Below are 117,642 nucleotides of genomic sequence, written 5' to 3' on the forward strand. Positions count from 1 at the left end.
AACGAAGAGGAGCCTGGGAATTGAGCTGCAAGCACAGATAAGCAAGTTGGAAGCTTGCACAGGGAAATGCCAGCAGCTGTGCCAATCAAAAAGGGCCACCTGCAGGCCAGGCATGTCCAAATGGAGGCTTCATCTTCTTTTTTGTTGTTGTGACCACGTCTACAGTAACAGAGGAGTTCGCAACATGGTACAGCTCAGGCAGAGAACTCGCCTGCACAATTAAAGGATAAGCTGGGGGCTACCAAAAAGTTGCATCCCATGAAAATGGCACACCTGGTCTAAACAGTGTTTTGCACCCTATGTAAATCAGGCACTGTCTCCTCATGATGTCATGTATAAAACTCCCCTACATTTCACTGTGCATCTAGAAACTCATTTTTCTGGGACCCCTCTCTGCAGCACAGAGCTATTCTCTTTCTTTTGACTATTAAACTTCCACTCTCAACCTTATTCTTTGTGTGTCCATGTCCTTGTTCTCCTTGGCCAAGGAGACAACGAACCTCACATGTTACTTCTGACAATGAGACCATTTCATTATCATTTATAGGCTGTTTGTTGATACAGTTGCCCCAAAATGTATTTGATTAATGTGTCACAGTTATTTCATAGATTCGTTTTATTCTTGGTTAAGTCTTGGAAGTATTGGAATTATGGGATGAATTAAAGAGCGTAGAGGGAGAGAACAATTGTGGAGAACTGAGAAATGTAGACCCAAAGCCAGGAAAATTAATGTAAGGCTTTATACTAATTTGAGTGAGTGAGATGCTGAGTGAGAATCTACTGAGAAGTTGTCAAAATAGCAATCCAGTCCCACACCCAGCAGCTTCTGACTCAGGAGAACAAACATAATGCTTTTTAAATAAGCACTTCAAATAATTTTCAGGTGCTCCTGGATTTAGAGAACCATCATAGCAGAAGAATGCTTTCCATCATTTTTATGGATTTGATTTTATTCTGAACGGAAATATGGTTTGAGTGTAATTCAGGCTAATGGTTTTCTCCTTATTTCATTCAAGACATGACAACATGTTTGGAGACTAATATATACGTACAATGAAGATAAAACAGTACAAATTAACTAACAACCTTTCTAATACATAAGCTAAAGATGCCAGTTGTAAAATTCTAGAATATTTTCAGAAGTCAAAGAGCATTCTCTGTGCCTTTTATCTCTTCCTAATGTGTAAATAATTATACTGCTTATCTTGTGGTACTCATGGAAAAAGAAAAATGCATTAGATGCAAGATGTCATAAAACATGCTTCAATATCGATGTTATGCTAACAGCCATACATCTATTAGATCCAAAAATGTGGTTCAAACAATCAGCTTGTATTCGTTTCAAGAATAGCCTTCATAGTTCTGATGAAATATCGTGGCCTTTGAAGTCTGATCAACTTTGACGTCAATATGTCTCTTCTACTTGCCTGCAGTATAAACATTAGTAGGTTATTTACCCTTTCTGAGCATCATTGTGTGCCTCTATAAAGTAGGAAGTCAATATTTGGAATAAGGATTTAGGGTGTGTAAAGTGCCTTACAAAATACTTGGCACATTATGGATTCAATACCTAATTAAATTAATTGTATGACATTTGCATTTTATAAATTTTTAAAGTAATTAATTCATGTTAAATGAGTATAAATAAAATCTCTGAGATCTGTGCCCTGCAGATATGTCCAATAGGTTTTACCTCCAGAGTTCTCAGGTGTGTATGAAAGGCACACAGAGGAAACCATCAGGCTCAGAGCAGCCTTCCATGGCTTGCCCATCTCACCTCCCTTGGTGCTGATTAAGAGGCAGCTCCATAAAGCTACACTCTCCTGAAAAGGATCCCCGTGTCTCTGTACCCACCAATGCTCAAAGCTCTGGCATCATCAAGACTAATCTAGTTCTTTTAATAGTGATGTTAGGGTGTCAATTTTAGATCTTTCCTGCTTTCTCTTGTGGGCATTTAGTGCTATAAATTTCCCTCTACACACTGCTCTAGCTGTATCCCAGAGATTCTGATACATTGTTTCTTTGTTCTCATTGGTTTCAAAGAACATCTTTATTCCTGCCTTCATTTTGCTATTTACCCAGTAGTCATTCAGGAGCAGGTTGTTCAGGTTCCCTGTAGTTATGTGGTTTTGAGTGAGTTTCTTAATCCTGAGTTCTAATTTGATTGCACTGTGGTCTGAGAGACAGTTTGCTGTGGTATCTGTTGTTTTACACTTGCTGAGTAGTGCCTTACTTCCAATTATGTGGTCAATTTTAGATTAAATGTGATGTGGTGCTGAGTAGAATGTATATTCTGTTGATTTGGGGTGGAGAATTCTGTAGATGTCTATTAGGTCTGCTTAGTGCAGAGCTGAGTTCATGTCCTGAATGTCCTTGTTAACCTTCTGTCTCATTGATCTGTCTAATATTGACAGAGGGGTGTTAAATTACTCCATTACTATTATGTGAGAATCTAAGTCTCTTTGTAAGTCTCTAAGGACTTGCTTTATGAATCTGGGTGCTCTTGGATTGGGTGCATATATATTTAGGATAGTTAGCTCTTCTTGTTGATTTGATCCCTTTACCATTATGTAGTGGCCTTCTTTGTCTCTTTTGATCTTTGTTGGTTTAAAGCCTGTTTTATCAGAGACTAACATTGCAACCCCTGCTTTTTTTTTTTTTTTCTTTGCTTTCCATTTGCTTGGTAGATCTTTCTCCATCCCTTTATTTTGATCCTGTGCATGTCTTTGCACATGAGATGGGTCTCCTGAATATAGCACACTGATGGGTCTTGAATCTTTATTCAATTTGCCAGTCTGTGTCTTTTCATTGGGCCATTTAGCCCATTTACATTTAAGGTTAATATCATTATGTGTAAATTTAATCCTATCATTATGATGTTAGCTGGTTATTTTACCTGTTAATTGATGCAATTTCTTCATAGCATTGATGGTCTTCACAATTTTGCATATTTTTGCAGTGGCTGTTACTGATTGTTTCTTTCCATGTTTAGTGCTTCCTTCAGGAGCTCTTGTAAGGCAAGCCTGGTGGTGACACAAATCTCTCAGCATTTGCTTGTCTGTAAAGGATTATATTTCTCCTTCACTTATGAAGCTTAATTTGGCTGGATATGAAATTCTGGGCTGAAAATTCTTTTCTTTAAGAATGTTGCGTATTGTCCCCCACTCTCTTCTAGCTTGTAGGGTTTCTGCAGAGAGATCTGCTGTTAGTCTGATGTGCCTCCTTTCGCAGGTAACTCAGCCTTTCTCTCTGACTGCCCTTAACATTTTTTCCTTCATTTCACTTTTGGTGAATCTGATAATTATGTGTCTTGGAGTTGCTCTTCTCGAGGAGTATCTTTGTGGTGTTCTACTTTTAGTTCTTTGAGAAGTCTCTACACTGTTTTCCGTAGTGGTTGTACTAGTTCACATTCCCACCAGCAGTGTAGAACTGTCCCCGGATCCCTGCATGTATGCCAACTGTGTTTTGATTTTTTGATTATGGCCATTCTTGCAGGAATAAGGTGGTATCACGTTGTGGTTTTGATTTTGCAGTTCCCTGATCATTAATGATGTTGAGCATTTTTTCATATTTGTCAGCCATTTGTATACCTTCATTTGAGAATTTTCTATTTATTTTCTTAGCCCACTTTTTGATGGGATTTTTTTCTTGCTGATTTGTTTGAGTTCATTGTAGATTCTGGATATTAGTCCTTTGACAGATGTATAGATTGTGAAGATTTTCTCCTACTGTGCAGGTTGTCTGTTTATTCTGCTGACTGTTCCTTTTGCCATGTAAGTGCTCTTTAGTTTAATAAAGTACCAGCTATTTATGTTTGTTTTTATTGCTTTTGCTTTTGGGTTCTTGGTCATAAAACCCTTGCCTAAACCAATGTCTAGAAGGGTTTTTCCAATGTTATCTTGCGTTAATTTTTTATAAGGTGAGAGATGAGGCCCCAGTTTTATTCTCCTACCTATGGTAAGCCAATTATCTCAGCACCATTTGTTGAGAAGGGTGTCCTTTTCTCACTTTGTGTTTTTGTTTGCTTTGTCAAAGACCCGTTGGCTGTAATTATTTGGATTTATTTCTGGTTTCTCTATTCTGTTCCATTGATCTATGAGCCTATTTTTATACCAGTATAACGCTGTTTTGGTGACTATGGCCTTATAGTGTAGTTTGAAATCAGGTAGTGTGATGACTCCAGATTTGTTCTTTTTGCTTAATCTTGCTTTGGCTATGCAGGTTCTTTTTTGGTTCCATATGAAATTTAGAATTTTTTTTCTAATTCTGTGAAGAATGATGGTGGTATTTTGATAGGATTGCATTGGATTTATACTTTAATTTAATTGAAAGTATGGTCATTTTTCAATATTGATTCTGTCCATCCATGAACATGGGATGTGTTTGCATTTGTTTTTGTCATCTATGATTTCTTTCAGCAGTGTTTTGTAGTTTTTCTTGTAGATGTCTTTCACCTCCTGGGTTAGGTATATATCTAAGTTTTTTTTTTTTTGTTTTTGTTTTTGTTTTGTTTTTTTTTTGCATCTATTGTAAAAGTGGTTGAGTTGTTGATTTGATTTTCAGCTTGGTCACTGTTGGTGTATAGAAGAGCTACTGATTTGTCTACATTAATCTTGCAGTATTTGGAAACTTTGCTGAATTATTTCATCAGTTCTAGGAGCTCTCTGGAGGAGTCTTTAAAGTTTTTGAGGTAAACAATCATATTGTTAGCAAACAGTAACAGTTTGACATCCTCTTTACCAATTTGGAAGCTCTTTATTTCTTTCTCTTGTGTCTTGTCTCATTGCCCTCGCTAGGACTTCCAGCACTATGTTCAAGAAGAGTGGGGAGAGTTGGCATCCTTGTGTTGCTCCAGTTCTTAGAAGGAATGCTGTCAAATTTACCCCAGTCAGTATTATGTTTGCTGTGGGTTTGTCATAGATGGATTTTATTACATTAAGGTATGTCCCTTGTATGCTGATTTTGCTGAGAGTTTTAATCATAAAATGATGCTAGATTTAATTGAATGTTTTTTCTGCATTTATTGAGATGATCATGTGATTTTTTAAAAATTCTGTTTATGTGGTGTATCACATTTATTGACTTGTGTATGGTAAACCATCCCTGTATCTCTTGTATGAAACCCGCTTGATCATGGTGGATTATCTTTTTGATATGTTGTTAGATTTGATTAGTTAGTATTTTGTTAAGGATATTAGTGTCTATGTTAATCAGGGATATTGGTCTGTAGTTTTCTTTTTTGGCCTTTCCCGGTTTCAGTACTAGGGTGATGCTGGCTTCTTAGAATGAATTAGGGAGGGTTCCCTTTTCTCTGTCTTGCAGACTAGTGTCAAAAGAATTGGTACCGATTCTTCTTTGAATATCTGGTAGATTTCTGCTGTGAATGCATTTGGTCCTAAACATTTTTTGTTGGTAATTTTAAAATTACCATTTCAAACTCACTGCTTGTTATTGGTCTGTTCGGGGTATCTAATTATTCCTCATTTAAACTAGGAGGGTTGTACGTTTTCAGGAATTTATCATTCTCTTCTAGGTTTTCTAGTTTATGTACATAAATGTGTTCATAGCAGCCTTGAATGATCTTTTCTATTTCTACGGTGTCAGTTGTAATATACCCAATTTCATTTCTTATTGAGGTTATTTGGATTTTCTCTCTTCTTTTCATGGTTAATCTCGCTAATGGTCACTCAATTTTATTTGTGTTTTCAAAGAACCAGTTTTTGTTTCATTTATCTTTTGTTTTTGTTTCAATTTCATTTAGTTCTGCTCTGAGCTTGGTTATTTCCTTTCTTCTGCTGGTTTCGGTTTGGTTTGTTCTTGTTTCTCTAGTTCATTGAGGTGTGACCTTAGAATGTCAGTTTGTGTTCTTTCAGTTTTTTTGATGTAGGTGTTTAGGGCTGTGAACTTTCCTCTTAGCACTGCTTTTGGTGTATCCAAGAGGTTTTTATAGGTTGTGTCGCTATTGTCATTCAGCTTGAAGAATTTTTTAATTTGCATCTTTATTTTGTTTTTGACCCAATTATTATTCAGGATCAGGTTATTTAATTTCTATATATTTGCATGGTTTTCAGGGTTCCTTTTGGAGTTGATTTCCAGTTTTATTCCCCTGTGGTCTCAGAGAGTTCTTGATATAATTTCCATTTTCTTAAATTTATTGAGGCTTGTTGTGTGGCCTAACATATGGCCTATCTTGGAAAAAATTCTATGCACTGTTGAATAGAATGTTTATTCTGCAGTTGTTGGATGGAATGTTCTGTTCATATCTGCTAAGTCCATTTGTTCCAAGTTGTAGTCTGAATCCATTGTTTCTTTGTTGACTTTCTGTCCTGATGACCTGTCTAGTGCTGTAAGTGGAGTATTGAAGTCCCCTACTATTATTGTGTTGCTGTCTATCTCATTTCTTAGGTCTATTTGTAATTGTTTAATAGATGTGGGAGTTCCAATGTTAGGTGCACATATGTTTAGAATTATGACATTATGCTGTTGGAAGATGCCCTTTACCATTAAATAATATCTCCGTTTGTCTTTCTTAACTGCTGTTGCTTTGAAGTTTGTTTTGTCTGATATAAAAATAGCTATCTCTGCTCGCTTTTGGTGCCTATTTGCGTGAAATGCCTTTTTCCACATCTTGTCTTTAGGTTTATATGAGTTCTTATGTTAAGTGGGTCTCTTGAAGGCAGTAGATAGTTGGTCTGTGAATTCTTATACATTCTGCAGTTCTGTACCTTTTAAGTGGAGCGTTTAGGCCATTTACATTCAATGTTAGTATTGAGATGTGAGGTACCATTCCATTCATTGTGCTATTTATTGCCTGTGTACCTTGGTTTTTTTGTTTTTGTTTTTTCTTTTCAAAATGTATTTTTGTTTTATAGGTTCCCTGAGATTTATGCTTTGAAGAGGTTCTGTTTTGATGTATTTCCAGAATTTGTTTCAAGATTTAGCGCTTCTTTTAGCAGTTATTGTAGTGGTGACCTGGTAGTGGTGATCTGGCACTGGTGAATTCTCTCAGCATTTGTTTGTCTGAAAAAGACTGTAACTTTCCCTCATATATAATGGTTGGGTTCACTGGATACAAAATTCTTGGCTTATAATAGTTTTATTTGAGGAGACCAAAAATAAGACCCTAATTCTTCCTAGCTTATAGAATTTCTGCTGAGAAATCTGCTGTTAATATGACAGGCATTCCTTTATAGGTTACCTGGTGCTTTTGTCCCACGGCTCTTAAGATTCTTTCCTTCATTTTAATGTCTGTGGGATTTGTAGTGGTATCCCCTCTGTTATTTCTAATAATAGTAATTAGTGTTTTCTCTCTCTTTTTTTTCCGTAGTTAACCTGGTTAGAATGCTAGCAATTTTATGGACGTTTGTAAAGAACCAGTCTTCAGTTGTGTATATTTTCTCTATTGAATTCCTGTTGTTAATGTCATTGATTTGTGTTCTAATTTTTTTTATTTGTTTACTTATTGCTTTGAATTTCATTTGGTCTTCTTTTCCAAGTTTCCTAAGGTAGAAACTTAGATACTGATTTCAGATCTTTCTTCTTTTCTCATATATGCATTCAGTGCGATAAACTTCCCTCTAAGCATTGCTTTTGCGACCTCTCACACATTTTGAGGAATTGTGTTTTTATTTTTATTTAGTCAGAATATTTAAAAATTTATCTTGAGATTTCCTTTCACCTAAGTGTTACTTAAAAATGTGTTTTTTAATCTTCACATATTTGTGGATTTTCCAGTTATCTTTCTGTTACTGATTCTAGTTTAATTCCATTGTGGTCTGAGAACAAATGTTATCACATTTTTTTAATTGATGAGATATATTTTATAGCTTAGAATGTTGTCTCTTTTAGTGAACCTTCCTTGTGAGCTTCAGAGGAATGTCTATTTTACTGCTGTTACTGAAGTAATATATAGATGTTTATTATATGCAGTTAATTAATGGTGTTGTTAAAGTCATCTATGTTCTATCTGTTTCTGCCTGCTGGATCTGCCCATTTCTCATAGAGGAGTGTTGATTTCTCCAACCATGATAGTGTATTCATCCATTTCTCCTTGCAGTTCTACTTCCCAGAGTTTGATTCTCTATTGTTGGGTGCATATATGTTAAGGAGTATTATATATTTTTTTGAGAACTGATCTCCTTATCATTATGTAATGTCTACCACCCCCTTTTTTTAACCTCTTATAACTTTTCTTGCTTTGAGATTTGCTGTATCTGAAATTAATTTTGCTGCTTCTGATTTCTTGTGATTATTGTTAGCATGAAATATTCTTCTCCATCGATATACTGTTAATCTTTATGTGTTTTTATATTCAAAGTGAGTGTCATGTACACAACATATAGTAGGCTCTTGTTATTTGATCTACTGTGATGCTCTCAATCTTTTAATTGCTCCATTAAGATCATTGATGTTAACCTTCATTACTATTACACGGTCATGTGACATTCAATGACAGAAATGTATTCTGAGAAGTGCATTGTTAGTCTTTATTTTTCAACTTTGCACACATCATAAAGTGTACTTACATAAAGCATGTTACTGTACTAAATACTGCAGGAATTGTAACACAATGGTATGGTTTTTTTATCTAAACATAGAAAAGGTACAGTAAAATATAGTGTTATAAGCTAATGGGACCACTATCATATATGTAGCCCATTGATGACTAAAATGTCATGATGTGGTGCTTGCCTGTAGTTGAATTAATAGCTACCATATTTCTTACTGTATTTTTATCTGTTGTTCTTGATCTTTGTTTCTACATTTGTCTTCCACCCTTTTTGTGCTTTTTTGGTTTTAAAGGAGCATTTTATATGATACTATATTTTCTCCTTTCTTGGCATATTCATTACATTTCCTCTTTGACTTGTATAGTAGTTGCCCTGATGCTTGCAATATACATTTACAACTAATTCAAGTCTACTTTCACACACCACCATACTGCTTCATGGGTAGTGTGAATAGCTTGTAAAAACAAATTATTAACCAGGCGTAGTAGCTCACACCTTTAATCTCAGCACTTTGGGAGGCTGAGATGGGTGGGATTACTTGAGGCCAGGAGTTTGAGGCCAGCCTGGTAAATATGGTGAAACTTCGCTCCACTAAAAATACAAAAATTACCCAGATATGGAAGTACATGCCTGTAATCTCAGCTACTCAGGTTGAGGCGTAAGAATTGCTGGAACCTGGGAGGCAGAGTTTTCAGGAGCCAAGATCATGCCATGAAACTCCAGCCTGGGTGACAGAGTGAGATTCTGTCTCAAAAAAAAAAAAAGTTCTATTCTTCTATTCTTCTCTCCCATTTGTTGTACCATTGTTACATTTTTTACATTTATGTGTAAGCCTACATAATAAAATACATTGTAGAATTATTTTAAATAACCATTTCTTAGATCAGTTATGTATAAGAATAATACTTTTTATTTTACCCTAACTTATTTTTCTACCATACCTGCCTTTATTTATGAAGTTCTGAGTTTTTGATCTATAGTATTTTCTCTTTCTCTAAAAAAAATTCTTTTAGCATCTTGTCAGGCAAATAAACTGACAAAAAACTTCTTTAATTTTTGTTTGAGAAATCCTTATTTCTCCTTCATGTTAGAGGATAATTACACAGGGTTTATAATTTTAGGTTGTTGTTTCTGTTTTCTATCAATGCTTTACATATTTTATTCCACTTTTTGTGCAGTCATGGCTCCTGAGAAGTCAGATGCAATTTCTTATGTTTGTTCTTATATAAGTAGGCAGTTAGCTTTATTTGGATTAGCTTTTCCTTTGTCTGCTTATTTTCTGCAGTTTGAAAATGATATTAATAGGTGAATTATTTGGGGGGCATTTATCCTGCTCGTTTTTCTGTGAACGTGAACTTCTATGATCTGTTGTTTATTATGTCTGACATAAATTTGGGGAAATAGTTGTTATTGAATCAATTATTTCTTCTGTTTCCTGTTTTCTTTTTTCTTTACCGAGTGTGCCCATTATATGTAGGTTGCTCCTTTAATAGTTATCCGTCAGCTGTTGGATATTTTACTTGGATTATTCTCAGTCTTTACTCTTTTTGCTTTTAGTTTTGAAGAGTTTAATTGATATATCCTGAAGTTCATATATTCTTTTGTGAGGCATGTCAAGTATACTAATATGCTTTTCAAAGGAATTCTTCATTTCTGCTACAATGTTTTGGTCTCTAGCATTTGTTTCTGGTTTTTTTTTTTTTTTTAGAAACTTTGTCTCTGCTTAAATTGCTTAACTGTTCTGTTGTTACATGCTGTCTTTTTTTTTTTTTTTTTCTTTTTTTTCTGTTACAGCCCTTAGCATATTGCTCACAGTTGTCTTAAAACCCCAGCCTGATAATTCCAACCTCTCTGCCATACTTGAGTTTGGTCCTGATTCTTGCTCTCTCTCTTCTAATTGCATTACTTGCCTTTCAGGTGACTTGTAATATTTTCTTGATAGTGAATCAGAATGTGTTGGGTTTTAAAAAGCTGATATGCATAGGCCTTTAATAATGTCTTGGTAAGGCATGGTCAGGAGAAGAAGCATCCTATAATTCTGTGCTTAGGTATCAGTATTTGAATAAACCTGGACCTTCGGACTGTAAATTTCACAAGTGCTTCTCGTGGTTTTTGTTGTTGTTGTTGTTGTTAGTTTGTTTATTTTAATTTTTCCTCCCTAGGCAGAAAAGAATGGCTATAGTGGGCTGGAACTGAGTATTTTTCTTTCTCATATGGAAGTCCAGGACTGGTTGAAGTTGGATATTTCCTTTACCTCAGGTCACTTAGACTCAGACAACACCAGAGTTTATGAGATTCCAATTAACTAGTTTCTCCTGAGGGCAAGTCCTATAATCCCTATTAACAACAGAATGCTCTGGCTTATTTCAAAATGCCTTCACACTGATGGAACAAGAGAATTTTTCCCCCAATATTTACTATAAGATCCAGTTTGGGATCTTGGGGAGAACAATCATAAAAAGTGGTGTCCTCGACTGAGGTCCTCGACTGGAATGTTTAGCCCTCAGACTTGTTCACATTGAGACTCCAACAATTCAATTATGGTACAGATTTTTTATTATTTATTTATTTATTTATTTTGCCTTGGCATTGTTTACTTTGTTGTTTCTGTTTATGAGTTTCTGCTCCAGAAAGTCAGCTTATAACTCCCTTATGGGGTTTGTCTCTTCAATCTTGGAGACAGTGTGTTGCCATATGTCGTCACCTCTTTTATGGATCCAGGAAGAGTTGTTGCTTTTCAGTCAGTTTAGTGTTTTTCTTGTTGTTAGGACAAAATGGCACCCTCCAACCTACTTGTCTTCAGAACTGGAAACCAGAAGTCCCAACATATTTTTTTAAATAGCATTCACTTATCTCATGCCTTATTGGTTCTAAACTTTTAATTAAAATTTTATTATAATTTCTTCATTAATACACAAATTATTTAAAAATAAGATTTTCCTTCAAATATGTGGGGATTTTTCTTTAGAAATGTTTTCTAGTAGTGTCTGCCATAGTTGTATTGTGGCAGGTATTATCTGTATGACACCTACTTTTTGAAATTTGTTGGAATTCTTTTTTTCTAACTTTTATTTTAGGTTCAGCGGGTACATGTGCAGGTTTGTTACATCGGTAAATTGTGTGTCATGAGAGTTTGGTGTACAGATTACTTTAATTCTCATGTAATATGCATAGTAACCAATAGGTACTTGATAAGTTCTCACCCTCCCTGTACCTTCCACCCTAAAGTAGGCCTCGGCATCTATGGTTCATTTCTTTGTGTCCATGTGTACTGTTGAGATGTTTTTATGTCCAAATATATCATCAATTTTTGTAATTCTCCCTTGTGTACTTGAGAAAAATGCATGTCTTTTGAATTGTTGGATGTAGAATTTTATATGTGTCTTGTTAATTGTATTATTTAGATCTTCTATGTCTTTGCTAATATTTTGACTAGTGACCTATAATAATTGAGAAAAAGGATACATTGAAATTTCCTCTAATTACAATAATCATATTGATTTTTGTTTAATATTTTGCAGCTGTTAAGTTGAATATTTTATAATCATTTTATCTTTCAGGGTGATTTACGTATATCAATATGTAGACACCTGTATCCATAATGATGTTTCTATAAGTCTATTTGGGCTATTATTTATATGGCTATAAGATTTTCTTTTAATTGTTACATTTCTTATTCCTTTATTATCATCACTTCCTCACAATTTAGAATTACCTCTTATAAAGAGCATATATTTAGGTTTTTTGGAAAATATTCAAATTGAAATATCTCTAGCTTTAAACTAGCAATTTTGTCCCTTTACATTTATTGTATTTTATATAGTCAGATTTTTTTCCACTATCTTGGAATATGATGCCAATTTACTCCCTTCTCACCTGACTTTTAATATTTTCTTACGCTATTTGAATTGATATATCTATTTTTGTAACAAGGCAAACTGTAGCCTATTGCTATGCTCTGAATATTATGCCCTCCCTCCATTCAATTGTAGGGATATTGGCAATTGATTAGGTCATGAAAGCAGATGTCTCATTAATCGGTTTAGAGTCATTATAAGAGAGGCCCCAGAGAGCTCTTTTTCCCCTTCCAACATGTGAGATTACAGTGAGAAGATGACCCTGCCATGATAACAGACTTTTCAGACTCTAAAAGTGTGACAAGTAAATTTCTGTTGTTTATAACATTCCCAGTTTTGTTATATGCTATATTTTGCAATGTTTTCAGTAGAAGTCCCAAACAGACTAAAGCATAAGTTCTCAAGTTCTTTGGTATGCCTTCTTAACTTCTATACTCTCGAATAGTATCTGGATTTTTAATCTAAAGTTTTAAATTTTGGATACTACACCTATTTTCCCTCCTTTTCTATTTTTGGTCTTATTTTTTTTTTAAGACAATAACAAAATTACCAAGTATTTTATTCACCTTGTTTTGCAAATCTCACACAATATCATTTATATTTTATTCTTGTTTTATTTAAGTATTTCTTCCAAAATGGATTTCAGTGTGAATCTTTTCATGCCAAACTTTTGAGACCTTATATGCTTGAGGATATGTTTTTTTTACAGTTGAATGACTATTTGGTTAAATACAAAATTATGGATTTCATGTTCTCTTACTTCAATACTGTAAAAGTATTATTAATCTTTTGTACATCCACACTTGCTGTTAAAAAGTAAAATGTTTTCTTTCCTTAAAGATTTCAACATTTTTTCTTGCCACTGATATTCTTATGTTTTACTAAACTTTCTCCATATATGTATGTGTTCTTACTTATGTCTTTCACTGGGTTTTCAATGGGCACTCTCATCCTGAAGTTTTTATATTTTTGTTGAATATTGGGAAATTAACAATTATTATTTCTTTAAATATTTATCCTCTTTAATTTTTCTCTTTTTAAGGAATTCATTATTAATTTATTGTTAATTTTAATTAAAATCTTTATATACTTTATACTTTCATATATATGTATGTATTTCCAAATTTTTAAAATAAAATTCTGTTTAATTTTCTAACTCATGCTTTCTTGTTTTTATCCATATATTATTTTAAACTATTACATATTTTGCACTTCATGTTTTACACTTGTACTTTTTAAATCTTATTTTGAGTTTATTTCACTTTACTAATATTTTTCCTTATATATTTTGTGTATTTATTATATTTACTTTAAATTCCTGTTGTCTTCTAGAACATCTACTTCTATGATGTCTGCATACCAGTTATTTTCTCTCTCTGTCTCTCTCTTTTGAAGGGCTTTATTTTCCTCAATAATCTTGATATTTTGTCCTGTGTGTTCACATTTACCTAGTTGTGATAGTCACTCTTTATAGTAGTGAGCACAGGGGAGGACTGCCTACCTTTGCACCCTTACGAATCTCAGTTATTGTAAACCCTGGGAGGTCAGAAAGAGGGGAAGAAGATGAACCTGAAGGTGAAGACCAGCTGTCAGTAAACCATATTGCTCTGTGGTTTGCCAAACATTTTTTTAATCCATGACTTCCTCAGTCCCCTGAATGAGAAACTGCTTTGGGGGAGATTATGATCTATTACTGCAGGGATATTGAGGGAATTACCTGTGGAAGAGAAGCCCCAAGGCTAATAAGCTCTACCTTTTTTACTCAGCTACTCTGTTGAGCAGGACTTTGGAGCTTCTCTAACTTTATGCTGGAGGACACATGGAATGGAAGGCTGAACTGTTATCCCAAATCCTTATATTGAGATAAAAAGCAGTGATTACCAGAGGTTGAGCTGGATCATGTAACTGTATTGAAGGCAATAAAAGATAGTATAATAGCTATGAATTTTTCATACAGACTTTATGTAGCCTGATGACTATAGACCTTGGTGATGACCTTTTTGCAGTGAATCTCCAGGAATTGTTTGAGTTTCTCATACTTGAATATCTAAATTTATTGCAAGACCAGGGAAATTTTCCTCAATTGTTCCCTGAAATATGCTTCCAAGACTTTTTGTTTTCTCCCTCAGGAATACCAATTCTTCTTAGGTTTGGCCCTTTGCCATAATCCCATAGATCTTGAAAACTTCATTTATTTTTTTATTCTTCTTTATTTTTGTCTGTTTGGGTGAATTTAAAAGCCCAGTCTTTGAAGTTTGAATTTTTTTCTTCTACTTGTTCTAGTTTATTGTTGAAACTTTTCACTGCATTTTGTAATTTCTAAATTTGTCTTTCATTTCCAAAAGTTCTGACTGGTTTATCTTTAAGATATCTATCACTTTATAAAATGTTTCCTTCATATCCTGAATGGTTGTTTTAATTTCTTAATGTAGGCTTTCACCTTTTTCAGGTGTCTCTTTGAGTAGGTTTATAATCAACCTATTGAATTCTTTATTTTATATTCCAAAGATTTCATCTAGGTTTGGATCAATTGGAATGCTAGTATAATCTTTTGGGGTATTACAGAACCCTATTTTGTCATATTCACAAAATTGTCTTTGTTTGTTTTTCTCTCATTTGGGTAGAGTATTTCTTCTAATTATTCTTTTTTTTTATTTTTTATTTTTTTCGGAGTTTTGCTCTGTCGCCAGGCTAGAGTGCAGTGGCACGATGTCGGCTCACTGCAACCTCCACCTCCTGGGTTCAAGTGATTCTCCTACCTCAGCCCCCGGAGTAGCTGGGATTATAGGTGCTCGCCACCACGCCCAGCTAATTTTTGTATTTTCAGCAGAGGTGGGGCTTCACCATGTTGGCCAGGATGGTTTCAATCTCCTGACCTCATGATCCACATGCCTTGGCTTCCCAAAGTGCTGGGACTACAGGTGTGAGCCACTGTGCCTGGCCTAAATATTCTTATTTATTTTTCATTTGACTAGTTTTTTAAAATTTATTTTCCCCCTCAAGTATGTGACTTTAATGTTTGTAGTTTATTGTAGCTTAATTTGGCTCTTTGTACTTTAATGGGTAAATATTCTGTATGAATTCCTTGGTTATAGAGAGTCTTTGTATGATGGCTTTCTCTGATGCTAGTTGTAGTAGCAATGTGCTCAGTGTGTAAGCAAGTTCATAGTCTCCTATAGAGTTGGAATGACAGAGGTCTCTTGAAGCTTATCTCATTCCACTCTGGTGTGCATGTTTTTGTTTATTTTTCCTAAGTATTTTAGTTACTTGGTTAAATAGTTCAGGCTTCAGTCCAGTGTGGGAGGTGTACATGTTTAAAAACCAGCTGTGGCTAATCTGAAGACTTAATTTACTCCTTTGAATTTGTTGGGCGGGGGTGGGGGGTCTCTCTTTCTTTATATGCCCTGTTATTTTTTCATGGAAAAAAGTCTGCATTTGATAAATCCAACAACTTTTCAGACTTTGTAGTCCAGTTTTCCAGAGGGAGAACTTTTTGCATTCTACATGGCTAGAGAGACTCTGGACTCCTCTCAGGCTTTTCTGGGCATGCCTTCCTCTCTGTGTGCTTCGGCTCATGTGTAATCTTCTATTTGAAAAGGTTTGCTGGTTTCTACTCACCTGGCCCTCTCTGTGGCCAGGTGAGGTGGCTCAAGCCTGTAATCCCAGCACTTCGGGAGGCCAAGGTGGGCAGATCACCTGAGGTCAGGAGCTTGAGAACAGCATGGTCAATATGGTGAAACCCCATCTCTTCTAAAAAAATACAAAAAAAAAAAAAAAAAAATTAACCAGGCATGGTGACAGATGCCTATAGTCCCAGCTACTTGGGAGGCTGAGGCAGGAGAATGGTATGAACCTGGGAGGCAGAGCTTGCAGTGAGCTGAGATCAAGCCACTGCACTCCAGCCTGGGTGACAGAGCAAGACTCCGTCTCAAAACAAAACAAAACAAAATAAAACAAAACAAAACACAAAGCAAAACAAAAAACAAACAAACAAACAAAAAAACCCTCTCTCGTGTCTGTGATACTGTGACCTCTCTAGCATCATAGTAAATTATGCTGGTGTTGCACCTAGTCTTTCTGTGGTAGTGCAGATTCTGATGCACATTTATTGTCTTTGTTTAGAGAGATACCCAACCTACTTCTTCATTTCTATCAGTACTTGAATATAGGCAAGACAGAGGCTAGACCTTTGGTAGTCACCCTAAAGGTAAAAACATTGGACATAGGGAATTTAGATGCTTCCTCCCCACTGCATGACACAGTGTGGGATGGGAGGGTCTCTGGTGAGACAGAATAATGAGAATCATGATGTTTCTTTCCATGTTATATTTATGCTAACTTATTGGTGCAGAAACCTTGTAATTGGTATCTGGAGTTCCCACAAAGGGATTTAGTTTATTTGTTGTTAAACCTGTCTTATGGGAGAATGAGGGTCCTAGGCTTCCTCTTCTGTCATTTGGTTGAAATCACTCCCTTTCACATTTTTCCTTTTTTTTTTTTTTCCCAAAGATTTTGTTTGTTTGTTTTGTTTTGTGTTTAACGTTTATATTAGCTTCGTGAGGACATGTGCAGCTTACTTTCATGGGTAAATTGCATGTTCCTGAGGTTTGATATACAAATGATTTCACTACCCAGGTAGTTAGCACAGTACTCCATAGGTGGTAGCTTTCAACCCTCACTCTCCTCCTAACCTCCAACCTCAAGTAGGCCCTGGTGACTATTGTTTCCCTCTTTGCATCCATGTGTACTTAATGTTTAGCACCACTTGTAAGTGAAGGCATGCAGCATTTGTTTTTCTGTTGCTGCATTAATTTGCTTAGGATAATGACCTCCAGTTCAATCCATGTTGCTGCAAATAACATTGTTTTATTTATTATGGCTACATAGTATTTCATAGTATGTATGTACCATATTTTCTTTATCCAGTCCACCCTTGATGGACATCTAGGTCCTATATATTTGCTATTGTGAATATTGCTATAGTGAACATACAAATACATATATCATTTGAGTAGAATAATTCACATTTCTCTGGGTATATACCCAATCATGGGATTGCTGGGTCAAATGCTAGCTCTGTTTTAAGTTCTTTGAGAAATCTCTAAATCGTATTCCCCAGTGGAAGAACTAATTTACATACTCAACAGCAGTATACAAGTGTTCCCTTTTCTCTACAACCTAATGAACATCCATTTTGTTATGGCATGGGTTAGGAAGGAGTCCCTCCTCCTCAATTTTTGGAATAATTTCAGTAGGATTGGTACCTGCTCTTTTTTATACATCTGATAGAAATTGACTGTGAATCTCTCTGGTCCAGTTTTTATTTTAGATTGTAGGATTTTTATTAATAATTTAATGTTTGCCATGTTATTGGTCTATTAAAGATTTCTCCTGGTTTAATGTTGCGAGGTTGTGTATTTCCAGGAATCCATCCTTTTTTTTGTTTTTGTTTTTGTTTTTTTGTTTTTTGTTTTTTTTTTAGTTTTCTAGTTTGTATGAGAAGAGGTGCTCCTAATAGTCTCTGAGGCTTTTTTGGTTTTCTCTGGTGTTGGTGTCATTTGTAATTTCCTACTGTGTTTATTTGGATCTTCCCTCTTTTTTTTTTTTTTTTTTAATTAATCTAGCTAGTTGTCTATCAGTCTTATTTAATATTTCAGGGCCAGGCGCGGTGGCTCATGCCTGTAATCTCAGCACTTTGGGAGGCCGAGGCAGGCAGATCACAAAGTCAGAAGTTTGAGACCAGCCTGACCAATATGGTGAAACCCCATCTCTACTAAAAATACAAAAACTAGACGGGTGTGGTGGCACACGTCTATACTCCCAGCTACTCAGGAGGCTGAGGCAGGAGAATTGCTTGAACCCAGGAGGCGGAGCTTACAGTGAGCCGAGATCATGCCACTACACTCCAACCTGGGCAACAGAGCAAAACTCCATCTCAAAAAAAAAAAAAAAAGAAAAAAAGATTTCAATTTATTTCTGGTTTAATGTTGGGAGGTTGTATATTTCCAGGAATCCATCTGGTTTTTTTGTTTGTTTGTTTGTTTTGGTTTTCTAGTTTGTGTGAAAAGAGGTGCCCATAATAGTCTCTGAAATGATTACGACTGAACAATTTTCATTACTATTCTCTGACACAAAGACTGTATGTACTTCTGTCTGTGCAAGCTGTCAGAGGTGACTCCTCTCAGATGAGGAAATAGATTATTCACAGTCTTGTAGGCCATTGGAAAGACTTGATATTGCTATAAGGCACATGGGAAGACACTAAGTGGCAGCATGATCTATTTATTTTTAAATTATTTTGAAAGGATTTCTCTAGCTACTGTTTTGAGAAGATTCCATTAGGCAGACTTGAACAGAACTAGAAAGATGTATCAAGAGACTACTGCAGTTATTCAGGCAAGACGTGGTGGTGCAAACCACTGGGAATATAGAAGGTGATAAGAAGGGGTCTCTTAGTCAGTTTAGAAGGGCAGAATAACAAAGATTGGTAACTGAAGAACAGAACTTTATTTCTCACATTTCTGAAGGCTGGGAAGTCTGAGATCAGGGTGCCAGCATAACTGAGTTCTGATGAGGGCCTCTTTCTGCTTTGGAGATGGTTATCTTCTCACTGTGTCCTCATATGGCATAGAGAGAGGGTGAGAATCTCTCATTTCTCTTATTATTAGGGTGCTCTACTCTTGTGACCAAGTACCCCTAAAAGGCCCCATCTCCAATTATCATCACACTGGAGATTTGTGTTTCAACATAAAAATTTGGGGGGGGGGAACACAAACCTGCCATTCAGAAGCAGGTAATATTTTAATAGTAGGGCTAAAGGAATAGCTTAAGGATGTAGATATGAGCTTTAAGAGAAAGGATGAATCAATAAATTTTGTTAAAAGAAAATTGGAAATTAAAACATCTACAACTACTACGTCTCACATTGATACAGTCACTTCTGTTGGTCATAAAATTCCTCTTTGCCTCCACAAAGTTCAATATTTTAGCGGGCTCCTGGAAATGCTACCTTTGCAAATGTACTACCGCGCACCCTCCCAGTTAGCCTATGCTATTCACATGGAAATAAAGAATAGCTCACCATCGTGGCCATCTGAGAACAGTGTCTGGCTTCCTATAAATCAGTTAACGATATTAATTTAGAAATAACAACCCTGATTATACTCCTCTAACAATCGAATGTTGTAACCAAGTTAGAAAATCATGCTTTACTAGTGTAGTGATAATACTGTTACAGGATATTACACCTTTGTCAGATGGGTAGATTGCAAAAATGCACAAGAAAAAAATTTAAAAACCCATCAAAATGTGAGCAAAGAATATGAATAGACACTTCTCAAAAGAAAACATTTATGTGGCCAACAAACAAACAAGCAAGCTCAACATCACTGATCATTAGAGAAATGCACATCAAAACCACAATGAGGTACCATCTCACACCAGTCAGAATGGTGATTATTAAAAAGTCAAGAAACAAGAGATGCTTGTGAGACTGTGGAGAAATGGGAACGCTTTTACACTGTTGATGGGAAAGTAAATTATTTCAATCATTGTGGGAGACAGTATGACAATTCCTCAAGGATCTAGAACCAGAAATACCATTTGACCCAGCAATCCCATTACTGAGTATATACCCAAAGGATTATAAATCATTCTACTGTAAAGACGCATGCATAGGTATGTTTATTACAACACTATTTACAATAGCAAAGTCATGGAACCGAACCAAATGCCCATCAATGTCAGACTGGATAAAGAAAATGTGGTACCTATACACCATGGAATACCACACAGCCATAAAAAGGAATGAGATCATGTCCTTTGCAGGGACATGGATGAAGCAGGAGGCCATCATCCTCAGCAAACTAACACAGGAACAGAAAACCAAACACCGAAATGTTCTCACTTGTAAGTGGGAGCTGCCAGTGAGAACACATGGACACAGTGAGGGGAACAACACATACCAGGGCCTGTTGGGAGTTGGGGGGCGAGGGGAGAGAATTGAGAGGATGAGTCAATAGTTGCAGCAAACCACCATGGAACACATATACCTATGTAACAAACCTGCATTTTCTACACATGTATCCTGGAACTTAAAGTAAAATTAAAAAATAATAATAAATAATAAAAACAAGTAAAGAAAATGTGGCTTATATACACCTTGGAATACTACTCAGTCATCAAAAGGAATGAAATAACGTCTTTGGCAGCAACTTGGATGGAACTGGAGATCATTATTCTAAGAGAAGTAACTCAGGAATGGGAAACTAAATATTGTACATTCTCACTTATAAGAAAGAGCTAAACTATGAGGATGCAATGGAACAACAGCAGTATAATGGACTCTGGGGACTCGGGGGAATTGTTGGAAGGGGAGTGAGGGTGACTACATGTGGGGTACAGTGTACATTGCTTGGGTGACAGGTGCACTAAAATCTCATAAATCACCACTAAAGAACCTCTCCATGTAACCCAAACCACCTATACCCCCAGAAACTCTTGAAAAAAAAAAATCACTAAAAAAAGTTATAGGGCTGACAAGTTCCAATTTGTATAGGAAAAAAGATGAGTATGCTTTTTATGCTAAAAATGTTTTTAAGTAAAGAAAAAAGCTATTTTAATTCCATGTACTTATAAACATTATATAGTTCTTTGATTAATCAATTTTCTCTTTTCTTTCTGCTGTTTTTTAGTTCTTCTCGACAGTCCTGTCATTCAGCTATGTTGCTAAAGCACTAAGTGGAATTTTTATGAAAATATCCACCACTCAAATAGAAAGGAGATTTGAAATATCCTCTTCTCTTGCTGGTTTAATTGATGGAAGCTTCGAAATAGGTAGCTTTTTTTTTTTTCTATTTTAATAACCATATCTGCATATGCTAAAAAAACAAACTGTTTTTAACACTTGGCTCTCAGCCAAGTGTAAATTTGTCCCTCATGAGCAATTTGGCAATATCTGAAGACATTTTTAGTTGCCATAAATAAACTGAGGAAGGGAGGATGCTACTGGTACCTAGGGGTAGAGGCCAGGGATGCTGCTAAACATTGTGTAACGCACAGGACAGACTTACCAACAAAGAACAATCCTTCCCAAAATGTCTATAGTGATGATGTTGAAAAACTCTAATCCTACACAAACTCATTGCAAATTAATGCCTTGTGAAGCTTTACCTCTCTTGTCTCAAGGTATCCCAGTGTGAAGAAAGGCTGAGGGAGGACTATAATTCTTATGGTTTTAGGAGGGAGGGACTGTAAAGGAGCAACCTACACTAGATTCTACTGTTCAATGGGGTACACAATTGAGGGGTTAAAGTCTTTTTTGGGGGAACATTGAAGATATTGCTTTGTTGCTTTCACTTTAATTTGTATTTCTGCAACAATTGAAATTTTTTAATGTATTGCTAGCTCATAGTCTCTGCTACTTTTCCCTCTTCTTTTTACTTTCTAATTATTTAGAAGGACCTCCAAATCGTCTATTATATAAACTGCAAATATTTTATACAATTTTTGTTTCCAACGTAACTGTATTTGCAATATGCTTAATTAAATAATATTTAAAAAGTAATTGTCAAAGGAAGACATCTCTTTAAATCAATTCAAAATATTTGTGATCCCAAGATATTACACTCTACATGTCCTTCACTCTTTCACCTCTCAGGCTCAATGAAATCATCAAGGATTTTAGAATTAGAATGTTATTCGTTTTAAAGTTTAATTCACTGAATGTCTCCTTTTGTTAAGAAATTGATCCTTCATATTTGTTAAACTTTGCAGCTGTTTAACAGCAGTTATTTGAACATCATTATCAGTTTGGTTTCTTTGCTTACCTCTGTTTCTTGAATCTTGTGACTTCAAATCTCATCTTTAGTCTTTCTGGAATATATCTTCACGTATAGATGACCTTCTGTATGCACAGAAGGATGTGTACCACATCCATGGATTCAACCAACTGTGGATGCAAGATATATTCAAAAAATATAAAAATGAAAAAGTAGCAATACAATTGTAAAAATAATACAAATAAAAGCAACACAGAATAACAACTGTTTACATAGTATTTACGTTGTATTAAGTATTAGACATTATCTAGATATGATATAAAGTACACAAGAGGGTATGGATAGGTTATATGCAATATTACACCTTTTTACTTAACGGACTTGAACATCCGCAAATCTTGGTATCTACAGAGCATCCTAGAAGCAATAACCCATGGACATTAAGGGATGACTGTAATTATGTTTTTAGGAAGAATTTAAAATATAGCATATTTTCTAAGCCATTGCCTTTTGGAAAATGTGTGTATTTGACTGTCATATTTAAGTGATAATTTGTCTGGATATGGAATTAAGCATTCAAAATTCCTTTTTCTCAAAACTTTCATCTGAAAGCTTAAGTCTTCCGCTAACACAGGGAATATTTTTTTTTTAGACGAAATCTCGCTCTGTCTCCCAGGCTGGAGTGCAGTGGTGCAATCTCGGCTCACTGCAAGCTCGGCCTCCTGGATTCAGCCATTCTCCTGCCTCAGCTTCCTGAGTAGCTGGGTCTACAGGCGCCCGCCGGCCACACCCGGCTAATTTTTTTTGTTTTGTTTTGTTTTTGTATTTTTAGTAGAGACGTGGTTTCACCGTGGTCTCGACCTCCTGACCTCATCATCCACCCGCCTCGGTGTCCCAATATTTTCTTTCCTTTCTTTTTTTTGTGGGGGGAGGGGGAAAAACAGTTTTTCGCTCTTGCTACCCAGGCTGCAGTGAAATGGCATGATCTCGGCTCACTGCAACCTCGGCCTCCGGGGTTCAAGACATTCTCCTGCTTTAGTCTCCCTGTTTTGTTTCTTTACTACTATTATTAATAACGCAAAGACTAAATATCAATAAAGGCCAAAACGAGCGAAGAAAGCGGCAGCCGTTTTATTTGCAAATATGCACGCACTCTCGCTGGTCCGCGGGAAAGGCGCCAGGGTACTTGGCCCGCTTCTGCCAGCAGCAGACTTTCCTGCACTGGAAAGTGGAGGGCAGTGGGCGGGATAGGGGCGTGACAGGGGCGTCTCCGTAGGCGTGACCGGGTAAGCTTCGATTTCTCCGGATTGACGTCACTTTGCGCATGCTCAGTTGATCTGCATTTTCCCGGGCGCCCTCTGCATTTTCCTGGGCGCGGGTAAGTTGGTGATGAAGAACCCGGAAGCAACAGGGACTGTGCCTTCTTGTTCACCTTCCTCCATCTTGTCCCTTCTCCCTCACCCAAACATCCCAAGTAGCTGGGATTAGCGTGGCTACGTTTGTATTTTTAGTAGAGACAGGGTTTCACCATGTTGTCCAGGGTGGTTTCGAACTCCTGACCTCAGGTTATCCACCCGCCTTGGCCTCCAAAAGTGGGATTTCAGGCATTAGTCATCTCACCCGGTCAGCCAGTTTATTTTCTGTTTTCTATTTTTTTTTTCTATTTTATTCTGTAACATATATGATATAAATAATATCTTTCCTGGCTATTTTTGCTTGTAAATTTTTTTCTTCTAAATTTCTATTTTCCTTATGTTTCATCAATCTTCTCTGATGCCATCTTATATCAAGTTCTAATATGTAAATTTTTAATAGTATTTTAAATTTATAACAATACTTTATCATTCTTTTATTACTTTTAGTCTGCCATTCTGATTTTATGGATGCAACACTACTTTGCACCTCTAAATACGCTAACAGGATTTTTAAAAAAAGTTTTTACTGTTTTTAGTTTAATCTTGTTTAAGTACTTATTCTTATGTTGCTTTATCTGCTGGTCTGTTTTGATGCTCTTCTTTCATACTATTATTTTCCATCAATGTTCAACAATCGTTGTCTGTTAATTGTTATGTATCAGACTACAGATAAATCTGAATTGATCTGCTCTGATTTCTCTTCTTCCAATTTTTAATCTAAATAATTTATACTTAAGATTAAATCTCAAATGACGTCTCCTCCAGGAAATTTTCACAAAGCCCCTAATTTAAGCTGTTTCCGTAACCTAATAGCATTTCTATTCGTCTGTTTTATTTTATTACTAATGTGTTTCTAGAGAACAGGTACCATGGTTTATCCTTTTTTTATATTTCTGTCTCTGAGCACCGTGGTAGGTATATACTATGAATTTAAAGAATGATGGAAATAAATTTTAATAATGCATGAATGATGATCAAAAGATTTCTCAGATTAGGAAGATATTTTTTCCATCCCAATGCAATGCAGTAAACTCCAAACTTTCAATAACAGTTTGCTTCTCTCATATTGCCAAATTACCTAAGTGTTTTGATTGCATATAAAACGTATTCTGCTTATCATTAGTACTATACAAATTTCAATTAGTGTCTTAATGCGGGAGAGTTCATCTTCACAATTAAATTTCATGGTCTTTGAGGGAAGATATGATGTCTTGGGCTTTATTTGCACTCATTCTGGGGCATTCAGTTCTACCAGATACAAAATTGAACTAAGTCATGTCAACATAATTTTGTTCTCTTTCTAGGAAATTTGCTTGTGATTGTATTTGTAAGTTACTTTGGATCTAAACTACACAGACCGAAGTTAATTGGAATTGGTTGTTTCCTTATGGGAACTGGAAGTATTTTGATGGCTTTACCACATTTCTTCATGGGATAGTAAGTGTTAAACAGCACTGAGCCATTCATTATCAGCAACTTATAAATTAGCAGTAGAATTTTATTTTTATCCTTTAAATAGTCAGTTATCTTTTGAGAGTATTCACTAAATATGTCTAGAAATGGAGCATATTTCCTTTGTATGATACTTAATGTATTGCTTTATTCATCATGGCTTTCATAGACTTTGAAATAAGAATAATATTACATAAGGTGTAAAGTTTCAAATGAAACAAATAAGCTATTTATTACTTTTTAGTATAACACGTGTACTTCATGTCTTTGCCTGTAAGATTTTAATAATACTCAGTAAGACTTCACAGCTTCACCCTGTGCATATAGATTTTCCCAACAGCACTTCACCGAAGTTGTTCTTTCTAGGGTAACTGGGTAGCTATGATTAGAGTAAGGTGTTCATAAGAGAAAATTGGAAATAGCAAAAAAATAAGACAGAAGCTTATTTTTTACATAAAAGTTAATGTAGCTAGTCGAAGAATGGTATCTTTTCATCATAGTGCTCTGCGTTGCGTGGCCTTGGCCTCATGGTACAAATTGTGGCAATGTATTTTCTGGCAGCAGGATAGAAGAAGGGAAGAAAAACAAGGAGAAGAATAAAGAATGCACACAGACTGAGGCTTAAGGAGCATTTTCAGAAGCAAAACGTTTCCATTGGCTTCACATTTACCAGAAATTAGTTACATTTTACACATAGATATATAGATGTTGGGGGGAAAAAAGACTTTATTCCAGGACGCAATGTTTCCAGCTAAAAATCCCAACTTGTGTTACTGTGGAAGGAGAGAAATAAAGGATACTGAAAGGCAATGAGCAGTCCCTGTGAGAGACGCCATTTACTTACTCATTGCCATATCCAGCAATCATGCCTTTTGGTCATCATATTAATTCTGTTCTTTTGCTACGTTTGACCCTTATAAGAACTTTCTTCTTAATGGTACTACTCTAGTACTCATCATATTCCATAATCTTGATTCATTTTTCTACCTTTGTGGCCTCTTCATCATGTCCGTCCTTTTCCTCTACTTCTGACACCGTAATTTCAGTGTCCCATAATTCCCTCTAATCTTCTTACTATCTTATTCTTCGTGATTTTTATGGAGAACATGCCTCAGATGTAACCACCACAGCTTCATCGTCCACTTCTCCCCACATTTGAGGACCACATTCTAGGCTGACAGTTCTCTAAATGTGCCATAGTACATCATCTCTTTGCACCTGTTGTTTCTACAGCCTTGAATACTTTTCTTCCTTTGTCTACCAGTGAAACTTCTATCCATCTTCAGTATTCATTTTATCTGTCACTCACATTACGAAATCTTCCTTGATCTACCCACCACCTCCAGGCAAAGCTGATCATCTATTTTGTGTGTGTATGTGACTACTAGGGACCTTGCACATTAAACTTACTGTGTCTTTGATCTTACGCTTTTATCTTAGAGAGTGTGAAATCTCTAAGGTACGAAAACTGAGCTTTAGTTCACTGAAGCTGAACATAATAACCTGGCACACTATATGCTGCCCTCAGAGCTCACAGGGCTCCTTAGTGCTTTTGGATATCAGCATCTGTCCCTAATTCAGCACCATCTCTTTTGTTGTTATTAACTTCTTCCTCATAAAGTTAAAATAGGTTAGAAAGTTTTAATTGACTTTTGAAGAGTCAAGCATTAGTGTGTGTGTGTGTGTCCATGAAAGAAAATCAGACGGACTTACTGTTTGACGATAACTCAAAGGGATAAATAGATATAGTTAACAGATTTGAAAAAACAGGTGAAACAGGATATTTTACATCTTGACCAGAATATAAGCACTCCTAGGATTATAGAAAAGTGATAACCCACTTTATCCATGGTGTGTTGAATTATCTTTCTTAGTGAATGCTCCCATTCCCCCACCCCCATCACATCTTCTGACATACATGCTGGGAAATTGACAAAGAGAAGTATGGTAATTCGAAGACAGTGTCATTAAAGGGGAAATTTTTTCTGCATTTTCGGGAAAGGTGAAAATATTATATTCTGCAGATAAGCAAAATGTTCAATCCAGTGTTACTCTTACAGTTACAGGTATTCTAAAGAAACCAATATTGATCCATCAGAAAATTCAACATCAAACTTACCAAACTGTTTAAGTAATCAAATGCTATCACTCAATAGAACACCAGCTGAGATAGTAGAAAGAGGTAAGAATACTGACAGTTAAAAAGTATAAAATTTATATATTTAATTACTTCTAAAAATGTGATTTTTTTAGCAAAATTGATTTAAGAACAAATAGGAAAAATATTTAACCCTTACATACAGGCAAAATCATACTGTTAATATACACAGTTGACCCATGAACCACGCAGATTATAGCTGCATCCGTTCACTTATATGTGGCTTTCGTTCAACCAAAAAGAATGAGAAACTCGCCCATATGGAGATCTTACTTCTATAGGTAGTTTCCACAGGGCCAACTAGAGAATTTAAGTATGCATGAATTTGGATACGCATGAGTTGTCCTGGAACAAACATCCTACTATATATGTCAAGGGATGACTGTAATATATATGAAGGATATTTATAAGTAGATGAGAAAAGAGAACAAATTTAGTAGGTAACTGGCAACAAACATACACATTTACAATTTAAAAAGCGGGAAGTGGAAGAAATATGTGAGTAATATAACTTTGCTCTTCATAAAAAATGCAAAATATTATAGCATTTGAAGATTTTGTGCCTGTTAAAAAACAAATAATAAATTACAGTTATAACCCAAAAGTTTTATGAAAAGAAATGGAAAAATGGAAAGGAGGAAATATAAAACTTCACATTTTATATACTTCTGGAAGTGTGTAAATTTGTAACTTTTTCGGGAGATTAATTTTCAATATATATTAAAGAACAAAAATATACTTACCTACTTTCTTGATAAATCTTAAGAAAATAATCAGGAATGTGCACAAGGACTTATTTATAATTATAGCCATGACATCTGTGTTTAACAGAATAAAAAAATGGAAATATTTTGAAACTAAAAAAGAAGAGATTGTTTAAACAAATTAGGAAACTTATTCAACACACTGCTATACAGTTATTAACATTTTCACATGGAAGAAATCTTAACAACATGGGGAAATTGTGATAATATAGTGATAATTATGTATGCAGCTTAAAAAAACCTAGATATTTAATTATATATTGTACACAATGAATATTACGCATATTTTGTGCACCAGAAATGTAGAAGAGCTAGAGTAACATTTGAAATGATCTTCTGTGTTTAATGTGATTGTAAATATTTTTTGCATGTTTTCTTTGTGCCCTTCCTTATTTTCAAACTTTGCAAAGTGAATATGAATCACTTGTAATTAGGAAAAAAAATAGAATAGCAAAGGGTTTAAAGTAGTTAAATTTCTAATAGGAATGTTAAAAATAATGTTTAAAATAAAACACTCTCTTGTCTCGATAGGTTGTGTGAAGGAATCTGGGTCACACATGTGGATCTATGTCTTCCTGGGTAATGTGCTTCGTGGCATAGGAGAATCCCCCATAGTACCATTGGGGATTTCTTACATTGATGATTTTGCAAAAGAAGGACATTCTTCCTTGTACATAGGTAATAAACAGAAAATATTAAATTGCATGGTTAATCCCTAGGTCTACCTTTGAAATAATAGTGTCATTAATTTTATTCTTTATTAGAAAAATATTTGGAGAAATGTATTGTGTAATATTACTTTTTAAAACATGTTGAATAAAGACCAAGTGTTTGTGGTATCTGATTAAATTGTTTTGTAATACCTGCAGGTACTGTGAATGCAATGGGAATGATTGGTCTAGTTTTTGGCTTTATGCTGGGATCTCTGTTTGCTAAAATGTATGTGGATATCGGATATGTGGATCTGAGTAAGTACAATCGGAACAAGGTACCATGATAGTGCCTTTTAAGTGCAGGACACCATTCTTCCAAATAATTAAATTTACTTTTTCAGTAGTGCTTTGCTTGCTATTTCCCAAAAGTTACAAGTAGGAAATAAATGCATTAATAATCAGAATAGAAATGAAATTCAGCTCCTTTTTATACTTTGCTTATAAAACTACATGTAAAAAGAGATTTTTAACAAACTTATTTTAGGTTACTTAAAATGTCCCTCTCCAAAAAGTGACTACCAAGTCCAGTACATTTTATTTTTCAGTTGATGGTGACTTGGTTGATGTGTAGGGCTCCGAGTTTGCTTTGCTAACATCTTGTGGCTGCTTCATTGGCTTATGGCGGGGGTGGTTTAAGAGACACCACAGTGCATTTTGGTTATGGTCATTTTTCCTGGTGTTTGCTGAGGACTTGGCACATGGCAACATTTAATGAGTGCTTGTAGAACAAATGAATGAACGATAGGACATGTAAATAAAATTTATGACTTTTCTCTTCACTCCCTTCACTCTCTTTCTCCTCTCATAGAAGAATGACAGGCCATGTTATAACATCTGCCTCAACTTCATGCCCTCCTTCCTACAGATGTACCTGTACTATATCAACATTTATCTTGTTTTACCCATACTTATGAAAAAGTATTTATCTTTAGCTAATATTAATTGATCCAACTGGGGTTTAGATTTCATCTTTCTGCCTCTTCTTCATCTGTACCCTCTCTTTTCCTCAGCAAACCCTCTCAAGTCTCTCCCATCTATTTACATATATACATTTTTTATATCCCCAAATGACTTTCCAGTTGATTAACTGTTTCTCAATTCATCTTCAAAGCCAAGTACCTAGAAAAACATCATCTAAGTGCCTCATCATCTCATCTCCCATGTACTTCTCATCTAATATAATCTGCCTCTACCACTAATGAAACACAAAAAAGTTCTATGTAATTTACTAATTGTAATGGATATCTTTCTATAATTTGTTTAAATATGTATTTCTACTATTTATTCATTTTTTTCTTAGATTTTTTTGAAAAATAGCTACCTAAAACCCTGTCAAATGCTGGTCTCATCATCTTATTTCCAAACCCACTTTGTTCCCTATATTCCCTCTCTTGCTGAGTATCTGTACCTTAATTCAATGACTGACTGAATTTCTGTGCCCTGTAATCCCACACTCTCCTTTATTTAAAATTGGAAAAACTTTTCTCTCTTTTATTTTCATAGTTCTTAAAGTCTCTTTCAACATGTGGCTTTTCTCCCATAACTCTTACTTAATCATTTTTCATTGGTCTCAAATTTGGTGCCCCTATTAATGACCAAGAGCATGTCTTTATTGTAGCCCTTCTCACAACAATCTGTAAATATGTGTGTACTTACCCACCATCTCTTTGAGAATGACATGACAGAATGGTGTCTGTCTTAACAAATAGTAACTGATTAGTGTTTGTGAATAAACGAATGTGATTTTCTATCTCACCAGGACTTAAATAAATCACTCCAGTGAGACCAAAGGATTCATTCTGAGAGGAATAGACATCACAGTAGGCCAACCAATTTGAAAGTGCTTTCTAATATAAAATAAAAGCAAATACTTGATGATGATTTATGTCTTCCATTTTAGAAATGTGACTTAATGTAGCTACACATTATGTATACTATATTTAGTCATTTGATTCCAGTTTCATAATTGCTTTTATCACTGAGTACAAAATAAGTGGTGAAGGGCTTTAGGTCTTTTTTTTTTTTTTGGAGATGGAGTCTCGCTCTGCCGCCCAGGCTGGAGTGCAGTGGCCAGATCTCAGCTCACTGCAAGCTCCACCTCCCGGGTTTACGCCATTCTCCTGCCTCAGCCTCCCAAGTAGCTGGGACTACAGGCGCCCGCCACTTCGCCCGGCTAGTTTTTTGTATTTTTTAGTAGAGACGGGGTTTCACCAGATTAGCCAGGATGGTCTCGATCTCCTGACCTTGTGATCCACCCGTCTCGGCCTCCCAAAGTGCTGGGATTACAGGCTTGAGCCACCGCGCCCGGCCGGCTTTAGGTCTTTAGGATAGTAGTTTTGCAGTCTCTCTATTCAGAAATAATTACAGCATTTTACAGTTCATGGTTATTCAATTTCTACTCCTGACTGTTCAAATATTATCACATCTTCTCTACTCAGTTGAGAAGCATGAAGTGAACTTATTGTAAAGTATACTTTGGCAAACTTCAATTGCTACACAAGCCAAAGAGATAACACAAACGAGTAAAGAGGGTCAAAGATCGGAAAATAGGGTTTGATGGTTAGAATGGGAAGGGTTTTGTTGGTAAACTGCTCTCGCCACACAGCCAAAAGCTCGGGTGCTGCCCAGCTCTGGCCTGTACTTTTTATGTGAAATTTTGAACCCAACATTGAAAAGACCTTCTGGTTGGTTTTCTAGAATATCCAGAAACTAAGATTTTTTTCATTTTTGTAGAATTTTCCAACTTTTAAGATGGTATGTTACCAAGGGAAACACTGCAGACAATATCTAGCTAGGTTATGTTCTTTAGTTCCTATATAAAGACCAGTGAAAGAACCAAAAAAGTCCTCAAAATTATATTTCTGATAGGTGATAAATAAATACTTAGCATGTATATGGAGTTACTGATTTAACAAATCATTTCCTGACTTTAGTCTGTGTTGTTGATTATAAAACAATATGATCACATAAATCAATTTGAAAGACAGATTCATCTATACTGGAAAATAATTTATTTCTAAATAATTTTAAATCAAGTCAATATTTTCTTATGTCAGTGAGTTTCCTTATAGATCGGAGTAATGGCATAATTTAATTGTGCTTCAAAGTTCTATGGTGTGTGTTTTTCCATGTGTGTGTTTTCTCAATTCTTATTGTTTTACTGTGGTAAGAACAACTGAAATAAAATTTACCTTCTTAACAGATTTTTAAAAGTACAGTTGACCTTTGAACAGCACAGGTTTGAACTGTGCAGATCCACTTATACATAGATCTTTCAATAAATGTATTGAAAATATTTTTTGAGATTTGTGACAATATGAAGAAACCGGCAGATAAACAACACAGCTTAGAAATTAGAAAATGTTAAGATACAGATATATCATGAATAAATTAAATATATACAGATGCTAAACTATTTTATAATTTGCTACAACAAAATATGCACAAATCTATTATTAGAAGTTAAAATTTGTCAAACTTTACACAGAAAAACTCTTATAGATTTTCCATGATGCCATTTGCAGTCAAGAGAAATGCAACCAAATGTAAGGATATAGTATTAAGTCATAACTGAATAAAATTAACTGTAGTGCATATTTTACTGCTGTAAAAATTCTCTAACCATCTCCTGTTGTTATTGCAGTAAGCTCAAGTGTTGAGAGTATTTACTTAAAATGCCACGTGTCATTCATCATCTCCATGTGAGTGGTTTTCATCACTCTCCAGTAAGTGATGAATCACTTTAAAAAGTGAACTCCTGGGGTTCCTGTATAGTTTTCATTTTGTTTAGTGCAATGCCATAAACCTTAAATAACACTGTATGAGCTGCATGAAGTGCCACTAGTGAGGCTGGAAGTTCTCCCAGAAGCACAGAAATGTCATGACATTACAAGAAAAAGCCAAATTGTTTAATATGTACTATAGTTTGAGCTCTGCAGCTGGCCACTGTTTCAATATAAATGTACCAGTAGAAGGACTGTTGTAAACACACATACACACACACACACACAGAGAGAGAAATGGAGCAACATGAAGCCTCACTGCAGCTACACCAGTGGGCAAAAAACCTGTGCTTTTAGTGAAATAGTTTTTATCTCATGTTGAAAATGCAGCTTTTATGTAGGTACAACATTGCTATTAAATTAAAGACATGGAATCATCCCAAATGCAGATCAAGGATAGACTGGATAAAGAAAATGTGCTACGTATACACCACAGAATACTCTGCAGCCATAAAAAGGAATGAGATCATTTCCTTTGCAGGGACATGGATGAAGCTGGAAGGCTTTATTCTCAGCAAACTAACAGAAACGGAAAAACAAATACTACATGTTCTCACTCATAAATGGGCACTGAAAAATGAGAATATGTGGACACAGGGAGGGGAACAACACATACTGAGGCTTGTCAAGGAGTGGGCACAGCAGGAAGGAGAGCATCAGAAAAAATAATGCATGCTGGGATTAATACCTTGGAGATGGGTTGATAGGTGCAGCAGACTACCCTGGCACATGTTTACCTATGTAACAAATCTGCACATCCTGCACATGTATCCTGGAACTTAAATTAAATTAAAAAATTTTAAACAGCATACCTGTAAGACTTAAACACAATTTGAAAAAAAGTGAAGTCATTATATGACGACTTAAAGCAACAGGAAAGTGAAGGATTTAAAGCTGGAGAATTTAATGTCACTAAAGGATAATGTGAAAATTTTAGAAAGAGATTTGTCTCAGAAAAGCATCAAGATAACTGGAGAAGCAGCTTCTGCGAATCAGGAGGCAACAGAAATGTTCCAGATAGCATTAAGAAAATCACTGACAAGAAAAGACATCTACCCGAACAGGTTTTTAATTAGATGAAAGTTCCCTATTCTGGGAAAAAAAAGCCACAACGTACACTTATTAATAAAGAAGATACGTGAGCACCAGGATTTAAGGAGGAAGGGATAGGCTAACTGATGTTCTGTGCAAATACAGTGAGGTTTATGATCAGAACTGTTCTTACCTATGCAACTGCTAATCCCTAAGCCTTGAAGAGGAAAGATGAAAAACAATTGTTAGTCTTTGGGTGGTACACTAAGAAGCCCTGAACAATAAGAACATTTTTTTTTTACTAAAAAGTTCTGACAGTTTCCATTGATACTTTATTCCTCAAGACAAGGAGTATGTTGGCAGAAAGGGTTAGCTTTTTAAAGTTCTTTTGGTAATAGACAATGCTCTTGGTCATCCAGAACTCCATTAATTGAATACTGAAGGTGCTGAAGTGGTCTGCTTTATCCCAAACACAATTCTCTAATTCAGCCTATAGATCTGAGGTTGTAAGGACATTTAAGGCTCATTACACGTTACACTATAGAAAGTATTGTTGATACTGTAGAAGAGAACTCCTATAGAGAGAACATTATAAAAATCTGAAAGGATTACACCGTTGAAGTTGCCATCATCTTTATAGAAAAAGCCACAAAAAGCCGTCAAGCAGGAAACAAAATTCTACTGGAGAAAACTGTGTCCTGATGTAGTGCGTAACTTCATAGGATTCACAACATGGTCATTCAAGGAAATTACGAAGAGATTGTGGATATGGCAAACAAAGACGTGAATAATTTCAAAAAATGGATCTTGGAGACATTCAAGAGCTAATTGGCACCACACCAGAGGAATTAGCAGAAGACTACTTGATGAAGAGAAGTCCTTCTGAACTGGTCTCAGATGATGAGGAAAAAACCTAGAAGAATCAGTGTCAGAAACAAGTTGACATTAGACAGTCCAGCAGAAGTGTTCTGATTATTCAAGACTGTTTTGACATCTTTTACAACATGGAACCTTCTGCAATGTGGGCACTGAAACAAAAGCAAACAGTGGAAGAAGTATTGGTATCATATATAAATGTTTTTAGAGAAATGATCAAACAACAAAGTCAAATAGCAATTTCAATGTATTTCTGTAAAGGTACACGGTGTGTACCTGCCTTTCCTGTCTTCCTTTTTACCCCCTCCACTGCCTCCACCTCTACCACCCTACAGAAAGCAAGAACAATGCCTTCCCTCCCTCCTCCACCTACTCAATGTGAAGACATGAGGATGAAAAGCTTTATGAGACCCACTTTTATTTAATGAATAGTAAATATATTTCCTTGTGATTTTCTAAACATCATTTTCTCTAGCTTACTTTATAGTAAGAATACAGTCTATAATACATATAACATGCAAAATATATGTTGACTGTTTATGCTATTGGTAAGATTTCTGGTCAACAGTAGGCTATCAGTAGCTATGTTTTGGGGGAACCAACAGTTATACACAGATTGCCAACTGTGTGCGGGGTCAGCCACTATAAATCCCATGTTATCCAAAGGCCAACTGTACAATACAGTATTATTAACTATAGGCGCAATGTTGTACGGCAGATCTCTAGAACTTACTCATTTTGTACAACTGAAACTTTACACCCATTGACTAGCAACTCCCTATTTCCACTTTCACTCAACCACTGGAAATGACCATTCTACTTTCTGCTTTCATGAGTTTGACTCTTTTATATGCCTAACATTAATGTAATCACTCGGTATTTATTCTTCTGTGATGGGCTTATTTCACTTAGCATAATGTCAGCAAAGTTCACACATGTTATCACATATTGCAGGATTTATTTTCAAGACTGAAGAGTATTCCATTGTATGTATTTATCATATTTTCTTAATTTATTCATCTTTCAGTAGTCATTGGGTTGTTTTCATATCAAGGCTGTTGTGAAGAGAGTTGAAATGAACATGCAAGTGCAAATATCTCTTAGATCCTGATTTCAATTCTTTTGAATATACACCCAGAAGTGAGGTTGCTGCATCATGTAGTAGTTCTATATTTAATTTTTTCAGGAATCTTCATACTGTTTTTTATCCTGGCTGCACCATTTTGCATTCTACCAACAGTTTGTAAGTGTTCAAATATTTCCATATCCTTGTCAACATTTTTTCTTATTCTTTTATTTTTTTGATAATAGCCATCCTAATGGGTATATGGTGACATCTAATTGTGCTTTTGATTTTCATTACCCTGATAATAAGCGATGTTGAACATCTTTTCATATCCCTGTTGTTATTTCTGTGCCTTCTTGGGAGAAATTTCTATTCAGGTCTTTAGCCTATTCTTAAATCAGATTATTTTTATTTTTTTGCTATGGAGTTATAAGCATGTCTTCTACCTTTTAGAAATTAACTGCTTATCACATATACACTTTGTAAATAAATTTTCATATTCTGTATGCCTTTTTACTCTACTGATTGTTTATTTTGCAGGGCAGAAGCTTTTTAGTTTGATGGATTTCCATTAGTTTAATTTTGCCTCTGTTGCCTGTGCTTTTGGTGTTATGTCCATGAAATTGTTGACATGACCAATTTAATGAAACTGTTTCCCTAGGTTTTATTCTAGGAGTTTTAGTTTCTGGTTTTGAATTTTAGTCTTCAAAGCAGTTCGAGTTGATTTTTTTTGTTATATGTAAGATAAGAGTATAACTTCATGTAAATATCCAATTTTCTCAACACCATTGTCGGAGAAACAAACATTTCAGCATTGTGGCCCCTTGTCAAAGATCAGATGACTGTATATATTTATCTGAGCTCTCTCTTCTATTCTACTGGTTTCTATATCCACCTTTGTGCCAGTACCATACTGTATTAATACTTTAGCTTTGGAAAGAATTTATAATCAGGAAGTGTGAGCTATCAGCTTTGTTTCTTCTCAAGGTTGCTTGGCTATTTGATGTCATTTTTTGATGTCATTTTTTGGTTTCATATGAACTTTAGGGTTATTTTTTATATTTTTGTAAAAGTGTCCTTGGAATTTTGATAGGTATTGCACTGAATCTGTAGATATATTTAGGTAGTATGGACATTTAACATTATTAGATTCATTAGTCCATGGACACAGGATATATCTTTCTGTTTGTGGCTTCTTCGATCTGTTTCATCAATGTTTTGAAGTATTCAGTGTATAAGTCTTTCACCTGCTTAGTTACATTTATCGTGTTTTATTTCTTTTTATTTAATTATGAATGGGATTGTTTTCCCAATTTCCTTTTCAGATAGTTATTTGTTAGTGAATAGAAAGGCAATGCATTTCTTATGACTTTTTTATCTTGCAACTTTACAAAACTTGTTTATTTAATTTTAACAGTTTGTGTGTGTGTGTGTGTGTGTGTGTGTGTATGAAGTCTAGGATTTCCTACATATAAAGTCATCATCTGCAAATAGGGACAATTTTACTTCTTCCTTTCTAGTTTGATGCCTTTTATTATTATTTTTTCTTGACTATTAGCTCTGGTATACAATTCCAGGGCTGTGTTGAATGTAATTGGTGAGAATAGTCATCCTTTCCTTTTTCCTAAAAGCTTTCAGTTTTTCACTCTTGAATTTGATGTCCGCTATGGGTTTCTCATGTATGGCCATGATTATGTTGAGCAAATTTCCCTCCATTACTAGCTTGTAGGAAGTTTTTATAATGAGAGTGTTGAATTTTATCAAATGCTTTTTTGAAATTTACTGATATGATTGTGTGATTTTGTCTTTTATTTTGTTAATACGGTTTATTACATTGATTGATTTTTGTGTGTTGAACTTGGCATTTCAGGTATAAATCCAACTTGGTTATGGCATAACATCCTTTTAATGTGATCTCAAATTGGGTTTGGTAGTATTTTCTTGAGGATTCTTTGCATCTGTATTCATCAGAGATATTAGCTTGTAGGTTTCTTTTGATGATTTTTGTCTCGCTTTGATATCAGGGTAATGCTGGCCTCACAAAATGAGTTTGAAGGTGTTCCTTCCTTTCAATTTTTGGCAAGAGGTTGAGAAGGATTGTCATTAATTTTTTCTTTAAATGTTTCTAACACTCACTAGTAAAGCCATCTGGTCCTCAGCTTTTTGTTGTTTAGAGGTTGTTGTTTAGTGATTTCAGCTTTTTACTATTTGTAGGTCTATTCAGACTTTCTTCATGATGTAATCATGGTGGGTTTTTTTTTTTTTTTTTTGTATCTAGGAATTTATTCATTCCTTCTCAGTTATTTAATTTTTTATATATAATTGTGCATAGTAATCTCTTATGATTATTTTATTTCTGTGATATTAGTTATAATTTCTCTGCATTCTTTTCTTATTTTAGTTGAACCTTCTCTCTTTTTCTTAGTCTAAAGTTCATCGATTTTGTTCACTTTTTGAAAAACATTTCAACTCTTAGTTGTGTTGATTTTTTTCTATTCTTTATTTTATTTGCTCATTTTCTAACCTTTTCTTTCTGCTAACTTTGGGCTCAATTTGGTTTGCTTTTTATGATTTCTTGAAATTTACAGTTATGTTTATTTGACATCATTCTTTTTTTTTACTGCTGTAATTATGTAAAATGTATTGGTATTTATTGACAATAAACAATTTCCCAGATGCTTCTAGTGACCAGAAATTAGAGTAGTTAACCTCTGAATATAGTCTACAGGAATAAAACTCACTCTGCTAACGTAGGATTTATCGTTATAAACTTCCCTCTTACTGCTGCTCTTGTTGCATCTCATGTTTTCTAATATTATGTTTTCAGTCTCATTTGTCTCAAAATATTTTCTAAATACCCTTTTGGTTGATTTGAACAATCAATTTTTCAAAGATGTGCTGTTTAATATGCACATTTATGTGAAATTTCCAGTTTTGCTTCTGCTATTGATTTCCAGTTTTATTCCATTGTGATTGCAAAAGATAATTGGTAGGATTTTATTCTTAAATTTATTAAGACTTGTGTGGTGTTACATGTGATCTAACTAAAAATTCTTCCATTTCTGCTTGAGAAGAATGTGTATTCTACTGTTAATGAATAAAGTGCTCACTGTCAGTTGGGTCCAATTGATCTATAATGTTGTTCTCTGTTTCCTCATTGATATTCTCCCTGGTTGTTCTATTGTAACTAAAAGTGGAGATATTAAGGTCCCCTACTATTACAGTCAGCCTATTATGGAGGGCCACTGCATGTCACCATTTTATATAAGGGACTTGAGTGTCTTTGTATTTTAGTATCCATGGAGGGTACTGGAACCAATTCCCCGCGGGTACCAAGAGATGACTGTATTTTATTCCTCTATATTTCTTCCTTCAGTTCTGTCCACGTTTGCTTCATATATTTATATTCTCTGAGGTTGAGTCTATAATATATCTATAATTGTATCTTCCTGGTGAATTAATTTTTAAAATCATTTTATAATGTCATTTTTTGTTTCTTGAGACAGTTTTGATGTAAAGTTTATTTTGTCTAATATATGTATATCTACCCCTGTCTTATTTTGGTTACCATTTGTATTGAATGCCTTTTTCCAGCCCTTCATTTTCAGCCTATGTGTGTTATTATATCTAAAGTGAGTCTCTTAGAGACAGCAGGTAGTTGTATCTTGTTTTATCCAATCAGCCACTCTCTATCTTTTGTTTGGAGAATTTAATCCATTTACATTTAGAGTAATTATTGATAAAGAAGGATTAACTTTTCTATTTTTAAACTGTTTTCCTGTGTCTTGCAGTGATTTTTCCCCTCTTTTCCTGTTGTGCTGTTTTTCTTTATGGTTTGTTGATTTTTGTAATCATACATTTATTTGTTTTTCCTTTTTTGCTACTTCTGTAAACGTTTTCTGGGTATCATGGGACTTACATAAAATATAACAGTCTCTTTTAAGCTGATAATAAATCAACTTTCATTGCATAGAAAAATTCTACACTTATTAGCCTGCTCATGCTTTATCTTAAGGAAGTCATAGTTTATATCAGTTTATATTGTGTATCCATAAATATATTTTAGATATACTTATTTTAATGCTTTTGTCACTTAAATTTTTATAATAGAATTAAAATAACTTGCCCACAATTGATATACTAATATATTAATATGTAATTGTCTATGTATTTGCATTTCCAATGACTTTTGTCCTTTGAATGCCTTATATTGCTATTTGGCGTCATTTTGTATTAAGTAGAAAATTTCCCTTTATTTATTTTATTTTTTTTTACACAGATTTATGAGTTTAGTATTCCCTCAACTTTTGTTTGTCAGGGGGTTTTATGTCTCTTTTTTTTAACTACACAGGTACATATTGTTTTTGTTTATTTTTTAAATTTTAAATTCTTAATTTTCGTGGGTACATAATAGTTGTATATATTTATGGGCACATGAGCTATTTTGATAAATACATGTAATGTGTAATAATCACATCCTGCAAAATGGGGTATCCATCCCCTCAAGCATTTAATCTTTATGTTATAAACAATTCAGTTATACTCTTTTAGTTATTTTAATATGTACAATTAAATTATTGTTAACTATAGTCACCCAGGTGTGCCATCAATAAATCTTATTCATCCATCCTAACTACTATCTTTGTACCCATTAACCATCTCCACTTTCCCCCCAAACCCCTACTGCACTTACCACCCTCTGGTAACCATTCTTCTACTCTCTATCTCCATGAATTGAATTGTTTTGATGTTTAGATTCCATAAATAAGTGAGAAAATGTGATATTTGACTTTCCGTCCCTGGCCTATTTTACTTAATGTAATGACCTCTAGTTCCATCCATTGTGTTGCAAATGACTGGATCTCATTCATATTTATGGCTGAATAGTACTCCATTGTGTGTATGTATAGTATTTTCACTTTATCTGGTGTTAGTTGCAGGTTACTTCCAAATCTTGGCTATTGTAAATAGTGCTAAATCAAAAGTAGGAGTGCGGTTATCTCTACAATATATTGATATATTTTCTTTGGGATATATACTAAGTAGTGGAATTGCTGGATTGTATGGTAGATTTATTTTTAGTTTTTTGAGGAACCTCCAAACTGTTCTCCAGCATGGTTGTACTAATTTACATTCCCACCAACAGTGTGCCAGGATTACCTTTTTTCCACGTGTTCATCAGCATTTGTTATTGCCTTTCTTTTGGATATAAACCATTTTAACTTCAGTGAGATATCTTATTGTAGTTTTAATTTTCATTTATCTGATGATCAATGATGTTGAGTATCTTTTCATATGTTTGTTTATCATTTGTATGCCTTCTTTCGAGAAATGTCCATTCAAACCATTGGCCCATTTTTTTAATGGATTATTAGATTTTTTCCTATAGCGTTGTTTGACCTTCTTATATATTCTGGTGATTAACCTCTTGCCAGATGAGTAGTGTGCAAATATTTTTGCTTATTCTGTGGGTTGTCTCTTTACTTTATTGGTAGTTTCCTTTGCTTTACAGAAGATTTTAACTCAATGGAATCCCATTTGGCCATTTTGCTTGTATTTCCTGTGCTTCTGAAGTATTACTCAAAAATTTTTTGCCCATCCTAATGTTCTGAAGATTTTCCTTAAGATTTTCTTATAATAGTTTCATAGTTTGAGGTCTTAGATTTACGTCTTCAATGCATTTTGATTTTATTTTTTTATATGGCAAGAGATAAGGGTTGAGTTTCATTCTTCTGCATATAGATATGCAGTTTTCCTAGCACCATTATTGAAGAGACAATCTTTTCCCCAGTATATGTTCTTTGGCACCTTTGTTAAAAATCAGTTTTCTCTAGGTGTGTGGATTTGTTTCTGGGTTATCTATTCTTTTCCATTGGTCTATGTATCTGTTTTTATGCCAGTACCATGCTGTTTTGGTTAGTGTAGCTCTGTAGAATAATTTGAAGTGAGATAATGTGATTCCTTCAGTTTTGTTCTTTTCTGCTCAAGATATCTTTGCCTATTCTGTGTCTTTTGTGATTCTATGTAAATTTTAAGATTTTTTTTTCTGTTTCTGTGAAGAATGTCATCAACATTATAATAGAGACTGCATTGAATCTGTAGATTGTTTTGGGTAGTATGGACATTTTAACCACATTGATTCTTCCAGTGCGTGAACATGGAATGTAATTCAATTTTTCTGTCTTGATTTCAATTTCTATCCTCAGTGTTTTAAAGTTTTCATTGTTGAGATATTTCCCTTCTTTAGTTAAGTAGACCTCCACACATTTAATTTTTTTGTGACCATTGTAAATGGGATTTAATTATTGTATTCAGATTGTTCACTATTGACATATAGAAATGGTACTAATTTTTATATGTTGATTTTGTATCCTGCAATTTGACTAAATTTGTTTAACAGTTCTAATAGTTTTCTTTTTCTTTGGTGGGGTCTTAGATTTTTCCAAATATACGATTATATCACCTGTAAACAAGGATAATTTGACTTCTTTTCCTTTTGGATGCCCTGTATATCTTTCTCTTGTCTAATTGCTCTAGCTAGGTCTTCCAGTACGATGTTGAATAACAGTGGTGAAACTGGGTGGACTGGTCATATTCCAGATATTAGAAAAAAGATTTCAGTTTTTGCCCACTCAGTATGCTACTAGCTCTGTGGGCCTGTTATCTGTGACTTTTGTTACATTTGGGTATATTCCTTGTATATCCAGCTTTTTGATGGTTTTTACCATGAAGCATTGTTTAATTTTATCAAATGATTTTTTAGCTTTCATTGAAATGATTATATGGATTTTATCCTTCACTCTGTTGATATCTGTGTCATGATTGATTTGCATGTGTTAAACCATTCTTACATCCCTAGGATAAATCCAACTTGGTCATGATGAGTGATCTTTTTAATGTATTATTTAATTTGGTTTGCTAGCAGTATGTTGAGGACTTCTGAATCAATATTCATCAGAGATACTGGCTTGTAGTTTTCTTTCTTTGATATGTGTTTGTCTGGTTTTCGTAGCAGGGTAATTCCGACCTTGTCTTAGGTTAGTTTTGCCACTAAAATGAATGGCAAATACTGCAATTACTTTTGCACCAACCTAATAGAATGAGTTTAGAAATATTGTCTCCTTATCTATATTTTATAATAGTTTGAGCAGAATTGATATTAATTCTTCTTTAAATGTTTGGTAGAATTCACCAGTGAACCCAGCAGGTCCTTAACTTTTCTTTACTAGGAGACTTTTAATTACAGCTTTAATTTCATTACTTGTTATCAGTCTGTTCAGGTCTTGGATCTCAGTTCAGTCTTGATAGGTTTCATATATTTAGGAATTTATTCATTTCCTCTTGATTTTTCAATTTATTGACATATGTTTGCTCATAGTAGCCTCTAGTGGACCTTTAAATTTCTACAATATCATTTGTAATGTATTCTTTTTCATCTTTGATTTTACATATCTGGGTCTTTTCACATTAGTCTGGATAAATTTCTGTCAATTATATTTATGTTTTCAAAAAACAGATTTTTTGTATTATTCATCTTTTGCACTGTTTTCTTTATCTCACATTTATTTATTTCTTCTTTCATCTTTATTATTTATTTTCTTCCATTAATTTTGGGTTTAGTTTGCTCTTGTTTTTCTAGTTCTTCAAAATGTATCGTTAGATTAATTATTTGAAGTTTTTCTTCTTTTTGATGTGAGCACTTAAAGGTATGAATTTCTCTCTTGGTACTACTTTTACTGTATCTCATAGGTTTTGGTATGTGCTTCCATTATCATTCATTTCAAGAAATTTTTCAATTTCCTTTGTAATTTGTTCGTTGACCCACTGGTCATTCAGGGGCATATTGTTTAATTTCCATGTGTTTGAATAGTTTCCAAAATTCCTCTTGTTATTGATTCTAGTTTTATTCTGCTGTGGCCAGAGAAGATGCTTGATGTGATTGCTTTTTTTTCTTAATGTTTTAAGACTTCTTTTGTGACCTAATATGTCATCTCTCTTTAAGAATGATTCATTTGCTGATGAGAGAAAATGTTTATTTTGGAGCCCTTGAATATAATATTCTGTAAATATGTACTAGGTCCACTTGTTCCATAGCTCAGGTTAAGCCTGTTTCTTTCTTGATTTTCTGTCTAATAGATTTTTTCAATGCTGAAAGTGAGTTGTTGATATTTCTGGCTATTATTATATTGAAGTCTGTCTCTCTCTTTCACTCTAATAATATTTGCTTTATATTTCTTGGTGCTTCAGTGTTGGGTGCATATATATTTACAATCCGTTTATTCCCTTGCCTAATTGAATCACTTGTTATTACATAATGACATTATTTGTCTCTTCTTTCAGTTTTTGTCTTGAAATCTGTTTTGTCTGATGTAAGTATAGCAACATAGGCATGTAATAACATCTTTTGCCATCCCTTCATTTTCAGCCAGTGTTTATGGTGAATTATGTTTCTTGTAGGCAACAGATCATTAGGTCTTGTTATATCACCCATTCAGACACTCTATTTCTTTTGATTGGAGACTGTAGTTAATTTACATTCAACTTTATTAATAGGTAGGGACTTACTCCTGCTATCTTGTTATTTGTTTTCTTATGGTTTTGGGGTCTTCTCTTCTCCCTTCTTGTCTTTCTTTTAGTGAAGGTCATTTTCTTTAATGGAATAATTTAATTTCTTCCTTTTATTTTTTAGTTTTTGATCTGTCATATGTATTTTGATTTGAGATTACCATGAGGCATGCACATACTTATTTATAACCCATTATTTTAAACTGGTAATAGTTTAAGATGAATGCATTAAAAAAATGCAAAAAAAAAAAAAAAAAAAAAAAGAAAAACTAATACGCTGGGCACAGTGGCTCATGCCTGTAATCCCAGCACTTTGGGAGGCAGAGGCAGGTGTCACCAGAGGTCAACAGTTCAAGACCAGCCTTGCCAACATGGTGAAATCTCATCTCTACTAAAAATACAAAAATTAGCCAAGTGTGGTGGCAGGTGCCTGTAGTCTCAGCTACTCAGGAGGCTGAGTCAGGAGAATCTCATGAAGGTGGAGGTTGCAGTGAGCTGAGATCGCACCACTGCACTCTAGCTTGGGTGACAAGAGCAAGAGTCTGTCTCAAAAAAAAAAAAAAAAAGAAAAGAAAACTGATAAAACCTCTATACTACAACATCATCCTCTTATGTTTAAGCATTTTTTTTGTTTCTCTTTAGATCTTATTTACTGTGTATATCTCAAAAAGATTTGTAGTTACTATTTTTTATTGTTTCATCACTTAGTCTTTCTGCTTGAGTAGTTTGCACACCATAATTACAACAGTATAATATTCAGTATTTTTCTGTGTGCCTACTTTTGACACTGAGTTTTTTAACTTTGGATGATTTCTTCTAGCTCATTAACATTATTTTCTTTTAGATTTTAGAACTCCCCTTAGCATTTCTTATAGGACAATCCTGGAGTGCATAAAATCCCCCAGTCTTCTTTTTATTAATCTGGGAAGGTCTTTATTTCTTATGTTTGAATTATATTTTTGCTGGACATAATATTCTAGGGTAAAAGTGTTTTTCTTTCTTTATCCTTCACATTTGAGAGTTGGGTTGCTAAGTGCCTTGAGGTACTCTTCTTCAGGTTATATTTGCTTGGTTTTCATTAACATCCTTGTACTTGAATGTTGATATTTTCCCCAGGTTTGAAAAGTTCTGTAATGTTATCCCTTTGAATAAACTTTCTGCCCTTTCTCTATCTCCCTTTTAACGTAAATAACTCTTAGTTTTGCCCTTTTGAGGTTATTTTCTGTATCTTTTAGGTGTGCATCATTCTTTATTCTTTTGTCTCTTGTGACTGTGTAATTTCAAACAGCCTATCTTCAAGCTCATTCTTTCTTTTGCTTGATCAGTTCTGCTCGTAAGAGACTCTGAAGCATTCTTTAGTATGTCAGTTGAAGTTTTCAACTCTTAAATTTGTTCTTGATGGATTTTAATAATTTTAGTCTCTTTCCTTTGTTTTGAGAATTTTTTTATTTTTAATTTTTTGAGTATATAATAGGTGTATATATTTGTGGGGTACATAAGATGTTTTGATACAGGCATGCAATATGAAATAAACACATCATGGATAATGGGGTATTAAGCCCTCCAGCATTTATCCTTTGAGATACAAATAATCTAACTACATTCATTAAGTTATTTTAAAATATAAAATTAATTTATTATTTACTATAGTCACCCTATTGTACTATCAAATAGTAGGTCTTATTCTTTCTATTTTTTTTGTACTGATCAACTGTCCCCACCTCCCACCTCCAATCCTCTACTACCCTTCCCAGCTTCTGGCAACATCCTTCTTCTCATTATGCCTACAAGTTCAATTGATTTGATTTTTAGATCCCACAAATAAGTGAGAACATGTGATGTTTGTCTTTCTGTACCTGGCTTACTTCACTTAACATAACAATCTCCAGTTCTCTCCATGTTGATGTAAATGACTGGATCTCATTCTTTTTATGGCTGTATAGTACTCCATATGTGCCAAATCTTTTTTATGAATTCATCTATTGATGGACACTTAGGTTCCTTCCGAATCATAGCTATTGCAAACAGTGCTACAACAAACATAGGAGTGCAGATATGTCTTAAATATACTGATTCCCTTTCTTTTAGGTATATACCCAGCAGTGGGATTGTTAAATCATATAGTAGCCCAATTTTGAGTATTTTGAGGAAACTCCAAACTGTTATCCATAGTAGTTGTACTAGTTTACATTAATACCAACAGTGTATGAAGGTTCGTTTCCTTTTCTCTACGTTCTCACCGGCGTTTGTTATTGCCTGCCTTTTGAATAAAAGCCATTTTAACAGGGGTGAGATATATCATTCATCAGATATCTCATTGCAGTTTTGATTTGCATTTCTCTAATGATTAACGATGTTGAACACCTTTTCATTTGCATTTTTGTCATTTGTATGTCTTCTTTTGGGAAATGTCTATTCAAGTCTTTTGCCCTCGTTTTGATCAGATTATTAGAATTTTTTCTATAAAGTTTTTTGAGCTCTTTATATATTCAGGTTATTAATCCCTTGTCAGAGGGGGAGTTTGTAAATATTTTCTCCCATTGCATAAGTTGTCTCCTCACTTTTCTGGTTGTGTCTTTTGCTGTGTGAAGCTTTTTAACTTGATGTGATCCCATTTGTGTATTTTTACTTTGGTCGCTTGTGTTTATCAGGTATTGCTCAATAACTTTTTTCGCCCAGACTAATGTCCTGATGATTTTCACCAGCACTTTCTTGTAGTAGTTTCATAGTTTGAAGTCTTAGATATATGTCTTTAATCAGTTTTGATTTGATTTTTGCATATGGTGAGAGACAGGGGCCTGGTTTTATTCTTCTGCTTATGGATATCCCATTTTCTCAGCACCATTTATTAAACAGACTGTCTTGTCCTCAGTGCACACTTTTGGCACCTTTTTCTAAAACGAATTAACTGTAGTTGTGTGGATTCTGGATTCTCTATTTTGTTCCACTGGTCTATGTATTTGTTTTTATGCCAGTAGCATAGTGCATGTTGTTTGGTCTCCATAGCTCTGTAGTAAAATTTGAGTCAGGTAATAGGATTCCTCCAGATTTTTTTTTTTCCTTAGGATAACTTTGGCTATTCTGTGTCTTTGTGTTGCATATGAACTTCAGATTTGATTTTTCTATTTCTGTGAAGAATATTATTGTTATTTTGATAGAGATTGCATTGAATCAGTAGATTGCTTTGGGTAGTATGGACATTGAAACAACATTAATTCTTCCAATCCATGGACATAGAATATTTTTTCAATTTTTGTTGCCCTCCTCAATTTCTTTTATCAATGTTTTAAAGTTTTCATTATAGAGATCTTTCACTTCTTTTGTTAAATTAATTCCAGAGTATTTGTGTCTATTGTAAATGGGATTACTTTTTTATTTCTTTTTCAAATTGTTCACTGTTAACATATAGAAATGGTACTGGTTTCTATGTTGTTTTTATACTGTGCAACTTAACTAAATTTGTTTATCAGGTTGAGTAGCTTCCTTGTAGCATCTTTAGGTTTTTCTACATTTTAGATCATATCATATGCAAACAACTGTAATTTGACTTCTTCCTTTCCAGTTTGGATGCCTTTTATATCTTTGTTGTCCGATTGCTCTAGCTAGGACTTCCAGTATACTATGGTGAGTAAAAATGGTGACAATGGACATCTTGGTAGTGTTACAGATTATAGAGGAAAGGCTTTCAGTTTTCCCCTTTCAGTATGATACTAGCTGTAGGTCTGTCATATATGGCTTTTATTATGTTGGGCTATGTTTCTTCTATCCTCAGTTTTTTTAAGGTGTTTTATTATGCAGTAATGTTAAATTTTGCCAAATGCTTTTTCATCATCAGTTGAAATGACCACATGATTTTTGTTTGATGCTGTTGATACAATGTGTTCGGTTGATTTATTTCCATATATTGAACCATCCTCACCTTCCTGGGATAAATGCCACTTGGTCATGGTGAATGATCATTTTAATATATTGTTGAATTTGGTTTGTTAGGATTTTGTTGAGGATTTTTGCATAATTACTCATCAGAGTTATTGGCCTGTAGTTTCCCTTTCTTGATATGTGTTTCTCTGGTCATGGTATGAGGGTAATACTGGCCTCATAGAATGAATTTTGAAGTATTCCCTCTTCCTCTATTTTTTGGAATAGTTTGAGTAGTATTGGTATTCATTATTTTATTCTCTTTGTTAAATTTATCTGATAGAATTCTGGATTCCTTCTCTGTGTCATCTTGAATTTCTTTGAGTTTCCTCAGAACAGCCATGTTGAAATCTGTCTGAAAGAACACATACGTCTGTTTCACCAGGATTAGTTCTTAGTGCCTTATTTAATTTAGTTGGTGAGGTCATGTTTCTCTGGCTGACCTTGGTGCTCATAAATGTTCATTGTTGTCTGGGCCTTGATGAGTTAGATATTTATTGTAGTTTTTGCAGTCTGGGTTTGCTTTTACCCATCCATCTTGAGTTTGCTTCCTAGTTATTTGAAGTGACTTAGGTCCCATGATCAGTGATACTGTGGTTTGTGCAGTCTTATAGAGGTACTGCCTTGGTGGCCACAGATAAGATCCAGACGAATTTTCTCAATTACTAGATAAAGACTCTTGTTCTTTTCCTCTATATTCTCCAAAACAATGAAATCTCTCTCTTTCTGTACTGAGCTGCCTAGAACTTGAGGCTCAGTGATGCAAGCACCCTTTTGCCCACCACATTTTCAGACAACAATGAGGATTCATATTTTTTCCATGAATAGTTATTAAGTGATCCATGGGCTTAAGACTCCAATGATGACAGCTGTCCAGTCATGAAACCTGAAAAGTCACCAAGTACACACAAGCTCAGGAAATGAGAACAACATCATGACTGATTTCTGGCCCACAGCAACTGCAAGATGTCATCAAATGTTAGACTGATTCTAGTTTCAGAGATAACAAAATACGAAAAGAAGAAATAGTGTCTTAGAATTTATGACATATACTTTACTTTATTCATCTATGGAGGACTGCAATCATTATCATTATTTCCCAGGACCTACTGTATTTCAAAATGATTTTTGACTGGCTTCTTCTGTTTATTCTAGGCACTATCAGGATAACTCCTAAGGACTCTCGTTGGGTTGGAGCTTGGTGGCTTGGTTTCCTTGTGTCTGGAATATTATCCATTATTTCTTCTATACCATTCTTTTTCCTGCTCCCAAATCCAAATAAACCACAGAAAGAAAGGAAAGTTTCACTATTTTTGCATGTGCTAAAAGCAAATGATAAAAGGAATCAAATAGCTAATTTGACCAACCGAGGAAAAAATATTACCAAAAATGTGACCGGTAAGAAATTTACATTCATTATCAACTTGGAGTTGTTAATTTCAATGAAAGGGAGTAATGACTATTCAAAAGTAATAAAGCATACTGAAATAATCAAGAGTTAGCTTTCTGGCCGGGCGCGGTGGCTCAAGCCTGTAATCCCAGCACTTTGGGAGGTGGAGACAGGCAGATCACGAGGTCAGGAGATTGAGACCATCCTGGCTAACACGGTGAAACCCCGTCTCTACTAAAAATACAAAAAACTAGCCGGGCGAGGTGGCGGGCGCCTGTAGTCCCAGCTACTCGGGAGGCTGAGGCAGGAGAATGGCGTAAACCCAGGAGGCGGAGCTTGCAGTGAGCTGAGATCGGGCCACTGCACTCCAGACTGGGCGACAGAGCAAGACTCCGTCTCAAAAAAAAAAAAAAAAGAGTTACCTTTCTTCTGCACTAAATTTAGCTGAATTATTTTTCTAAAAGTCATACTAAAGTTGACAAATATTTCTTGAGCACATAACAAGCAGATGTGGATTAGGATTTTGCTCTTGAGCAGGCAGAAACCAATCAAAGGCTACAAATAAAACTTCAGTTCCTTATAAGCCAATGAGTATATATTCATTGTAATATTATGCAGTGTAAACTGTGAGGGTTAAAAAGATTATAATATTTCATTCATTCACTTATTCAACAAAAGGTACCAGCCACCACACTATGCCCTGGTGATAGAACATCACTTTTGTTTTTCAAAAACCTAGTGGATAATATTGAGAAGTATATAGATCATTGTAATAAAGTATCTTAAGTAGTGATAAGGTAATACTTAACTATTCTCAAGTGTAGAGATAGAATAAGGAGAAGGAATTCAGGAGAGGTTTCTCTGTAGTTAATTGGAGTAAGATTATTTTTCTTGCTAATCAAAATTATATATATGATTTAATTAAAATTATAAATATGATTTTGTTAAAATTATATATATAATTTATATATATATAATTGTAGCTTATCTAAGTATTCAAAAATGAAGTGGAAGCAATAGTTTTAATTAAAGTAATTGAAGTCAGTAATGTGAATTAGGATACTTTACCACTTGATAGTGACTCCTCTTTTGAATATAAGCCCTGGCAGGCTAATGGAGAACCACTGACAAGTAGTAATTGAGAGAATGATCTGGCAGCAGCCAGAGCAAAATATTTGAAATGGTAAGGTATTGACAGCGGTTTTCAGATCGGGACAAAATGGTGAAATCGTAAAACCTAAAGTAGTGCAATCAGTACCTAAACTCTTGGCAAATGTTTCAAGTTTTTACTGAAGTAAGATTACAAACTTCCCAGGTTAACCCATGCTTTCCTTCTCATCAGTTCTTTCACTTCCTGTTTGTTGTTGTTATTATTGTCTCCTCTCTACTACACTAACCCAAGGGCAATGGGATGATGGAGTCTTGTGTATTCACTCATGAGAGTGAATTGTTCAATTTCAACTGCATTGGTAGCTTGAAATTGTCCATGGTAGGAGAATTTACCACCATACATTACCATGGAAATTGAGAAATCCTACAAATCAAGTTTTCCAACCAACAAATCAGTTGTTAAACATTTACCAGCATACCACTGTTTTAAAAGTTTTGTAATTTAACAAGCATACCAAAAATAGAATATCAAGGAATTTTTATTTTGCTATGTTTCTACTTTATCTAATCAAATCCATAATAACTAATGGATTTTCAAACCTGTAAGAGTCAGAGTTGACTGTGAATCCAAAAATAATAAAGAGGATAATGAAGATACAAAAATGGTACAATTGTAACATTGTCTATATTATGAGCTGGTGTTTTTGGGGGGGTAGTGACGTGAATTGTAAAGAGAATCTTAATTATTAACAAGTGCCTGTTAGGAATGGATAACATACCTAAATACCTATAGTCAGAAGAAACAATATATTGGATTTATTCTGTATGTTCTCGATTAAAACTAAGACTAATTGGGAAGTTTAGCACTTTGGCCTAACAATTTTAAATATTGTTTATTCTTACTATACATTTTCTTACCTCTTTTCTGTTCTGTGTCATTTCCTTAACTGTATTTTGTATTATTATAATCAGAGGAAACTATTTTTTAAAGAAACTACTGTTAGTACTGTTCATATCTAATGAAAATCTTTAGAGGTCTATAGAGAACAAGATCTTTCAAAGCCCGTATCATCCATCTCTCAATAACCATTTCTGGGCCTGTCTTGCTGTACTCTAAAACTTCCTGTTGTTCTAAGTAGTTCCTGCCACTTTTAACTTCTGTTATAGTTGATTGACCTGGCAATCACAATACTAGAACATAAAATTTCTGCCATGGACAGAAGTTAGAAATTTGTTATCACACCTATTTGTAGGCATAGGTTGTTGTACTATTACTGTCATAATGTCCCTTGGGACCAACATTTTTATCCCCTCCCTCTCTTTCTTGCATCTTAACACAGGGGATTTATAATACTGCCAGATTTACTGAGGCAGTATTTTATGGTGCAAAAGCTGTATACCAGGGAAAAAAAAGTCTGAGCCCTCATACTAATTTTGTCTTTAAAATTTTTGAACATCATAGATTGTATTTTTGTATCTTAGATTATGCTGTCTTTAATTTAAATTTATATTTAACAATTTTATTTTAATATAATAATTATATTATTCAGTGCTAATACATAAGGGACATCACATTTCTTTTCTTTTCTTCTTCTTCTTCCCCTCCTCCTCCTTCTCCTTCTTTCCTCTTTTCCTTCTCCTTCTCCTTCTTCCTCTTCCTCTTCCTCTCCTTCTCCTTCACTGTGACAGGGTCTGGCTCTGTCCCCTAGGTTAAAATGCAGTGGCATGTGTATGACTTGCTGCAGCCTCGATTTCCCAGGCTCAAGTTATTCTCCCTCATCAGCCCTCCAAGTAGCTGAAATGATGGGAGTGTGCCACCATGCTAGTCTAATTTTTGTATATTTTGTAGAGGGGGGATTTTGCCATGTTGCGCAGTCTGGTCTCTAACTCCTGGGCTCAAGCAGTCTGCATGCCTCTGCCACTCAAAGTGTAGGGATTAGAGGCATTTTAGCCACTGCACCCTGTGAACATCACATTTCTGATTCACTTTTTTTTTTTTCTGGGACTCCTAGTATATTGCCTAGTACCCAGTTGAAAACCAAACATTAGTGGAATGAATGAATAAATTAATTAATCTATATGTAATAGTATGGTAGAGTGTCAAGGATAACCAAATGTTAAGCGAACAAAGTAAGTTACAAAACAGCATTTATGCATGATGCTATTTGGAAGTAAAATGAACTAAACCAACAAATAATAATATGCATATGAAAAATATTGAAGGGATATAGTTATACTGTTAACAGTAGCATTGAAGGGTACTCTTTCTGTGTTATGTAGTTTTGTAATTTTAAATCTTATATAACTCATATTTACAAAATTCAGATATTAATGTATTTAAATTACATTGAAATATTTTGTTTACTTTTATAATTCTACAGGTTTTTTCCAGTCTTTGAAAAGCATCCTTACCAATCCCCTGTATGTTATATTTGTAATTTTTACATTGTTACACATGAGCAGCTACATTGCTTCTATTACTTATATCATTAAAATCATGGAGCAACAGTATGGTCGGTCTGCATCTGAGACTAACTTTTTGTTGGGTAAGATATATTTTTACCTGTTTGCTTGACAAATGAAACATTACTGAGTACTTGTGTTAAAAGACACATTTTATTGTGAAGGTGATTTCACATTTTACTAAATATACTTTTAGTATCTCTCGTAACATCTGTCAATATTGTGATATAACCACTGTTCTGCATTTGAAGTTGCATCTCATGTTAGATGAGTTCTAAAAACAAAGTTGCTTTTGAATAAAACATTTAGATGTGGTATCTGCATAATTGGATCTTATAGTGCTGAGATCCTGAGACAAACCCTTTTGTAATCTAATCGTGATAATCCTGTTATTCATGGACTGAAATAAGGCCTCAGCCACTTACAAAACATATGATATTGATGTTTTTTTAAAAAAGAATCAATTTAAATGTATCACAAAATATGCGTGATTCAAAAAAATCATATTTTAGAGAGTATTTTTTTTGCTACAGTATCTATTTTCAGTGTCATATTGAGACCTGCCTATTAAGAAGTTATAACACTTTGTAGAAACTATTCTACAAATCTATTTTACAAAACTATCAATTTGTAGAAGCATTGTAGAAGTTTGACAAATATGTGATGAGTTTAAAAAATTTTATCAAGTGGTATGTGACTAGGTCATGAGTACATGAGAAAATAAGAATTAGAAAATGAATGTACTGAAGCACTAGACCAGGCACCTGGATGATCTCCCTGTTGAACCTCAAAGATTAAACTTAAAAGTTAACTTTTGACTCCCAATAACTTGATCTGAATTTTTTGTTAGAGGAAATGTCATCTTTAATAACTCTTACAGGACATGGTAAAATTGTAGGAGGAATTGACCATTTTTAATCCTGTATGTTGATCTTCTTTACTGTACCCTGGTACAATGTGTACCCCAGTATATATGTGTTTTGATGAATAAGGATGAGACATTGCTTCAGGAATTCAATTCTAAATCTCTGGGAAAATTTGAAGTAAGCTTCAGAGGTGTGGAACTCTATGGTGAGAGATGTAAAGGATTTTAGATGGCAGGCTCAAAATCTCATAGGAAAAAAGAGTTTGTTTTGTTGTTGTTGATTTCCAGAAAAAAAGAATGTGCTTCATAGAAATAATCTATTCAGACACACAAATATCCTTAGCCATTGCCTTTTGCTCTTGAAGAAACCAAACCCTCATAACTGGCAGGAAGAAATTATTTTTGTCTCTCTTATATGGTACACTGGTCCCCCTACCTCCACCTTAGTCTGCCACCCTCGTCTTAAAGAAGTGGTATGATGGGATGAATTTGGTTCATCCAACCTCGTACTGTGTTTCATATAAAAACACATATCTGAAAAAAATGTATATATTTATATCTATTCATTTAAATATATCTATTTAAATATGTGTATTTATTTTTATATATTCATTTAAATAGATATATTTAAATATGTCTATATATTTTTATATACACGTACTTTTTTTATATATATACACTAATGTTGGCAATAGGAAAATGACCTGAAAAAGATTACACAACTACATATATTTTTATATATACACATATATATTTATATATATTTAAATATTTTTATATATATTATATATATTTATATAAATATGTAATATATAAAAAAATATATAAATATATTATATATTTTTATATATTTATATATATTTATTATATATTTATATATTTTATATATTTATATATAAAATGTATTTATTTTATTTATATATGTATATATTTATATATTATACTATAATATATAAATATTATAAATAAATAATATATAAATATAAAATATATATTTATATATATTTAAGAGAGTGTGTGTGTGTATATATCTATTTACAGCTTTTTTCTCTTCTTTTATTTCTAGGAATCCTAGCCCTACCTGCTATTGCAATCGGCATGTTTTCAGGAGGATATATCATTAAAAAATTCAAATTGTCTTTAGTTGGACTTGCCAGATTGGGATTTTGTTCTGCAACAGTGCATCTCTTATCTCAAGTTTTATATTTCTTTCTAATCTGCGAAAGCAAATCAGTTGCCGGCCTTACCTTGACCTATGATGGGTTTGTATATATCATTATATCAATTGCATAATATGTTAACCATATAATTAAAAGATTATGTGTAAGGAAAATAGGGTAGAAAACAATTGTAATTAAACTTTCTTTTCATTGAGAGAAATTTCATTTTTGAAATTCTTAAAATGTTCACTCCCTAAGACCTTAAGGTGATTTTATTCTTTCAGTAAAGAAAAACAATATAGGTTGAAATAATAATGTCTACAATTTATGGGTAATTGTAATGAGTGGTGGGTAATTTTATCTGCATTTTATAAATGAGAAAGTAAAGACTTTGCCTTTTTATTCACATTCTCTCATGAAGGTATAGTGATATTTTAAGACTATATGATATATGTTGATGCCACCAGTCTGACAGTTAAAAATATGTGTGCTTATGTATTAAAAATGTATTAATATTAACTTCTACTAGAGTGTCTATAGATATAACTAATTAAAACAAAAAAAATTGGGTCCTTCAATACTTTTTGAGACTCTGAAGGACTCCTAAGAAAAAACGTATTTGAAAACTGTTGAAAAATTATTTTTCCCCAAAAGTCTCTATGAGGTTGACGTTTTTTACAAAGAGTAGTCACATTGCTAAGCTATGGCAGAACTAATCTGAACACAAAAGGATCTGATTGCAATTTCTGGACTAGGTCATTATCTTAGTCCATTTGAGCTGCTATAACAAAATATTGTGTCATTTGTAAATACACAGAAATGTATCTCTCACAGTTCTGGAGGCTGGAACATACAAGATCAAGGTGCTGGGAGATTTGGTATCTGGTAAAGGCACACTTCCTAGTTCATAGATTGTGACTTCTAGCTGTGTTTAGTCATGGTGGAATATGCAAGGGGTCATTAACTCCATTCAGGAGGGTTCGCCCTCATGACCAGATCACATTATGACAGCCCTGTCTCTTAATACCTTCACATAGGAGATTAGATTTCAATCTATGAATTTAGGGGCGCACAAATATTTAGACCATAGCAATCATAAACCTTTCTCCATAGCTACTCCCAGTAGGATGTTCTCAAGCAAAATAACGAATTAGATGACTTTAAATGAAATTATTAATAATGTGTTTTCTAAATTACTGATGGACTTTTTTCTCAATTTAAATGACATACTTATTCACAGGTACTTCATCAATCCCCAATCATTAACGAATTTTTGCAAAACAAAATAACTTTTAAAATGTTGAAGCAGAAAATTTATACAAATAATATGCTTTATAATTTTAGCCATGATTAAAATTATATTTAATAATTTATAGCCTTATTATAAAGTAAATCAGTTTAAACATATTGTAGTGTCACTTACAAAATATACAGAACTTTTCTAGCCCTTTTCAACTGATTCTATTATTTTTTGTTTTTCATTCTTCAGAGGTTCAGCTCTAACCAAAATGAATTCTTATTTTATGTAGTTAAGATACAGATTTTAAAGTTCAACCACATTAACTAGCATCCATAGATTCACAGAAGTTTATAGTGACCTGAGAGGAACTTCAATCTAATGCCATTCCCTTTATCTCACCCCCCCAAAAAAAATGAGTCTAGAAGAATAAAGTTACTTTTCTAATGTGAAACTTCTTGATGGAATCGTAATAACCTCTTGTGTAAGTCTTATCTAATCCCTGATTTATTTTTTAAGTTTTACTTTTTCTAAGTAATAAATCATGTCTTCGTATAGAAGGAGAGTTACAAGCATTAAAAAATTAAAAGCATTTTAAAAAACCTATTTTGGCATTATCAGATCAAATTTCTTGATCTAATTAAAGAAAATCCTTTATTTCATTTCTCTCTTCTTTCCCTCACCTTCCCTCCTCCTTTATTTCCCCTCTACTTCCCCCTTGTCTCTCTCCTCCTCTTCCTTCTTTTCTTCCACTATCTTCTCTTTCTCTCTTTTTGATATATGTCTATCATATATTTTCAGAAATAGTCCAGTAAGATCTCATGTAGATGTACCACTTTCTTATTGCAACTCAGAGTGCAATTGTGATGAAAGTCAATGGGAACCAGTTTGTGGGAACAATGGAATAACTTACATCTCACCTTGTCTAGCAGGATGCAAATCTTCAAGTGGTAATAAAGAGCCCATAGTGAGTATCTGTTTTTGTTTTTCCTTCTCTCCTTAATCAAAATCACAGATTTGATTTTTTAATAATTGCTTATCGTATGTTCCTATAGCTAAGGTCTCCAGTATAAAGGATAAAAGATTTCAATATTATCTGTCATTGTGATGGATGTGAAGTATAAACAAAGCTTCATATGAAGTCCTGCTTAGGACACAACAAAGATTTTCTGTTATTTGAATTCTATTTTGAGATTACCCCACTTTTTTCTTGAGAGTGTAGAAATATGACCTATTAAAATTTAATCCACTTAGGATTTCTAAGAAGCATCTGATTTGACTGAAGCACAGGATTTCAATTAATTTGGAATTAATTTATCCATCAGAAGTTAGAGGAAAGTCCTGATTAACCTGTTGTCAGCACTACTTACTTTACTGGGACAATAATCTATGTGCATTTTTATATATACATCCTGATGTGTTTAGCTAGGGGCTCACTGGGGCTTTTGACTTTCCAATAAATTAATCAAGGGTTTATGCTCACTTAACTGCCCAGTTCTTGATTTCCTATGTTGATTTCCTCACAGCCGGCACTTCTGTTACCCAGGATAATTTAGTATCCTGCTCACTTGTTGCCAACATATCCATTAGAAATTCCATTTTTTTTTTCTTCACTCAAAAGGTTTTTTTCCATGTGAGCCTCAGGTTTTTCCCAATATCCTGGGTAACTCCCAATAGTTGGAAATTGGGTATGGTATTCCGCATACCTGCCATTCACTCAACATCTCACAAAGTTGTGTAATCATTTTTCAGGCCATTTTCCTATTGCCAACATTAGCAACATAGTCAGCTATGATAATTACTCTCCACCACACTCTTCTATGTTTCATTTTTAAACATTTTTCATCTTTCCCTTGCCCACTGTCATGCTGATATATCATGGAAAGGCATGGAGAAATTTGAAGAATAAAGCGTCCTAGGTTCCTTGAAGATAGGCCATAACTTTAATAAACTTGCACAACATATATGGCCCAAGGACTATACTTAAAAGCCCACATCTCATATTCCTCGACTATAATATCTTTCAGTAAGGGTGCCCTCATTTAATCCCTAGTTTCACTTTGCCCAATAGTGAAGATCTGAAAGAAACATAATATTAGAATCCTAAAAAGAGCTCTGTCTACATGGAGATATCTTCTTAATATGGACAATGGCTCTACCCTCTGGGGGCTACTGCAAAATTCCTTTACTAAATCCTCAGTTAAAAAAAAAAAATCTCTTTATAAAATAATGTTCTCTGTATCAAATTTGGTTTTATTGGCCAATGTGCTTTCTCTAAAAAGGTTGCTCCATATTATTCTTAGTGAAAAAAAAGAAGGATTAGAGGAAGCTTGGTGGAACCATGAAAGTATAGATTTAAATTCTTTTAAAATTCTTCCTTCAGTAATTATTCTTTAGCACTAGTAGGTTAAAGGGGAACTTCCCTTAAACTTTTGTTTAGCCTAGAATCAGAATAGATTTTTTTTAAAGCCACCTACCTACAAACACTGCCTGATTAAACCTCTCAAATCACTTGATCCTAATGTTCCCCTTCTGTACTCTTACCATTAGTCAGGACATTCTGTTGTGTTGGACCTCTCTGGTAATAATATTATCTATTTTATTATCTGTCATTATGGTCTTGAATGCTGCTTTCGACTGCTTAAATAGAATTCTGGCATCCATGCCCATCTCTGTACTCAGTCCTATTTTCATGAGTGGCTCTAGTTCCAGATTTCGGCCCCTTTCAACCTGCTGTATTTTCTGAAGTTTTGGGGTAATCCTTCCCCAGGCATGTCACTAATACTTAGTAGAGATTGTTAAAGTGAGTAAAAATGCATATTTTAGGAAGTAAGTGTGGTTGAAAGAGCAATATTGAAAACAATTTATATTGATGAGAAAATTATATACAGTTTCATACACTAATTTCTTAAATTATTTCCCAATTTTAATATTAAGAATTTATTAAATGTTAATATTCAATTACATTATCTTATACAGAAAGTAATTCAGGAAGCAATTTTGTCTTTCATTATTAAGCAACTATATTTTTATAATATTTTTAAAACTATAAATATTTTAGTTTGAGACTTCTTTAAATATAATGGAATGTATTCATAGCCCAGTTGCATGTGGCAAATGTATTTGGTAATATTTCAAAAATTATTTTTAGGTGTTTTATAACTGTAGCTGTGTGGAAGTAACCGGTCTCCAGAACAAAAATTACTCAGTGCACCTGGGTGAATGCCCAAGAGATGATGCGTGTACAAGGAAATTTTATGTTTATTTTGCAATTAAAGTCTTAGATTCTTTCCTCTGTGCAATTGGACTTACCTCATATTCCGTGCTGGTGATTAAGTAAGTATGATGTTTTAAAACACTATCATGTATATTAAACTAAAAACACACCCAATGATATACATATTTTCCGTATTTAGCTCAAATTCATATTTTGTTACATTTTAATTTTCTGGGAATTCATTTTCTTAGAATTATTATGATATTTCAATGCTATCATTAATAATATAATTTTGTCTCTAATACTTCCATTGTGAAATCTAGACTCTATACATTCTTCTTTTATTGAGAATCTTAAGACACACACTGATTGACAATTGCCTCAATTGTAAACGAGTCTCTCTATGATTCAAAACGAACTTTTAATTTTCAGTTGCCTTGGATCCTAATGGGCTAGTTAGAGGAAATCATCTGTTGATTTCATTGAAAGAAAACATTTTGCAACAAGATATAAATATAAACTTCCGTGTGTGATGAAATTCTAATGCTGTAAATTTACCCACAGCATGGCTTCTGACCTAGTATCCCTTAATACCATTGTAGACAGAAGAAAAGTGTATGTAAAGAATTCATTCCTTTCTTCACTCATTAAACAGATATTTGGACAGGATGTGATGCTTAATGAAGAATATTTCTTGGTAAATAAAACCAATAAGGTACCTGTTGTCTCATAGCTAGAAAATCGACGAGCGACCTGAGACAAATAAGTTTTAAAATAAACACATAATTACAAATTGCTCTTAGTCTTAATAAGGAAAAAGACTGCTAATAAATGGAATAAAAAGAGAAATGAAATTTGGGAGTGAAATGAGAGTATATGAGGGAAAGGACTCACAAAGTACATCTTAAAAGAAGTGATGTTTTATCTAAAAGCATACAGAAAAAACCGAATGAAGGGCTTTCAGGAAGAGGGTCTAGGTACTGATTCCTTAAGACAGGAAAGAACTAGTGTGTTTGAAGACTAAAAAGAATCCAGTTCATTGGACCATACTGAGTGAGAGGGGTATGGCATAAGATAAGTTTGGGAAATTAGGGAGGAAGCAGATAATGTGTGCCCTACTGGCCAATATAATAATTCAGTCAACTAAAACTGTAAACATGTAAAGATAGGCATGTGGATCTTAAAAATATACATGATAAGTAGAATAACCTGGGTTAACATCTGATTGTACTTTTAAAACATACTAGTTGATCACATTCATGGTCTGCTAACAGCATGACATGATAGAAAAAAAAATGTGTTTTTAAATTTTGTTAACATGAAAGTAAACCTGTAAACTAAATTTACAGTTGTTAAATTTTGACCCTGACTGCAAGTCTTATCAAATTATTTATAGTAAATATTCCACAAATACAGCTTCACCTTCAATATAAAATGTCTACTCAGAGGGAGAAGCATATATTTGCTAAAATACAATTTCATTAAAATAAAAATTCACCTCAAAACCTCATACTAGTTCGTATCTCAACATGTTTCAACTTCTTAATTAAAACTTTTTCATGAGGAGAGTTTTAAAAATACTGTTTCATCCTTGATAATTATGATTTATCTAATTAGGAAAGTTATGAAATCAACATTACCACTTGTCAAAAGCATTTATTAATCTCTCACTAGCCTTTGATTTTCTTTGAAGAAAAGTTTTGTGAAGCAGACTAGAGAACGCAGATATAAAATATGAACTTCAGTCTGTTAATGATTTTCTAATGCTTATATCATAAGACTATTGCTAAAACTAGACTAAGCAGGAGTGTAGGCATTTACTCATCCAATACATATTTATTATGTGTGTCAACCACAGGTCCATGCAATGAGGATGGAAATGTGAATGAAAGTGGTAAAAATTCATTGGCATCCAGTGGGCATGGGGAATGGGGGATGGATTGGCACAGGAGAAGAACTAATAAACAAGCAAGTAAATATGTAAAATAGGGTAAGTGTGCAACACTAGAAAGAAGGATCAGAGTAAGAAAATAGAAAAAGTAGGGATAGGTAAGAGACACTAGTTCAGACATTGTGCATTGGAAATCATATGATAAGAAACCTAAATGAAGAGCTGAAGAGTGAAACTACAAGCCATGCTAAATGGGGCCAGGGAAGGAACAATCAAGGCAAGGTAGAGCAGAGGTAAAGCCCTGGTGTGGAGCATACTTGACATATACATGGTCAGAAAAAAGTGTGTGAGGAAGAGAGAGGTATGAAGCAGAATGACAGAGCTAGCATGATCCAGATTATGTTGTTCACAGGAAAGTCTTTGGAACTTATTCTAAACGTGTTCAGAAGCTCTAGAGGGTTTAAGTGTTAGTATTACCTAATGCTTATGGCTTACCTAATGAGAAGAACACTCGAACTGTGCATGGAGATGGAGTGTGTTTTTGGAAGACAAAAATGAAATCATGGAAAACAGAAGGCTATGATCATTCTTCACAAGATGGGGTCTCGACTGAGCATGGTTATGATTAAGGAAGTGGGAAGTGACTTGAGTCTCAGTCTTTGTTTTGTTTTTTAAGGCAAAGCCAATATAATTTGCTGCTCAATTGAATACGGCAGGTGAGAGAGAGAATTCAACGATGATCTGAAAATTCTGGTCTGAGTTCTGAAAAAATTATAGTATTGTCAAACAAAATGGGAAAGACTAAGGAAGAGTAGTTTTGGGAAAGTGGACAAGTAAGACTTCTTGTGTCTCTAAAACTGAGCTGCCTGTTAGATATCTACCGACAATGTCATATGTAGAATCTACTATTCAGGAGAAACACGAAAGTTAGAAACAGAAATTTTAGAGTTAGCAACATACAGATGCTATTTAAATTCAGTGCTCTATTGAGATCTTCTAGGGACTCAGTACAGATAGAAACTAGATCCTAGGACCAACACCTAGTGCTCTAACTTTAGAGATGAATAATAGAAGAAGCCAGTGAAGGAAACTGAGGAAGTCCCGTGAGTTATGAGAAAAACAGAAAAGATCATGTTCTTGAAGCATAATGAAGAATATATGAAGCAGTGAGTAAAGCAACTATGTCAAGGGCTGCTGAGAGTTCACAGGAGTTAGGGACTAGAAAGTGACCCTCAGATTTCATTATATGCTGATCACTGTTAGCCCAAACAAAACTGGTGTATGAAGAAGGAAGGGAAATGTAAGGCTGCTTTGGTTAATAAAAAGTGTTTCATTTTTATGCATTTAGGGGTACAAGTGCAGTTGTGAAACATGGATATACTGTGCAGTGAAGTATGGGGTTTTGTGTTCTCATCATCTGAATAGAGTACATTGTATCCGATAGATAGTATTTCATCCCTCCCACCCTCCTGTCCCATGCCATCCCTGCCACTCTCTGCCAACCTCCCACACTTTAGGGTCTCTAATGGTCTATTGTTTCACTCTGTATGTCCTTATGTACCCACTATTTAGCTCTCACATCAAAGTGAGTACATGCATTTTTTAACTTTCTGTTTCTGACTCATTTCACTAAGGATAATGGCTTCCAGTTCTACCCGTAATGCTGCAAATGACTTGACTTCATTTTTTATGGCTGACTATCAGTTAATGGACATTTAGATTAATTCTATGATTTTGCTTTTGTCATTAGTGCTGTGATAAGCATACAAGTGCAGGTATTTTTTGCTTGTTTGTTTGTTTTTGTTTTGAGATAGAGTCTTAACTTTTTTTGCCAAGACTGTAGTGCAGTGGTGGGATCTCGTCTCCCTGCAATCTCCGCCTCCCAAGTTCAAGCAATTCTCCTGCCTCAGCCTTCTGAGTAGCTGGGATTTCAGTCACCCACCACCATACCAGGCTAATTATTTTGTATTTTATTTTATTTTATTTTATTTATTTTAATTTTTAGTGGAGATGTGGTTTCACCATGTCAGTCAAACTGGTCTCAAACTCTTGACTTCAAGTGATCTGCCTGCCTTGGCCTCCCTAAGTGCTGAAATTGCAGGCGTGAGCCACTTCATCCAGCCACAGATGTCTTTTTAATAAAATTATTTCTTTTTATTTAAGTAGACATCCAGTACTGGGATTTCTGGATTGAGTGGTAGTTCAGTTTTTAGGTCTTTGGTAAATCTCTATACTGTTTTCCACAGAGGTTGTACTAATTTACATTCCCACCAACAGTGTATAAGCATTCTCTTTTCTCCTCATCTTCACCAGCATCTCTCGTTTTTTGACTTTGTAATAATAGCTATAGTAAGGATATAAGATGATACTGTGATTTTAATTTTAATATCTCTGATGATTAGTGACGTTGGGGATTTTTTATATGTTTATTGAACACTTGTATGTCTTCCTTTGAAAAATGTATGTTCATGTCCTTTGCCCACTTTTTAATGAGGTTCTTTTTTTTTTTTCATTGAGTTGAGTTCCTCGTATATTATGGATATTAGCACTTTATCAGATCCATTGTTTACAAATATTTTCTCCCATTCTGTGGGTTGTCTGTGTCCTCTGTTGATTATTTCTTTTACTCAGCAGAAGTTTTTCAGTTTAATTACGTTTCATTGGCGTATATTTGTTGTTGTTGTATTTCCTTTTGAGGATGTAATCATAAATCCTTTGCCTAGGCCAATGTCCAGGAGAGTTTTCCTAGGTTTTTCCCTAAGATTTTTTATAGTTTCAGGCCTTACATTTAAGTCTTTAATCAATTTTGAGTTAATTTTTATATATGGTGAGACATAGAGATTCCATTTTATGACTGCGTATATGACTCTCCAATTTTCCCAGTACCATTTATTGAATAGAGTGTCCTTTCCTCAGTGTATATATATTTTTGCCTTTGTCAAAGATCAGTGTGTTGTAGGTATGTGGTTTTATCTCTAGCTTCTGTAGTCTGTTCCATTAATCTATGCATTTATTTTTATACTATTACTATTTATTTTGGCTTATAGACTTGAAGTATAATATAAAGTCAGGTAAGGTAATAACTTCAGCTTATTTTTTGCTTAGGATGAATTTGCTCTTCAGGATCTTTTTTGGTTCCATATGAATTTTAGGATTTTTTTTTTCTAATTCTATAAAACCTGATATTGATAATTTAATGGAAATTGCATTGAATCTTTATAGGTTGCTCTGGGCAGGATGGTCATTTTACATAATATTAGTTATTTCAATTCATGAGTGTGGGAACTTTTTCCATTCCATTTTGTCATATATGACTTTTTCATCAGTTCTTTTTGTAGAGATTTTTTTACCTCTTAGGTTAAATGTATTCCTATTTATTTTATTTTTTATCTATTATATATATCAGTAAAAAAAAATCTTGTTATAGACAACTATAGTATCTATCAGTTATCTATCAGATAGATAACTGTATTGGGATACTTTTGTTGATTTGGTTCTCAGCTAGATCATTATTTGTGTATGGAAATTATACTCATTTTTGTAAATTGGTTTTATATCCTGAAACTTTACTGAAGTAGTTTATCAAGTCTAGGAGACTTTCAGAGGTGTCTTTAGGATTTTCTAGGTATAAGATTATATCATAAATAAAAAAATAATTTGAACATTTGTTTTCCAATTTTGATACCTTTTATTCCTTTTTTTTGTCATGGCTCTAGATAGAACTTCCAATACTATGTTGAACAGGAGTGGTGAAAGTAGACGTCCTCATCTTGTTCCCTTTCTTAGAAGTAATGCTTACAGTTTTCCCTCACTCAGTATGTTGTTAACTGTGGTTTGCATTTTACGGCTTTCATTATTTTGAGGTATGTTTCTTCTATGCGTAGTTAAGTAATGGTTTTTATCATAAAGGAATGCTTGATTTTATGAAGTGCTTTTTCTGTATCAGTTGATTTGATATGCTTTTTGGTTTTAATTATGTTAATTTGATGAATCACATATATTGATTTGCATATGTTGAACCATCTTTGCATTTCAGGAATAAAGACCGCTTCATCATTGTGATGAACCTTTTGATGTGCTGCCAAATTCAATTTTCTACTGTTTTGTTGAGGATATTTTGATCTATGTTCATCAGTAATATTGATCTGTAGTTTTATTTTTATTTATTATTTACTTGCCGAGTTTTGGTGTCAGGGTGATGCTGTTGTTTCTTTGATAGAATTTGGCAGTGATGCTAACTGTTCTTGCACTTTTTATTGTTATTAGGAGATTTCTTTTTTATTACTGATTCAATTTAATTACTTATTATTTGTTCAGTATTTCTATTTTTTCTTGGTTCAAATTCGGGAGGTTGTATGTTTCCAGGAATTTATCGATTTTCTGTAGGTTTTCTAGTTTGTATATGTAGAGATGTACATAGTAGTCTTTGATGATCTTTTGTATTTCTGTGGTAATAGTTTTAATGTCACCTTTATCATTTCTGATTGTGCTTATTTGAATCTTCTTCCTTTTAATGGTTAATCTACTAGCAGTCTAGCAATCTTGTTTATATTTTCAGATAACCAACTTTTTTTTTCACTGATCCTTTGTAAATTTTTTTGCCCACATTTCATTTAGTTTTGTTCTTTGTTATTGCTTTATTCTGCCAGTTTAGGGTGTGGGTTGTTCTTGATTTTCTAGTTCGATGAGGCATGATATTAGATAGGCATTTAATGCTACAAACTTCCCTCTTAGCATTGATTTGATGCATCTCAGAGGTTTTGATATGCTGTCTTTATTTTTCATTCATTTTGATTTTTAAAAATAATTCTGTCTTGATTTCAATAATTGTTCAGGAACAAGTTATTTAATTTTCATTTATTTGTATAGTGTCAAGAATTCCTCTATGTACTAATTTCTGTTTTTATTTCACTGTGTTCTGAGAAGGTACTTGATGTAATTTTGATTTTTAAAAAAATGTATTCACTCTTGCCTGTGGCATGGCATATGATCAAATTTTTAGCATGCTTCACGTGCAGATGTGAAGAATCTATATTCTGTGGTAGTAATATAAGACGTTCGGCAAATGTTTGTTAGGTTCATTCGGTCTAGTGTTCTATTTACCAGTTTTCTTTGTTGATTTTTAGCCTCCATGATCTTCCTATTTCTGTCAGTGGGTTATTTATGGACCCTACTAATGTTGTATTGGTCTCTCTCTTTTCTTCAGTCGGAGTAGTAGTTGTTTTATGAATCTGAGTGCTACAATGCTCGATGCATGCTTTTAGAATTGTTATATCCTCTTGTTGAATTGAGTCTTTATAAAATATGATAACCTTTTTTCATTTTTTTACCATTTTTTATTTGAAATTTGTTTGATCTAACACAAGTATAGCTATAGTTGGTTTATGTAACCATGGGATATCTTTTTGCACCCCTTTACTTTGACTCTGAAAATGTCTATACCAGTTAGTTTAGATAGATGGATTTCTTGTGTGTAGCATAAAGTTGGATCTTTTTTTAAAAACATTCTGCCAGCCTATATTTTTTTAAGTGAAGCATTTAGTCTGTTTACATCTAAGGTCAGTATTTGAAGTTTTGTTCCCATAATATTGTTAATTAGTTCTTAATTGCTTTGGGACATCAATTAGGTGATTTCTTTATAAGATCTGTGTGTTTTATACTTTTGTATGTTCCCATAATGATTAGTATTGCTCTTTCGTTTCTGTGTTTAGAACACCTTTGAGTATTTCTTGTAGTGCCAGTCTGTGACAAATATGTTTAGTGTTTACTTATTATCTAGGAAATACGTTTTTTCTCTTTGAATTATTAAGCTTAGTTGAGGAGGATAAAAAAAAATTCTTGTCTGGCCTTATTTTGTAAGAAGACTCAAAATAGGACCCCAGTTTCTTTTTGGCTTGTACGGATCCTGCTTACAAGTTTCCTGCAAACTCTGGTATGAGTTTGATGAGATTTCTTTTATAGATTATTAGACACTTCTCTCTTGCTACTTTTTTGTTGACTTTGGATAGTCTGATGACTCTATGTCTTTCTTAGATTATTCTTGTAATACATATCCCAGAAATCATCTGAGATTTTTATATCTGGATGTTTAGGCCCGTAGCAAGACCAGGGAAGTTTTCCTGAGTTATTTATTCAAACAAGTTACCCACACTTTTTACTTGCTCTTCTTCTCCCCTTGTAATGGCTATAATTCATAGGTTTGGGTGCTTTACATGATAACCTAGTTCTTGAAGGCTTTGTTAAGTTTTGCAATTAATTTTTCTGTATTTGTCTTACTGGGTTTACTTAAAAGACCTGTCTTCTAGCTCTTAAATGGTTTATGCTGCTTGTTCAGCCTATTGTTAAAGTTTTCAGAACTATTTTGCAGTTCCATCAAAATAGTTTTCATTTTCAGAAGTTGTGTCTGTTTTTCTCAATAAAATCTATATTTTCTTTTTTATGCTACATCATTTTCCTGGTGTGTTTATGATGGCCTTCAACGTTTGGATCTCAATCTTTACATAATCCTGTATTTCTTAAAGGCCTTATTTCTTGGAGGATTCTTTAGAATCAATATTTTGGATTTTTTTTTTTTTTTTTTTTTTTTTGATTTGGAGTCTCACTCTGTCACCAGGCTGGAGTGCAGTGGCATGATCTCAGCTCCCTGCAACCTCCACCTCCTGGCTTCAAGCGATTCTCCTATCTCAGCCTCCTGAGTAGCTGGGACTACAACGTGTGTGTTCTTTATCGACTATATCAAAGATTTTATTTTCTTTAGAATCCACTGCTGGAGGTTACTGTGGTCCTTTGGAGAGGTTGTAACACTCTTTCTTCTTTATACTTCCAAAATTGTTTATCTGGTTCTTCCTCATTCAGATAAGCTATCTCTCCTTTTTTTGAATTTATTTTGTTTTAACAGGATTTTTCTCCCTTTGAAAATGTGACTATAATGTGTGCTGCATAGAATGTGAAAGGCTATATTGAAGAGGATCAGGAAAAAATGCTAGAAAGGAAAGTGTAAACAGTCAGTATGGAAAGTTCTTTTCAGGAGAAGTGTTACAAGAAGAAGCAGAGAAAAAATGTGGTAGCTAGCATGATTGTGTCATCAAGAGTTCTGTTTATGTTCAGTGCTAGAAATAATACCATGCTTGCATACGAATGAGAATTAGCAGTACAGATGAAGGAAACTGACAACGCAGAAGAGAGGGAAAGTAATTATAGAGGAAGATGAAAAGAGATATTAACAAGGACACGGAGTTTTTGTTTGTAGAAGGAAAAATTGTCTATGTGGGTAAAAAGCCAGTAAATGTGTACCTGTAGTGATGAAGAATATTGAAACTTTTTTCTAATTGCTTCTACTTTCTCTGTTATAAAAAAACAATGTAATCAGATGAGAAAGAAGAGAAAGAAAAGAAAGAGTGTTCATGTAAGAAAATGTTACCTAGTAATCTTGAAGATTGGAGAAATATACTGACTGGGCAAATGGACTAGTAAAATATTGGACAATTGCACTGGAGGTCCCCTGAATATTTTTGCTTATGAATTTAAAGTGAGCCCAACCAGCATGTTTGAATTATTTCCTCCAGCTATGCAGCACATTGTACATAGGTGCAGAGAAGGCAGAGGTTTAGATAAAAGCATTTTTGCTTGTCCAATGCAATAAAGGATGAGATAGACAAAAATGTTCAAGATATATGCAAAGGATTGATTATAACAAAACATCATGATGAGAGAGGACGTGAAGAGGTGAAACTAGAGATGGCCTGTGAAGAGGTCAGAGGAGTCATAAGCCTAAAGAGCTGGGGTTGAGGTATATTGCAGCAGATGTATGAAAGGGAGTCATTTTAAACTTTGAGAGGTGGTTATGAGGAGTGGGATGCTCAAAATTGAGAGTTTAAAAAGTGGGTACTGATGAACTGATTGTGGGTGAAAGAAATATGACTTTCCAGAGAAAAGGCCAAGAAACTGGAAGAGCAGAGCATTGGGAGCATAGTCTATACAAAGATTAAAATAACTAGGAAAAGGAGCAGAAATCATTTTGATGAAAATGACAGAGAACCTAGAAGGAAAATTGTCAAAAAATGGTGAGAGTTGTGCTGTGCCAGTCTACAGCTAACTTCGACAAGGAGGTTAGAGAATAGCATATTAGGGTGGTGCACCTCTTCCTAGGATCTAGAGGTCTTTCAGAGGAGAGACTCAGGTATGAAAGTGGTAAAAACAAAAGATCAATAAGGACTTCCACATTTCAGGCCCATTGATACGGAGGCGGTGGAAGGAAAACGATAGAGTTGTATGGAAAGAGTGTTAATGGGAGTTAGACTTCATTTAGAACAAGAAAGTAAAAGAGCTAAAAAGAATGTAGGAAGTTGGCCAGGCACAGTGGCTCATGCCTGTAATTCTAACACTTTGGGAAGCCAAGGCGGGTGGATCAATTGAGGTCAGGAGTTCAAAACCAGCCTGGCCAACATGGTGAAACCCCATCTCTACTAAAAATAAAAATTTTAAAAAATTAGCTAGGCGTGGTGGTGGGCACCTGTAATCCCAGCTACTCAGGAGGCTGAGGCAGGAGAATTTCTTGAACCCAGGAGGTGGAGGTTGTAGCGAGCTGAGGTCATAGCACTGCACTCCAGCCTGGGCCACAGAGTTAGACTCTGTCTCAAAAAAAATGAAATAAAAAAAAATAAACATTTTTGCTGGTAATAAACAAGAGTTTCCATGGGCAAAATAAAAGGGTTTGGGTGATGGGAAAAGAGTAGAAAAGTGAGTTGGATTAAGGGATGTATATTAAACCATGTGGAATGAGAGTCTTGGTACCCAGAGAAGATCTCAAAATCTTGGCATTCTACTGGTGACAAGGGTGTGAGGCATGATGTAAGCTGATGACAAACAAAACATCAATCTTAAATGACCCAAAGGAGGGTAATGTTTTAGAACTTAAAAACAAAATACATTTTAATGGCTCAGCCAGAAAAGATTTGGCTCCTTTAGGATACAAATTAGAGTTTTTCTTCAATATTTTGCAAACAGGATGCACATCCTGCACATGCACTCCAGAACTAAAAATAAAAATACTAAAATAAAATAAAAAGGAAGTGAAATAAGCCCCACACATTTTTTAAAAAATCATCAATAATTAAATGAAATGACACATTTAACTTATTGGGGTGTTTTTTGTGATGAGTTCATCACGGAAGATATCCATGAAAATCCAGAGCTGCTCAATATCATACATGAAGCAGGCGTCACTCTACAGTGAAAAATATCTTTCATGATAATAGTGCATGGATGTGTGCATGCAAGTGAGCATGTGAGTATGAGCATGCAAGGAGTAGTGTGAGTGTACATGCATGTAAATGTCGGAGTGTGTATGGTTGTTATTGTATATGTATGTTACTATATCACACATATCCATCATTTCCACAGAATTGAAGATTTCAGGCCCACTCTTCGGAAAATATTCACCCTATCTGCAAGTCCCCCAATTCTCCTGCATGCTAACCCTTTCCCTGGGTGAAAATACAAGTTGATAACAAATGTCAATTTGCCTTGTGCATGTAGTATACAAAGTGCAACTTCTGAAAATGAATTACAGTGAAAAATGCGTGTCAGGCAATTGTCAGAGAGCTCAACCAGGGGTGAAGTGCAATCTCTCCTTTCCCCAAACCTCCTTTGAGAAATCTGATATTTGAGAGTAACATCTTAATAGAAAAGCTAACCTCCCCTTCCTGCTGATTTTCTCCTGACTACCTCTTTATGAAATAAATTTCCTCCTTATCTAGCAGACATGGATTCATTGTCTTCAGTGTAGTGTTGTGTCCTCAGCTGGGCTAACAAAGTACTGCTGTACTTGGTGAAAGCAGAGCCAAAGCATGCTTTCCATTTATTGTCTCTCCTAATATATAACTATCTTATATTTAACTTTTAATATATTATGTTTAATTTAACTTTTGCCTTTTAAAATTTTATAAATCCTGTTGAATTCTTTTCAGAATCTCAATAAAAGAAAGCTGTTCTGTATAGATGTGATTATGTGTAAATGAAATTGAAGTTTAGAGTTCTAGCTCATTTTATTGGATTCTTATAACATGAGATAAGCATTATTATCTTCACTTAGCAAACAAAGAAACTAAGGCTAAGAGAAATTAAGTGACACACTTCTCCAAGTCACTTAGATGAGAAGAAGCATAATTTGTCTATTTACTCCCAAGAACGTTAACCAGCATAGTACCTCTCAGTAGGTGCTCAGTGAATGTTCGTTGATTGATGACAGCTACATAGCTCTCTGAAAGAGTAACCATCCAAGAATTCAAGAAAAAAACACCTTTTTCATCAGTTAATTCATTATTTCAGTAAAACTGGGTGTTTTGAGCCACAGTCACCCTCCCTTATCCCAATCCACCCCCTCCACTAATGCAAAATAATTTTATTTCGCTTGGTATATACTAAGTTATCACAGGGTTGGTAGTGTAATCAGTTTGTTGAACACAAAAAAATGGAAATGGGGAAATGCAAGAGTGAGTTAGTTTCTAAGTGAGGATACAAGTATACTCTTTACCTTTAATATGACAGTTAAATACACAAGACACTAGAATACAGAAAAGTTTTTTGACCCATCTGGTTGTATTATATAATTTATGAATCATATTAGTAAACTACTCACTTAACACTGATGATAGAAGTAAGATGGCAAAAAGAGGACTGCTAAGAATTATTTTTGGATAAGGGTATATAATATTTTCATATGAGCTACCTTAACTAAATAGTCCACACAAAATCATATTCTTCATAAACACAACAAGTCCGTTCATCACTTTTTTATAGGATTTTCACAAGGAGCAAATATGAAAATTTTGTTAAACTGTCCTGAAATCATAAAGCGTAGAATAAATAAGAAATAAAAATAATTATTACCACCCAGGTGTCTGCCTTTTAAAACAATTGAAAATATAACTATATTTAACATGAGCCATTCACTTAAGAGTTCTCATTCTACTATGAAGTAAAATGATACTGATAAATGTTTTGATATGAACTCAGTTTGATATTTTAATGATATGTATTGTTTCTTTGCTTTAATCATATTACAGGATTGTTCAACCTGAATTGAAAGCACTTGCAATCGGCTTCCATTCAATGATTTTGCGATCACTAGGTATGATAAATATACAGATGAGAAATTTAACATGTAAATATTCATGTTAAGGCTTAAAGACAATGTAATTAATTTTTCAACTATGAGAACGTATAAAAAAGGAATAAGTAAGAATCATTTCCATTTTTGTGATAAATGAAAATAATAACAGGAAAATTGAGTGGCCTAGCAGAGAATTTGATTGTTAATTCTTGTTAAAGCCAATCTGTTAAGAGCCAGGAATCATCATATTATACTTTTTCTAACAGAAAGATAGGTAGTATCTGAAATTTTCCTTCTTTTAGAAATATAAGAATATTTCTTCCAGGTATAGGCAGAGTGGAGAGCCTTCCTTCTAAATGTTTAGAGGCCTTATTTAGGACAGACCTCAATTGGCTTAGGAGCCCTAGGAATCTGGTCAGGCTGAAGTTGTATAAAACAACAGGAGTTGTTAACATTAACTGTGTCACTTCCCACTACCTGGTCCTGTAAGGATGAGCAGCTAACCATTGGTAGGAATTAATGCAAAAGGGAATGAGAATTCAGACTCTAGAACTTGGCACCTTAGATTAAGCGTGTGTTCTGAATAAAAGAAAGATCAGAAAAATGTGGTTTATTATTGGTGAAGAGCAAGATTACAGACTCCAGAGGCTAAAGGCCTTTTTAAATATTTTTTAATTTATTTTTTGTTATTTCAGTAGGTTTTTGGGAAATAGGTGATGTTTGGTTACAAGAATAAATTCTCAGTGGTGATTTCTGAGATTTTGGTGCACCCATCACCCAAACAGTATGCACCGTACCCAATGTGTAGTCATTTATCCATTAATACTTTCTCCTGAGTCCCCTAGGTCTATTGTATCATTCTTATGCTTTTGCATCCTCATAAAATATCTCCCAATTATGAATGTGAACATTTGATATTTGGTTTTCCATTCCTGGGTTACTTCACTTAGCAGAGTAGTGTGCAGTTCCATCCAGGTTGCCGTGAATACCATTATTTCATTCATTTTTATGGCTGGGTAGCATTCCATGATATATATATATACCACATTTCCTTTAGCCACTCATTGATTGATGGGCATTTGGGGTGGCTGCATATTCTTGCAATTGCAAATTGTGCTACTATAAACATGCATGTGCAAGTATCTTTTCCGTATAATTACTTCTTTTTCTCTAGCTGTATACCTAGTATGGGATTGCTGGATCAGATGGTAGATCTACTTTCATTTCTTTAAGAAATCTCCACACTGTTTTCCATAGTGATTGTAGTAGTGTACGCTCCCTCAAACAGTGTAAAAGTGTTCTCTCTTCACCATATCCACATCAACATTTATTATTTTTTAATTTTTTGATTATGGCCATTTTTGGAGGAGTGAGGTGGTATCGCGTTGCAGTTTTGATTTGCATTTCCCTGATAATTAGTGATGTTGAGCATTTTTTCATATGCTTGTTGGCCATTTGTGTATCTTCTTTTGAGAATTGTCTATGCATGTCCTTAGCCCATTTTTTGATGAGATTGTTTGGTTTTTGTCTTGTTGATTTGTTTGAATTGTTTGTAGGTTCAGAATATTAGCACTTTGTCAGATGTATAGATTGTGAAGATTTTCTGCTACTCTGTGGATTGGCTATTAACTCTGCTGATTATTTCTTTTGCTGTGCAAAAGCTTTTAAGTTTAATTAAGTCCCACCTATCTTTGTTTTTGTTGTATTTACTTTCAGGTTCTTGGTCATGAAGTCTTTGCCAAAGTCAATGTCTAGAATGGTTTTTCTGATGTTATCTTCTAGAACTTTTATGATTTTAGGTCTTGTATTTAAGTCTTTGATTCATCTTGAGTTGATTTTCATATAAGGTGAGAGATGAGGATCCAGTTTTGTTCCTCTACATGTGACCTGCCAATTATCCCAGCACAATTTGTTGACTGGGGTATTCTTTCTCCACTTTATATTTTTGTTTGCTTTGTCAAAGATCAGTTGGCTGTAAGTATTTGGCTTTATATCTGGGTTCTGTATTTTGTTCTATTGGTCGATGTTCCTATTTTTATACCAGTACCATGCTGTTTTAGTGACCATGGCCTTATAGTATAGTTTGAAGCCAGATAATGTGATGCCTCCAGATTTTTTTGTTTTGCTTAGCATTGTTTGGCTATGCAGGCTCTTACGTGGTTCCATGTGAATTTTAAGATTATTTTTTCTAGTTCTGTGAAGAATGATGGTGGTATTTTGACAGGAATTGCATTGCATTTGCAGGTTGCTTGTGGCAGTATGGTCATTTTCACAATATTGATTCTGCCCAGTCATGAGCATGGGATGTGTTTCCATTTGTTTTTGTCATCTGTGATTTCTTTCAGCAGTGTTTTGTAGTTTTTCTTTTAGAAGTCTTTCACCTCCTTTGTTAGGTATATTCCTAAGAATTATTTTATTTTTTTGCAGCTATTGTAAAAGGGGTTGAGTTCTGGATTTGATTCTCCACTTAGTCACTGTTGGTGTGTAGCAGAGCTACTGATTTGTATACATTGATTTTTGTATCCTGAAACTTTGCTGAATTCATTCACCAGCTCTAGGAGCTTTTTGGATGAGTCCTTAGGTCTTTCTGTGTTTACAATCATATCACCAGTGACAGTTTGGCTTCCTTTTTACCAATTTGGATGCCTTTGATTTTTTTTCTCTTCTCTGATTGCTCTGGCTAGGACTTCTAGTACTATGTTTAATGGAAGTGGTGAAAGTAGGCATCCTTATCTTGTTTCAGTTTTCAGGGGGAATGCTTTCAACTTTTCCTCATTCAATAAAATGTTAGCTGTGGATTTGCCATAGATGGCTTTTGTTACTTTAAGGTGTGTCTCTTCCATGCCAATTTTACTGAGGGTTTTAATCATAAAATGATGCCTGATTTTGTCAAATGCTTTTTCTGCATCTATTGAGATGATCATGTGATTTTTGTTTTTAATTCTGTTTCGTGGTGTATCACATTTATTGACTGGTGGATGTTAAATCATCCCTACATCCCTGGTATGAAACCCACTTGATCATGGTGAATTATCTTTTTGATCTGCTATTAGATTGAGTTAGCTAGTATTTTGTTGAGGGTTTTTGCTTCTATGTTCATCAGGGATATTGGTCTGTAGTTTTCTTTTTTGTTATATCCTTTCTTGGTTTGGATTTGAGGGTGATACTGGCTCTATAGAAAATTTAGGAGGAATACCTTCCTTCTCTATCCTGTGGAACAGTGTCAATAGGATTGGTCACAATTCTTTGAATTCCTGATAGAATTCAGCTGCGAATCTGTCTGGTTCTGGACTTTTTTGTTGTTGTTGTTGGCAGTTTTAGATTACCATTTCAGTCTCACTGGTTTTTGTTGGTCTGTTCAGAGTTTCTATTTATTCCTGGTTTAAGGGTTGTTTATTTCCAGGAATTTATCCATCACCTTTAGATTTTCTAGTTTATGCACTCAAAGGTGTTATAGTAGTCTCGAATAATCATTTGTATTTCTGTGGTATCAGTAGTAATATCTCCCATTTAGTTTCTAATTGAGCTTATTTTGATCTTCTCTCTTCTTGGTTAAGCTTGCTAATGGTCTATCAATTTCATTTATCATTTCAAAGAACCAGATTTTTCTTTCACTTATATTTTGTATTTTTTGTTGTTGTTGTTGTTTCAATTTCACTTAATTCTGCCCTGATCTTTGTTATTTCTTCAATTGGCTTTGAGTTTGGATTGTTCTTGTTTCTCTAGTTCCATAAGATGTGACCTTATGTTGTCTATTTGTGCTCTTTCAGACCTTTAGATGTAGGCATTTAAAGCTATGAACTTTCCTCTTAGTACCTATTTTGCTGTATCCCAGAAGTTTTGATAAGTTTTGGCACTATTTTTATTCAGTTCAAAACTTTTTTAAATTTCCATTTTGGTTTCATTGTTGACCCAACAATCATTTAGGAGATGGTTATATAATTTCCATGTATTTGCATGATTTTTGGTGTTCCTTTTTCTTTTAATTTCCAATTTTCTTTCACTGTGGTCTGAGAGAGTACTCGATATAATTTCCACTTTCTTAAATTCACTGAAACATGTTTTGTGGCCTATCATATGGTCTATCTTGGACAATGTTCCATGTGCTGATGAATAGAATGTATATTCTGCAGTCATTGGGCAGAATTTCGGTAAGTATCTGTTAAGCTCATTTTTTTCTAGGGTATAGTTTGAGTCTATTGTTTATTTGCTGACTTTCTATCTTGATGACCTGTCTAGCACTGTCAGTGGAGTATTAAAGTCCCCCACTATTATTGAGTTGCTGTCTACCTCATTTCTTAGATCTTGTAGTAATTTTTTTATATATAAATTTGGGAGCTCCAGTGTTAGGTGCATATATATTTAAGATTGTGATATGTTCCTATAGGACTAGTTCTTTTATCATTATATAATGTGCCCCTTTGTATTTTTAAACTGCTGTTGCTTTAAAGTCTGTTTTTTCTAATATAAGAATAGCTACTCTTGCTCACTTCTAGTGCCCCTTTATGTGGAATATCTATTTCCACTCCTTTACTTTAAGTTTATGTGGGTCTTTATGTGTTAGGTGAGTCTCTCCTGAAGACAGCAGAAACTTGGTTGGTGAATTCTTATCCATTCTGCCATTGTATATACTTTAAGTTGGGCATTTTGGTCAGTTACATTCAACCTTAGTATTGAGATGTGGGGTACTATTCTATTCATCGTGCTAGCTGCCAGAATACCTTGGGGTGGGTGTGGGTGTGTGGGGGGGGGTGTGTGTGTGTGTGTGTGTGATTGTTATACAGGTCCTGTGAGATTTATGCTTTAAGGAAGTTACATTTTGGTGTATCTTGAGGATTTGTTTCAAGATTTAAAGCTCTTTTAGCAGTTCTTGTAGTGCCAGCTTGTTAGTGGCAAATTCTCTCAGCATTTGTTTGTCTTGAAAAGACTGTATCTTTCCTTCATTTATGAAGCTTAGTTTTGCTGGAGACAAAATTCTTGCCTGATAACTTTCTTGTTTAAGGAGGCTAAAAATAGGAACTCAATCCCTCCCAGCTTGTAGAGTTTCTGGTGATAAATCTGCTGGAATTCTGATAGGTTTTCCTTTATATGTTACGTGATGCTGATGTTTTTGCCTCACAGCTCTTACGATTCTTTCCTTCATCTTGATTTTAAATAACCTGATGAATATGTGCCTAGCTGATAATCTATTTGTGATGAATTTCCCAGGTGTTCTTTGAGCTTCTTGTATTTGGATGTCTAGATCTCTAGTAAGGCTGGGAAAGTTTTCCTTGATTATTCCCTTAAATCTGCTTTCCAGATTTTTAGATTTCTCTTCTTCCTTGGGAACACCAATTATTCTTAGGTTTGGATGCTTAACCTAGTCCCAAACTTCCTGGAGGCTTTGTTTATTTTTTAAAATTATTTTTTCTTTCTCTTTGATGAATTGATTTGATTTGAAAGCCTTGTCTTTGAGCTCTGAAGGTCTTTCTTCTGCTTGTTTGATTCTATTGCTAAGACTTTCCAGTGCATTTTGCATTTCTCTAAGTGTGTCCTTGACTTCCAGAAGTTGTGATTGGTTTTGATTTATCTTATCTATTTCACTGAGAAATTTTCCTTTCATATCTTATATCATGTTTTTTATTTCCTTAAGTTGGACTTCACCTTTCTCTGGCGCCTCATTGACTAGCTTAATAATGGACCTTCTGAATTATTTTCTTGGCAATTCAGGGGTTTTGTCTTGGTTTAGATCCATTGCTAGTGAACTGGTGTGATCTTTTGAGGGTGTTAAAGAACTTTGTTTTTTCATATTATCAGAATTGTTTTTATCGTTCCTGCTCGTTGTGTAGATTATGACAGAGGGAAGATCTGGGGCTCAAGGGCTGCTGTTCAGATTTTTTTGTTCCATAGGGTGCTCCTTTGACGTGGCATTCTCCTCATTGCCCTAGGGGTGGGACTTCCTGATAGTTGAACTGCAGTGATTGTTTTTACTCTTCTGGGTCTAGCCACTCAGTGGAGCTACTGGGCTCTGGATTGGTACTGCGGAGTTTCTGCAAAGAGTCCTGTGATGCGATCCATCTTCAGGTCTTTCAGCCATGGATACCAGCATTTGCTCTGGCAGAGGTAGCAGGAGAGTGAAGTGGACTGTGTGAGGGTCCTTGGTTGTGTTTTCATTTAGTTCACTGGTTTTGTGTTGGTTGGCCTCCAGCCAGGAGGTGGTGCTTTCAAGATTACATCAGCTGCAGTACTATAGAGAGGAAGCAAACTTGCCCTAGGGTCATCCTGTTAAGTATTCAGGTTTCTCGGTTGGTGGGCAGGGCCTTAGAGCTGCTAAGAGCTTATGTTCTTGTCATCAGTAACCAGGGCAGGTAGAGAAAGATCATTAGGTGGGGTCAGAGATAGGCATGTCTGAGCTCAAACTCTCCTTGGGTGGGGCTTGCTGTGGCTGCTGTGTGGGATGGGGGTGTGGTTCCCAGGCCAATGAAGTTATGTTCCCAAGGGAATGATGGCTGCCTCTGCTAAGTCACACAGATCTCAAAGGAAGTGGCAGCGGGCCAGGAGCGGGTGCGGGGGAAATAGCAGTAACAGGCATTACCCTGCTTCTGTCTAGCATGCAGTCCTACAGGCTGGTCTCACTGCGACTGTGACCCCCAACAGCACTGAGTCTATTACCAGGTATTTGGTGACCAAGGCTGAGAACTTGGCCCTGACCTCCAGCCTCCGTGCTGAGAAAGGAAGCTGACTCAGTTTTTTTTGTCATCTAAGGGAGCCTGCAGCTGGTGATATACTTTCTTCAAAGGTTTGTGGACTCTCTCAGCTTTCCCAGTATGTTGCTATGGTAATTCTTGGAGAAAAAGTTCACAATGTGAGTCCACATGCTGCTCTGTTTGTCCAAGTGGGCTGCAAGCTAGTCCTGCCTCCTATCTGCTACCTTTTAGAGGCCTATATTTTAAATATTCAAAGTTGATTAGAAAAGATTTAGAAAATTACCCTTTCTCCCTTGTTACCATTTGCCTTTTTTACTGCACAGATACCTGTTGTTAAACAATGTCTAGCCTCACCCCCGTGAGTGTTCTTTCGTAAGAACTGTAAATCTTATATGCCTATTCCTGGAAAGTAGGAAAAGGCCATCATTCATCTAGGGATTGGTGCAGAGGACTGATTATGACCCATAGGTAACCACCGATGGCAAAAAGAAAAGGAAGTGGGAGGATTCAGTTTCTGGGACCCATGCAAGCAAAGGAAAAAGTATGGCCAAATTACAATCGAGTTGTCATGAAGTGTATTTGGTGAGAAGGTCACAGATCCTGAAAGGTAAAAAGAAATGCAAAGGGAATAGGAGAGAGAAGATGGGAGATGCTGCAGGGTTACATCAGTTCTCTTCCCAGTATTCCCTTTCTGTGTCCCTAATCTTCCAGTCTCTGTAATCTTGGCAGTTCTCTACCTTCAGATTCAGAGAAGATACCTCACTCTTTGAACTTGGAACACAGAGGCTGAAAATAGTTCTGGGTAGTTAGTATTTCTTCTGATATGTTGAAATGAGACTATGAAAATGGAAATTATTTTAGCAACATAAAATAGAAAAAAATGAATCTGGCCATCCTAATTGTGAGCATCCAATTTCAGTGTGTCCACTATATGCCACAATGAAGCTCAAATGCCTCTATGGGAAAAATCCATACTCAGTATCAAACTTCCAATTCACAAACAGTCGTCTTAAATATGATATGTGTATAAACTGTGGAAAGTCTATTATAATCTATAGTGTATTAAACTGAAAACATTATTTAGAAAATAGGTCATCAGAGGTTTTTAATTCCAGTAATTAAGTCCTAGTTTGTTAGTTAACACATTTACTTCACAAAGTTTATTTAAATCAGTGGCATAATGTGAAGAAAATTAATTATTGGCATTTATTTTTCATTTTTCAAAGGTGCTTCTGAGTTTTTGAAATCTGCAAATTTCTCACCCATTTTGTCAGTACTAGATTGCCTCAGCTACATTGGCCTCAGGCACTATTCCCTTGTGATTCTAATATTTCTTACTCTCAGAAAATCGAGAATGATTAAAAATAAGCAGAATCAGTAAACTGTCTTATACAAATCGTTGTCATGTTTTCTGACAAAATAAAATCTGAAAAGTATGAACCACAAAAAAGAACAAGAACAAAGTAAAATCTTGTATGCTTCAGTTCTGACATCTGAAGGATAGCTCCGTACTATGATGTCCTTCAGAATTTTGACCAAATTACCTATGCTTAAAACTAGGAGTTAATCTCAGAATGTATACTTGTCATATAAACAATTGTATTCCTGGAATGCTGTACCTTCCGTGAAATCATGCACTACAAATAAAAATTGCCTTAGGGACTGACCATTGAAATGTATGTGCTATTGTGGTAAGATCACTAACAGAAGCAAAATTTATCAGCGACCCTAACCTATACAGCCTAGGCTGCTTTAGGAGATATTAAGAAAAACATTAAATCAATGGAAAGAAAATGCTGGATTGTGGGCTTTAAGAGCACCAACTAGGAGGAAATGGTACTCTGAGCCCAGAAAGAAGTAAAACTGGCCAGTAGCTGAGCACTCTTTGAAGCTGGGCCTGAACGTCTCTGGGGAGGGAATCCTGATGTAAGCATTCACTTTTTAATTTTCTTAAAATAGTATTAAAAATCTTTGACTTTGCAGCAGTTGAGGTGAGAGTTTTTTCCTTTTCCCATAAAGTTGTAATTTTATTCCCAGTAATCCAGTCTTTCTTGCCTAAGACAAATTTTATATGAATCAACATGATTTTCATGTTTTACTAATAACATTCCCCTTTTACCAATCAAGTTTAAGTTAATTGATGTTATAGGAAGAACAGAGTATATAGGTATATAATGCCCCTTCTTCCCTATGAGTATAGGGAGAGAATAGTAGATCAGGTATGTCTAGGACATTACCATATGATTTAGGCCTTAGAGATTCCTAACAATTTTGATTCTTGGGTGGATGTAAGTCAAAACAATGGAATAACTTTCCAAAGTATTAAACTTTTTTTAACTCAAAATGTATCAGTGTAGAATATCACCCAGTTACATTTGAAGCATTTCACTTGGATTGATATCTTCTTATCTCATGTTACAGGAGGAATTCTAGTTCCAATATATTTTGGGGCTCTGATTGATACAACGTGTATGAAGTGGTCCACCACCAGCTGTGGAGCACGAGGGGCTTGTAGGATATATAATTCCACATTTTTGGGGTAAGTTGTCATAAATATATTTTATTAATAGATTTTTTCTTTGACTATATTAATTTCTAAAGTCTATCATTTTTAGTGTGATTATAATATTAATAGTGATAGCTACCATATAGTGAACACTTGCTTTGTATTTAGTATTGTGTCAGGCATTCTGGTATCTCATTTTAATAATCATAGAAACTATAGAAAATTGTTATTTTCTCCTTCTTCTTTATGAAGAATACAAGTTTTAAGAATAATGAATAACTTGTCCAAAATAGCACAACTAAAAGAAATACAGTTAGGATTTGTATTTTAATCCCTTTTTATTACAAAATTCTCCTCCTCTGGCTTCTCTAGGAAGACATAGAATGACCAGCTGGGCTTCTGGTTATATGGTCATTGAGAAAAATATGGAAAAAAAATGTTTCAATACTCTTCATAGGCAAAGGTATTCTCTTAGTGACATTAAGATAACTGGGTAATCATCTGGAAGAAAAGAAGCTGCTACAATTGTACCTTACCTATTATAGAAACTCTAATTTGAAATTTATATATTGACCAAATACACAAATTTTACATGTGAAACTATAAGTATTACAACTACTCATATAGGATTTCTTTTAATTATCTAGGAGGAAACAAAATGTGTTTCTAAGTGTATTAGTCAATTCTCACACTGCTGATAAAGACATACCCAAGACTGGGTAATTTATAAAGGAAAGAGGTTTAATTGACTCACAGTTTTTCAGATCTGGGGAGACCTCAGGAAACTTACAATTATGGCAGAAAAGGAAGCCAACACATCTTTCTTTACATGGCAGCAGCAAGAAGTGCAGAGTGAAGGAAGGGAAGAGCCCCTTTTAAAACCATCAGAACTCATGAGAACTCATTCACTTTCATGAGAAGAGCATGGACGTAACCATATCCATGATACAATTACCTCCCACTGGGTCCCTGCCATGACACATGGGGATTATGGGAACTGCAGTTCAAGATGAGATTTGGGTGGGGACACAGCCAAACCGTATCATTCCATCCCTGGCCCCTCTCAAATCTCATGTCCTCACATTTCAAAACACAATTATGCCTTCCCACTAGGCCCCCAAAGTCTTAACTCATTTCAGCATTAACTGAAAATTCCAAGTCCAAAGTCTCATCTGAGACAAAGTAAGTCCCTTCTGCATATGAGCTGGTAAAATCAAAGCAAGTAAGTTGCTTCCTAGGTACAATGGGGAGGACAAGCATTGGTTTAAACACCCATTCCAAATGGGAGAAATTGGCCAAAACAAAGAGGCTACAGGCCCCATGCAAGCCTCAAATCTAATAGGGCAGTCATTAAAACTTACTGCTCCAAAATGACCTCCTTTGGCTCCATGTCTCACTCCCAGGTCACACAGATGCAAGAGGTGGGCTCCCATGGCCTTGGACAGCTCTACCACTGTGGCTTTGCAGGGTACAGCTTCCCTTCAGGCGGCTTTTATGGGCTGGCATTGTGTCTGCAGCTTTTTCAGGCACACAAAGCAAAGTGTTGGTGGGTCTACCATTCTGGGGTATAGAGGATGGTTGGCATCTTCTAACAGCCACACTAGGCAGTGCCCCAGTGAGACTCTGTGTGGGGGTTCCAACCCCACATTTCCCTTCCACACTGTCCTAGCAGAGATTCTGCATAAGGGCCCCATCCCTGCAGCAAGCTTCTGCTTAGAAATCCAGGCAGTTCCATACATGTTCTGAAATCTAGGTAGAGGTTCCCAAACCTCTATTCTTGACTTTCGTGCATCTGCAGGTTCAACACCACACAGAAGCTGCCAAGGCTTGGGGCTTGCAACCTCTAAAGCCATGGCCCAAGCTGTACCATGGCCTCTTTTAAAAATGGCTGGAGTGGCTGGGAATCTAGGCTACACACAGCAGGAGTCCCTGGGCCCAGCCCACAAAATCAGTACTGCCTCTTAGGCCTCCTGGCTTGTGATGGAGGGGCTGCCCCAAAGTTCTCTGACAAGCCCTGGAGACATTTTCCCCATTATCTTGGCAATTAACATTAGGCTTCTCATTACTTATGTAAATTTCTGCAGCTGGCTTGAATTTCTCCCCAGAATATGGGTTTCTTTTCTACTGCATCATCAGGCTGCAAATTTTTCAAACTTTTATGTTCTGCCTCTTCTTGAACACTTTGCCACTTATAAATTTCTTCCACCAGATACCCTAAATTATCTTTCTCAAGTTCAAAGTTCCACAGATCTCTAGGGTAGGGGCAAAATGTCACCCAACTCTTTGCATAGCAACAGTGACCTTTCCTCCAGATCCCAACAAGTTCCTCATCTCCATCTAAGACCATGTCAGCATGGACTTTATCATTCATATCACTATCAGCATTTTGTTCAAAGCTGTTCAACAAGACTCTTGGAAGTTTCAGTTTCCCACATCTTCCTGTTTTCTGAGCCCTTCAAGTCTCTAGGAAGTTCCAAAGTTTCCAACATTTTTCTGTTTTCTTCTGAGCCCTCCAAACAAGTCCAACCTCTGCCCATTACCAAATTCCAAAGTTGCTTCCCCATTCTGGGGTATCTTTACAGCAGTCCCCCCTTACCTGGTACCTATTTACTGTAGTAGTCCATTCTCACACTGTTAATAAGGACATACTCAAGATTGGGTAATTTATAAAGGAAAGAGGTTTAATTGACTCACAGTTCTAGATGGCTGGAGAGGCCTTCAGAAACTTAGAATCATAGCAGAAGGGGAAGCAAACACATGCTTCTTCACATGGCAGCAGCAAGAAGAAGTGCCAAGCAAAGAGGGAGAAAAGCACTTTATAAAACCATCAGATCTCGGGAGAACTCACTCACTGTGAGAACAGTATGGAGGTAACCATCCTCATAATTCAATTACCTCTCACTGGGTCCCTTCCACGACATTTGGGGATGATAGGAACTATAGTTCAAGATGAGATTTGGATGGGGACACAACGAAACTATAACACTAAGTATGACCCAAATGCCCCAAATGATAGTTTAAAAACAAATGGTGGAAGGATTTTTATTGCTCTGGGTTTATACCCACTAATACAATTAATGGGCTGAATGGTCATTTTGTTTTACATTCTCTGATAAATCACCAGACTACTGTCTACAATGGCAGAACTAATTTACAATTCCACCAGTAACATATAAGTGTTCCCTTTTCTTCACCACCTTGTCAGTATCTGTTATTTTTTACTTGTTAACAATAGCCATTCTAACTAGTGTGAGATGGTATCTCATTGCAGTTTTGATTTGTATTTCTCTAATAATTAGTGATTTTGAATAATATGGAACAGAAAATCAAATACCACATGTTCTCCCTTTTAAGTGGGAGCTAAACATTGAGTACATATGGACACAAGGAAGGGAACAAGAGACACTGGGGTCTATTTGTGGATGGAGGGTGAGAGGAGGATGAAGATACAAAGCTATAAGTGACTATGATTATTACCTGGGTGACAATAAGTCTATACACCCAACCTGCATAGCATGCAATTTACCTATATAACAAACCTGCACATGTACTCCTGAACCTAAAATAAATGTTAAAACAAAGAAGATAAAAAAGGAACAAATAATAAAATATTTTAAAAACTACATCACCAAAACTTATTTTAAGTGAAGTTCAAAAACAAAAGATAAATTGGAAGAATTTCTAAGTCAGACACAGACACAGGCAAATGTCTGATGTATATAAAAAGCTCTCAAAAATTAACAAAAACAACACCAAATGCTGGCAAGAAAGAGATAACAGGAATTTTCTTTCATTGCTGGTGGTGATGTAAACTGGTACAGCCATGTTGGAAGACAGAGTTAAAGTTTTTTACAAAGCAAAAATAGATTTATTGTATGATTAAGCCATCATGCTCCCAGATATTTACCTAAATTAATTTGAAACATGCCCACAAAAAAACCCTGCATTCGAATGCAAAAAAGTGGAAGCATTTAAGATGTCCTTAATAGGTAAACAAATAATTGAACTGTGGTACATTCATACAATGGAATATTAGTCATCAATGTATTAGTCCATTCTCAGGATGCTATAAAGAACTATATGAAACTGGGTAGTTTATGAAGAAAACAGGATAAATTCACTCACAGTTCAACAAGCTTTAGAGGAAGCATAACTGGGAGGCCTCAGGAAACTTACAATCGTGGCAGAAGGCAAAGGGGAAGCAAAGCATATCTTCTCATGGCAACAGGAGAGACAGAGAGAGAGAGTGCACAGGTGTAAGTACCATACACTTCTAAACCATCAGATCTCATAACTCACTATCTTGAGACCAGAAAGGGGGAAATCCACCCTCATAAACCAATCATCCCCCACCAGGCCCCTCCCACAATTTGACATGAGATTTGGGCAGAGACACAAATCCAAACCACATCAATCAATTAAAAAAATGAGCTATCAATCTACAAAAAGAAAGGAAATTTAAATGGTAAATAAAAGAAGACAGCCTACAACAGCTTCAGATTGTATAATTTTAACTGTATAACTTTGTAGAAAAGGCAAAACAATGGACAATGAAAAGATCAGTTGTTTCTTGGGGCTCAGTGGGGAGAAGGGATTGATGAATAGGTCTGACACAAGGCATTTTTAGGCCAGTGAAACTATTCTACACGATATTATAATGTTGGATCATAATATTATGCATTTGCCAAACCTTTGGAAATTTACAACATAAAAAGTGAACTCTAATGTAAAATATGGACTGAATAATATATGAGTATTCTTTCATCATTTGGAACAAATATGCTGTACTAATACAAGGGGTTAATGATAGGAGAAACTGCACATGTTGGGCAGGGAGCCCTCCATACTTTCTGTACAATTTTTCTGGAAAACTAAAATTGCTATAAAATATAGGAAATAGTAAAAAAAAAATCATCAAACATTTTCCAAAAAAGTCACTAGAGGTTATGAAACATATGAAAAGATGAACATCTTTTTTTTTCATTGACAATAACAGAATTGCAATTAAAAGTCACCCAGATTGTCAACAAAGGTGTTGATTGCAGATTGTGATTGCAAAGTAAATGACTTTGAGCCAGTGGGAGTACTTCTAGAAATTTATCCTGTAGCTAGGTATATTCCCAAAATACTGAAAACATGTAAATATAAATAAGGTATCAAATAATGACACATGCAGGCAAATGAATATACTGAGTTCTTAAAAAAAGAAGAAAAAAGATACGTATTTTCTAATATGGACCCTATTCACAATATATTGTTATGTTAAGAAAAAAAGAAAGCATAAAGAATACATGGAGCATGCTATTATTTATGTAAAGTGGGGAATGTTTCTTAGTTCAGGTTAAATCCCTGGAGAAAACTCCCTGGGTCAAATTTATTAGAAGAACTTTCTCTCACTTAATGCGTAAATTCACTGTCTAACATTCCCAACAAGTAATGATCTGGCTTTTGCTGGAATTCTAGTAAAGCAGCATTCACTACCCCACATTCTCCTAACTTTAAGTCTTATTATACAAAATGTCTTCCTCAATGCTAGATTTTATTTCTATGAATAAAAGTATGGAAAGAAATAAAAAAGCAACACTTACTAAATTTACATTAATGACATAATTTTAAGAAAGTGTTTATTTTTAATTGGAATTATAACTCATTTTAAGGGCAACTGACAAGATGCTCCTCAGAATCTCCCCAAAGCAATGATCACCAAATCCAAGCATTAACATCACATTTTAGGATAGCCATTACTTTAGTTACTTTAGTTTCAGTATGAAAAGACCCCTAAAACAATTAAAAAAAAAAAAAAAAAACCATACTAGTTTCCTTTCCTTTAGTGATGGTTTACGTAAAACTAAAAGGAAATGCGTGTATGTGTATGTGTTGTGTACACACACACATATATATGTATGTGTGTATGTAAGTGGGAAGCAACAGAAGAGATCAGAGGGATGTGATTGAGAAAGACTATGCATATTGTTGCTGGTTTTGAAGTTGGAAGAAAGGGCCCAGAAGCCAAGAAATGTAGGTCGCCTCTAGAAGTGGAAAAAGACAAGGAAACAGATCCTAGAGTTTACAGAAAAAAAAATGCAGGGCCGGGCGCGGTAGCTTATGCCTGTAATCCCAGCACTTTGGGAGGCCAAGGAAGGTGGATGATTTGAGGTCAGGAGTTAGAGACCAGCTTGGCCAACATGGTGAAACCCCATCTCTACTAAAAAATACAAAAATTAGCCTGGTGTGGTGGCAGGCGCCTGTAATCCCAACTACTCAGGAGGCTGAGGTAGGAGAATCACTGGAACCTGGGAGGTAGACGTAGCAGTGAGCCAAGATCCTGCCACTGTACTCCAGCATGGGCAACAGAGTGAGACTCCATCTCAAAAATAAATAAATAATAATTTTAAAAAAGATGCAGCTCTACCAACACCTTGATTTTAGCCAATTAAGGCAAGTGTTAGGCTTCTGACATCCAGTGCATGCTTCAAGCTTATCTCATACACCCTTTGTTCAAAAGTTTGCACCACCTCAGCCAGCTAGAAATAACCATCCCTCTTTACAACTCTCCTGACATATTATAGCTCACACATGGCCCTTATTTGTCACCTGTGTTCACTGCTGGATTGTTTAAAGTGGAAATTTTTAAAAGAGCAGTTATTTTCCAATTAATACACAGAAAGTTAAATGATTATCTTATGATTATTAAAGGACTTTATTTTTTAGACTAGTTTTAGAATCACAGTAAAATTGAGGAGAAAGCACAGAGATTTCTCATATCCTGCCTGCTCCAACACATGCATAGCCTCTCCCATTACCAACATTTCCCATCAGGGTGGTACATTGGTTACAATTGACAACCCATATTGACGTATCTTTATCATTCATGATCCATAGTTTACATCAGGTTTCACTTTTGTTGTGGAACTTTCAATGGGTTTGCATGACCATATAATGATATATAATCCACCATTACACTATCATAAAAAGTAGTCTTGCTGCCCTAAAAACCCTCTGTGCTCTGCCCTCCTTTCCCTCTAATCCCTGGAAACCTCTAGTCTTTTCACTATTTCCATAGTTTTGTCTGTTTGAGATCACATAGTTGTAACCATACATTATGTAACCATTTCAGAGTAGCTTCTCTACTCAGTAATATGCATTGAAGTTTCCTCTAGGTGTTTGTTTGATAGATTATTTCTTTTTAGCATTGAACAATAATTTATTGTCTAGATATACCACAGTTTTGTCTACTGAGGGACATCTTGATTGCTTCCAGGTTTTGGCAATTATAATTAAAAGTTCTATAGATATCTGTGTGCAGTTTTTTTGTGTAGATACAGATATCAACTCCTTTGGATCAACACCAAAGTGCAATTACTTGATCATATGGCAAAAATATGTATATTTTATTTAAAAATGTCAGACTGGCCTCAAAAGTGTCAGTATCATTTTGCATTTTCTCCAACAATGAATGAGAGTTTCTGTTGCTCCACTTCCTTATCCACATTTAATGTTTAGTGTTCTGGATGTTGGCCATTCTCCTAGGTATATAGTAGTATCTCATTGTTGTTTAAATTTGCCTTAAATTTGCATTTCCTTGATGACATAAGATGTGAAGCATCTTCTTATATGCTTATTTACCACCTCTACATTTTCTTTGGAGAAGTATCTGTTAAGGTCTTTGGCCCATTTTTTTTAACTGTTTTTTTTCTTTAAATTGTTCAGTTTTAAGAGTTCTTTGTAAAATTGAGCAGAAAGCACAGAGATTTCCCATATTTATTATTTGGATGTCTTTTGTGAATATTTTCTCTCAGTCTGTGTCCTCTGGCTCTCATTTTATCATCTTGACAGTGTATTTCTCACTTACTCAGAGAAGAATTTGTTTTTGTTTTTTTTTTTTGTTCAGAAATGGGTCTTGCTCTGTTGCCCAAACAGGAGTGCAGTGGCACCTTCTTAGGTCACTGTAGTCTTGAACTCCTGGGCTCAAGCGATCCTCCTCCCTTAGCCTCCTATTGATGTAATTTTGGGATTATTTATCTTATTTAGCTTATTAATATAATGAATTATATAATCAATATTTGAATACTGAATAAGCAAGACAGTTGAATACTGAATAGCCAAGACAAATTGATAGTTGAATGTTGAACCAGTCTTGCAAACCTAAGATACATGCCTGGATAACTGTTCTATTCAGAAAGTTTTAATTTTAATGAAGACCTGCTTATCAATGATTTATTTAATGAATTGTGCTTTTGCTGTTGCATCTAAAAAGTCATAAACAAATCCTAGGTGGTTTTCTCCTGTGTTACCTCATAGATTACAGTTTTACATTTTATATTTTTTATAGTTTTACATTTTACATTTGTCATTTTGAGTTAATTTTTGTGAAGCATAATTTCACTATTTTGCATATGGATATCTAGCTATTCCAGCACCATTTATTGAAAATATTAACTCTTTCTCTATTGTATTGCCTTAGTTCTTTATTAAAGATCAGTTGACTATATTTAAGTGGGTCTTTTTCTGGGCTATTTGTTCTTTCCACTGATATATTTGTATATTATTTTACCAAAATTACACTGTCTTTATTACTGCGGCTTTATAGTAAGTCTTGAGGTCAGGTAGTATCAATACTATCATTTTGTTCTTTTCCTTGAGTATTGTCTTGGCTATTCAGTATCTTTTACCTTTTCATATAAACTTTAGAATTAGTTTGTCAATGTCCACAACATAATTAATGAAGATTTTGATTGGGAGTGCATTGAATCTGTATATCAAACTGGGATGAACTGACATCTTGACAATATTGAGTCTTTCTATACTGTACATGAACATGGAATATCATTTCTTTTTTTAGTTCTTCTCTGATTTATTTAATCAGAATTTTATAGTGTTCTGCATGCAGCTTTTGTATATATTTTATTAAATTTTTACCTCATGTTTCATATTCAGGGGTACCAATGTAAATAGTAATGTGTTTTTAATTTCAAATTCTACTTGTTCATTGATAATATATAAGAAAACTTTTCATTTTGTTATATTCATCTTGTATCCTGCAATCTTACTATAATAGCTTATTAGTTCCAGGGTATTTTTGTCTATTATTTGAGACTTTCTACATACACATATGTTAAAAAAAAAAAAAAAAAGACAGTTTTGTTTCTTCCCTTCAGCTTGTATACATTTCATTCCCTTTTCATTTTTTTTTAAATCACATTAACTAGGATTTCCGGTACCATGTTGAAAATCAGTCATGGGAGGTGACATCCTTTCCTTGTTCCAGACCTTGGCAGGAAATCTTTGGGTTCTTTGACGTGAAGTATGATAAGTGTAGGATTTTGGCAGATTTTTTTAAATCAGATTGATAAAGTTCTCTATTCCTGGTTTAATGAGAGTTTTAGTCATGAATGTGTGTTTGGTTTTCTCAAATGCATTTCTGCATTTTCTGATGTGATCGTGTGATTTTTTTTTCATCTTTAGCCTGTTAATATAACGAATTATATAATTCATTTTTGAATGTTGAACCAGTCTTATAAACCTGAGATACATTCCACTTTGTTGTTGCATATAATTTTTTATATAATTTTGGATTCAATTAGCTATTTTTGAGAATCTTTGCATCTATATTTGTGAGATTTATTGCTCTGTAGTTTTCTTTTCTTGTAATATGTTTGTCTGCTTTGTGTAGTAGGATAATGCTGACCTCATGGGATGAGACAGGAACTATTCCTGCTGCTTCTATCCTATGAAGGAGATTATAATGAATTGGTATAAATTCTTAAGTGAGTGTTTGATAGAACTCATCCATGAGCCCACCTTGGTTTGGTGATTTCTGTTTTAGAAGGTTATGAATTATTGATTCATTTATTTAGCAGATATAGGCCTATTCAGATGGTCTATTTCTTCTTGTGTGAATTTAGGTAGATCGTATCTATCAAGGAATTGGTCCATTTCGTTGAGGTTAATAAAATTGGGGCCATAGTGCTGTTCATGACATTCTTTTTTTTAATCCTTTTAAGGTCTATGGGATCTGCAGTGATGTTCCATCTTTCAATTCTGATATTTATAAATCGTGTATTTCTTTCTATCTCCATTAGCCTGGCAAGGGGCTCATCAATTTTACTGTTTTTTTTTTTCAGTGGAATAGCTTTTGTTTCTGTTGATTTTCTCTGTTCATGTTCTGTTTTAAATTTCATTGATATGTGCTCTACTTTTCATTATTTCTTTAATTCTGCTTACTTTGAATTTAATTTACTCTTCTTTTTCTACTTTGTTAAGGTAAAAGATTAAGCCATAGATTTCAGATATTCCTTCATTTTAAATATATGCATTAATGCTACAAATTTTTCTCTAACCCTGCTTTTGTGGCATCCCATAACTTTTGATACTATAATTTTATTTTCTCTTATTTCAAATATGTTTACATTTCTCATGAGATTTCACCTTGACTCATATGTTTCTTAGAAGTGTATTGTTTGATCTTCACATATATTAAGATTTTCCAGTTATCTTTCTGTTATTGAACTCTAGTTTAATTCCATTGTGGTCTGAGGAAATACGTTGCATGATTTCCATTCTTTTAAATTTTTTAAGAAATGTTTCATATCTCAGAATGTGGTCTATCTCAATGAATAATCCATGTGAGCTTGGGAAGACTTTGTAGTCTGTTGCTGTTTGATGGAGTAGTCTACAAGTGTTCATTATATGCTGTTGATTGATAGTGTCATTGAGTTAAACTATGTCCTTACTGATTTTTGCCTGCTAGATTTGCCCATTTCTGATAGAGGCATTTTGAAGTCTCCTAACACAATTATGGATTCATTTACATTAATTCTCCACTTATTGTCAATAGGTTCTTAGAAACTGACATTAAGCAAAACAATATACTGTATGCCATAGGAACTTAACTCTTGTTTACACCAATTATCTGTGGTAAAATTGGTTTCATTATACAATATAAAATTTCACTTAAATTTACTAGTTTTCAGGAACCTGTTGACCATGTTGAGGGCTTCATTTCTTTTTGAAGTTCTATTATTTTTTCCTAACATATTTTGATACTCCATTCTTAAAAGCTTACGTATTAAGAATTGTTATGTTTTTCAAGGGACAGTAAGAGAACTGATCCCTTCGTTATTACGTAAGGCGTTTTTTTAATCCTTGATCAATTTTCTTGCTTTGAAGACTGCTCTGTTTTAAATATAGTAACTCCCACTTTCTTTTGATTAATATTAGCATTAATTCCTCAGTCTAATTATTTTTAAATCAGCAATGAACAAGTGGAATTTGAAATTAAAAACATTTTTTAAAATATTTCATTAAATCTTTTATTAAATTTTTACCTCATGTTTCATATTCAGCGGTGCCAATGTTTTAATCCACCAACAATCTTATTAATATTTTTTGAGACAGGGTCTCACTCTGCCACCCAGGCTGGAGAGCAGTGGCTTGAACATGGCTCACTGTAGCCTCAACCTGCTGGGCTCAAGGGATCCTCCTGCCTCAGCCTCCCACGTAGCTGGGATCACAGGTGTACACCACCATGCCTGGCTAATACTTGAATTTTTGTAGAGATGGGGTCTGACTTTGTTGCCCAGTTTGGTCTCGAATTCCTGGACTCATACATTCTTCCTTTCTTGGCCTCCCAAAGTGCTGGGATGACAGACATCAGCCCCATGCCCAGCTAATTTTGATCTTTTAATTGATGCATTTTGATCATTGACATTAAAAGTGATTACTAGTGTAATTGAATTAATATTACCATATTTGTTACTATTTTCTATTTGCTGCCCTTGTTCTTTGATCCTATGTTTGTCTTCTACTTTTTGTCTTCCTGTTGTTTTAATTGAGCATTTTATATAATTTCATTTTATCTTATTTATTAGTTTACTAGTTGTACCGTTTTAATTAAAATATTTAGTGGTTTTCCTAGAGTTTGCAATAGACATTTAGAACCAATCCAAGTTTACATTTAAATAACACTTTATAACTTCACAGACAGTAAGAGTACCTAATAATACCAGAATAACCCTCATTCTTCCTTCCTATCCATTGTGTCATTGCTGTCATTTACTCCACTTATGTGTAATCATACATAAACATATGAATAAACATGCAAATTAAATACTATTAAACACATTGTGCCATTATTGTTTGGAACAAACTGTTTTCTATTAAATCAATTTAGAATAAAACTGTTTTTGTTTTACCTTAACTGATTTCTTCTCTGATGTTCTCCCTTCTTTATATCCAAGTTTCTGACCTATATCCTTTTCCTTCTCTCTAACAAACTTCTTTTAACATTTCTTGAAAGACAAGTGTACTGGCAAAACAGTCCCTCAGTTTTTTATTGTGCGACAATGTTTTTATTTCAACTTAACTTTTGACAGATAATTGCACAGGGTACAGAATTTTAAGTTGGAGGTATTTTTCTCTTAACACTTTAAATATTTCAGTCCACTCTCTTCTGGAGTGCATGGTTTCTGAAGAGAAGTCTGTTATAATCTTTTACTCCTCTATACATAAGGTTTTTTTTTTTTTTTTTTTTTTTTCTGGCTTCTTACAGGATGTTTTCTTCATCTTTGATTTTCTGCAGTCTGAAAATAACAAATCTATGCATAGTTTTTCTGGCAATTTTCCTTCTTAGTGTTTTCTGAGCTTCCTGGGTCTGTAGTTTAGTGTCTGACATTCATTCAAGAAAAACTTTCAGTGCTTATTAGTTCAAATATTTCTTTTGTTCCTTTCTTTCTCCCCTTCAAGTATTTCCATTATACACGCATAGTTATCACAAAGTTCTTGGCTATCCTGTTTTGTTTTGTTTTTTTTCCTCTAGTCTTACTTTTCTTTGCTTTTCATTTTGGAGATTTGTATTGGGATGTACTTAAAGATAGTTTCCTCAGCTGTGCTCTATCTAATAATAAAAAAATTAAGGTATTTGTCATATCTGTTGTAGTATTTTTTAATCTTTAGTGATTCTTTTTGGTTCTTCGAATTTTTATCTCCTTGTTTACATTGCTCATCTGTTCTTGCATGCTGTCTACATTACTCATTAGAGCCCTTAGCAAATTAATAACAGTTGTTTTAAATTTCCATTTTGATAATTCCAACATCCCTTATATACCTGGATCTGGCTTTCAATCTTATTCTTTTCAGACTGTGTTTATTGCCTTTTAGTATGAGATTTGCAATTTTTTCTTGACAGCCAGACAAAATGTACTGGGTAAAAGGAATGGCTGTATATAAGCGTTTATTAATGTGGTGTAAGGTGCTGGAGAAAAAGTAGCATTCTACAGTTCTATGATAAGGTCTCAATCTGAGACTGTAACTCTGGATTGTGAACTTCAAACTTGCTTTTCAGTTTCTCTCTCCCGCCCTTGGGTAGAATGAGATGGTTTGAGGGGGTTGGAGCTGTATATGTTTCTCCCTCCCAGAGGAAAGCTAGAGACAGCCGGAGTTTAGTTTCTGTAGCTTCATATTAAAAAAAAAATAACAATAGGAAAGAATTTTATGTCCCAATGAAAAGAATAAACAGAATTGCTTTCTTAATATTTGTGTCTATAACTTCTGTTTGTTTGTTTGTTTTTTCTTTTAAGGTCTGCATACTGGGGAGAAAAAAATGTAAGCTATTTTTCACAATTTAATAATCTATTTTCCTTATTCTCTTTTCACAGAAGAGCCTTCTTCGGCTTGAAGGTAGCCCTAGTGTTCCCGGTACTTGTTTTACTTACTGTATTTATTTTTATTGTAAAGAAAAAATTCCGTGGAAAGGATACCAAAGTATCAGAAAATGAAAGACAAGTAATGGATGAAGCAAACTTAGAATTCTTAAATAACAGTGAAAAGTTTGCACCATCTACTGAAGAATAGTAAAGCGTGTAATTAAGGGGAGAAAAAACAAGCTATTTTGCTGCTGTTTCCAACTAATGCATTGATTCAGTAAGATGTTCCTTTTGTGGTGTTCTGAGTCTTTTCACTGAGAGTTCCTACATTCTTCACTTATGATGCAACAATGAATAAGCCTACGAATTTATAATGAAACAAACTATAAAAAATGGTACCCATGGTTAGGACATAGCTATGCATTTGTAGTTTAGAATACATGATTCATAAAAATTTAAAGTGAGAGTAATAGTTAATATGTAATAGAAGAAAAAGTACTTGCTCAGGTAGTTGTAACTCTTAATAAAACCAATGACTAGAATACAGTGGAAGTAAAAAGGCAGAGATAGATAGCCTAAATAAGGAGAAACGCCTGATGCCTTTTTTTAAAACAAAATAAAACCGTTTAGACATTTTACTTAGGCCTAAAATCTAGCCAGGTTTTATGCTACAATGGTATCTATTTTTCATGTTAAATTGTACATTACTCAGAAATTATAAATCTTATTAATTTATAATTTGAAATTGTGTTTGCTAGCCACCTTGATGTATTTTCTTCCAACGTCCCATTAAGATACTACTGAAAAAAATAGAAATATCCAAATATTTGCAAGGTATAATTGTCAGGCAACATATTACAGCATGTGTTAAGTTTCTACTAGGCCTATGGAAATGGTTTAAGAAAAGCTGACTTTGATTTGAGAAACAAAACCCATTGATAAGATGTGTCTTCATTGCATCTGTCTGTTCTCTGAGAGAAATAAAATCTGTGTCACTCTCTTGCATACATGTTTGTTGGTTCATCATGCACAAAAAGATATCTTCCACATCTCTACAAGCCAGGCAAGACAGAGGGAAAATAAGATCAAACATTTAAATATTGCATTTTCTAGTAGCAACAACTCTACTGTAATGAATGCTAGAGGTTGTAGTTTCTTATTAATTGTTTTAAAGATTTTTTTTTGGTATCAGAGTCAAGTGTAAAAATATATTTTCTTTTTTTTATTATACTTTAAGTTCTAGGGTACATGTGCACAACGTGCAGGTTTGTTACATATGTATACATGTGCCATGTGGGTGTGCTGCACCCGTCAACTCGTCAGCACCCATCAACTCGTCATTTACATCAGGTATAACTCCCAATGCCATCCCTCCCTTCTCCCCTCTCCCCATAATAAGCCCCAGTGTGTGATGTTCCCCTTCCCATGTCCAAGTGATCTCATTGTTCAGTTCCCACCTATGAGTGAGAACATGCGGTGTTTGGTTTTCTGTTCTTGCAAAAGTTTGCTGAGAATGATGGTTTCCAGCTGCATCCATGTCCCTACAAAGGACACGAACTCATCCTTTTTTATGGCTGCATAGTATTCCATGGTGTATATGTGCCACATTTTCTTAATCCAGTCTGTCCCTGATGGACATTTGGGTTGATTCCAAGTCTTCGCTATTGTGAATAGTGCTGCAGTAAACATACGTGTGCATGTGTCTTTATAGCAGCATGATTTATAATCCTTTGGGTATATACCCAGTAATGCGATGGCTGGGTCATATGGTATTTCTAGTTCTAGATCCTTGAGGAATCGCCATACTGTTTTCCACAATGGTTGAACTAGTTTACAATCCCACCAACAGTGTAAAAGTGTTCCTGTTTCTCCACATCCTCTCCAAATGCTCGTCATCACTGGCCATCAGAGAAATGCAAATCAAAACCACAGTGAGATACCATCTCACACCAGTTAGAATGGCAATCATTAAAAAGTCAGGAAACAACAGGTGCTGGAGAGGATTTGGAAAAATATATTTTCAACAAATGTAATTATAGACCTACTTTAGAGATTCTGAATTCAAGCATTTGTGATATAGCTTGGACATCTTTAAAAAATTCCACATGATGCTAGTATTCCATGATAGACAGAAAGCCATGTGATAAGACAAGGTATACCTGAGTGTAGCAAAGTCACACAAAATAAATATTACTAGAATCTGGGAAATGGCCTGAAAGTTATATATATACATACACAAATACATACATATGTAATTTCCTATATATACACACACATATAAATGTAACTTCATATATACACACACATATATATGTAACTTCCAGTGTGTATATATATACACACACATATACATACATATATAAAATAGTATTAATATACATAATTAATATATGTATTAATGTTTTCCCAGTCTGAAAACTAGAGAAAGGAAACATTAATCACGCAAACAGAAACTTGAGGAAAACCACACATTTGCTAGGTTTGTAGGTGTCATATAACAAATTTGATGGGATCATACACACTCACTCACATAAACACACATACACATATAATCATACATATTTATGGAATACAATGTGATGTTTCAGTGCATGTATACATTGTGTAATGATCAGATCATGGTTATTAGCTATTGATCGCCTTACACATTTATTATTTCTTTATTGTGAGTACATTCAAAATCCTCTCTTCTAGCTTTTCGAAAGATACATTATTTTTAGCTATAGTCACCCTACTACACAGTAATTACCAGCAACTTATTCATCCTACCTAACTTTAACATTTTACCTATTAACAAACCTCTCCCTATCTTCCACTTCCGCTGTTTTTCCCATCTTTGGTAATTGCTATTCCACTCTCAATGCCTTTGAGATCAATTTGTTTAGATTCTTCACATGAATGATATCATGCAGTATTTTTCTTTCTATACCTAGCTTATTTCCCTTGACATAATGTTCTCCAGGCTCAACTATTTTGTTGTAAATGACAGGAGTTCATCTTTTTTTGTGGCTGAATGGAGTTCATTACGTATATATACATCACATTTTCTTTATCCTTTTCTCTGTCGATGGCATTTAGGTTGATTCCTTGCCTTGGATAATATGAATAGTGCAATAAACATGGAAGTGCAGAATGACTCTTCAACATATTTATTTCATTTCCTTTGGCCCTATACCCAGTAGTGGGATTGCTGGATCATATCACAGATCTATTGTTACATTTTTGAGGAACTGCCATACTGTTTTTCATAACCCGTGTACTAATTTACATTACCAACAGTGTATAAAACTTTCCCGTTCTCCACAGTATTGCCAGCATTTTTTTTTTTTTTTTTTTTTTTTTTTTGCCTTTTTGATGATATCCATTCTATCTGAGTTGAGATGATATCTCATTTTGGCTTCTATTTGCATTTCCCTGATTGTTAGTGATATTGAGCATTTTTTTCATATAACTATTGGCCATTTCTATATCTTCCTTGGAGAAATGTCTATTCAGGTATTTTGCCCATTTTAAAATTAGGTTTTTCCTATTGAATTGTTTGAGTTCCTTATAAATTCTTGATATTAATCTCTTGTCAAATGTAAAATTTGCAAATATTTTCTCCCATTCTGTAGGTTTTCTCCTTAGTTTCTTGATTGATTCCTTTGTCATGCAGAAATGTTTTAAGTTGATGTAATCACTCTATTTTTGTTTTTGTTGCCTGTATTTTTGAGATCTCACCTAATAAATCCTTGCCCAGACTGAAGTTATGTAGCATTTCTTCTTGTCTTATTCTAGTACTTTAATAGTTTCAGATCTCACATTTAACTCTTTAGTCTATTTTGAATGGAATTTTGTATGTGGTGAGAAATAGAGGTCTAGCTTTATTCTATTGTATGTGGATATTCAGTTTTCCTAACATCATTTATTGAAGAGACTGAGCTTTCTTCAATTAGTGTTCTTGGCATCTTTTTTGAATCATTTGGTTATAAATGCATGAATTTATTTCTGGAATCTCTGTTTTGTTCCACTGATCTTTTTTTCTTCTATTTTTTTGGCCAATACAATGCTGTTTTGATTATTATAGCTTTGTAGTATGTTTTTAAGTCAAGTAGTGTGATGTCTGTAGATTTGTCCTTTTGCTCAGAATCACTTTAGTTATTCAGAGTCTTTTGTGGACCTCCAGTAATATGTTGAATAGGTCTGGTAAGAGTGGGGACCTTCATATTGTTCCTGATCTTAAAGGAAAAGCTTTCAACAATTCCTCATTCAGCATTATGCTGCCTGTGGATTTGTCATACATGGCCTTTGTTATGTTGAAGTATGTTATTTCTATACCTAATTGGTTGAGAGTTTTTATTATGAAGAGGTGTTAAATTTTGTCAAATGCATCTTCATTTATTGAAATGATCATATAATTTTTCTGATTCTATTGATGTCATGTATCATGCTTATTGATTGACATATGTTGAAATATGGCATCCCTGATGTGAATCCTGCTGAAATTTTTTAATATGTTGTTAAACTTGGTTTACTAGTATTTTGTTGACAATTTCTACATTTAAGTTCATGAGGGATATTGACCTCAAGTACTTGTATTGCTGCTATATCTTTCTCTGGTTTTGGAATCAGTGTAATTATGTCTTCATATAATAAGTTTGAAAGAGTTCCCTCCTTTTCAATTTTTTGGAATAGTTTGTGAAAAATTATATTAGTTCTTTTAAAAATATTTTATAGAACTCAGCAATGATGCCATCATGTCCTGGACTTTCTTTTAGTGGAAGAGTTTATTACTGCTTCAAATCCCATTACTCATTATTTGTTGTTTCATATTTTCTACTTCTTAATACAGTCTTGGCAGGTTTGATAAATTGATTGTATTTCTATAGTTTTTGGGTTACAGGCAGCTTTTGGTTACATGGATACTTTGTTTAGTGATGATTTCTGAGATTTTCATGTACCTGTCACCTGAGTGGTATATATTATACCCAATATGCAGTGTTTAACTCTCACCCCTCCTCCCAACCTGCCCCACCCTTGATAGGTTTTTGTGATTAGGAACTTACCCATTTCTTCTAGATTTTTCATATTGTTGGCATATAATTAATTGTTCATAGTAGTTTCTTATGATCTTTTGTGTTTCTATGGTATTAGATGTAATGCCTCCTTTTTTAATCTCTGATTATTTTACTCTTCTCTTTTTTTCTTGGTTAATCTTGCTAAAGGTTTGTCAATTTCATTTACCTTTTCATAAAATCTGCCTTCTATTTTATTGATCTTTTGTATTGTTTTTAAATCTCTATTGTACTCTGATCTTTATTATATCTTTTCTCCTAATTGTGAATGCAGTCTATTCTTGCTTTTCTATCCTTGAGATCCTTCATTTGGTGGTTCATTTGAGAGCTTTTTTCTTTTTTTGATGTAGATATCTATTGCTATAGACCTCCTTCTAATGACTGCTTTTGCCGGATTTCATAAGTTTTAATATTTTGTGTTTTCATTTTCTTTTGTCTCTAGAAATTTTTTAAATTTTTCTTTTGATTTATTCATTGATTTATTGGTTGTTTAGAAGCAAGTTAATTCCTATGTATTTGTAGCATTTCAGAGCTCCTCTTATTGTTGATTCCTAGTTTAATTCATTTTCATGAAAAAAGATACTTGATATGATTTTAATTTTTTGAATTTGCTAAGACTTTTTTGGTAGACTAACATATGATCTATCCTGGAGAAAATACCACGTCCAGTGTAGAAGAATGTGTATTCTTCAGCTGTTGGATGGAATGTTCTGGTTTTTTTTTTTTTTTTGAGACGGAGTCTCTCTCTGTCGCCCAGGCTGGAGTGCAGTGACCGGATCTCAGCTCACTGCAAGCTCAGCCTCCCGGGTTTACGCCATTCTCCTGCCTCAGCCTCCCGAGTAGCTGGGACTACAGGCGCCGACCACCTCGCCCGGCTAGTTTTTTGTATTTTTTAGTAGAGACGGGGTTTCACCATTTTAGCCAGGATGGTCTTGATCTCCTGACCTCGTGATCCGCCTGCCTCGACCTCCCAAAGTGCTGGGATTACAGGCTTGAGCCACCGCGTCCTGCCAGAATGTTCTGTTAATGTCTGTTGAGTTCTTTTCGTCTAGAGGGCAGTTTAAATCTGATGTTTTCTTCTTGGTTTTCCGTAAATAATCTATCCATTGCAGAAAGCAGACTGTTGAGATTCCCTACTATTATTGTATCTCTGTGTATCTCTCCCTTTAGATTGATTAATGTATCCTTCATGTATTTAAATGCTTTGGTGGATGTTGGGTGTGTATGTGTTCATGATTGCTACATGCTCTTTTATTAATCCTTTTATCATTATATAGTAGCCTTGTTTGCCTCTTTATATAATTTTTACTTGAAATTTGTTTGATCTGTTATGAGTATAGCTACTCTCACTTTGCTATGGTTTTTATTTGTATGAGTATCTTTTTCTCCACTCATACACTTTCAATATATGCATGTCTGTACAGGTGAAATGAGTCTCTTATAGGCAAATATAGTTGAGCCTTGTTATTTTTATCCACTCCATCAACTTTATGTCTTTCAACTGCACAACTCTGTCTATATATATATTCAATGTGATTATTGAAAGTAAGACCTTACTACTACCATTTTGCTGCTCCTTTTTGAGCCATAATTTTGTATCTTTTAATAAATCTCTTCCTATTCCTCCCTTCTCCTTACCCTTTCCAGTCTAGTATCCTCTTTTTTACTTTTTGCTTTCATGAGATCAACTTTTTTAAGCTTTTACATATGAGTGAAAATATGTGGTGCAAAACATTCTGCTCCTGGCTTATTTCATTTAATACAATGTTGTCCAGTTCCATTTGTGTGGCTGTGAATGACAAGATTTCATTTCTTATTATAGCTAAATAGTATTCTCTATATCTTTCTAAATATGCAGAGTTCTTTCTTTCTTTCTTTTTCTTTCTTTCTTTCTTTCTTCTTTCTAATCTATCTCACATTTTCTTTATCTGTTCATCTATTGTCGAACACTGAAGTTAATGCCATATTTTGGCTATTGTAAATAGGAATAAGATAAATATCAGGGTGCAGAGGTCTCCTCAATATAGTGATTTCATTTTCTTTGGATAAATTCCCGGTAGGGGGGTTGCTAGATCATAAGGTTTTTCCATTGTAGTTTATTGAGTAACCTCCATACTGTTCCCTTTGTGGCTGTGCTAATTTATATTACTACCAAGAGTGTGTAAGAATTCTCTTTACTCTGCATACTTGCCAGCATTTATTTTTTTGCATGTTTTTTTATGATAGCCATTCTAACCAGAGTGAGATGTTACCTCAGTGTGTTTTTTATTTGCATATTCCTTTTAAATAGTGATGTAGATCATTTTTAAAACATATTTGTTAGCCATTTGTATGTCTTCTTTTGAGCAATGTCTATTCAAACTCTTTGCCCCCTTGTTTAAATTAAATTGCTTGTCTGTGCTGTTGAGCTGCTTGAGTTCCTTGCATATTCTGGATGTTAACCACCTGTTGAATCAGTAGCTTGAAAATATTTTCTCACATTTTGTAGACTAGCTCCTTACCCTGTTGATTATTTCATTTGCTGTATAGAAGCTTTTTCATTTGTTATAATCTCATTTATTCATTTTTGCTTTTGTTGCCTGTGCTTTAAAAGACTTACTGATAAAATCTTTCCCAGACCAATGTCCTGAAAAATTTCCCCCATGATTTCTTATAGTTGTTTTGTTGCTTCAGGTGTAAGATTTAGTACTATGAGCTATTCTTAATTGATTTTTGTATAAAGTAAGAAATAGGAGCCCTGTTTCATTATTCTGCATATGTATATTCAGTTTTATCAGCACAATTATCTAACAGACTGTTCTTGCCCCAGTGAGTGTTCTTGGAATCCTTGTAAAAAAAAAAAAAACAGTTGGCTGTAAATATGTGAATTAATTTCTGGATTTTTTCTTCTATTTCACTGTCATGTGTGTCTGTTTTTATGCTAGTATCACTACAGCTTTGTAGTGTATTTTGAGGTATGATAGTTTAATGAATCTAGCTTTGTACTTTTTGCACAATACTGCTTTAGTGATTTGAGGACTTTGTGATTCTGTACAAATTTTAGAATTTTTTTCTGTTTCTGTGAAGAATGTCATTGGTATTTTGATATAAATTGCATTAATCTGAAGACTGCTTTGTGTAGTAGCGTCATTTTAGTAATATTGATTCTTCTGATTTATGAACACAGAATGTCTATTTATTTGTATCCTCTTCAATATTTTTCATTAGTATTTTGTACTTTTTCCTGTAGAGGTTTTCACCGCTTTGGCAAAATTTATTCCTGGGTCTTTTTTGTGTGTGCTACAGAAAATAATTTTTTTTTTAATTTCTTTTTCAGCTAGTTCATTGTTCATGTATAGAAATGCCACTAATTTTTTGTATATTAATTTTGCGTGGAGTCTCTAGATTTTCTATATATGAGATCAGGTCATCTGCAAAAATGGACAACTTGACTTCCTGTCTTCCAATTTAATGCCTTTTTTTTTCTTTTGCTTATTTGCTCTGGCTAGAAATTCCAGTATTGTGTTGATTAAGAATGGTGAGAGTGGACATACTTGTTCCATTTCCTAGAGAAAAATCTCTCAGATTTCTCTTAGGAAATAGTTAGATGTGGGTTTTTCATATAGGACCTTTAGTATATAGATGTATTTTTCTTCCATACATAATTTATTTGGAATTTTTATCATGCAGGAATATTGAATTTAGTCAACAGCATTTTCTGTATCTATTAAGATGATCACAAGGGCGTGCCCAAGATCTCCAAATAGGAAGAGCTCCAGCCTCCAGCTCCCAGCGTGAGCGACACAGAAGACTGGTGATTTCTGCATTTTCAACTAAGGTACTGGTTCATCTCACTGGGGTGTGTCAGACAGTCAGTGCTGGTCAGCAGGTGCAGCCCGACCAGTCAGCGAGAGCTGAAGCAGGGCGAGGCATCACCTCACCTGGGAAGAACAAGGGGAAAGGAAATTCCTTTTCCTAGCCAAGGGAAATTGAGACAGACAACACCTGGAAAATTGGGTAATTCCCACCCTAATACTGTGATTTACACGGAGATTATATCCCACACCTGGCCCGGAGGGTCCCATACCCATGGAGACTCCCTCATTGATAGCACAGCAGTCTGAGATCTAACTGCAAGGCAGCAGCGAGGCTGGGGGAGGGGCATCTGCCATTGCTGAAGCTTAAGTAGGTAAGCAAAGCCACCAGGAAGTTCTGCACCAAGCAGACCTAATAGACATCTACAGAACTCTCCACCCCAAATCAACAGAATATACGTTCTTCTCAGCACCACATCACACTTACTCCAAAATTGACCACAGAGTTGGAAGTAAAACACTCCCCAGCAAATGTAAAAGAACAGAAATTATAACAAACTGTCTCTCAGACGACAGTGCAATCAAACTAGAATTCAGGGCTAAGAAACTCAATCAAAACCGCTCAACTACATGGAAACTGAACAACCTGCTCCTGAATGACTACTGGGTATATAACAAAATGAAGGCAGAAATAAAGATGTTCTTTGAAATCAATGAGAACAAAGATACAACATACCAGAATCTCTGGGACACATTTAAAGTAGTGTGTAGAGGGAAATTTATAGCACTAAAATGCCCACAAGAGAAAGCAGGAAAGATCTAAAATTGACACCCTAACATCACAATTAAAAGAAATAGAGAAGCAAGAGCGAACACATTCAAAAGCTAGCCGAAGGCAAGAAATAACTAAGATCAGAGCAGAACTGAAGGAGATAGAGACACAAAACACCCTCCAAAAAATCAATGAATCCAGGAGCTGGTTTTTTGAAAAGATCAACAAAATTGATAGACTGCTAGCAAGACTCATAAAGAAGAAAACGGGCTAGCCATAAGCAGAAAGCTGAAACTGGGTCCTTTCTTTACTCCTTATACGAAAATTAATTCAAGATGGATTAGAGGCTTAAATATTAAACCTAAAATCATAAAAACCCTAGAAGAAAACTTAGGTAATACCATTCAGGACATAGGCATGGGCAAGAACTTCATGTCTAAAACACCAAAAGCAATGGCAACAAAAGCCAAAATTGACAAATAGGATCTCATTAAACTAAAGAGCTTCTGCACAGCAAAAGAAACTACCATCAGAGTGAACAGGCAACCTACAGAATGCGAGAAAATTTTTGCAATCTACTCATCTGACAAAGGGCTAACATCCAGAACCCACAAAGAACTCAAACAAATTTACAAGAAAAAAACAAACAACCCCATCAAAAAGTGGGCAAAGGATATGAACAGACACTTCTCAAAAGAAGACATTCATACAACCAACAGACACATGAAAAAATGCTCGTCATCATTTGCCATCAGAGAAATGCAAATCAAAACCACAATGAGATACCATCTCACACCAGTTAGAATGGCAATCATTAAAAAATCAGGAAACAACAGGTGCTGGAGAGGATGTGGAGAAATAGGAACACTTTTACACTGCTGGTGGGACTGTAAACTAGTTCATCCATTGTGAAAAACAGCGTTGTGATTCCTCAAGGATCTAGAACTAGAAATACCATTTGACCCAGCCATCCCATTACTGGATATATACCCAAAGGATTATAAATCATGCTGCTATAAAGACACATGCACACGTATGTTTATTGCAGCACTATTCACAATAGCAAAGACTTGAAATAAACCCAAATGTCCATCAGGGACAGACTGGATTAAGAAAATGTGGCACATATACACCATGGAATACTATGCAGCCATAAAAAAGGATGAGTTCGTGTCCTTTGTAGGGACATGGATGCAGCTGGAAACCATCATTCTCAACAAACTTTCACAAGAACAGAAAACCAAACACCGCATGTTCTCACTCAGGTGGGAACTGGACAATGAGATCACTTAGACACAGGAAGGGGAGCATCACACACCGGGGCCTATTGTGGGGCAGGGGGAGGGGGGAGGGATAGCATTAGGAGATATATCTAATGTAAATGAAAAGTTAATGGATGCAGCACACCAACATGGCACATGTATACATATGTAACAAACCTGCACGTTGTGCACATGTACCCTAGAACTTAAAGTATAATAATAATAATAAAAAAAAGATTTTTTCAAAAGAAAATAAGTAAAAACTGAAAAATAAAAAGATGATCACAATTTTCATTCTATTGATGAGACCTTATTGATTCACATATTTTGAATCATCCTTGCATTCTTTTGATAAATCTCACACAATCATTGTGTATTATTTTTTGATATGTTGTTGAATGAAGTTTTCTAGTATTTTGTTGAGTATTTTTGCATGTATGTTCATCAGGAATATTAGCCTGTAGTTTCCTAATTTCCTGGTGTCCTGATTGGTTTTTGATTACAGTGTTATGCTGACCTCATAGAAGGAGTTAGAAAAAATTCCTTCTGCCTCACATTTTTATAATAGTTTGAGAATAATGAGTTTTAATTCTTCTTAAAAAGAATGGTACCAGTAGAATTATACAAGTAGAATTCAACACTGTAGCTATACAGTCCTCGACTTGTATTTGTTGAAAGTCTTTTTATTACTAATTCAACAATGTTACTTGTTTTTGGCCCTGTCAGATTTTCCATTCCTTCTTCATTCAATCATGATAGGTTGTGAGTCAGAAATTTATCAATTTTCTCTGGGTTTTCAAATTTAATGGAAATAAATAGTTCTTCAGAGTATCTTCTAATGATTCTTCATATTTCTGTGGTAGCTGTTGTAAAGTTCCCTTGTTTTTACCTGATTTTATTTATTTGGGTCTTTTTTTCTTAATCTGGTTAATGGTTTGTCAATTTTCATTTTATAGAACCAACATTTTTGTGTTGATCTCTTGTATTTTTTTTACACTCTTTGTCAATTAGTTCTGTTCTGATCTTAATTATTTCTTTTCTTCTACTAATTTTGGGTGTGGTTGGATTTTTTTTTTTTTTTTGACTTGATTGAGGTGTACACTCAGGTTTTTATTTGAAATCTTTCTAGGTTTTTGATGTAGGCCTTTATTGCAACTTGCCTTTTAATGCTAATTGTACTATGTCTCATAGATTTTGGTATATTGTGTTTCTACTTTCATTTGTTTTAAAGAATTATTAAAATTTTATTAATTTCTTCCTCCACTCATTGGTCACGCAAGAACATGTTGTTTATGTTCCATTTATTGTAGAATTTTTAATGTTACTCTTGTTACAATGTTAGTTTTATTTTACATGGTCAGATAAGATACCTAACATGAATTTGATTTTTTGTAATTTTTGAGACTTCTTTTGTGTCCCAACATATTTCCATCATGGAGATTGTTCCATGCGCTGATTAAAAGAATATACATTCTTCAACTATTGGGTAAAGTTTTCTGTAAATGTCTAGTAGGACCACTTATCTATGATGAAATTTATTTAAATTTCCTTTTGCAATTTTAGATTCAGAGGTACATGTGTAAGTTTGCTACAAGAGTGTATTGCATGGTGCTGAGAGTTGGGCTTCTATAGATTCTGTCACCCAGATAAAGAAAATATTATCCCAAAGGAAGTTTTTTTTTGTCCCTTGTCCCCATCTCTCTCTCCCTCTGTTTGGAGTCCCCATTGTCTATTTTTCTCATGTTTATGTCTGTGGAAATGTAAGATTTAGCTCCCAATTTTAAGTGGAAACATGTGTTTCTTACTTAGTTTGCTTATGATAATAGCCCCCAGCTGCACCCATATTGCTACTCAGTGCATGATTTTATTCTTTCTTATGTCGTGTAGTATTCCATAGTGTATATGTACCACATTTTCTTTATCCAATCCACCATTGATGGACACCTAAGTTGATTCCATTCTCTGCTATTGTGAATAGTTCCGCAAGGAACATATGAGTTCCTGTGTCTTTTTGATAGAATGATTTATTTTCCTTTGAATATATACCTAGTAATGGGATTACTGGGTCAATTGGTAGTTCTCTGAGAAATCTTCAAACTGCTTTCCATAGAGGCTGCACTAATTTGCAATCCCAACAACAATGTATAAGTGTTCCCTTCTCCCATAACCTCAGCAAATACTGTTATTTTTTGACTTTTCAATAATAACAATTCTGACAGGTGTGAAATGATATATCTTTGTGGTTGTGATTTTCATCTCTCTGACGATTAGTTATAATTTTTTATTTTTTTATTTTTGTGGCTGCTTCTGTGTCTTCTTTAGAAAAACATCTGCTCATATCCTTTGCTCATTTTTCAGTTGGGTTTTTGTGTTGCTGTGATTTAAGTTGCTAATAAACACTGAATATTAGTCCTTTGTTGGATGTATGGTTTGGAGATATTTTTTCATATCTTATGGGTTGCCTGTTTGCTCCATTTACAGTTTCTTTTACTGTTTAGGAGCTCTTTGGCTTAAATTCTAATTGTCTATTTTCGATTTTGTTGAACTTGCTTTTGGGATCTTTATCATAAATTATTTTCCCATCCAGTATCTAGATGAGTACTTCCTAGGTTTTCTTCTAAAATATTTTTAGTTTGAGGTCTTACATTTAATTATTTAACTCATCTTGAGTATACTTTTATATATAGTGAGAGCCAGGGGTCCAGGACTTTCTTTTGCATCTAATTAGCCAATTTTCCCAGCACCATTTATTGAATATAGTGTCCTTTCTCTATTGTTTATTTTTGTCAACTTTTTCAGAGATGAATTTGTTGTAGATAAGCAGATTTATTTCAGGGATCTCTGTTCTGTTCCACTGGTCTATGTGTCGATTTTGTACCGGTACCATGCTGTTTTGTTTACCATGTTCTCAGAGTGTAGTATGAAGTCATGTAGTGTGATGTCTCTTTCTTTGTTCTTTTTTGCATTCACTCTTTGGGCTCTTCGTTGATTCCGTATGAATTTTGGAATAGGTTTTTTATATTCTGTGAAAAATAATGTTCGTAGTTTGATAGGAGTAGCACTGAATCTTTAGATAGCTTTGGGCTGAATGGACATTTTAATGATATTGTTCCCATCCACAAAGACCAAATGTTTTTTCATTTGTTTGTATCATCTTTTATTTCTTGCAACATTGTTATGTTGTTCTCCTCATGGAGATCTTGCATGTCCTTGATTAGGTTTATTCCTAGGTATTTTTATATGGTTATTGTAAACGGGATTGAGTTCTTGATTTGGTTCTGAACTTGAGTATTATTGGTGTATAGAATGCTACTGATTTTTGTATTTTGATTTTGTTTCCTGAGACTTTGCTGAAGTTTTTTTTATCAGGTGGAAATGTCTTTTGGCAGAATTTTTATTGTTTTTGAGGTATAGAATCATATCATCAGCAAAAGAGATAATTTTTGGCTCCCTGTTTTCCTATTTGGATGACTTTTATTTCTTTATCTTGCCTGATTCCTCTGGCTAGGACTTCCAGTACTAGGTTTAACAGGAGTGGTGAGAGTAAGACAGCTTTCTCGTATTTCAGTACTTAAGGGGAAGGCTTCCAGCTTTTTGCCCATTCCATATGATATTGCCTGTGGTTTGTTATAGATGATACTTAAGGTATGTTCCTTCAATGCCTAGTTGTGGGTGGGTTTTTTCATGAAGAGATGTTGTATTTTATCAAATGCTTTTTCTGTGTCTATTGAGGTAATCCTATGGGTTTTGTGTTTAATTTTGTCTATGTGCTGAATTACCTTTATTTATTGGTGTATGTTGAACACTCTTGCATCCCAGGAATATAGCCCACTTTATTATAGTTAATTAATTTTGTGTTATACAGTCAGATTTGATTTGCTAGTGTTTCACTGGGGATTTTTGCATCTATGTTTATCAGTCTGCCGTTTTCTTTTTTCCCTGTGTCTTTGTCAGATTCTGGTATCAGGATGATCCTTGTTTCAATAATGAATTGGGGAGGAGTCCCTCCTGTTTAACTTTTTTTGAATAGTTTTAAAAGAGTTGGTACCAGCACTTCTCTATATTTATTGGTAAAGTTTGGCTGTGAATCCATCGGCCAAGGGCTTTTTTGGTTGGGTGGGTTTCTGGCACTGATTCAAATTAGAACTCGATATTGATCTACTTAGGGTTTCAGTTTCTTCCTGGTTCAAACTTGAGAGGTTGCATATTTCCAGGAAAGTAAGGATTCTCCTATTTAATTCATGGTTCCAACCTGTCCACTGGTGAAGGCCTTAAAGTGACATGATATCAGAATCCCCAAGAGAGCTCTGTCTACGTGGATACATCATCTTCTTAATATCCACATACACAACTCTAACCACCAGCCAATTGGCACCGCAAACTTTGATGTTGTCCCAAGTTCCATCATTTTAAGTTTATGCCTCTAAATTAACACTCAGCCTCCAGCAAAGTTGGAAGAGAAATGTTTTCATTCACTGTGTATTGTGAGTGATAAATTTCTTTTTTAACAAGCAGGTTATTGGTAGGAGTGAAAATAGAACATGAGGATATGCATAAACTGAGAGCAAAGATCAGAAAAGTGAGACTATAAATACAAAAAAAATTGTCCATTCACCAGTTTGTTTAAGACTGATATTACAAAAAAATATTATATACATTTAAATTCTCTACAAAGAAAAAAAGTTTCTTTGAGTCACATACATTAAAAATTAATCTACCTTTTGTCTGATAATTCCAACATCTGTGTCACATTGCAGTTTGGTTCTGATGATTGCTATATCTGTTTAGTACATGTGTTTATTGCCTTTTGATGTCTCAGAATTTTTGGTTGAAATCCACAAATGGAGTATGGGAATGTCAATACTTAAGTAAGTATTTATTTTACATGGAGATAATCACATCTGTCCTTCTGTTAGACATGTATTGTGGAGGGTGGTGTCAATAATAGGGCTGGGTTTTAAGTTTGTTGTTGCTATGCGTACCCTGGGAATATCAAAAGCTTTAAATATTTTAGGAAATACATGTATATAGATCTGCTGCCCCTGTCTAGATTTGTTTTCCCCTTTTGCTGTATTACCCAGAAACAATCTGTATCTCGCAGCTCTCCCAGCTATATTCCACTCTGATTTTTTCTAGATACTCATTAGCATTAGGGTGATGTTCCCATGAAGCTCAATATTAGGCAAGCTCTGTAAATCTTGGTCTTGAGGATGACCTATTTTTCTCTGAGGAGTGGAGCTTTTCTCCTGGTTTCCTTTCCCAGCTACAAGAGTTTTCACCAGTACTCTCAAACCATAGTTTTTGTTACCATTCCCTATTGAAGATAAGGACTTTTATTCTTTAACGGAGAAAGAAAAGTTTGGTCTTGAATAGGGCTTGAACAGTAGTTGCTGTTCTCATGTCCCAGCCAGTACCAATGGGGCTCTCTGAAGATTATCTCTAATCTTCCTACAGGGTACATAGTGAGGCTATTAAAGAAATAGTAAAGAGGCATAAAGCCCCTTATGTCTGCAGGCATCAGGGGCTTCACTTTCTTTTGTCAACCCATCCTTGGTATTTACCCACTTATTAAAATTTTCCAGCTGATTCATTACACTTACTTACACAGCATTGGGTGACTTCTGCCCCAGGTGAATAAGTGTGCAAATCCGGTTTCTTCCTACAGGAGCCCATCACTCTCAAGATTTCTAGTTAGCTGTTTACCCAGTAAGCTCAACTCACTAATGGGCTCAAGAAAAGTTAGATTTGCATGTTATTCATATTTTATTCACATTTTTTTCTATCATAAGGATGTGGGTGAGACACTCCTGCTCCCTACATCTCTGATGGAATGTGAAAGTCTCATTTTTATTCCTTTAGTATAAAGGGAAATGTGTTTCAATTGCCTGCATAAATTTTCAAAACCAATTTGAATTATATGAGAGTACCTCTGTCCCTTTCCCTCACCTGATTTTTCTTAATAGATTCTCTAATAATTCATACATTATGTATTCAGTAGACAAAGAATTTACTGAAACAAACGGGATAAATTAGAGTTTAAGTAACCCTGGATTATTTTACCAAAACATCAATCCCTCACACCTCTCCATTCAGAGTTTTAGTGATGTTCCCCTCCCAATATCTCCCATACTTTTAATCCAATCTTTTCATTAATATAAGGTCTCTAAACAACTGAAAAAGAAAAAATAAAATGATGCCATTAATATTGAAGGTGGAAGAAAAAGTGTAATTTTGTAAATGTATCTGATATTTTGAATAATTGCAAGAACATTTCCAGTGTGACAAGCTTGTTAGATGTTATTAAGTATATACTACACTAGGTCTGCAAGTGACTTTTCTCATAGGCCTTAAGAAAACAAGCAGAATTATTAAGCAATAAGATTTTAAACTCATATTAAAGACCTATATACCTTTCCAGCACATTAGCTATTCCACAAAAGTAGCACAGTGTATCTTTACTAACAGAAAGAATGTATCTCTTTCAACTTTTATTGCAGTCATTTAGTCATCAAAAATGATGTTGTCGAAGGGTATCTTGAATTTCTCAAACTTTTCATGTTATCAAGATAGGTTAAAGTAGTATTTTATTCAATAATTGACCTCAACAGTAATGATAAACATCTGAGGGCTAGATGAGTCCTGTGATGGTCTTTAATTTGATTTTGTTTTTCATAAAATTTGCTTAAATTTTTCTTAGGACCAACCATAAGAAAAAAGCAAAGGTTTTTCACTTTGCTTCTATCATCATGAAGCTTTACTTTATTAACAATTGTGTTTAACAAAGCTCTGAGCTCTTTATTTGGGATATGAAATAATAGCTGCCTCACCACTTGGATCATTTCTGTAATTTCTGTCCTGTATGAGTCATGAAAAAATAAAAGGAACATAGCTACATTGTTCATAAACATAAAAATAATCTACTCAGTTATTTGTTGGATCTAAAAATTACTTGAGTGGTATCTTTTAAAACTAGATAATGATCATACATTTAAATATTATTTCCAAAATTTCCTGTGCCCGTATGAACAAACTGAAAAACATTTTAGATATACTGTTAGTAAAAGCAAAGCCTTTCTTTCTATTTTTCCTAGAGTGGGAGAAAACATGTAATCAATTTAAGTTTTAAAGCCATGATATTGTGTAATGGCATTTATTAATCCAGTCCTAGGCATAATTGAACTAAGGGTGACAGATAAGTAGACATATGTTTCTATTCTCCAGGCATGGGCCGTCCATTATAATATTCACTTTCAAAATTTATTAAATATTCTGTTTTTTTCTTCTTGTCCATTCCATTCCATTCCCTTTCTTTTTCTTTTTTCTCTTGTCCATTTTTCTTTCTGAATAATTTGAACTTGACCCATTAGGTAGGTCCTAGCAAGTGGGACTGTATATCAGGTAAGAAAGGGGGTGGCTCTCTAAGAGAAACTATAAGCACCTGAGTGTGACGTAAGAACCCAAGGGCCCAAGCAGTGTTAGAAGAGTGTCCAAGGAGAGTGATGGTTCAGTGGTGTGTCAGAACCCACTGAACTAACTAAAAGCATATTAGGCTTCTCCAGAGAAAAAGAACATTTCTATGTATGTCTTAATACATATGCATGTGTCTGTATGTGTGTTTGTATCTGTGTATACTTGTAGCTGTCCCTTGAACTACGTGAGTGTTACAAATGCCAACCTCACAGTTGAAAATCCACATTTAATTTTTGACTCGCCACAACTTATGTACTAATTGCCTGCTGTTGACTGGAATCAGTACCATTAACATTTGATTAACATGCATTTTTTACGTTGTATGTATTATGTACTGTATTCATTCCACAAAGTTAGACAAAAGAAAATGTTATTAAGAAAATCATGGGGAAGAGAAAATATATTTACTATTCATTAAGTGGAAGTGGATCATCATAAAGATCTTCATTCCTGTTTTTTCACATTGAGTAGGCTGAAAGAAAGAGGAAGAGGAGAGGTCGGTCTTGCTGTCTCAGGAGTGGCAGAGGCAGAAGAAGTGAAGCAGGCAGAGGAGGGCTTAGGAGAAGCAGACACACTTGGTGTAACCTTTATTGAAGGAAATCCATGTATAAGTGGACCTGTGAAGTTGAAACCTGTGTTGTGCAAGGGTCAGCTGTACACACACAGACCCAGACAGAGACACACACACACCCCCACACACTCACCCCCCACCCACACATATATATATAAGGTTAGACTAGTGGCTATATATATGTGTGTGGGGGGGTGGGGGGGTGGGTGTGTATATATGTATATACAGACAGAGAGAGAGAGATTAACCCTGCAAACTAGAGACCTAGAAAGGAACTGATGCTGTAATTCAAGTCCAGAGGTAGTGTGCTGGCAGGATTTCTTTGGGAAAGGTTAATCTTTTTCTATTAAGACTTTTAACAGGAAAGGTAATATGTTTTACTCAAAGTCTATTGATTTAAATGTTAATATCTTCTAAATACACATTCACAGAAATATCTAGAATGATGTTTGACCAAAAATCTAGGTACCCTGGCTCAGTCAAGTGGAGACATAAATCACAGAGAGCAAGGAGAATATCTATACATGGGGTATCCTGGCATGGGTGTCAATACCTGAATAGGGTGAGGAAAATATCATTGTGGTGGAGGGTGAACAGGAGAGAGGTCTGATATGAAGTGTTAGAACCTAAGTAAGGTTAGACTAGTGGCTAGATAGGAGAGTAGTTCAGTTCCTAGTGTGGAATCCCAACTGAGGTGAAGAAGAGATCTGCAGGGGAAAAGATAGGAGATGGGTTGTCAGTCCCACATTGACTCAGTTACTTTGGCTTTATAGGAATTAATATCAGAAGCTGGCTTCCTCCACCTTCATTCTTCCTCAAAATTGCTTTCGTTATTCTTGGCCTTTTACATTTTAAAAGAAAAGTTAACATTATCTCGTTAATTTCCACATTTCAAAGAGTACTGGGATTTTGTTTGAGATTTCACTGAAACTATAGATGTATCTTTGGAGAGCCAACATTCTTACAATATTGTTTTTCAACTAATGAACATGATATAGGTTTTAATGTCTTTAAATAATGTTTTGTAGTTTGGGAGTAGTGGTCTGGGGCACCCATTATGAAATCTATTCCTTGGGTTTCAATTTTTTTAAAACTGCACTAAGTAGTATACTTTACTAATATTATTTCCTAACGTGACTAATGTATAAATCACTACATATGATTGTGTATATTTTATTCTATCCAGATAACTTGTAAAAATTAGCATTAATTTTGAGAGTTTATATGTAGTAACTTTTAAACTATCTACCTATACCACATGTCACTGACATTTTATTTTTTTCTTTTCTTGTTCTTAAATTTAAACTCTTTTTCTTGCCATTTCTCTGACTAGAACATCCAGGATAATGTTTAATGAAAATGGTGATAGCAGGCATTATCTTCTCACTCATGACATCAACAGGAAAGCTTTTAATATTCCCCATTTTAATATAATGGTTGCCGTAGGGTTTGTTTGCTTTCTTTAAAGTCATGATTATATCCTGAAGCATATCACATGAAATTCGTTGTAACTTTTTTCTCATTCTAAGTAAATATTTGCTTCATATGCTCATTTTTATTTATAATTTCGAATTATTGTCTTATAAAGGCCTTCCCTTAAATTTTATAATCTTATGAGCACAGGAGTTCAAGGCTACAATAAACTACGATCATACCACTGCACTCTAGCCTCAGTGCTGGAGAGAGAACTTGTCTCTAAAAGAAAAAGGAAAAAAAAAGACCTAGAAGCGTAAAACTCCACAACACCTACCCCTACCCCTGTCGATGCAGATATTTAGTTCTGCCTTGGGTAATGACCCTCCAGCAGCCTCCCAGCTCCGCTACCCTTCCTGTGTTGTCTTTCTTCCCTAGGCTTGTTCCCTCATGACTGCAAGGTGACTACTGCTCCCCATGGCTAGTATCCCCAGTTCAGAAGAGAAGAAGAAAAATGTCTTCTCAGAAAGCTTTGTTGTTTTATTTCGGAAGGAAATTCCTTCCTAATTAGCAGCCTCTGCCAATATCTCATTGGCCTAAGGGGTAACCACTGAATCGTAGCCAGTAGCAAAGGAGACAGTCTTATATTTGCCTCTATTATTAATTACATCAGTAAGGACTGGATTTTGTTATTCCTCTTCATCAATCTGCAGTCATCATATCTCACCAAGACCTGCATTAAAAGCATAGCAAAAAACTCTGATTAGTTAGTGACTTATCACATTTTCATAGGATTTGAAATTAACATACTTTTACTTGTTGTTCTGTAATTCTTTTTTGTGTATATTTATTTATTCATCCTAATAAAAAGATACCAACTTGAATTTTATACCTTACAACTTAGTAAGTTACCACCTGCCTCCCATACCCACACCAACACACCTCTCCTCTACAATAAAGAAATGAAATGAGAAATCAATTATTCCATAAACATCTATTGGGGATCTTCAATAACTCTTATAATTTGGGGACTCAGTTTCGTCCCCTTTGATAAAATGCATTATTTCAATTATTATTACTATTTTTACTGATATGAGGTTCTTTATAAACATTGTTATTATTATTATTAGAGACAGGGTATTGCTCTTTAGCCCAAGCTGGAGTGCAGAGGCACAATCACGACTCACTGCTGTCTCAGTCTTCTAGGCTCAAGCAATGCTCTCACCTCAGTCTTCCAAATAGCTGAAACTACAAGGCCTCATTATGTTGCCCAGGCTAGTCTTGAACTCCTGGACTCAACTGGGCTCAAGCAGTTCTCCCACCTTGGCCTCCCAAAGTGCTGAGATTACACACATGAGCCACCATATCTGGCCAAGGTGTTATTTTTTAATTATATTTTTTCCATACTAGAAAAAAAAAAAATCAAATGACACAAAAGGAATTGAAATGAAACACAAATGTATTGTCCTGTGATCCTCCTTATGACTAGTCCAATGCCCCAGAGATAAACACTTTTAAGCAGTTTTGTTTTTAGGTCCACTGGTAGTGAACTCCATAAATCATATATGTATACCATTAAATCTTAATTTATCAAGTTTAAAACATCTTTTAACTCCATGCCATAAAGTATTAGACATTGTTATTCCTCTCCTCCTATTTATATTTTTCCCAATTTTCATTTTTTGAAGTGGTTTTCAAAATTCCTGTAAATATTGATTGCATTTGGAAACGTAAATAATATGTTAAATCATAATTTTTAATTTCATTAACTTGAGACTTCTCACGATATTAAATAAGAAAAAAACTGACCCTTAACTTCTCACCAACTGTTTTGTTTCTTTCGTCTGTGTTTGTCTGCTGTTTTTATCTCCTCCCTCATGAGGGTAGTGCCAGTGCTCAGAATAAGAACTGAACTCCCAGACCTCATGGATGCCAATGACAGAGATCATAAGGGATCCAAAAGTGCTCCAACACCCACTTTCTCTGACCTGCTTTCCCCCACCAAGAAGTGTCAAAGGAGAAACCTATGCTTTCAGAGTAAAATACCATCTCCCCTGTGAGGCAATAAGAGTGAGCCCACGGTACTAACTCCACAATCACGTCCCTCTGGGCCTACGTTGCTGCATTAGGGAGGAATT

The 117,642-nt window shown here is 34.6% G+C and overlaps 1 protein-coding gene across 1 annotated transcript; it reads left to right on the forward strand.

The window, feature by feature from the left end:
* The first annotated feature begins 21,081 nt into the window (after positions 1-21,081).
* SLCO1B7 (solute carrier organic anion transporter family member 1B7 (putative)) lies at positions 21,082-95,376 on the forward strand. Its single transcript, XM_025401671.1, has 13 exons — positions 21,082-21,202; positions 24,866-24,998; positions 27,074-27,195; positions 28,467-28,613; positions 28,805-28,903; positions 49,043-49,285; positions 52,769-52,933; positions 54,782-54,977; positions 56,914-57,079; positions 59,264-59,448; positions 72,287-72,351; positions 81,441-81,558; positions 95,181-95,376. Exons 1-13 carry the CDS (start codon positions 21,118-21,120, stop codon positions 95,374-95,376), a joined length of 1,920 nt encoding a protein of 639 aa, XP_025257456.1. The 5' UTR covers positions 21,082-21,117.
* Positions 95,377-117,642: the final 22,266 nt, after the last annotated feature.

This window comes from Theropithecus gelada, chromosome 11 (assembly GCF_003255815.1).
Source record: "Theropithecus gelada isolate Dixy chromosome 11, Tgel_1.0, whole genome shotgun sequence".
Lineage (NCBI taxonomy): Eukaryota > Metazoa > Chordata > Mammalia > Primates > Cercopithecidae > Theropithecus > Theropithecus gelada.

Excerpts from the sequence above, each read along its gene's own strand:
- SLCO1B7 (XM_025401671.1), top strand. The coding sequence starts at position 21,118 with ATGAAAATATCCACCACTCAAATAGAAAGGAGATTTGAAATATCCTCT. Across the intron at positions 21,203-24,865 it reads TGATGGAAGCTTCGAAATAG|GAAATTTGCTTGTGATTGTA; the intron begins GTAGCTTTTTTT and ends TTCTCTTTCTAG. Across the intron at positions 72,352-81,440 it reads AATGATTTTGCGATCACTAG|GAGGAATTCTAGTTCCAATA; the intron begins GTATGATAAATA and ends CTCATGTTACAG.